The sequence below is a fragment of the Lynx canadensis genome, chromosome D4 (assembly GCF_007474595.2).
Source record: "Lynx canadensis isolate LIC74 chromosome D4, mLynCan4.pri.v2, whole genome shotgun sequence".
In the NCBI taxonomy this organism is placed as follows: Eukaryota; Metazoa; Chordata; class Mammalia; order Carnivora; family Felidae; genus Lynx; species Lynx canadensis.
In genome coordinates, this window is record NC_044315.2 from 91,731,321 (window position 1) to 91,856,505 (window position 125,185).

The window sequence follows — 125,185 nt, forward strand, 5'->3', positions numbered from 1 at the left end:
TGGTAGCCAGTGCTGGGCTCGAGGGTCGGGTCACTGATGACAAGCCCCCTCTGGCCCCACTCGGGGCAGCCCCTGGGGGGACGTTAACGTGTATGTCCTCTCCTGCCAGCCGCCCGCCAGCCGCCCGCCCTCCCGGGAGATCGACTACACGGAATACCCCTGGTGAGTGGGTCAGCCGCGGTGCCCTCCCCCCTGCCCGCGAGCAGGCTGGGACGCGGGGCCCCAGGGTGGCTGAGCCCTCTCTGGCTGTGTGTCTCTGGGAGCCTGGCGGAAGGGGGGGTCTTCTGTTCCCCAGGACAGGTGTTCCTATCGGCTAAAAGAGGTCACGGGGAGAACGAAGCTTTTTTTTTTTTTTTTTTTTTTTAACGTGAGTTTAATGGCGCTTCGTCGTAGAAACTCTACGAAAGCGGTGTATTTAAGGCCATTGACAATTGCACACTGACCCATGTTGTCGCTCCAGGAGAACAGTGGGGCCGTCTGGACGGACAAACGGACAAAAGCACGAAGCCGGGTTTTCTAGGATTGGGGCACAGACCCCAGTCGCACTCGGGGTCCAGCTTTTATCGCTCTGCCCACTGGGCGCCCCGGGGCGGCCTCGGTGGTAGTAGGTGCCTGTGCTTTGCGCCCTGTGGTGGCCCCAGAGCGGCGGGCAAACTCCTACCCCGGGAGCATCTGGCCTTGGGATTTGCATTCGGGGCTCGCCCCACGGGCCCGGCGGCGTGACGCTTGCGTGCTTGGTGTCGCGGCCTCTGCACGTGGGCTTGGCCTCCCCCTCCACGTCGGAGATGCCGCGGGGTCCACCCCACACGTGAGCTTTTTTGTGTTACCGCGTTTTCAACGGCGAATACCCAGAAATGCGCTCCAACGCACGTGTTGCGTCGGGCGCCTCTCGCAGGCCGGGTTCTGCAGCAAAGCCCTTGGGGCCGGGCTGAGGTCTGGGGTCCGGAGACCCCCCCCCTCGCCAGCCCCTCCTGCAGGGGCTCAGCCTCGTCCCCGGACGGCTCCTTATGCAGGTCAGCGCGGTCGCCGAGGCCTGGGCATCCTCGGCTGTCCCGGTGTTAACCATCTACTTCCTCCCACCCACCAGGTTCGCAGGCAACATGGAGAGACAGCAGACAGACAACCTGCTGAAATCGCACGCCAGCGGGACCTACCTGATCAGGGAGCGGCCGGCCGAGGCGGAGCGCTTTGCCATAAGCATCAAGTACGCGGTGGCCCCACTCAGGGACACCCCCCGCCCCGGGGCCACTCTGGACCACGGAGCCCACGTCCCTCTAGGTCCTGTGCTCTTGGGTTTGGGAGTGGCCATGGACCGTATTGCCCAAAGCAGGACACTTTGGAGACGGGAGAGTGTCTGCGGGTCTGCACAACGTGGCTGGCCCGGGACGTGGGTGAAAACGTCCCGCCCAAAGCCACCCCGTGGGCTCAGTCCCCCGTTGTTCGGGTTGCAGGAACCACGCGGGCTCAGGTGCAGAGTGGGACGGGGCCGGGGCAGGGATGCCATACGAGGTCAGGGACTTCCCGGCACCAGTGGGCTTCGGGGGAAGGGGAAGGTCACACCGCTGCGACCTGTGGCCTCGGCCTTTGGCCTGGGTGTCCTCCTGCCCAGCGGCCGCCCCCTCGTGCACTGTGCCACCGCCCCCTCAACAGATGGAATCTGACCGGTGGGCGGCCACCTTCGGCCTAGGACGCCCACGAGATGGGCATCTTGGGTCAGGCTCCCGACAGCCCACAGGCCAGCAAATAGAGGGGTCTGTCTGCCGTGGTGACCCCCAAGGTCCAGTCTGCTTTGTGTGCTGCCCCAGAGGGTGGCCTGTGTCCAGGGGCAGGCCCCTCCCGGCCTCACACCCCAGCGTTAGCAAGCCCCTTCCTCTGCACCTGGACCCAGTGGGGGCCGAGAGCCCGGCCTGAGGGCACAGCCCTCACATGCGGTCGGCCACCACGCCTGTGTGCATGTGCATGTGCGAGAATGCCCCTCCCCTGCTCCAAATCCAAGAGAGGACGGTGGGTGGGGACCCGTGCTCATCCGGGGCCGGGGTCCCCCTGTGCAGACGGGCACTGAGGGCCCCCAGAGGTGGGATTGCTGGAGGTCGGAATCTGCCCCAGCCTTTCCACAAATGCTTGGAGCCAGAAACCAGCACGCTGGCTCTACAGTACAGAGAACAAGGAAGACCAGCGTGGGGAGGGACAGACGTCCGGTGAAACAGGCGGACACGGCCCAGGCCACCCGCTAGGCAGGGCCTGCTCCCCAGCTGAGGTTGCCGTGCACCGCGGTGGCCAAGGGGAGCCTCGCGAGGTGTGACCGTGCAGTGGGGCTGTGACGGCCTCAGCAGGGCCCTGGGAGGAAGTGGGGTGTGGACCGTGTGGCAGGTCTGTGGTGGAGGTGACAGAGATATCACTCGCCAGATAGGAGTGATAGGAGTTCACCTGGCACCTCTGTGTGGCCGGCCTGCAGGGCTCCCCCTGGGGCTGAGACCGGCCCAAGGAGTTGGGGTGCGGTGAGCGTGCACGGCCGACTTTGAACCCTTGAGAAACAGTGGGCAGCGGACGGAGGCCCCTCGGGAGAGGATGCTGGGCAGCCGGCACCTGATTATTTGCCGGTTGTTTATGCCACTCACTGATTTCCGGTTGTGAACCCGGCCGTGCATTCTTGGAGTGTCCCACTTGGCTGTGGTGTGAGGTCCTTTTAACTGTCCGGGTTAGATAGACGTACGCGTGGGGAGAGATTCAGTTTGCCGAGGACTTTTGCATCTGTAGAGGTGTTGGTGTGTTTCCTTTTCCCGTGATGTCTTCGTCTGGAGTGGCGTTTGGGGGGGAAGGGAGGCTCTCCGACAGGGTCACATTGGAACGGAGACCTGAGGACTCGAGCTCAGGAGGGGAGGATGGCGGGGGGGTGGGCCTTCCCGGCAGAGGGGCAGCTCTGGTGGGCGTGCGTGTGGCCTGTCTGGGGATGCCCGTCGGCTGGAGTGGAGGGTGCAGAGGACAATGTTAGGCGGCATCGGAGCTGGGCGGGCTGCTCCCCTGGGGCCTCAGGGGGCCACGGTCAGACCTTTGACTTTATAAACCAAGCTGTGAAGGCCTCGCCAGGCGACGGGGAAACAGGGAGAAGGATGACGTCCCCCGTGCAGAGAGGGGGATGAGCAGAATCCCAGGACAGGAGGCCCCCGTGGGCTGGATGGGGCCTGAGACCCTGCTGGCTGATGGAGAGGCCCAGGAGGGGGTGGGCCAGAAGGGCCGGGGGCTGGGGGTGAGAAGGCGAGGGCAGACAGGTAATAAGCCTGGACCCCTGGGGGCCGGGGGCCACGTGGCCCGAGTGGTGACCCCAAGGCCCACGCGTTTGCCCAGGTTCAACGATGAAGTGAAGCACATCAAGGTGGTCGAGAAAGACAGTTGGATCCACATTACAGAAGCGAAGAAGTTTGAAAGCCTCTTGGTAGGTGATCTCGTGGCTCCCTCGGGAGGGAGGCCTGGCCTGCAGGGTCGTGGGAGGGCCCGGGTGCCCCACTGCCGCCATGGCCTCTGTAGGCTGCACTTTCCCGCCACCAGGGAAGATCCAGGGAAGTGGGTTTGGAGGGCACCTTGGGACAGTTAGGTCACAGCCCCTGCGTTGAGGCTTCTGCCCCCAGAGGGCCCGGTGGGTTCACCACGGTGCACAGTGAGGGGAGGGCCTGGCCTGGCCTGCCGTGCGTCACTGCAGCCACCCCCCACCCCCACCCCAGCGCCTAGCCCCGCAGCCCGGCCCCCAGGCGCCCCAAGGCACAGTTCTTAGCGATTTTTAAATTAGGCCTATTGTGTCTTTCCTAAATGACCTGAGGTCTTAGACAAGGCCTCTGTGGCCACAGAAAAGCACAGAGTAGAGAAACGTATCCCCGGTTGCCCCGCCCAAAACCCCGTGTTCGCATTCAGGGGAGGCCCCTCGACCTGTCACCATGGCTGGGGTGTGGCTCGTATCTACGGTTTTGAAACAGAACTGTTGCCCATGACGTTCGCATACTTTCCGCGAGGTAGACTTCCCCGTTGGCACAGCCCTCTCCTCCCCACGCCGGTAATCGTAGGGCATTCGGTCTCTGGCGCGTGCTGTTCTTTCTGGAAGCCCTTCCCCGCTGTCGGGGCATCCCGGCGCCATCCTCCGCGTCGGCCCCTGGCTTTTCTGTAGCAACAGCTGGAGGGAAGCTACTGGCTCAGGGGCCCCTCGGATTCTGACCGCCCACCCTGGGCGGCGTGCTGGGCCGAGAGCAGGAGTGGGGAGCCCTCAGGGGCCCAGAACACAGGTCCCCCAAGTGAAACCGAGGCGGGAGAGGGAGGCCAGGGCGCCTGGGAGGACTGCCTGGAGGCGGTGACAGCGGCAGTGAGCACGTGTGTCCCGTAGGAGCTGGTGGAGTACTATCAGTGCCACTCGCTCAAGGAGAGCTTCAAGCAGCTGGACACCACGCTCAAGTACCCCTACAAGTCACGGGAGCGCGCGGCCTCCAGGGCCTCCAGCCGGTCCCCAGGTAACGCCCGCACCCGCCCGGCACACCGGTGCTCACCCGGAGGTGTCCGTTCTGCCCGCTTCCCACGGCCCTGGCTTTCGCTGCCCACCTGCCCTCGAGGAAGGCTTTCCTGGGGGACCCAAGCCACTGGCCCAGGCGCCCCCCCGCCCCAGCCCATCACAAGCACCCCCCCGAGCCAGGGTGTCCTCCTGGTCCCTGTGACGGGTACCCTGTCCTGGCGCCCTTGCCCGGGGGTCGGCAGGGGGTGAGAACGGGGCAGGTCCCCCCTGCGCTCAGATCCCTCCCTGACCCCCAGCGCCCCCGGGGTCCTCACTGGGAGGGAGCGAGATCTGGCACCTCGTTTGCGGGCAGGACTCCACGGGGACAGGGCAGCGTCTTGCTTGAGGCCACCTGGAGTTAGAGGCAGGGTGGGCCCAGCGTGTTTGAAGTCCCGCCCGTGACGGGCCCTTGAGTGCGCACCTAGTGAGTGTGGACAGGTGGCTTCAGACACGCCGGAGCCCGCCCGCCCGCCGGGAGGGGGTCCCGTGTTGTCCAGGCAACAGGCACGGAGAGGTGGCGGGAGGGGCAGCCCCGCCCGGCAGGCCTGGCCCCGCACCCCTGCGCTCTGCCTGCGCGCCCCTTTCACGTTCTCTCTCGCCTCTTTGCAGCTTCCTGCGCCTCCTACAACTTTTCTTTTCTCAGTCCTCAGGGCCTCAGCTTTGCCTCCCAGGGCTCCTCCGCTCCCTTCTGGTCAGGTACCGCTGGTGCCCGGGGCGTGGGGGGGCCCGGCCTGCCGCCCGCCGGCCCGCGGCCCCCGCCGGAAGGCGTCCGCAGCTGCCCGTAGCCCGGCACGGGACAGGGCCGAGGGCACAGGCACAGGGAAGGGACGGCCTGGCCGGCGGGGACAGGGCGGAGGACGCGGTCAGGCTCGGTGCCACCCTCCTCACCGCCGTCACCTCTCTCACGCGCTCACCCCGACGGCCACCCCCCAGCTTGTCACCCCCTAGCCCCCCTCGCTCGCTGAGGGCTTTGCCTCTGGTAGCGGCGGAGAGCCGGGTGGCCGCCCCCAGGGTGACAGAGGGATCACACCGGCGGACCCCCCCGGGCGGGCCCTGGAGACAGGGGGACTGGGTCTCAGCTGGGCCCGACTGCTTGGCCCTCCGCTGCCAGAGTCAGAGCCCTTCCCTGGCCGCTGCGTCTGTCCCCTCCACCGCGGTCATTGTCCCCTGCCCACCAGGACTCCTGGGTCCCCAGACGAGCTGGCCCAGCCCCGTGTCCAGTTTGGTCTGGGGACCTGGAAGCCAGGCACTGGCACCCCGGGGTCTGGCCCCAGGTGCTCCGTCGGCACGCAGGCTGGGTCAGCTGAGTGACCACTGGGCAGGTGACACTCGTGCACCGGGCTTGCAGGGGTGGGGCCCACGCGAGTCGTAGTGATCAGAACCTGAGCACCTGCTCTGAGCCCACGATCACATTTGTTGGCTGTGACTCGGTGTGAGTGCCTTCGCGGGAGGGTCGCGTGGGCCATGGCCTGCAGGTCTGGGTGGAACTGGAGAATAGCCTGTCCCTTCAGAGCCTTTCTGCAGGACAGCCCTCCTCTCTGGGCACGGGGCCGGGCACCGGGGGGACCAAGCTGGGCCCCCTCCCCCACCGGCTGTGTGACCCTGCCCATCTCCCCCAACAGTGTTCACACCCCGCGTCATCGGCACGGCCGTGGCCAGGTACAACTTTGCTGCCCGGGATATGCGTGAGCTCTCACTGCGGGAAGGTGACCTGGTGAAGATATATAGCCGCATTGGCGGGGACCAGGGCTGGTGGAAGGGCGAGGCCAACGGACGGGTAAGCGGCTCAGCCCGGGCCAGGCACTGTGACGCCCCCTCTGAGCCATAGACCCGAGCTGCCCGGGTTGGAGCCGGATGCTCGGTCCCGTTCTGTGGTTGTGGCCACTGCAGGGGAACGTGTTTTACACACACGCTCCACATTACCTGCATGTACTCAAGCCCTCTTTGCAGGCAGAGAGGCCGCAGGACCACAGCAGGGCGCTCAGGTGTCCTCACTGGCCTCCCTTACACGCTGGGGAGACGGGAAGGGGCACACTGTGTTCCCACCCCACTCTGCCTGAGGACGCCCTTCCCTGTCTACCCCATGACCTTGCAGCATTCCATGGCCCCTTATTCCCGTACCCCTTCTGGACCCCGTGGCTTCGACTGGGTTTGTCAACACTCACCCAGCAGGGTCCTGGAGCTCGCGTGGGGCAGCTGCCCTTGGCAGGCACACCGGGCTGTGCAGGGTCGCCTGCCTTGGCTCCCATGGCTCGTCATTCCATTGTCAGGTGGTGGAGCTGGCCTGCTTCCACCCAGCGTGTTGTCTGCCCCTCGGAGGCCTCGGGTCAGATCCATTTTCCACCCGACAGCCCTTCAGAAGCATGAGGCCACCGAGTCCTAGGTGCTGGCCTGGAGGGCCGAACCACTGGTTTTCAAAGTGGCCCTAGAGGCACCAACATTGGAGGCTCCTGGGGCTGTATACTGAGGTCCTCCTCACCCAGATCATGGGTAAAGCAGTTTCCCGGGTGATTCAGAACTACCGGTTTAGAGTGTGACTAGATGGTCCTGTTGCTTTGGCCCCATTATGAAGTGATTCTTTTTGTCCCTGGCAGTCCTTGCTTCCAAGTCTACTTCGTCCGCTCTTTGAGCAGCCCAGCTTGTTTGGAAGGAGTTAATGTTTTGCGTGGCAGACTTCACTCTCTCATGCCTTACTTTCAACTTTTCTGTATTCTTAAACTCAAGGTAGAGATAAGATAAGATGTTATGTTACACATATTTTATTTATTTTTTTTTTTTCAACGTTTATTTATTTTTGGGACAGAGAGAGACAGAGCATGAACGGGGGAGGGGCAGAGAGAGAGGGAGACACAGAATCGGAAACAGGCTCCAGGCTCTGAGCAGTCAGCACAGAGCCCGACGCGGGGCTCGAACTCACGGACCGCGAGATCGTGACCTGGCTGAAGTCGGACGCTTAACCGACTGCGCCACCCAGGCGCCCCCTGTTACACATATTTTAAAGCCAGTCTGATCTGACCATCTCTGCCTTTTAATAAGAGCATTAGCCCATTTACATTTAATGTAATTACTGAGCGAAGATTTAAATCCATCATCTTTCTGTTTATTTTCTATTTGTCACATCCATTTCTTCTTCTTTTTCTTTTTTTTTTTCTTCTTCTGCCTCCTCCTCCTCCTCCTTCTCCTCCTTTTTTGCCTACTTTTGAATTGTCAGCAATTTTTTTTTTTTTTCTATTCCACTTCCTGCCTCCTTGGTTGGTGAGTTACACATTCTTTTCCTATTACTTGAATGGTTACTCAGGGATTACAGCGTGCACTCTGACTTCTGAGAGACTATTTTAAATTAGTACTTTTACTGCTTCCCAGATAATGCAAGGACCTTACGACTTCTGACTGTCCTCATCCCCTCCCAAATTTGGTACAGGTGTTGTCGTGTATCTTAATTCTACGTATTTTTTTAGTCCCATTAGACGTTATTTTTGTTTTAAGCAGTTAGTTTCGTTTAGAGTTCCCACCTGTTTACCTTGCCCCAGGCTCCCCATTCTTTCCTGCTTTGTTGTATTTCCACCTGAAAGCATATTCCTGCTGCCTGAAATTCCTTCTTCTAAGTATGTTTTCTAGGGTGAGTCTGCTACTAATAAATTCCCAGTTTTTGTGGAATCTGAACACCTCTTTGTTTTACTTCCTTTTTTTCAATGTTCTTATTAGGAAATGTTTACAATTTTTTTTTAAGTTTATTTATTTTAGGTGGGTGAGGGACACAGGGAGAGGGAGAAAGAAAGAAAGAAAGAGAGAATCCCAAGCAGGCTCCGAGCTATCAGCGCAGAGCCCGACGTGGGGCTTGAATTCATGAATCGTGAGATCATGACCTGAGCTGAAGTCAGACACTTAACCAACTGAGCCACCCAAGCGCCCCTCTAATTTGTTTGGATACAGTTTCAAGCTTAAAGAAAAGTTGCTGTGGCTCTTTGTGCCCAGAGTTACCAATTAAGAGTCGTTTGTGCATTTATCACTTACGTTCTCCTTCGCTCTCTGCTTGTTTTTCTCTTAACCATTCGACAGTAAATTATAGAAGTCCTATCCTTTCCCCCACTAAAGCCCTAAGTACTTCAGTGTCCTACAATCACGGACATTCCCCTTTAATAGAATATGATTCTCTAACCCACAGTCCATATTCAGATGTCACCGGTTATCCCGTGTCTCGTCTACCCAAAGGAATTGCATTTACTTGCCATGGCCCTTAACTCTCTTTCTTCTGGAACGATTCCTCAGCCTTTCTCAGTCTTATATGACTTTGACCTTTTTGAGGAGTATAGGCCAGTTATTTTTGTAGGCTATCCCTCAATTTAGGTTTGTTTGATATTTTCTTCATGATGAGGTTGAGGTCATATATGTTTGGTGGGAACATAATTTGGGTGTTGTATCCCTTTCAGTACTGTAGTGTCCCATCCAGAGGTATATGAGGTCAGTTTGTCCTGTTGTTGTGACGTTAATTTTGATGACTTGGTTAAAGCGATTATCTGTTGAGTTTCTCCACCATGAAGTTACTGTTACTCATGAGTACCTTGCAGGGTAACACTTTGAAATCAGGTAAATATCCTGTTCCCCATCAAACTTTCATCTACTAGTTCTATCACTTACTGATGAATTTTGTCTGGTCAATTCTTTCTATCATGGTTGAAAAACAGTGATTTTCTGGCCGTTGTTTCTTGAACACCCGTCGAGGGACGTTCTATGCTAAGAGACAGTTTTCCCCTCTCCTGGTCATCCCCCGAGGGATCAGTCGTACCTCCAGCGAGACCTGCTTCCTTTTTGTGAGGAATTGTGTCAAGTTCATTTTTGGATAGTATTGTCCAGGGGATTACTACTAATCCGGTAGTGATCCGTTTCCGTTACCTGCATTTTCTCCTACTTTCTGTCACCGGGTCCTGATTGAATAACGAGCCTGTGTATAGAACAGAGGCTTGGCGTGATGTTATTTTCCTCCAGGGAGGATTTAATTTTTTTCTGGCTGGCAGGTAGAGGGAGAATATGTCATCTTGAGCTGCCGGGGGCGGGCGCATTTGAGGGTCATTCCTACCCCGGGGCCGCAGCTCCCCCAGGCTCCCAGTCTTTGCCGGGGCTCCCCCTTGGGGTAAGCCTGGCTTCGAACTCCAGTCTTTTGAAGGATCCCCCATTTCCAGGAGCCTCTGCTGACCCTCACCCCGACACGTGCACATACGTGTGCAGACGCGCGCAGACCCGTGCGCACACGCTCTCTCATGTGACCCCGCCACCTTTTTCAGATCGGCTGGTTTCCTTCAACATATGTAGAAGAGGAGGGCATCCAGTGACGACGACAACACGGACAGGGCTCATGGATTTTCTTCGAAGAGTCCAGCTCTGAAGTCTGTCTCTAGCTCTGTGACTCAGAGGGGACACGCCCGCCAACCTTCCAGTCTTCAGCAGCCCATGGGGATGGGGAGGGTGTTCAAAATCCTACATGCAAACCGGCCCACCTTCAGTCTGCCCTCGGTGGCCTGTCCTGGGTACGCTACTTGTACATAGAGGAGAGCCGGGCCAGCCCTGTCGTGACGGCCACCACCAGAGCGCCGAGGGGAGGGAGCGCCTGGGGCGTCCTGAGCCAGGCTCTGGGTGACAGCTGAGGCCGGAGCTCACCTGGCCCCTGTCCTGTTGAGACGGCATTCGGGAGCCGAGGTCTGAACAGCAGGTGCTCCCGGGGAGGACTGGGACGGCAGAGGGGGCCTTCCCCCAGCCCCTTCTGCTCAGCCCTGGACGCTCAGCATGCCTGCTTCCTGCCGCGCCCGGGGGGCAGCCTGGGGCCCAGAGAGTCAGAAGGGACCGGAGCCAGGCCGTTTGCCGCAGCCCGTGCTCAGCCCCAGCTGTGCTCAGGTGTAGGCGAAGAGAGCATCGCTAGGGGTCCGCGCGGGCCCCCTTGACTCCTCGTGGCCCTCCGCGTGAGGGGTGTGCAGGCTCCGCCCGGGGAGGGGGTCCCTCTCTCGGGAGGGGGCCTGAGCGAACGATGAAGGGGCCGACCCTCCTCCCCAGCCAATGGTACTGTTCCTGCCCTGAACCCCAGGAATGCGTCTGTCCTGTCCTGCTGTCAGGTGGATACACCTTTTGTAAACCCTGATGTGGGTGAGAAGAAAACAAGAGTTTTCCCCCCCGCTCGGTCCCTGCTGTTCACATTCCTCTCCAGAAGGAGCGCCCCCCCCCCCCCCCCCCGGCCCCCCCCACCCCGGAGTCTCCTGTGTCGTGCGGGGTGGTTCCTGAGGGGCCTCCCAGCCTCCCCACTGGTGCCGGCCCTCGCGAGACTTCCTCCTGCCTCCCCGAACTGGGCCTGTGGCCAGCTCGAAATAAGTGCTCTTGGGGGTGGCCCCGCTACCCCCCGAACTCCCCCTCCTGACTCCCCCTGGCCTTTGACCTCTGGCTCTCTCATCCAGACCCTCTCCCTCCCTCGGCCTGGATGTTGCACGAGACCTAGCGGCGCCACCTCCCTGCGAGCTCCGTGCCAAAGCTGCTGGTGAAACCTGGGCTGTGTGTCCCCTGCTCCTCGGCCAGCTGCCCTGCCCCCTGCAGGGCGCGGGGACCGGGCAAGGCCGGGCGTGGGGAAGGCCAGCCCCTGCCACCGTGGCTGCTGTTGCCCCGCTGCACCCTGGGGTTCCTCTGAAGTCAGCCGTGTGGCCCCCAGGCTCAGCTCACACGCGCAGTGTCCCGGCCCGGGGAGGAGACAGGGAGGGGTCAGGGAAGGTGGTCCGCAGAGGCTTGAGGCACGAGGGTGAACAGGATCGTGTTGGGGGGCAGAGGGACACGGGGAGGGAAGCAGAGAGTTGGCCTCGGAGAGAGCAGCCCCGAGTCCCCATCGTCAGGGCACATCCAGCACTTTGCACACGCAGCCCTCTGCCGATGGCCCAGCCACGAGCCTGGGGAGTGTGGGGGTGGGGGGGGACCCAGCCGGCCCCTTTCGTGTTTACTGTTGTCAAAAGGGTTTTGTTTCTCTTGTTTCGATTGTTTTGTTTCCGGTTTGGCCTGTTTGTTTTTTAAGGGAAAAAACCGTTTGTAATTATTTCCTCCAAAGCTCCCATTATATATCTGTGAATAAGAAGGAAGATATTTTATAAGAGCAAGAAAATGATGTATATTTGAGGTTATCGTGAAACGAGGCGTCACGACAACGCAGGATACCGAGAAAACATAATTTAGAGCGCTGGTTTTTGTGAATGTTTTGTTTTTGTTTTTCGTTTGTTTTGAAACGTGTTTGGGTTTGCACTGCATGAACCCGGAGGGGAGGCAGGCCGGGGGGCAGGCTGGGAAGCGGGGGTGGGGGGTTTCGGCAGGAGACAGGACGAGCTCCGGAGGGGCTTTGGACCCGGGGCCTGACATTAGCTGTGAACACTTAGGAGCCCGGTGCATGCGGGTCAGGGGTCTGGGGGTCCCACAGCTGGTGACGACCCCCCAGTGGGACGCAAACTGTACATTTGCCAATAGGTTTTTTCAGACCACGGTTTTTACTGCAAATAAACCTAAGTTCTTTTCTGCAGGAGTGGCTGGCCTTTCATGCCAGGGAGGAGGGAGTGGCTGGATTCTTCTGTCAGCGTCCAGCAGAATCAGCCCCACCCGGACACTGTGAGCCCAGGATGCTGTGGCCTGGGTCAGATAGAGGCCTTGGGGAGGCAAGAGGCTGTGGGTCTGGAATAGATCGTGATGCCAGGGCCACTGCCCGGGCGCCTCCTCCCGGCTGGCCCCGTGCCATGGGCTTCCCACGCCGTGTCCCACAGAATCCTCCCGCGGCCATCAGAGACAGTCTTCCCACTTGGGTGGGATTCAACCCTAGCCCTGCCGCCTCTTGGGTATGTCCTTCAGGCCAGCCAGTTTCTTTGTAGGTATATGTTGGAGATAAAAAATAATCTCTCCAGAGAGTGGGTCTATGGCCTTCGACAGAAAATCAGAACAGTAAGGGAGAGATTTATTTCTCCCTCATGGAGACGTAGCCCAGACAAGGTTCCAGGGACGGTTTGGTGCCCCATCCCCAAACCCAGGCCCCTCCCCTCCTCAGCATTGTGCGTCCATCCTCGCTGTGGCCTCATGGTCCAAGGTGGCTGCTGGAGCTCCTGCCATCGAGGCCATGGGCAGAGGCAGAGGCAGAGGTTGGCACAGTGCTTCCCTTTCCCCTCCTTACCCAGAGCTGAGGCACGTGGCCACTCCTGCCTGCGGTGGAGGCTCATACTGACTGCAGGACTTGAGCGGGACACATGGCCTCCCTGGGGAGTGTTGGGGTCCTGTTACTGAGGAGACAGGGGCATAGCTGCCGGGGTGGGTGACCCGCCCCGGGACCTACCTCAAGGTGGTGAGGATCAAGTGAGACTTGGAGCCTGGTACACAGCCGGCACTCAGATTTTGTTGCAAACCAGGAGGCCGGTGCCGATGTTTGAGGTGACACAGATAGAGTGTTGGAGCTCACCCAGCCCTGGTCTCCGGGACCCACAGCCCCGGAGTGTGGCTCACTGTGATGCCCCTGAGAACCCGATGGGAGGCCCGCCTTTTCTGGACCAGCCCTCTCTCAATGAGTTTCTCAGGCCCGAGGCCCCGAGAGGCCTGGTTGTCCCAACCCCACCTCCCGAGAGAGCCGGCTGCAGTTCTGAATTCTCACGCCCACGTGGGGGATGGACAGGCACAGACGCTCCCTCAGCAGCCCTGGGGTCAGCGGTCCCCGGCTGCCCCGAGCAGGGCCGAGCGAGCTGCAGAGAGCCACGGTGGCGTGAGGGGAAGTGCAGGTGGAATTGGGGGTGCTAGGGGCAGGGAAGCTTCGAGGGAGGGCCTCAAAGCACCTGCTGTGGAGCCCAGACCCAGGAAGAGTGGGAAGCCCCAGGCCTGTTCAGGGGCCCACGCGTGGACCAGGGTGGAGGCCTGGAGGGAGGAGGAGGCTGCCGCCTGAGGTCACCCCGGGATGTAGGAAAGCTGATGGGAGCCACGCACCCCTGGTCAGAGGGCTTGCTGCCCGCAGGGCTCTCAGGGTGCCAGGGCGCCATGTCCCTTCATCTGACGGTGTGGGCACTCCTGGATGGGGCAGCCGCAGAGGCCGCCCTGTGGAGCTCTAGGAAAGCTCCCTGGACGAGATGGGAACCACCCACTTTCTGAGGTGAGGAGGACACCTCTCCCACCGCTGCACCACAAACACAGGAACGCCATATAAAAAGAGAACGCAAGACTGAGCTTGGAACAAGGTGGCCTGTCCCAGAAAGGAGAGACACAAAACCAGAGCAGATACGGGAGCCTATGCCAGGGCAGCCTCGAGGATCTCAAGCCCTCTGGGGTGGAGACCAGGGATTCCAACACTCAAGACACTGGCCCCAGGGCCTCGGAGGCCAGAGCCGGAACTGGCCTCCTGCGTAAAGCTGGGCATCTCAAGGAGCACCCCCATCGTGAAAAGGAAATTAACACACCAAATAGGACAAAGGTTTCAATCAGTTTGTTAACTTTCCAGAAGTAAAACAATGTAAAGGCATTGGTTTGCCCCAGGACAAATTAACACAGTGTAGTTAACCCTGGACTTCAAAGATGAAAAATAGAAATTCACAGTGTAGGGGTGCCTGGGTGGCTGTCGGTTGGGCATCCGACTTCGGCTCAGGACGTATCTCACGGTTTGTGAGTTCAAGCCCCGCGTTGGGCTCTGCGCTGACAGCTCGGAGCCTGTAGCCTGCTTTGGATTCCGTGTCTCCCTCTCTCTCTGCCCCTCCCCTGCTCATGCTCTGTCTCTATCTTTCGATAATGAATAAATGTTTAAAAAAAAAAAAGAAAAATTCACAGTGTAGTCAAGTTAAAAGTTAATGTCATACCAAACAGATTTTAAAGCAAACCAAACAAAAAAAGGCATCACCAGAGTTTTAAAAGGCTTGTTACCTAATGAATTAAAATTGTTTTAAAAGGCTTGTTACCTAATGAGTTAAAATTCTCATTTATTAGAAAAACATGACAGTTTTAAAGTCGTATGCTCCTTATAACATAACCTCAAAATTCATAAAGCAAAATTCACAGAAGAACAGAAAGAATGAGACAAACCCATCATCACACATGGGAAGCTCTAATACAACTTTCTCTTTCTGTCTCTAACTGAAAAGTGAAGCAGACATTGAAACAAAAACAGTAAGAGTAAAATAACCATTAGCTGTTGCATATGCAGAATGTTGTGACCCCTTGGAGAGTACACATCATCTCCACGAAGATTTACCTCGTACCGGCCCATAATGCAGATCTCAAAGGATTTCAAGTCACCTTACAGACTAGTTTCTCTCGCCACAATGAGCGAGGGTAGAAATCAGTAATAAAATATATACAAGAAATTTCCATATGTTTGCAAATTAAGAAACGTACTTCTAAATAAAAATCAAAAAGGAAATTATAAAATACTTCAAATTTATTCTTAAAGGATAGAAATATTTGATAGCACAACTTGTAATATACTACTGAAACGGGACTGGACCGGAAACCGGTGACCTTGATAGCTCGTATTGCAAAAGCCGAGGACCGGAGGTAGGCTTTCCCTCTTACGGGCTGAAACAAAACATGACTTCCTTGAACAAAACTTTTAGGTCTCCATTCAAATTATCTATGTAAAATGGGACTTTTCCAAGTAGAAAATTACGAATGTATTAAATGTGCACAAATCACAGGGTTTTATAATTGCAGCTCTCGTTTGGATGGCTCCGACTGGCCACGGGGACTGGCTGGCCCCACCGCTGGAGGAGGGGGTAGCGGCGGGGGGGAGGACCCATAAGATTTTGCATTTGTGAGTTAGACTCCTGTTCTTTAGTCGTGATTGCTGTATTTCTTTTCTTAACAATGTAGTTTTGATCCTTCAATTTCCCTAGAAAAAGAAAGCCTACACGTGCATGTGGGAGTTTTGTTCCCCTGGATTCTCTCTGGATAGTCATTCCACATCTTGACCCCTATGTGCCCTTGGGGCTGTGACGAGATGGCTGAAGCGAGACCCCCCACCCGCAATTCTCTGAAGCCGTACCCCAATGCAAGCCTTGGGCCGTTAGGGTTACAGTCTGGCCACGGTTGAGACAAGAGATGGAAATAGCCATTTCTTGCTCACCTAATAGTCTGGGTAGCGACCCAGGCTCACACTGTCAGGGACCTAGGTCTTTCCGAGTTTCCTTTTTGGTCTCCTGGGTGTGGCTTCACATGCTCCCAGATGGGACTTCAGGTCCAGCCTTGGAATCCACCTTCTAGCCAATAGGAAGGAGAAGGAGCAGGGAAGGGGCATGACCATCTTTCTTTAAGGACACCTTCTGGCCATAACTTGGCCAGATGGCCACACCTGGCTGCCTAGGGGGCTGGGAAATGCAGTCTTTATTCTGGTCTGATTACCAGAGAAAGATAAGAGAATGGGGGGAAGCAGGAGGTGACAGCAGCCTCTGCCAACGGAGACAGAGACCAGTGGCCATGAGGGGTCCGTGGGGCAAACACAGGCTGTCAGGCCCCCTCGAGGCATGTCTTGGTGGTGGATGGATAATCTTGATTCATGGGGAAAATGCACAGAATGCTGAACTTCCTCAGACGCTCCACAGTCCTTTCCCACTTCGGATATGAACAACACCCTGAATAACTCAATTCACACAAGTGAGCTACACCCGCATCGTGTAGGGAGTAAAGCACACACACTTGGGAGAGAACGTAAGGTTCTATTTCAACTGCCCCAATGGCTTTTTGGTCTGACATATTTTTTAAAAACCTTTTTTAATGTTTACTTGTGTGTGAGAGAGAGAGAGGGAGAGAGAGAGAGAGCAGGGGAGGGACAGAGAGAGAGAGGGAGACACAGAATCCAAAGCAGGTTCCAGGCTCCAAGCTGTCAGCACAGAGCCCAATGCGGGGCTTGAACTCGCAAACCACGAGATCATGACCTGAGCTGAAGTCGGATGCTCAACCGACTGAGCCGTCCAGTCGCCCCTGGTCTGATGTATTTTGTTTCTTAGAACTGTCTTCTGACACCCCCTCTAAACCCCAAACCCTAACCAACGTGCCAAGCGCATGCTTCTAGTTCTCTCCCCGATTAGGGGGCTCAGCGAGTTCAGCAGAAAAGGGACAAAGTGTGTTCCCAGGGTGGAGACCGGCAGCCGGGCCAGGTGAGAGCCTCTTGTCTGTGGGCCCCGCACTCTGCTCTGTCGGCTCCCGGGAGAAGCCGCTGTCCCCAGTGGTGGGAGGTCACAGCTTTGTGTCACACTCTAAAGTAGGAATGTGCTGGGCACCACTGAGACATCATGTCACAGAAATATTGAAAGCAGACGATGGGAAAAGATGCACCAGGCAGGTGTCAGAGCGCAGAGAACAATATTGGTATCAGACCAATATTTGCTTTGGGGCAAAAAGCGTTAACGTATAAAAACAGTGGTGGTCACAAGTGGCTCGTGCTAGGTCCTGTGGGCCTCCTTCCGGCTCTGGGTTCAGCGACTCCCCGCTGGCAGCTTGAACTTGGTGCTGGCGGGAGTATTTACACCAAAGGGATCAGCCAACGCTCCCCACCTCGAGCCAAATGTTAAATATTTAGCAGCACCCCCCCCCCCCCCCGGATAAAGAGGTTCATTATTTCATGATAAAAAGGGACAATGAAATGATAAGCTAGAACAATCCTGGAGCTTAATACACTTCACAACAGAGCCTGAAAATCTATAAGAGGAAAGCTGGCCGAATTATGGGGAGAAATGGACACATCCCACGAGGAGAGGGCGCGTCTCAAGCTGATCTCGGAAACTGAGACAAAGCCGAGAGCAATCAGGAAGGAAGCTCCCTGCCAGGGGCGTGTTCCGTGAGGACAGCGTGAGAGCCCGAAGGAGCCCAGGATGCCAGTCCCAGTGGGGGGGACCCACCTTCCAGTCTGCCTGCGGGTTCCCTCTTGGGGCAATAGTGCCCATCCTGGGGCCCGGTCCTGGTCTGGGGTCCAGCTCTCCCAGGGTGTCATGCTCACATATGGACACCAGGGGGCGGTGTTTCTGTAAAGATTCAGCCTCCTGGGGCGGGGGCGGGGGCCAAGCCCCCCATCCACGGGGAGCTGCTGCCCTCGCCTAAGCACCCAGAGGCCTTTCAGATCCCAGGGCTGAAGACAGCACTGCACAGCCCCCTCACCCTCTGCTCACTGCAAGACCCGTTTCCCTGGGTGGGTTCCTGTTTCCGGGAGCTCTGGCCCCCTGAGCCGGAGAGAGGAAGACTGTCTTTGCCTCGGGCAATACCTGGGGGCTCCCAGTCTTTGGGCAAAGCTCCCCGAGGCCAGCAGGAAATGTGAAAGGGCAAACTGGCAGGGTGGGGACAGTGGCCAACTGGACAGAACAGGCCCATCTAAGTGCATCTGGCTGGGGGGGGGGGCGGTGGCCCATGTGGCCCAGCCTCTCAACTTTTCAAGAGGAGCTTGGAAATCTGCATTTTTGTAGGAAATCTCCAGGGTAACACATACAAAGCCACAAGCACAGCCTGAATCCTGGGCGGGTGGGGGGTGGGGGAGGCCTCCTGACCCTGGGGGGGTTGTTGATGTGAGAGCCTAGAGGGTTTGGCTGACCAGCAGGGGGCCTGGCTGGGGTGTGTGTGTGTGTGTGTGTGTGTGTGTGTGTGTGTAGGGGGGGGCCTATGTGTCCGTGGTCACTGCTTTTCCATCTCCTGCTTCCAACAGCCTCTGCAGGGTCTCCCTCCGAAGCTCCGTTCTGTCCCCCTCCCCTGGGCAGTATGGTACCTGAAGCTCAGTGTGGCAGCCCCAGGTGACCCGTGAAACCCTCAGTCGGCCTGGCCCCGCAAGAAGGAGCAACCAGTCCCCCCCCCCACACACACACACACTATTTCACTCACAAATACTTTGCGGAACAAATCAGAGTGAAGCGGGAGCCTTGGGGCCCTGCACAGAGCCGCCCACACCCGCTGTGTGGGTCCCAGGGGTGTGGAGGGACCCTTCGGCCTCCCACTGCTGGGAACAGCTGTGCCCAAGTGGCCGCAGCCCTGAGCGTGCGGGGCGGGGAGGGGGCCGCCTGCCTCTAGGGGGAGGACCACCCCTTAGCCCCGGATGAAGAAACACCCTGTCGTCATGAAGGCATGGGGGGAGTTGATGTTTTTGTAGGGTCTCTATTGGAAAAAGAAAATCTTGGAAGCGTTCTAATTCCAGCCCTCAAAGTCTTTCTGGAAACTTCCCTGCTCCCTGGATTGCCCTGCCTGACACCCCTTGGCTGTGCTGTGCCTCAGTCAACGGCACCGGTCTTTTCTTTTCTCTGAGGTGACACGTGTAGAGCGCTCATGGCTCGTCCCCCAGTGAGGCCCCCGGAGCACCTCGCAGAGGCCACTGGGGCCAGGCTGGGCGCTACCTTCCTCTGGGTCGGATGGCAGTGAGTGCTGCCCTGTTGTTATTTAGTGTCCCTCTTTTGCAGGGCCACGCAGGGAGCTCTCTGGAGGAGGCTCCTCCCCCGGCCCATCCCCCTGCTCCACCTTGGCCGTCTGCCCAGTCAGAGGGCGGCCTGCAGGCGCCTCCCTCTGTCCTGGAGGCCCGGCCAGCGGGTGGGGGCGGAGGGCCGGCCAGGGCCTGTGCGGAGGGCCGCCCGGGCAAGGAGGGTGCTGGCCCAGGTGCATGCAGGCCATGCGGGCAGGGGGCAGCCCTCCAGGGTGTCGGTCCAGGGACAGGGGGAGGGCTGGCACTGGGGGTGACCCCTCACCCTCAAGGGTCAACTGTCACCCCGCTTTGCACCACGGCTCTCTTCAAAGGGCACCGAAAGTAGAAGGTAACATAGGGAAATTTACAAAACTTCCCTAAAGCTGACACTACAGGGGTTATAGTCCTTGCGCCCCAGATGGGGAAACTGAGGCTCGGCCAGAGGAGACCAGCCCTGCCTCAGCGTCCCTGGCTGGAGCCTGCCCACCTCTGGAGCTGTGCCCTCCAGCAGCCTGGGGAGACGAGGTGGCCCATCCACCTGTCCCGGACCCGAGCCGGGCCTGATCAATCACCTATCCTATAACGCTGACCCACAGCCAGGCCTGGCCCGCCAGCCACCACCCCTCGTCCAAAGTCCAGGGCAACTCTGCTGCTCGCTTGGCTTGGGACAATTTTGCAACCGCCGCTTGTCTCTGAGTGCAGGGCCAGGAGAGGCCCGGGCTGCCTCGGCCGCTGCCCTGGGGCCACAGCAACCGCTGTGTCCCCGGTGCACCTCATGTCTAGTGCTCTGAGGACGCTGTGGCCACGCTCCGTCTTCACTCCGTCTGACCTGTCCTTCGCCTCACTGAGTGATGCAGCCTGGCCCCAGGCTGCTGGCCTGGCCCACCGTGTGCTGAGTGAGCAGGCTGGGCCCCCTGCCCTTGGCCCGAGCACCATCCAGCGAAGCCTTGCACCTGTGGGGCGACCTTCCTTGGTGGGGGGCGGGGGGGGGGGAGGGGCGAGCAGGGGAGTGAGTGGTCTCTCCTCTGGGCAGACACTGAACGGCCTAGGTCCAGAGTCAGACCGAAGGCTTCTGTGTGGCCCAAGGCAGGCTGACGCCCCTCTGTGGGTCCCAAGGTCCCCAGCAGTCACATGGAGGCAGGCATTCCTGCCCAGGGGAGCTGGGCACTGTGCAGCTGGCAAGCCGGAGGCTCAGGGACATCTCAGAAAGCGACGGAGCGGAGGGATCCAGGAGTTCTGGAGGGCAGGGTGCAGACAGCCAGCCATTCTGGCTTGCCTCTGAAGGCGGTGGGCACCCCTCCCCCGGGAGCAAGCAAGCCGGAGCTGGACAGGCAGGTGCTTGCGAAGGCCCTGGATCCCCTCCCCAGGGGCCCTCACGAGCCACGGGGCTTGGCACAACCCTGTTGCTTACCCAGCACTTTTTGCCCACCTCACCTGTGCTAGGCTCATTTGGGGGCATTGGAGAGCACAGACAGGCACGGGCAGGCAGGGGTGCACGGGGGCACCGGAGCATACCTGTAACCCCTGTTTTAGCGATGAGGAGGTGAGGTCACCCGCCCCAACACCCAGGGTTAATGGGGCCTCGGGGTCCACAGCACTGCTCTGCGGCCCACACGCTTGGCGGCCCCGGCGGCCAAGAAGCCAGAGGCGGTGGGCGGTCCCTCCCGGCGGGGTGGGGGGCGGCGACAGGGGCGGGCCGGGGGCGGGCCGGGGGGCGGGCAGCTCGGTTCCGGCTGGGCTGCTGCTGAGGGGGAAGGAAGGGACGGCACCCTGCAGCCCCTGGGCCAGGCACTGGCAGGGGGCGCCAAGCGGAGCAGTGGCCGGCTGGAGGCACCCCCCCCACCCCGGGAGGGGCAGGGCCCGGGCCCTCCCCTGGGCGGGCGGGGTTGGGACAGATCAAGACTTCTCTCCGCCTCCGGCTGCAGGAACCTTCGGGCTGCGAGGGCGCGAGCCCTCCTCCACCAGGCGGAGGCTCCGTCCACCTCCTTCACCCCACAGCCCCTGAGGAGCGCTCCTCTGGCTCCGGCTTCACAGCTCAGGTGACGTTGTCGCTCAAGTCCCCACCCCGTCCTAATGCCCCCGCGCCCTGGGCTGCGCCGCGCCCTCACCCCGGGGAACACACGGGCCACGCTGCTGACCGGGCGGGAGAGGGTCAGCGGGGCCGAAGAGCGAGTTCACGTCGAAGCAGCTGCTTCGGGTGGGGGGAGCACCGGCGGCCCCGTGGCACTGGGAGAGCCCCAGGCCCCGCCCCCGCCCCCCGGGAGTCCCCGCGGGTCACCGGAGGGTGGGGAGGGGGCACGTGGCGGCCCCCGGGGCGGGAGGCACTCGAGCTGGCAGGACGGGAGCGGGGAAGGGGCAGCGCGGGCGGGCGCGGGGGCGGATGCCCAGCCTTGAACGTGCCCCACAGCCACGTGACGCCGACCTTCCACTGGCAGGGCGCCACTGTTGGGGGTTCCTGGAAGATTAGGGCACTTTGGAGACAGAAGGTAAGTTCAGATACGTGGCCGGGGAGCCCCTCTGTGGGCAGGAGGCAGGTGGGCCTTTAGACTGGGGGGCAGAGGGACTGAGGTGCCTTGTCGCCCCCACCCCGCTGGGGGGGGGGGGTGGGGCGCCCGGGCAGCCCTGAGCAGCCGGAGAGCTGGGCCCCTCACCGGCGGCCCCACTGTTGAGGTGGAACAGGTGTGGCGGCGAGGCTCCCCTCCCGCAGACCAGGTCCCGGGAGAGCCTGCAGGCCTGGGCTGTGCTCGGCCACTCGGCCGCCCTGTGACCTTGGCCACCTTAGCCTTCCAGCACCTTGCTCTCCTCCCCTGTAAAATGGGGACAGCGGTCATACTGACCTGAGAGCGTTTCTCGGTTGCTGAAGGAGGAAGTTTGGCACCTGGCACACTCTTGGAGACAGGTCTACTGTTTATTTTATTTATTTGTTATTTATTTATTTTTAAATTTTAGTGTTTATTTATTATTGAGAGACAGAGAGACAGAGCATGAGCACGGGAGGGGCAGAGAGAGAGGGAGACACAGAATCCGAAGCAGGCTCCAGGCTGCGAGCTGTCAGCACAGAGCCCGACACGGGGCTCGAACTCACAAACCACGAGATCATGACCTGAGTTGAAGCCGGACGCTCAACCGACTGAGCCACCCAGGCGCCCCAGGGGTCGACTTTTTAAATTAAATTAACCAGGTCATAAATATCAGTCATGACTATGACTGTAGGTGGCACTCGTGCACCTCACATTCACGACTAAATCCCTCTTGCTTGTCCTACTGACCCCAGAAGGGGGCCCGGGAGGCCCCTCCCAGCGGTCCTGTCCTCCCCGTGGTGGGCAGGATACATCCCCAGGGAGACACCTCTTGGCCCCTTTGCTCCTTAGGAGGGGGGCCTCCTGTCGTGTTCTTGTAATTATGTGACTTTTCTGGTTGGGAGGGCTTCCTGAAGGAGGAGGGATTTGAGGTGAGCCCTGAAGGCCCCTGGGGGACACCGAGGAGGAGGCAGAGGGGCAGGGAGGGGGCTTCCCCTCCCCCCACGCCCCACCCCCACGCTCCCGTCTGTGTGCCCAGGTGACTCCTTCACTGCGGCCCCTGCCCCAGGCCCTCTGGGGACTGACACCTCCCTCGGTCTCCCCCCCCCCCCCCCCCCCCCGCTGCCAAACCTGTCCCATCACCACACCGTGCCGGGGGCTCTTCCTGCAGACCTGTGGGACGCGGGGCGCGGTGCTCAGGAAGATACTCTGCCCCGTGTCCTGAGCCCCCTCCCCCTGCAGCCTGCCTCTCCCCCTCCGGAGGTCATCTCTCTGGGTCCTGGATCCCCCCGACACCTGAGCTCCTGCTTGTCCTCAGCGCTCAGGTCCCCTCCCCGCTCCCTGCCCTCCCTCACCGGTGACCCTACTTCCCCAGGTCTCCTATCGGCCCCCTGCTCCCCACCTCCCCTGTGCCCCTGACACCCCCCATCCCCCAGCCCAGGGCCGGTGCTCTGTCACAGCCCGGTTCACTGTCCGTGTCCGTCCACGGAGGGTGAGGAGAGACGGACAGAAGCAGGCCACTGTCGGTGGCAGGTGGCAGGGTTAGCAAGCAAGGGGCCTCGCAACGAGGCCCGTCTCGGGGCCGGGAGACAGTGGGTCTCTGCACCCACCTACCAGATCTTAGTTTCTGCAGCGGCCTTACGGGGCCCAGTCACTTGAACTGTCCAGAGGGTCTCAGTGACGCTTTGCTCCCTCGAGCCTTCGTTCCTGAAAACGGCTCCCATTGTGGGAAGGGGGGCAGAATGTACATTCCCGGGATGTGGGAGGGGGTGAGGGGCCTCTGACTGCCTGGGTCCAGCTCGTGGGTCAACCTGCAGTCATGTCCCCTCGATGACCTACTCCAGCAGCCTGCCCCTGGGCTGGCAGGGACCTCCTGCCTCCCACCAAGGTCGCCCTGGGCTCGCCAATGCCCACAGGCCCTCAGTCCCTGAGCACTGGGCTGCAGGTGCACTCGGGGCCCCGGGGAGGCGGAGGAAGGAGGGCCTGGAGGGTATGGGAGGCTGTCCCCCCGGGTATCACCTGGTGCCGCCCCCACCCCTCCGCGCCCCAGCCAGCCCTGGCTCTCTCCCCAGCTCCCTGCGGTGCTGAGTCTGGAGTCCCCATGGCCTCGCTGAGCAGAGCCCTGCGTGTGGCCGCCACATGCCCTCGCTGGAGCCGGACGCGGGGCCTGGGGCTGCGCGCCCTGACCGGCCAGGCCGGCCCCACCGCCGAGAAGAGCGTGCCATACCGGCGGACCCTGAAGGACCCCCAGGGCCCCTCGACGGCGGCCCGGGGCCCAAGCCAGCCCCTGCCCAGCACAGCCAATGTGGTGGTCATCGGCGGGGGCAGCTTGGGCTGCCAGACCCTGTACCACCTGGCCAAGCTGGGCGTGAGCGGGGCAGTGCTGCTGGAGCGGGAGCGGCTGACCTCCGGGACCACCTGGCACACGGCAGGTAGGGGCCGGGGCAGGGGGTGCTGGAAGGGGCTGATTCCGGGTTGGCAACCCGAGGCAGCCGCGCTGGAGGAGGAGGGACACGGAAGACGCGGGCTCACCCGAAGGTGGGGGGTCCTCCTGGCCCCCCACGTCTCTGAAGAGCAGAGGCGGGGAGGAGGGAGCGGGGCTGTCACCGGAGCTGGGGCCCAGACAGCTGTCTGTTCCGAGAGCGGAAACCCCTCCCCAGACAGAGCCACCGTGGATGAGGGGGGTCCTCCGGCGGGTCTAGAGCACAGACGGGGGAGGAGCCATCGGGGTGATGCAGAGCGGTGTCCTCCGTGGGCACCAGGTGCGTCCGTGAGTCTCAACCTGCTAGCTAGCCAGTGGGCACGCATGAAGCGCCTACGGTATGCACGCAGCCGACCCTCTGCCTTAACCCCGGGTCCTGGGTTAAGTTTGCCAGTTTCTGGGGGGTAAACACCCCCACCTTGGCTAATGTCATGCTGCCAGCGTGAGGTCACTGGACGTGGAGTTGGGAAGCAGTCCGGGCCTCGCGCTCAGGCCTGCACACCGCTGCCTCTGCCTTCCCACCGTCCCGTCGCTGTGAGACCGGCCTCAGCCCTGGCCACCCACGCCCCACGCTCTGCTCTGAATGGAGCAGCTTTGCTGCTCGATAGCCTGCACCTGGGCTTGTCGGTCCTGGGTCGGGGTCCTGGCCCCATCGCCACCTGCTCTGCTGTCCCGAGAGTGGAACTGTTTGGTGCCATTTGATGTCACCGTAAGCTAATCATGCTGACCCCAGGGGCTGCTCTGTCAGCCTGTGACAGGCTGAGCCCTGGGCTTGGCACGCAGAAAGTGTTCGTAAATAGGACCTTCGATAGTGCCACACTCTGAGGTGCTCAGGGGCCAGGAGCCCGGTCCGCAAATCATCTTGGACCCTGTGATTTGTTTTTAAATTTTATTTATTCTTAGAGAGAGAGAGAGAGAGAGAGAGAGAGAGAGAGCGTGCACAGTGGTGGTGGGGTGGGGGTGGAGAGAAAGAGAGAGAATCCCAGGAAGGCCTCTCGCTGTCACCACAGAGCCCGACGTGGGGCTCAAGGTGGGGCTCGGCCTCACGAGCCACGAGATGGTGACCTGAGCCCCAGTCGGATGCTTAACCGACCGAGCCCCCCAGGCGCCCGGCGCTGTGATTTCTTGCTCATCTGCCTCTCCAATCCCCCATGGCCTTCAGAGGAAGACCCAGGCCCGCCGCCTGTTCCTTGGGAGCCCGGGGCCTGCCGGGAGGGAGGAAGGGGTGCCCCACCGCCTTGCCGGGAACTGATGGTGCCCCGCCCCTTCCCGGCCAGGCCTGCTGTGGCAGCTTCGGCCCAGCGACGTGGAGGTGGAGCTTCTGGCCCACACCCGGCGTGTGGTGAGCCACGACCTGGAGGAGGAGACGGGGCTGCACACGGGCTGGATCCAGAATGGGGGCCTGTTCATAGCATCCAACCGGCAGCGTCTGGATGAGTACAAAAGGCTCATGTCGGTGGGTGGGAGCTCGGGCCTGGCACCGGCGGGGCGGGGACGGGACGGCACGGCTCAGGGAAGGAGCCCTTGCTGGCGGGCCGCCTGGGACAGGCGAGCCTTGGCATGCTCGCCTTCAAAATGGGACCGTGTTGTGGAGCACGGTCGCCGAGCCCCGGACACGGGGGAGGCCCCACAGTGGAGCTGTTACCGTCACCGGGCTGTGCTCAGGGGAGGCAGGATCAGTAGGAGGTCGCATTCACCAGGAGGCGTCCCCGACAAGGAGAAAGCTTTATGCTGCTGAAGAGCCTTGTATTGAGGTGGGGACATGGGTGAGGCCGGCTTCTCCAGCCATCGGTCCCCTTATAGAGCACCGACTGAATGCCCGCTCAGGGCGCAGTGAGCAGTGTGGCCAGCAGGGGCTCATTGTCACAGGGATGCTGAGTCCCCTGGGACCCCAGGCTGCAGGCAGGGGCAGCTGGCTTCACCAGGGCAGGTGTGGGTTCCTGGGCAGAGGCGCTGGCCCCATTCGGCCTCACCCTGCCCCTGGGCTCGCTCGTCAGCTGGGACCGAGGCCTCCAAAGAAAGCCCCGGCCCCAGCCTTCCAGCCCAAGTTCCCAGCAGCTCCCAGAAGCCTCAGCCACTTTCATTCTGAGACAGAGAATCCGATTGGCTCAGCTTCTTTCTAGTTGGGTGGGGCGTGTCCCCTTGTGATACCTGGGGACACTTGATTGGCTGCCCGTGGGCCAATCAAATGTGCCGGTGTGGCCAGTCCTGCTAAGCCAGGGGCCTGGGACCCAGGATCGGGTTGGCCTCCTGGGAGCTGGTCCGACTGGGGAGTCTGGTCCTCAAGCCCAAAATGTTTGTTTCTGTAAGAAGCCCCTTCCTCACCAGAGACTGGTCTGAGCCCGTTAGGGGTGTCAACCACATCAGCCATTGTCACCCCATGTCCCCAGGGGAACTTCCTGGAGGAGGCAAGGTTGGAGCTGCAGCTCGGAGGCCCGGAGGCCCAGACGGGGGGGAGAGCGGCCAGAGGATATCTGCTCCCCGAGGGCTGACTTACTTGCCTTTGGGTCCCTCTAGTTGGGCAAGGCGTATGGCGTGGAGTCCCACGTGCTGAGCCCGGCCGAGACGAAGGCACTGTACCCGCTGATGAACGTGGACGACCTGTACGGGACCCTGTATGTGCCGCACGACGGTACGATGGACCCGGCCGGCACGTGTACCGCCCTCACCAGGGCTGCTGCTGCCCGGGGAGCCCAGGTACCAAAGGCCGCCTGGCCCTGTGCCCCCCGCTCCTGGCCCCAGGAACCCCAAGAGCCCAAGGAAAGGAAACAGGTGCCATTCTCTCTGCTGTGTGACCTTGGGCCGGGGACGGCCTCTCTGAGCCTTTTGATCTGCTCCCGCAAAGGTGGGCCGTGCCTCGGGGGATGTCAGCCCTCCTTCCTTCCCCAAGGCTCTGGCCGTGCTAGACAAGGGAGTCCTCTCCAGATCTCTTCTTGTGTTTCTCGTCTTTTATCCGAGATAAACACAGAGTTGTAGAACTTATTGGAAAGGACAGAAAAGCAAAAGAGAAGGAATGAAAATCACCAAGAGGGGAAAAATGTTGAGATTTTAGTTTGACCCCAAATACGTGTTTAGGAAGATACACTTGTATACAACGTGGAAGCAAGCCACACTGATCGGTGACCTTTTTACCGAAGGACTAGACCACAGACACCCGTTAGCGACTCGAGCCTTGCTTTTTAAAAGCCACTTTGTGGGGCGCCTGGGTGGCGCAGTCGGTTAAGCCTCCGACTTCAGCCAGGTCACGATCTCGCGGTCCGTGAGTTCGAGCCCCGCGTCGGGCTCTGGGCTGATGGCTCGGAGCCTGGAGCCTGTTTCCGATTCTGTGTCTCCCTCTCTCTCTGCCCCTCCCCCGTTCATGCTCTGTCTCTCTCTGTCCCAAAAATAAAATAAAACGTTGAAAAAAAAATTAAAAAAAAAAAAAAAAAAGCCACTTTGTGAGAAAGAGCCCCGGGTCTGGGATCAAGTTCCCCAAGTCAAGGAGCTCCTGGGGCTAGTTTCCAGCGCCGTGGTCTCCCCACTTCCCCGACGGTGCCCCAGGTCCCATCCAGGCGAGGCGGGGGGACATCAGGGGTGATCAGCACCCTCGGGGAGCCCTGCATGGCTCTGGAAGCAGCCCCTCTCGCTCCCAGGTCATCGAGAACTGCCCCGTGACCGGCATCCGTGTGCGGACCGACGACTTCGGGGTGCGGCGGGTCGCAGCCGTGGAGACAGAGCACGGCTCCATCCAGACGCCCTGCGTGGTCAATTGTGCAGGTGAGCAGGACTGTCCCCTGGCTCTCGGGTGGCCACGCTGGCTGCTCCCTCAGCCGGGCCTTTCTCTGGGGGGGGCGGGGAGGGGCCTGGGTGTGACGTAGAGGAATCGCCCCGGGACAGAGGTGCCTGCACAGGCGCCCCGCCCCTCCAGGCACAGCAGCGCTGACCTATCCCTGCTCTGCCCGCAGGAGTGTGGGCCAGCGCCGTGGGCCGGATGGCCGGAGTCAAGGTCCCGCTGGTGGCCATGCACCATGCCTACGTCGTCACCGAGCGCATTGAGGGGATCCAGGTACATAGACTGTGGGAGGCGCAGGGACCTGGCTCTGAGCCCTAGCACTTGGCGGGTGGCTCGCCACCCTGAGCCTCAGCCACCTCATCTGTGAAATGGGCATCATAACCCCGGGTGTTTGGGGTGGGGTGACGGTTAAATGAAGTAACACGGGTGTGACCCTGCTGGTGCGACTCCCTTGACCCTCGGGGCACAGCTCCGCACTGACGCCCAAGGTTGTCCTGCCTGGTGCAGTCAGTCAGTGCTTCGGCATGTTCTGTGCCCCAGGTACCTCTTCGGGGGACCCTCATGTGTCTGCGTCCCCCAGATATGCCCCGGGTGACAGTCCTGGCAAGGATTCCCCACCCTCGGGTCCTCCCCAGGGAGACCCCTCCACCCCTCCAGCTTCCGTCCTTCTACCCCTTCATCCCTCCCCCTCTCTTTCGCCTCTCCCTCCCTCCACCCCTTCACCCCTCCCTCCACCCCTCCCTCCAGCCCTCCAGCCCTCAGGCCGACCACCCTCCAGCCCTTGTCCTTCTACCCCTCCACCCCACCACCCTCCCTTCGCCCCTCTCTCCCTCCCTCCACCACTACACCCCTCCACCCCTCCCTCCGCCCCTCCACCCCTCCCTCCAGCCCTCCCTCCACCCCTCCCTCCACCCCTCCCTCCAGCCCTCCAGCCCTCTAGCCCTCCAGCCCTCCACCCTCCAGCCCTCCATCCTTCTACCCCTTCATCCCTCCCCCCTCCCTTTCTCTGCTCCCTCCCCCCACCCCTCCACCCTTCCCTCCACCCCTTCCTCCCTCCCTCCACCCCTCCCTCCAGCCCTCCAACCTCCAGCCCTCCACCCTCCAGCCCTCCATCCTACCCCTCCACCCCACCCCCCTCCCTTCGCCCCTCTCTCCCTCCACCCCTCCCCCCTCCCCCTCCCTCCCCCCTCCCTCCCTCCACTCCTCCACTCCTCCCCCTCCCTTCGCCCCTCCCTCCTTTCACCCCTCCACCCCTCCCTCACTCCCGCCCTCCAGCCCTCTGTCCTACCCCTTCATCTCTCCCTCCCTCCCTCATCATCCATCTGTTTATTAACCCATTTACCTACCATTCCATGTAACCCTCCCTCCTTCACCCTGCTCACACCCTGCAAACATCGCTGCGTCTCAGGCCCTATCCTAGAAACCAGGGCTGTGACGTGACGGAGAGAAGGACCCAGTTCTTGTCTGGGTGAAGCTGAGGGGAGGTACAGACAGGCAAAGGAGCAAATCCGGAGCAGGCTGATGGGGGCGCAATGGCAGTGGTGGGGCAGGGCTCTGAGGAGGCCGGCACAGGGCTTCTTCCCGGACTCCCAGCCCAGGGAGGGAGTGCAGGAAGAGGGCAGGAGGAGGGCGGTGCGGGACCCACGGGCAGTTCAGAGAGGGGCCTGACGGTGGTGGTGGGAGAGTGGGAGGTGGGACCCCGCAAAGAGGGTCTTGGGAGCCTCCTCCCTGCCCTGGAAGAGCCTGGCTTCCCTCGTCAGTGGTTGGCTGCTAGGTGGCCTCCCCACCACTCCTGCCCCTGCCCCTGTTTGTGGACGAGTTTAATGTGATCCCGCCGAGGCCTCCAAAGGGCTGCTCTGTGCCACGTGCTCCCTGATTCTGTGGGGAGGACTCCCCGGGTGGCCGCCAGGGGTCGCCCTCAGGCCACCGTGGGCTCAGACCACAGCTGGGGAAAGCTGGGGACAGCCTGTGGGCAGGACAGGGGCTGTGTCCCGGGGAGGGATCACTCTCCTTGGGTGGCCACAGGGCTGTGCTACCCTGGGCACCCCTGAGGGTCTGACCCAGGCCTGAGTCCAGGCCAAGCAGTGCCCCCAGCTCCTCTGTGACCTGGCGCCTTCCCTCTCTGGGCCTGGTGTCTGTGGCTGACAAACAGAGTGCCCAGTGCTCTCTGCTGGTCTGGCTTTCCCACCAACCTCTGCCTGCTTCTGCAGAAGCTATTCTGCCCGGGCACAGAGCGATGGGAAAGCCCAGGCTCGGGGGCTGCACTTCAGCCCCCAATAACGCAGCCAGGAAAGTCATAGTGCTGGGTGGGCCTCAGTTTCCTTTTCTGCAAAACGAGCGATAACCATATGGACTGCACAGGGCTGTGTGAGGTGAAGGGCCAAACACGGTGCTTGGCCTGTAGCCGGTGGTGAGGATGACGATGACCAGGACCAAGGGGGCACAGAGGGGTCTGGCCAGCTGGTGCTTCAGAGGAAGAGATTAGGGAAAGCTGGAACGATCCGGAAGGCTTCCCAGAGGAAGTGGCCAACAGGTTTTGGATGGATGGGGGGCAGGAGAAATAATGCAAGGGAGTGGGCTGAGGTCCGGAGGCAGGGACATCAGTGGGACAGGGTCATACCTGTGGGCGGGGGGGGGGGGGGGCTCCTGCGTGGAGATGGCAGTGAGAGTGCCCAGAGGACGCCTTGGGGCTGAACTGAGCATGTGCTGGGCACTCAAGGCAGCTCAGTGTGCTGGGGCCAGGAGCTGGGGACACTGATCCTGCTGGAGCAAAAGTCTGGGACTTCCCTGGCCACCAGGTGTCCCCACTGTCCTGCTCTATGGAGCTCCAGAGTTTCTGTTTCGCTTGTAGAGTGGTAGTGACAATGGAAGTAATGATATGATGATTACCGTTTCCGAAGTGCTCCGTTACGGAGAACTTCTTACACGTTCTTGACAACAGTCCTTCGACTGTTGTCTTCGACAACAGTCCTCCTAGTTGTCCAGCTAACTAGGAGACTGGAGCGGGAGGGAGGGGCATCCACCAGGTTATCCCTTTTGGTCTCTGCGTGGAGACGGGGCAGAGGAGTCCCACATCATGTGCCCGTCTCCAGGGTAAGTGGTCCATGAGGGAAGGCAGCTCCTCCAGAGCCAAAGAGCAGCAGGGGACATGGCATCTCCTGACTCTTGGTCACTTTCTAAAGTGATTTTGGTTTGTTTTTGGTGAAATCAGTAGGCAGTGTTCACAATATAATGACAATGTAAATATTGTTAACTCCTGAGCAAAATAGTGTCTGACTTTTGTGTTTCCTGGAGTTATTGTTTTCCAGTTGCTCAGTTTTCTATGTAACTGTCACTAATTCTATCTATCTATCTATCTATCTATCTGTCTATCAACATTACCTTCATCCCCCCAAACCCCATACCCATTTTCAGTCACTCCCCATTTCCCACCCAACCCTCAGTCTTAGATAATCACTAATCTGATTTCTATCTCTATAGGTTTTCCTATTCTGGACATTTAATAAAATGAAATCATACCATATATGACCTTTTGCGTCTGACTTCTTTCACTCAGTATGACATTTTCAAAGTTCATCCATGTGGTGCATATATCAGAATTTCATTCCTTTCAATGGCTAACTAATATTCTATCCTAGACCACCTTTTATTTGTCCAGTCATCTGTTGATGGACATTTGAGTTGTTTCCACTTTTTGGCTGTTATGAATAATGCTGCTATGAACATTCATGAACATGTTTTTGTGTTGACATATGTGTTCATTTCTCTTGAGTAGATATCATGGAGTGGAATTGCTGAGTCACATAGTAACTCTATGTTTAACTGTTTGAGGAACTGTCAGATTGTTTTCAAAGCACATGCACTGTTTTACGTTCCCACGCACAGTGGGTGAGGGTTGTGACTTCTCCAAGTCCTCGCCACCACTGGTGATTCTCTCTCTTTGATCCCAGCCATCCTAGTGGGTGTGAGGTGGGATCTCACTGGGGTTTCGAGCTGCATTTCCCTACTGGCTAATGATGGCGAGCGTCTTCCCATGTGCTTACTGGCCATTCGTGCATCTTCTTTGGAGAAATGTCTATTCAGACACCTTGCTCATTTAAATTGGGTTACTGGTCTTTGTATTGAGTTATAAGAGTTCCTGTTATATGCTGGGTACAAGTCTCTTATCAGATTTATGCCTTCCAGATACTTCCTCCCATTCTGTGGGTTGTCTTTTCCCTTTCTTGATGGAGTTGTTGGCAGCACAAAACGTCTTGATTTTGGTGAAATCCAACTTACGGATTGTTTCTTTTGTTGCTTGTACTTCTGGGGTCATATTTCAGAAGGCATCTCCTAACCCAAGGCCACAAAGACTTACTCCCATGTTTTCTTCTAAGAATCGTATAGTTTAGCTCTTACTCTTAGGTCTGGGACCCACTTTGACTATGGTTCGTGTATGGTGTGAGGTAGGGGCCCAGCCTCCTTCTCTGCGTGTGGCTGTCCAGCTGCACGGGCACCATGTGTTGACGACCGTGGCTTCCCCCTCGCCCGGCCTTGGCATCCTTGTGGAAAAGCAGTGACCATAAACATGCGGGTTTATTTCCGGACTCTCAACCCCATTCCAGTGATCTATATGCGTATCCTTGTGTTAGTGTCTTGATTACAATGGTTTTGTAGTGAGTTTTGAAATCAGGAAGCGTGAGTCTCCCAGCTTGGTCCTTCTTTTTCAAGATGGTTTTAACTATTCTGGGTCCCTTGCATTTCCATATGAATTTTAGGATCAGTTTGTCGATTTCTGCCAAGAAGCCCGCTGCGATTTTAACGGCGATCGTGTTGAATCTGGATCCGTTTGGAGAGCACATCATCTTAGCAATATCAAGTCTTCATTTTGTAATCATGGGATGTCTTTCCACTCGTTCAGGCCTTCTTTAATTTCTTTCAAAAATATTGCTGAGTTTTCAGAGTACAAGTTTTGCACTTTTGTTAAATTTGTGGGTATTGTTAAATTCTTTTTGATGACGTAGGTGGAATTATTTTCTTAATTTCATTTTTTTTTTTTTTGCTCATCATTAGTGAAGTGAAGAAATACAATAATTTTTGTCTGTTACACATTGATCTTGTATCTTGCCACCTTATTGAACTATTTTGTTAGTTGTAACAGTTTTTTAGTGGGTTCCTTAGGGGTTTCTATATGTAAGATCACGTCATCTGCAACAAGAAAGTTTTGCTCCTTCTTCCAATGTTAATGCCTCTCATTATTTTTTCTTGTCTAATTGCTGCCTCAGCTAGAACCTCCGATATGATGCTGAGTAGAAGTGGTGAGGTAGACATCCTATCATTAGGCTAACCTTAAAGGAAGAGCTGAAAATAAGTATGTTTTAGCTGTGGGTGTGTCTTAGGTACCCTTTGTCAGGAAGTTCCCTCCTATTTCTAGATTGCTGAGTGTTTTTGTCATGAAGGGTGTTGGAAATCCTTTTTCTGCATCTATTGAAATGATTGGTTTTCATCCTTTAGTCTGTTGCTATGGTGTATCGCAAGGATTTATTTTCAGATATCAAGCCAACCTTGCATTCCTGGGATAACCCCCATTAGGTCATGGCATACACTCCTCTTGTATGCTGCTGGGTTCAGTTGGCTGGTATTTTGTTGAGGTTATTTGCATGTATGTTCGTAACTGTCACATTTCCGCCCCCCCCCCCAACATTTCAACATGTCTGTCAACTAGCTCTCAATAGTATGTTCTGCACAACTCGTGCATACCAGAGAAATCACATACGGTCTCTATGTCCCATTCTCCCTGCCCCGGAGGAAGCCTTCTGCTCTTCTGAGTGGCTCTTTTCTGGGCTGTCTGCCTCTTGGCCTCTGCTCAGCTCTGACTCTGGGGCCGTCTTCACGCCTCTTCTGTTTGGATCCTTGGTGTGCATGCGCTCTGGTTGCTTACTGAGAAGGGGCACATGGGAAGTAAAATGTTTTTGTGTTCATCCATGTCTGAAATAATCCTTATTCTTTCCGGACACTTGATTGAGGGATTGACGGCGTCTAGAATTCTCCATCTAAAATTGTCTGTGGGGGCGCCTGGGTGGCGCAGTCGGTTAAGCGTCCGACTTCAGCCAGGTCACGATCTCGCGGTCCGTGAGTTCGAGCCCCGCGTCAGGCTCTGGGCTGATGGCTCAGAGCCTGGAGCCTGTTTCCGATTCTGTGTCTCCCTCTCTCTCTGCCCCTCCCCCGTTCATGCTCTGTCTCTCTCTGTCCCAAAAATAAATAAACGTTGAAATAAAAAATTATTTAAAATTGTCTGTGGATAGGGCGCCTGGGTGGCTCAGTCGGTTAAGCACCAGACTTCAGCTCCGGTCGTGATCTCACAGTTTGTGAGTTCGAGCCCCGCGTCGGGCTCTGTGCTGACAGCTCGGAGCCCAGAGCCTGCTTCGGATTCTGTGTCTCCCTCTCTCTCTGCCCCTCCCCCGTTCGTGCTCTGTCTCTCTCTGTCTCAAAAATAAATAAACGTTAAAAAAATTTTTTTAAAAATAATAAATAAAATAAAATTGTCTGTGGAATTTTGGAGACTCCACTCCAGGTCCTTCGGCCTCCAGGATGCGATTCCCATGTTTCACCCCAGCATGCCTCAGTGCCGGCCTGTCCATTCATGGGGCGTGATAGGACTCCTTTAATATGGAGATTCATGACTTTCAGTCTGAGAAGTTGTCCAGGTTCATTGCTCTGATGTTCCTCTACTCCATTTCCTCTGTCTTTCTGGAACCCCCGATAAGGTGGATGTTGGACCTTTAGGGTTGACCTTATGATTTCGTTATTTTTTCCTTTCCCGATTTCCATTTCTTCATCTTGTTTAGCTTCCTATATGGAAGATGGTCTTATCCAACCCGCCTGTTGCATTTTTCATTTTGATGATCATCTCCTGTTTCGAGACCTCTTTCTTGATCTGGGATTGTTCCTTTTCCATGGCACCTTATTTCACGGACCCAGTCTTGCCACAGCTCCAAAGTCCCCGGTTTCGCTTTTAAGTCCACAGGCCGACTGGAGGCTTGGAGAGGGAGGGCATCTCACAGGGGGTGAGGGTGAGCCATCCTTTTTGGCGAGCGGCCCTGGTGTCAGCATCTGGAGCCTTCCACGGGCCACTTCGTGTCTCCACAGTAGGGTCCCCGGGCTGCTGTCTAGGGGGAACAAGAGCCCAGTCCTCACCACCCCGAACCTGGAGACTCACTTCTCCAGCCCGTGGGGCTGTCCCCAGGCTGGGCCTTAGCTGGGGAGGATGGAGGGGATCTGGGCCCACTGCTTTGAAGAGACCCTGGCCTGTCTTCCCGTTCACACACATTCTCTTTGTCTCCCACTCACACATGTGCACACGCATGCACACATTCTCACATTCACACGTGTGTGCACACACACAATGCACTCTGCCCGTCGGCCCCTGCAGAGGGAGCTGGGTTGTCACAAGCTACGGATTGGAGGGGATGGAGGGTGGCACTGGCTCGACTTGTGCAGTCTCCCCGCCCCGAACCCGAGCTGGGGCGTGGCCTCCACTCCACACCCTCCAGCGTTGGTTCCTTTCTCCTGCGTGTGCTTGTCCCCCTGGCGCGCTTGTCCCCCCGCGGCTCTCCTAGCGTTGTGGGCTACACCTCATCCCTCCCACCTCGCTCTCCTTACGGCTGCTGTTTTATGGGGTTTGGGGAAGGGGAGACTTGAGCGGGGGTGGTTTGTCCACAGTGTAGCCTGAGACCCCGGGTCCACTCTGCCCTCCTACAAAAAGGAGGCACCATAGTCCACCGTGGGCCTGTGCCCCCTGGTGGAGGTACTGGACCCACGGCCCAGCCCTGGCTGACCCTGAGGCCTCTCTGCTCTGCCTTCCAGAACATGCCGAATGTCCGCGACCACGATGCCTCTGTCTACCTCCGCCTCCAAGGAGATGCCTTGTCTGTGGGTGGCTATGAGACCAACCCCATCTTCTGGGAGGAGGTAAGACACAGAGGGATCGGGGAGGGGGGTGGTTCAGGGCTGCGTCTCAGTGTGAAGAAGCCTTCCTCCAGGAAGCCCACCTTCCTGAAGTTCCTCGGGTGCACACCTGAGAAATGGCAGGTCCCTGGGCCCCAGAAGGGCCAACCTGGTTTTCTCTGAACGTGGCACACAGGTAGACCCAGACCTGGGGCAGGGAGAGGGCTGGCCTCAAACAGCAGTAGTTACAGGCTGTGGAGATGTCAAATCCCAGCTTTGGAAGACGACAAAAACATTAAAACCCTGTGTCCACAGCAAACAACCCTGAGCCCGGACCCACGGCAGTGGCGTCTGTCCGGGCCCCGCGGCTCTCCCGGCAGCTTCTGGGGCTGCATGGAAGTCGGGCGGCCCCCTCTGCCCCCTCGAGCACGCCTGGGCCGCCCCCGCTCCTGGGTTCATGCAGACATCGAATGATTAAGTGACAACCTTGGGTCAGATTCTGTTTTACTTCCTGGGGACAGAGGGAGAGCAGCACGAAAGCCCCTGTCCCGGGGTGCCTGTGTTTGGGCGGGGAGACCCACAGTAAACAGACAAGCAGCGGTGACCTGTGCTGAAGGAAGCCAGCGGGTTGGGAACAAGCCTCGTAAGAGTGGAGGCCTATGCTTCGTGCCGTGGTCAGGCAGGGCGCCCCGAGGAGGTGACGTCAGAGCAGAGCCCCCCTGGAGAGAGCACGGTCGGTGAGGAGCTGCCTCAGACTGAGGGTGAAGGCCCCGAGGTCTGGCCAAGCTTGTCCTTGAACTGAAGGAAGGTCAGCGTGGCCGTGGGCCAGTGGTGGACGGGGGCAGGGCCTGCCCTTGTAGGCCTCGGTGGGCCACAGAGTCACGGGGAGCCACAGGGCTCCTGGAGACCAAGAGAGGGCATGGTCTGACTTAGGAGAAGGTCGAAGGAGGGTAGGAAGGCAGGGTGACCAGGTGGAGGCCATTGCAAGAGTCCAGCGCAGAGCTGGGGGGCCTGGGTCAGCACGGGGGAAGGGAGGGAACGGGCCCCACTGATGGGTTGGTGCAGGAGACCTGAGGGGCCCAGCCCTGTCATCCCCCCTAACCCAGGGGAGACTGGCCGGGCTCGGCTCCCACTGGGCGGCTCCCCCCACCCGCCTCCCCAGGTGTCAGACAAGTTTGCCTTTGGCCTCTTTGACCTGGACTGGGACGTGTTCACCCAGCACATCGAAGGTGCCATCAACCGCGTCCCAGTGCTGGAGAAGACGGGGGTCAAGTCCACAGTCTGTGGCCCGGGTGAGTGAGGAGGCTGGAAGCAAGGGCAGGCATGCTGGGTCCTCCTGCCCGAGACCGAGGCTGGCCTGTGTCGGGCACGGACCTGGGCCGTCCCTGCCGCGAGCAGGACAGACACGACACCCCTGTTGCCGTCCCAGCAGAAGCACTGCGACTCCCACTGGGTGTCTCCCCCACCCCCTCTTTCTTCCTGGCACACACAGGGTCCCTTTAATCCTCAGTCAAGGCAAAAACACGGGTAGGGCCAGCCTTGCCCCATATCAGGCCTGGGGAGATAGGTTGGGAAAGACACAGTGTTGTCCAAAGAGGAAACTTTGTGTCTGAGGCTCTGGGTGCCTCAGTGTCCTCGTCTGTGAAATGGGTGACAGCGTACCCACTCAGCAGGAGTGGAGCAAGGAGGAGAAGCCACACGTGAGGTGCGGGGCACGGCCCGGACCAGCAGACTGCCGTCAGTCCTGAGGGGAAGGGGTGAGCCGGAGGCCGGAGAGTAACGGGTCATCCACAGGCATGCAGGGGGTGAGGGGTCGGCCAGGACAGGAGAGGGGAAGGTTCTGATGCCCAGGGGCCTGTGGCCTGCCGGGGGGGGCGGGGGGGGCCAGCCCTCTCCGCCCGGTGCCCCTGGAGCCGCTTGGATCTGTTGGGCTCGTGAGGCGGCCCAGCCGCGGTGGGCAGGATGGACGTGCCCCTGAGTGCTGGACTCGGGGTGCAGGGCGTGGGCGGGGGGCCGAAGGCTCGCTGCCCTTCCCCCCGCAGCTTCCCCGGGCTTGCGTGGGGCTGGAATGAGAAGCACAGGCCTGAAACGATCCCAGGGGCCCGAGTCACCCGGGAACATCCTCTGTTTAATTGGACTGGGGAGTCATTGCTCCCAGGGAGCCCTATCTGGGGGGGATGTGTGTGTGAAGACATCTTGTGTCTGGCTTCCGGCCTGTGGGGGAGGGTTCGCGGGGAACAGAGCACTTCCCCTTGCCAGGGAGGACGAGAGCGGTCAGTGGCCTTTGGCTTCCAGAACAGAACTGGGAAGTCCCAGGCCCCCTTGACTCCGGGGCATCCGGGGGCGGGCAGAGCTCCCATTCCGGGTCCCAGGGGTCCTGGCCAAGGTGGGGGCCCCGTCTGTGCTGCCCAAACATCCCATCATTCTGTATCCATCCCCAAGCTGCTCGGTCGTGAGTCATTGGCTGAACGTTCTCGTCCCCCCCCCCCGCCACGAAGCTCTCTCCTCAGATGCCCCGTGAGGTTGTCCTCACCTTCCTGTCTGCCTGGAAACATCCCCAGCCCTCCCGAAGCGCTCCCCGGGTGGGTGACCCAGCCACACCACTGTCACCCTCGCCCTCGCCGCCCCTGCGCCCCCTGCCACCGCCAGACACCCCCCCCCTCCTCCCCCAGGGCCCGGGAAGCTCCCGACCTTCCTCACACGGGGTCGCGTCCGTCCCCATCCCGCGCGGGACAGACCCGCGCAGAGGCTGAGAACTCCGGCTGGGGGTCAGGCAGCCCTGAGCCGGCTCCTGGCTCCCTGCTTCACTGGTAGGGTGACCCAGTTCCCGCATCTGTTCCACAGTTAGTGACCATGGTGCCTACCAGAAGGGTCACTCGCACCGCCCCTCCTCCCGTCGTCATTTCTTCCCAGACATTCTCTGTTTTGCTTATTTGCGTATTTACCGTCCCCTCTCGTCAGCTGCCTGAGGGGTGGGAGCAGTCGTGGTCGGAGCCGAGCCCTGGGCACATTCCGGGGGGCGGCAAGTATTTGTAGATGGACTGACTCAGCCCTGTGAAGTCAGTGCCATGATCCCCGTTTTACAGATGAGGACGCTGAGGCTCAGAGAGGTGAAGTGACTCGGCCAGGGTCACAGGGCTACGAAAGGGTAAAGCAGAGCTCAAGCCCAGGATTGTGGCTACAAAGCTCAGCCCTTTATAATGATTTCCCAAGGGTCCCTTGCCCTCCGTGCTCTGGGTTCCGCCTGTGACACACCTTCGGCCAACAGAGCAGAAGCCCCCGTCCCTCTCCCGGAGAACTTGGGGTCAGCCCTTCATTCAGGGACATTTATCGAACACCTGCTGTTTGCTGGGCCCCATGCTAGGCCTTGGGACACAGTACTGAGTGGAGCCCCGTCCCTGCCCTCATGCACTCGTGGTCCAGTGGGCAAGAATGACCAGCAGTGACGCGGCAGGAAGGTGGCGCCCTGTGACGGGGGCTTGAGGGAAAGGCCCCTCCTCGGCAGGAGGCAAACCTGGATGCCGCAGAGCAGAACCCGGGCCCGGCAGGGTGGTTCTGGCAGTAAATGCTGAGGAGCTCGGGAGCGTGTCAGGCGCAGTCAGGGAGGCCCCCTGGAGGAAGTGGCGTTGAGCGGAGTGGTGAGGATGGGGAAAGTCTGGGTGAAGGGGCAGCGGCAGACCCCGCTCCGATCGCTGCCCTCTCAGGAGACCCCGCCCCGGGTGCATATGGCCCGGGGAGAGCTTCAGGCCCCCCTCCCTTTCAGAGTCCTTCACACCTGACCACAAGCCCCTGATGGGGGAGGCACCTGAACTCCGAGGGTTCTTCCTGGGCTGCGGTTTCAACAGTGCAGGTGCGTGTGAGAGGCCCCTCCTTGACACCCACCGCCCTGATCTTAAAGCTTCCCCGGGCAGAGTGTGGGGGGCTCAGGAGCACAGCGGCCCCTGGCAGGGGTGAGGGCGGGGGAGGGCCGCAGGGAGGGGTGAGGTCCTGTTAGCAGCAGTGCAGCGCCCCAGGTGTGAGATCCAGGGTTCGGGGGGTGATGCTGGCTGTGGACACGGAAGGGGCATGATATTGGGGCGGGGGCTCCGGGGCGGACGGCAGACCTCTGGCCCTACTCCTTCTAGGAATGATGCTGGGCGGCGGCTGTGGGCAGGAGCTGGCCCACTGGATCGCCCACGGGCGCCCAGAGAAGGACATGTACAGCTATGACATCAGGCGAGTGTGCACCAGAGACCGTGGGCGGGGCGGCTGCTTACCGGTGCCCTGGGATTAGGTAGAGCCGGGTATACAGCGAGGGCTGTTTAGAAAGGAGCCTTCTCTGAAATCCAGAGGGCTTCTTGGAAGAGGCGCCAGTAAGGGAAGAAGGGGGAGAAGGCTGCCAGCAGGGGCGGTTCTGCAGGTGCCCGGGGTTTGGCGGATTCACGGCCCTTGGCAGTTTCCGGGATTTCTTGTCCCAGTGTCCTCCTCGACCCGCCGGGTGGCTCCAGGGTCAGCAGCGGGATCGCCTCATCCCATTTGGCAGATGGGGAGACTGAGGCCTGGGGAGCAGGAGGGACCCCACGCGTTGCCCAGGGAGCGAGGCCGAGTTGGGTGGTTATGATCAGTGCGTGCGCAGCAGCTGGGAGTCAGACGGCCCCGAGCCCAGATGCCAGCTGAACGTTCACGTCCAAGGTGGCGGGAATACATCAGACCCGGTGCCCGGCGCTCTCCTCACCGTAGCCCCGGGTAATGACGCGCGTGCTGCTAATGTCGGGGGCAGCCAGGGCGTCTGTGTAGGCACGACTCTCTGTGTCACGTCTGCAAGGAAACGCTAGACAAGCCTGAGCCGGGGGGGGGGGGGGCGCTGTCGTCAGAGCAGGGGGAGGGGGTCCTGGTCTCCATCACCCTCTGCAGGCGGGGCGAAGGCACTCACTCCCAGGCAGGGTCCGGAGGGTGGGTGTTGGTGGGGCCGGGGTGTCGTGCAGGGGGCAGTCGAGGCGACGGCTTGGAGGGGCGCCCCTGTGGGCAGGCAGCCCGTTCCGTTACTGCTCCTGGCAGACAGCCTCCCTGGGGAGACCCCAGCTGCCCGAGGTTGGGGGGGGTGTGCTGGGGTGCTGGTTCCGCTCAACATGCCCCCTGCTCCTCTGCTAACCTCACCCCTTCCTGGCCTGATGAAGACATTAGACCCGCTGGGGAAGGGTGGGGGGGATGTCTGGCCCCCACAGAGGCAGACAGACAGACACTGAGATTCCCCCACGGCCACCCCCTCCACGGCGCCTGGCACAGCTCTGCTCTGTGGCTGCCTCCGAGCCCGTCTGGGGCTGCGCCCACGCGCTCCCGAGAGAGGAATGTTCCAGAAATGATAGCTTCAAGGGGCCTCGGGGATGGGCCGGTCCAAGCCCCTCCTGCTACAAACCGCGAGAAGAGGCACCGATGCGGGAGGCCGCTTGTCTGAAGTCGCCCCGTGCGGGCGCCAGAGCGGGTAGGGACGCGGCGCCTCTCCTCCCTCGGGGGCGAGGGCTCCGGCACAGGAACAGACCGCCGCGTCGGGGCTCACCCCAGGCCTCGGCGGGCGGCCTCCCGGTGCCGCAGCGTCCACGGCTGCAGAACGGGGCTGGCATGCCTGCCCCCCTCCTGGGCTGGGGGAGGCCTGGCGGGGAGGGGGTGCACGGTCCTGGATTCAGCGGGAAGCCCCGAGGCTGCCTGTGAAACCCCTGCCCGGTTAGGAACGGGTCTGGGCCTCCCGTCGTCAGCTGCCTTGCCTGGCAGGAGTGTTTTGTGGGCTGGTTCGTGGCGGGGAGGCTGGGCCTGGGCGTCACAGGCTGGGAGGCAGATGGTATGGTGGGGGGAGGGGGGGCGGGGAGCCCCTACGAGCTGGCGCCTGGGGGGGGGGTAGAGGGAGGGCAGTGAACTAGCCCACTCACCCTTGTGGCTCCGGCAGAGGGTTTCCCCATCTGTGAAATGGGGGTGATGACTCACCTCTCGGTGGAGCGCATCTGGGACTCGCTTGTACGCGTCACGGTGCCTGGCACGGGCAGGGTCTGGGGTGTAGGCCGTGACTGTTAGTGAAAGCCCTTGGGTCCGAGTAACCGGGAGGAGGCATCATCGTTTGAGCACTGAGGGTGGCCGGACCCTAGCCCCGGCTTGGGCCCCCTGCTCCCAGGAGGAGCGCTGAAGCCAGCCTGCGTGGCCACAGGGAGGGGCCCATTCCCCTGCCGATCCCTGGTCGTGCTCGGGCTGAGCTCGAGCCCACGCCCCTGCCATGCACACGTGCGCACAGACGTGAGCCGAGGCGGCAGTCCTGGGCGACGGGGAACCTGCCGGAGGGGCCGTGGAAGGGCCCTGTCTGTGCGTGCAGGGATCACCCGGCCCCGCCCCAGATCCAGCTTCCTCTTTTGTCCTGGGGGCGTGAGGAAGGAAATCCAGGACTCCCTCTTCCCACTTCCCGCTCCCCACCCCCAGCCAGGACTCTCAAAGCAGCGAGGAAGGTCACCAGTCCGGTCCTGGGAGAACCATGCCAGCTCCTGGTGACTGGGTCTGAATCTGACCAGAGTGGCCATCAGCCTCCTAGCCCCCTTCCTGCCCGCCTCAGCCCCTCCAAAGCCGGCCAGGCATTTCCAAACCCCGCACCCCAGCACGCTTCTCCTTCAGGAACTCCCTAGACCCCTTGGCCTGGCTCCGTGGCTCCCTCCCCTGCCCTGCAGCTCGTCCCAGAAGCTCCCGGCTCAGTGCAGGCTGGATCGCCCCTCGTGTGCAAATGAGTCAAACCAGGGGGCAGCGTGAGGCCGCACTGAAGATTGAGACAGGTTCTCGCACACAGCACTCACCCCTGGGCCGACAGCAGGAAGGGGCCCCTTGGACGATCGCAGCGACTCGCGATAATATCCATAACGATAAACTCACATCCGTAGCCCCGCCCCCTGCCCCCACCAGAACATCGTGCTCGCTAGAACTGTGTGCAAACTGAGAGTCAATTAGCCCCGGTGAGGCTCCGACAGGCCTCACGGAGGATGGAACGTGGATGGGGAGGAGGGCCGGGAGGGCGCGTGAGATGCCAGCGGGTGGACAGTGAGGGAAGGGACGGATGGGGAGGCTGGTCTGGGGGTCTGAGAGGTGGGTTTGTGTGTGGGAGGGGCCGGGGGCCCGTGACCCAGGTGGGCCAGCAGCTACGCGGTCGGCTCGGGCAGCCGGGGCCATCGGAGGACAAGCCGTTGGGTGTCTCGAGCTGCTGGCTGGAGGAGAGGCCGTGTGACCTGGGGGGGGGGGGGGGGGGGGTGTCGCAGTGAGGAGGTCTAGCTGCCCAAGGCTCCAGGGCGGGAGACTAGAGCCCAGACCCCCCTCCCGAACCCATGCCCCAGGGAGGACTCTGGTGGAGGGATGAGGGTCCGGTTTGGCCCCGGGTCCTTGGCCGGCCCTTCCCTCACAGCCCCCGAGGCAGTGACCGGCCCCTCCGCCCGCCACAGGCGTTTCCATCACCTGCTCACTGACCACCGCCGCTGGATCCGCGAGCGCAGCCACGAGTCCTACGCCAAGAACTACTCTGTTGTGTTCCCCCACGACGAGCCCCTGGCGGGGCGCAACATGAGGACAGACCCCCTGCACGAGGTACCACACCCCGACGAGCGGTCACTCTCGGGGAGTCCGGGGCACTGGGGCGACGGAAAGGCGTGCTCTGGGCCGGGTGAGGTGACGCGGTGGCTCGGCCATTCCCAGCTCTCACCAACGGAGCGTGCTCGGAGCGCACACCCCGGCATCTTCCCTAACTACCGACGGCGGTCGTGGGGGGCGGGGGCACCGGCCGGTGTGTGCGGTCACCCATCGGGGACGGGCACTGACAGAGAGCAGCATAGCCCCAGAGACATGTGTCCTGCGCGTGGGGCCTGCTTGGGATGCCTTTCCTCCCCGGCAAGCTCCTACTCGTATGACGAAACCCACTGTCAGGTGCCCTCCCCGGAGCCCAGCCTTGGCACTCTCCCAAGCCCCTGACGGTCCCCTTCCTCGTGTTCCCAACCCACCTCCGTGTCCCCTCTCCCACCCCCATCTTGTGCTGCAAGCTGTGCTCATCTAGGGCCCCCGGAACAGGAGCTCTGCCCTAGTCTCTCCGGTTCTGAGCACTGAGCACGGAGCCTGACTTTTAATACGTGTTCAGGGGTGTTTGTTGAATGGAGGCAGGCAGGCTCTGAGGCTGAATAACGGAACCTCCGCACCTGGACCCCAGAGGGACCCGGCGTCCACTGCCCTGCCCCTCAGCTGAGCTTAGTGGGCCAGCTGGGATCTCGGGCCACGGTGACCCCCGGCTCCCCTCTGCCGTCCCGGGTCACCCCGTCCCGACGGCCCCAGAGCTTCCCCGACAAACACGGGGGCTGCCTGACTTGCGCTGGAAGGAGATGGGCTCAGAAGCGCCCACCTCTTGTCCGCGCTGTCAGCCCTGCTCGCGACACCCCCCCAGCCACGGCCGGTTTTATTAGAGGCGGCTACACCCCTATCTTCCCTCCCTGGGAAGGTGACCTCCTCCTCGATCCACGGGACCCCATCACTCATGCCGGGGGATTTTCTTGTGTCGAGAACTGCCCCTGTGCTGCCCCCTGGGGTGTCCGAGGAGGACATTTCTTGGTGCCACCGTTGGCAGTGTCCTCTTGGCCACTGCTCTGCCCGCTCAGGGTGTGGGTGTGTCCTTGGGAGGCAGTGGGTGGGTCGGGGGCCGCGGGCGCCTGCGCACTTGCCTGCCTCTGCCAGACCCAGCTTCCGAGGCTGCTCGGCCCGGGGCTCTGGGCCCTCCTGCCAGTCCGACAAGGCTGCCCGTGGCCACGGGGCCCTTCCAAACTTGAGGGCGGAGATGATCGTTTTTCCCCAACCCGAACTCACAGTCAAAGAAATCTGCCGTGATGTCACTTAATTGTGTCCGTGTGATATTGTGACTTATGATAAGAAATAGGAATTCAGTCTTCGTCCAGTCCATTTCTGGCGCAGCGTTCCCCCAACCCTTGGAATTTCCTAAATGGCGAGGACCACAAAGACGGAGAGGCCGGAGGTGGCCTCAGTCACCAGTGGCCACCGAGGCAATCAGCCGTGCCCGTATCACGGAGCCTCCATAAAAACCCAAAAGGAGGGGCTCAGAGAGCTTCCGGGTTGGTGAGCACAGGGAGGTTTGTGCACAGTGGCACCTGGAGGGGCACGGAAGCCACACGCCCTTTCCCCACACCAGGGGCTACTTTCCTCTTGCATCTGGCTGTCCCTGAGCTATAACCTTCTAGAAACACCAGCCATGCAGTGGGTAAAACGTTTCTCTGAGTCTTGTGAGCGGCTCGGACAAATGCATCCAGCCCGAGGAGGGGGCCTGCTCTATAGCCGGTCGGTCACCAGTCTAGGTAACCTGGAGGGACTCGAGTAGGAGACGGGGGCAGCCTTGTGGGACTGAGTCCCCAGCCTGGGGAATCTGATGCCGTCCTCGGGGAGACAGCGTCAGAGTTGAGTTGGCTTCTGGGACGTTCTGCCGGCGTCGGAGAATTGCTTGCTGCTGTGTGGCAGGTCCCCACACGCGTGCACGTGCAGACTGGGCCCAGGAAACGAACTCAGTCCGTTACGTTTTCGTATCGCGCTAAAGCACACAGCACATGAAACTTGCCATTTTAGCCGTTCTTAAAGCCTGCGATTCGGGGAGATGAAGTACATTCACGGTCCTGTGCGTCCCTCACCACTCTCTGGTGCCAGAACATTTTCATCACCCCGAAAGGAAACCCTGTGCCCACGAAGCAGTGATCCCTCATTCTCCCCAGCCTAGAAAGGCCACTGATCTGTTTTCTGTCCGGGGATTCGCCTCCTCTGGACGCTTGATGTAAGTGGGTCGTGAAGGGTCATGAGAGAAGGTCACACACGTGTTGTGTCTGAGGCTGGTCTGAGGTGCGGCACCCGTCGGAGCTCGGTTGCGTTTTAAGGCCCAGTCTCACTGCACCGTGTGGGTCCACCAGGCGTGTTCATCTGTTTTCATCGGTCGTGGGCACTGTTGCTTCCAGCTGCCGGCGGGTGTGAGCTTGGGTGTGCAGAGACCTTCCTCCCTGTTCTCTCAGGGGTGCACCTGCGGGGGGGATCGCCGGGTCTCGTGCTGGGTCAGCCTGCTCCCGCTGGAACAATAGCACAGACCGGGGGTGCGGGGGGGGGGGGGGGGAGAAGCCATAAGAAATTCCTTGCTCCCAGGTCTGGACGCTGAGCGGCTCCAGCTGGGGCCCCCTCCCCAGCTGTCTGGAAGCCTGCCTTCTCCCTGGGTCCCCTGGGTCCCCCTGTCCTGGGATCAGGGCCCCACCCCATGACCTCATTCCTCCCTAATCGCCTCTTTGAAGGCCTCACCTCCGTATTCGGTCACACTGGGGGCGTTAGGGCTTCAAGCAGGAATTTGGGGCTGGGGGTGGGGCTCTGGGGTAGGAGTTGCAGCCTGGGCTTGGGTCCTGGCTCCGAGCCTCAGGACCTCTTTGCCCTCTGCTCCTTGGGGTGTATCCCCTTGGGGGGAGTCCGGTCACTCACTGCCCTGCGTGGCGGGAGGCGGGGGGGTGTCTGGCCGGGCCTGAAGGGTGCTGGTTCCCCACCCCTACCCAGGAGCTACTGGCCCGAGGCTGCGTCTTCCAGGAGCGACAGGGCTGGGAGCGGCCGGGATGGTTCACCCCGAAAGGCACAGCTCCGGTGAGTGGCCACCCGGGCCTAGCCCACCCCCACTCCCGTCCACACCACCCGAGGTGGGGCCCGCGGGGCGGGTGAGTCACCTTGCGGGCGGGAAGGCTGAGCCCCCTGTAGATGTGCCCGTGAGCACGGGGCCGTCCTCTGCAGATGTCCCCAGGGCCGTCACTCACCGCCCACGGCAGCCAGGCCTTCCGAGGCCCAGATAAGCCCGGGGCCCCCGGGAAAGCTGGTGTTCCACAGTGAGGGGGCCGCGCGCAAGACTCCCCCGCCGTGCCGGAGAAATTAGCACATCTTCCCATAATTTTGCTCATATATTTTTGGCAAATGCCACTGTTATTTTATGTTAGTAGGAGCATTTAGCACAAAATTATGCATTCCGTGTTGGTTTGTCACTTGGGATTTCACAGCCTCCCGGCCTCTGGGTGCCCTCCTGGGGGCTCCCCAACTCCCCCAGTGCCGCCCACGGGCCCAGGTTGTCAGAGAAGAACCCAACCAGCCTGCTTGTGAAATTCGTGGGCTGGGGTCCCCTGAGCGGGCGGGGGACAGAATTTGATCCGGATTTATGCAAATTAAAACCCCTCTTCTGCTGCTGTAATTTACCAGTCCCCTTCCAGGGCAACCACCTCCCATCTCCATAGCAACTCACGGCCCAAGGCGGGTCCCAGGGCATCGTTAGGCAAGAGTGGGCTCTCTAAGACCACCAGGGGGAGCAGCCTGTCCCCAGGAGGCTGAGAGGCTGGAGCCACCAGGACAGGGTGGGGCTCGAACAGCCCCCTGCAAAGCCCTCCGTGTCCCAGCTGGCCTCTCCCAGGAAGCCCTTGGCCCCTGGGGGAGGAGAGGTCCCTGGATCAGGGATCGGGAACATTCCCTTGGTCCGGAGATGGGCAAGCTCTGTGCCCTCTCACCTGTGAAAAGAGGCTGGGCAAGTCTGGCCGTGCTGGGCAGGGACAGTTGACTGGCTCCCTCAGTAGGGGCAGGGCTGGGGAAGGGCCCAGTGGCATGTGGGCATCTCAGAGCCGCTGACAGAGGGCAGGACAGGCCATGGCCAGTGGCGGTCAAGGAGCCAGCCTCTGGGGCCCACGTGCCGCAAGGCCTGTGCCAGGCCTGTGACATCAGGCGAGTTTTCATCTCTCTGCCTCGGTTTCTCGTCTGTAGAAAGGATCTCCCTGCCTAGAAGCTCGAGGCACCGGAGCAGGGCGCGGTCCTGACTGCCGTGACAGTGCCGTCCGGCCCCCAGCTCCGTCACCCTCTTCCTCAGAGAGCTGGTTCCGGGGTCTCATCCCGCTGCCTCAGCCTTGAGTTGAAAGCCCTGACGGTGGCCCAGGGGTCCCAGGTGACCCGCCCGTCTCTCCCCAGCCCGAGCACACCCCACTTTTTCTCCATCCTTCTGGGCCCCAACGGACGCAGCCCCGCCTCCCCACCGGCCCTCAGCCGCACCACCACCACGGCAGTTAGGGTGTTATTTGTGCAAGGGTTTGTGGGCTGCCTGAACCCCTTCACCGCCCCCCAGGCCGTGCCCCCAGCACAGCCCTCCCGAGGGCGGCCGGGTGAGGCCAGATCTGCTCCACCCGGCTCCCTGCCCGCCAAGCCGTGTGCGTGCGCGTGTGCGCCCTTGTGAACGCGTGTGCGCGTGCGAGTGTAGGGCGGGGGCGGAGGGAAGGAAGGACCAGGAGGAGGGAGGAAGGGGCACAGTGACGAGCGTGTCTCCTCCCAGGTCCTGCGGTACGACTACTACGGGGCGTATGGGAACCGGATGCACGAGGACCACGCCTACGGCCGGCTGCTGGGGGACGAGTACACGTTCGACTTCCCGCCCCACCACGACGTGGTCAGTGGCTGAGTCCCCCCACCCCCCATCCCTCATGGAGGAGAAAGTCGGGCCCCCGGTAGGGCTGACTCAGTTTTGAGGAGCAAGCCGGTGATGTCTTCCTCTCTGCCCCCCTCTGTGCCGAGGCCTCGCCACGGGCGGTGGGGGCTGGGGCTGGCTGTGTGGCCGCAGGCCAGGGGCCGCCCCTCTCTGGGCCTCCTTCCCTCCTGCCCTGGATCTGTTCTGAGGCTCCTGTGACAGGCGTGAGTGACGAGCTCTTCCTTAGGGCTGCTGTCGGTGGCTCTCTCGCAGAGTAGATTCAGGACACACAGACCCAAGACGGGCCCCTCCAGAGGACGAGCAGGAGGTCTGTGGTCTGGGGTCTGCTCGCTGCCCCTCTGGCCCCAGAAGTGGGCAGATGAGGCTGGTCAGAGCCCCGGCCGGGCTGCCTGGGCCCGACTCCCGCCGGGGTGGGGGTGACGAGGCCTGGGGCCGGGCTGCCCCCCGCAGTGTGCACCGGGCAGAGGTGCTCTTGAGGGCAGCTTCGGCAGAAAGAGCGAGCGACGCCAGCCTCCACGCTGAGCGGCCCCGCCGTTTTGCAAAGGGGTCACCCAGCAGAACGGGGCTGAGCCGTGGCCTCGTGGCTGCCCCAAGAGAGCGAGAGAGGCCTCAGCTGCCCCCTGATGTGGGTGCCCAGCCCGGGGCCGCCTGGGAAGCACTGTCTCGGGGGAAAAGGCAGCTGGCCAGCTTCCTGGGTGTACGGCCTGTGAGGTCACCCAGGGCCTGGCTCAGAAGGGCCCTGAGTGGGGCTTAACGCTCCGCTGTCGCCACCTTGAAACTCTTAAGACTTTAGGAACCGGGGCCCGCGGTTTCATTTTGCACCAGGCCTCACAAATTCTGCAGCCGGTCCCCAAGGGAAAGAAACATTCCCTCCTGTGCTTTCCCCCAAAGCTGGCTCTGGTGGTAAAGGCACTGGGGGAGGGGCTTGGGCGGCGGAAGCAGGAGGCACGTGCGTCCCCAGGCTCCGGGGTCCCTGGCACCGCCTCGAGTCTGGCACCTCGGCTCCCGCGGCTCCCAGGGCCTGCAGGACGTCTGGCCCTCGGGGACGTGGGAGCCCGGAGGGGATGCCAACTTGGCTTGGTGGCTTCATCCAGCCTCCGCAAACGCGCCTGAACAGTCCCAAAGCATGAAACACACACTTGTTCTCAGCATTGGCAGCCTCCCCAGCCCGGGGAGACGGGGAGACGAGAGTCAGCCCGGAGACCGTGTCGGGTTTTGCTCTGTGGCCCCAGTGTCGGGGAAGGTCCTGCAGCGCCTGACGGGTCGCGGGAGCCCCACAGAGGACAGCGGTGTCTGCAGGGCGGTGGGGTCGCGGCATCTGGGGCTCCGGCGGGGTGCCAGCTCCCCCGGGGAAGCCCGACTGGGGCCTTGGCCGGTTTCCCCGGTGTAAATGCTCTCACCGCTCACACCGATACACCCACGCGGAGCTGGGGGTGGGGGGGTTGGGGCACCGCGACAGCACGGGCCGGATGCACGGCTCCGCGATCTTCTAGCCACCTGGCCCCCGACAGACCGCGCGTCCCCTCCCCGGGCCCCAGAGGGCAGCGTCCTCGTGGGAAGTGGTGTTGGAACCTCGGGGTGGAGGAGGTGACACAGGTCCCCGACGCACAGCCAGTGCTCGGCAAGGGGTAGCTTTGCTGCCACAATGTTTCCTTCAACGAGCAGCAAAGGTGGGGCCTCCCCTCAGCGGCTGGGTGATGTGTGTAGAACAAAGACGCAGTGGCTCGGGGACAGAAGACGGAGGAGAAAAACGGATGGACAACTCGGGACCTGGAGGGCCTGGCAGGGGCATCTGTATACCGGCCAGCAGGCATGCTGTGTTCTTTGTGTAAAAAAAAAAAAAAATATATATATATATATATATATATATATAGCTTTACTGAGATAGAATTCACGTACCACACAATGCATCCACTTAAAGTGTATAATTGGGTGCTTTTTAAAAATTTTTTTAATGTTTATTTTTGAGAGAGAGAGAGAGAGAGAGAGACAGAGACAGAATCAGAAGTAGGATCTGGGCTCTGAGCTGTCAGCACAGAGCCCGATGTGGGGCTCGAACTCACGAGCTGTGAGATTGCAACCTGAGCGGAAGTCGGGCACTTGATGGACTGAGCCACAATTCGGCGGTGTTTTTTAGTGTCCCCCTGGGCCCGTGCAGCCGTCACCACGATGTGATGTTAGAACGTTTTTGTCCACCCCCAGGAGAAACCCTGACCTGCCAGCTGTCACCCCCATCCCCCACCCTCTCCCACCCCATCCTCCCCTCAGGCAGCCACTAAAGCTCCTTCTGTCCCTGGAGCTTTACCTGCTGGGACGTTTCGTATCAATGGAGTCCTACAACGTGCGGTCTTCCGTGACTGGCTTCTTGCGCTCGGCGCCGTAGTTTCAAGGTCCATCCACGTTTTGGGGCGTGTCCGTGCTTCGTCACTTCTTTTTCTGAGCAGTTTTCAGTTACGTTGGATGCTCTGCAATGTGTCCGGACATTCGAGCTGGCCCCGCTTTTTGCTTGTTAGGAATAATGTCGCTACGATCATGCCCGGACGGGTTTCTGTGTGCACATAGGTATTCATTTCTCTTGGGCAGATGTCTGGCAGGTGCGTTGCTGGGTCATGGGACCTTGATGCTTAACGTTTTGAGGATCTGTGGGTGAGGGTTGTGACTTCTCCAAGTCCTCGCCACCACTGGTGATTCTCTCTCTTTGATCCCAGCCATCCTAGTGGGTGTGAGGTGGGATCTCACTGGGGTTTCGAGCTGCATTTCCCTACTGGCTAATGATGGCGAGCGTCTTCCCATGTGCTTACTGGCCATTCGTGCATCTTCTTTGGAGAAATGTCTATTCAGACACCTTGCTCATTTAAATTGGGTTACTGGTCTTTGTATTGAGTTATAAGAGTTCCTGTTATATGCTGGGTACAAGTCTCTTATCAGATTTATGCCTTCCAGATACTTCCTCCCATTCTGTGGGTTGTCTTTTCCCTTTCTTGATGGAGTTGTTGGCAGCACAAAACGTCTTGATTTTGGTGAAATCCAACTTACGGATTGTTTCTTTTGTTGCTTGTACTTCTGGGGTCATATTTCAGAAGGCATCTCCTAACCCAAGGCCACAAAGACTTACTCCCATGTTTTCTTCTAAGAATCGTATAGTTTAGCTCTTACTCTTAGGTCTGGGACCCACTTTGACTATGGTTCGTGTATGGTGTGAGGTAGGGGCCCAGCCTCCTTCTCTGCGTGTGGCTGTCCAGCTGCACGGGCACCATGTGTTGACGACCGTGGCGTCCCCCTCGCCCGGCCTTGGCATCCTTGTGGAAAAGCAGTGACCATAAACATGCGGGTTTATTTCCGGACTCTCAACCCCATTCCAGTGATCTATATGCGTATCCTTGTGTTAGTGTCTTGATTACAATGGTTTTGTAGTGAGTTTTGAAATCAGGAAGCGTGAGTCTCCCAGCTTCGTCCTTCTTTTTCAAGATGGTTTTAACTATTCTGGGTCCCTTGCATTTCCATATGAATTTTAGGATCAGTTTGTCGATTTCTGCCAAGAAGCCCGCTGCGATTTTAACGGCGATCGTGTTGAATCTGGATCCGTTTGGAGAGCACATCATCTTAGCAATATCAAGTCTTCATTTTGTAATCATGGGATGTCTTTCCACTCGTTCAGGCCTTCTTTAATTTCTTTCAAAAATATTGCTGAGTTTTCAGAGTACAAGTTTTGCACTTTTGTTGAATTTGTGGGTATTTTAAAATTCTTTCTGATGATGTAGGTGGAATTATTTTCTTTTCTTTATTTTTTAACTTTTTTTTTTTTTTTTTTGAGAGACAGAGAAAGACAAAGCAGGAGCAGGGGAGGGGCAGAGAGAGAGGGAGACACAGAATCCAAAGGAGGCTTCAGGCTCCGAGCTGTCAGCACAGAGACCGATGCGGGGCTCGAACTCACGGACCGTGAGATCATGACCTGAGCCGAAGTCGTACACTCAACCACCCGAGCCACCCAGGGAACCCTTCTTCTTCAGTCAGTTTTAATAACTTGTGTCTTTCTAGGAATGTGTCCGTTTCACATGTCACACGCTGGCATGCGGTTATGCATGGTTTTCCCTTACAATCCTTTTACTGCTGTAAGGTCGGTAGTGATGTCCCCTCTTTCCTTCCCGATTTTAGTACTTTGAGTCTCCTGTCTTATTTTCTTTGTGAGTCTAGCTGACGGTCTGCTACTTTTGTTGATCATTCCAAAGAACCAGCTCTGTTTTTGCCGATTTTCTCCATTTCTCTATTCTCCATTTCCTCTATATCCTATTCTAGTCTTTATTAAGCCTTTCCTTCTGCTTGCTTCTGGTTTAATTCACCCTTCTTTTCCAGTTCCTCCAAGTGGGAAGCTGAGGCATGGATTGAGAACTTTGGAGGCCTTTGCAGGTGTAAGGTCTCTGTGAGCAAGGCCCTGCCTTCCTTCCCTCCTTCTCAAAGTATTTCCCAACCCTCCCCCCACAAGTTATTTCCTTGATTCTTTGGTTATTCAGGGATGTGTTGTTCAATGTCACTTATATGCAAACTCCCCAAGTTTCCTCCTGCTGTGATTCTAATGTAATTCCATTGTGGCCCAAGAACATGCTGTTGAATCTGTTGTCTTCTTTTGTGGGGTATAATTCCCTGTGCTTCCGAAGAGTGGTCTTGTTGTGTTCCCAGCTGGGAGTGGGGAGGGAGTCTCAGAGCAGGTGTGCCAGGGAGAGCCCAGCACGCTGTGCTCTGAGGAGGCATAGCTCAGAGCCCTCATGGCGTCCTTCCTCTCTGGAACTTTTCAGATCAAGAAGGAATGTCTGGCCTGCAGAGGGGCCGCTGCTGTGTTCAACATGTCCTACTTCGGAAAGTTCTACCTGGTGGGTTTGGATGCAAGGAAGGCTGCCGACTGGCTCTTCTCTGCTGATGTCAGCCGACCCCCAGGTACGACCTCCAGAGGGCCATGCCCCTCTCCCACTTTGGTGCCAGGAAGAACTCCCTGGGCACAGCCCTGGGTGCTGAGACCAGGCGGCAAGCTGGCTCTGTCCCCTCTAGGCTTCTCCAGCTCAGGGCTCTGCCCCCTGGCTGGCCCTGGGCCCCTGCGCCTAGATCTCTCTGCCCTCATTGCCACACCTCAGGCCCTAGGCCCCCAGCACCTTCCACCGTCCCTCCCCCTGCCCTTCCTTTCCCTCCTCCCTCCCTCCCTTCTCCATTTGCTTTGTTCCAGAAAGGATGCAAGGCAGGAGGCTCTCTGTAAATGTGGAGCCCCTTCGGGCACTCCCCACAGGAACACTGTCCCCAAAGAGGGTTTCCAGAATTAAATAAAAATACAGGAAGGTCAGATGGATTTGAGTCTCCAGAATGGACGACGTTTTCCTCTTAAGTGTGTCCCATGTAATATTTGGGATGTTCATCTCCTTTTACGTTACCCCCCCCCCCCACCCGTCTGTATTAGCTCCCTGGGGCTGCTGTAACAAAACACCATAAACGGGCTGGTTCTAAACAATGGAAACATGTTGTCTGATCCTTCCAGAGGCTACAAGTGCAGGCTCAAGAAGGTAGCAAGGCTGTGCTGTCTCTGAGACCTGAGGTGGGACACTTCCTGCCTCTCTGGCTCCAGGGGGTGGGGGTGGGCACCAATCTCGCCCCTGCCTTGACATCACACATCCCTGCGTTTGCTTCTCCTCATAAGGACACCAGCATCCCAGATTAGAGCCCGCCATAAGGGCCATCCTAACATGACCACATAGCAAAGCCCTGTTTCCAAATAAGCTCACGTTCACAGGTACTTGGGGTTGGAACGTCAACATGTCATTTCAGGGACACAGTTCAACCTGTGACACCACGGCAGTCACCCCACCTGCTCCTCTTAAACCTCCCCCTGACCCACACCCCCCGTCCCCCCAACCCCACCCCAGCACCCCTCCATCCACCTTCCCGTTCACCCCCTTTCATCCATCCATCCACATAGTCGTTTATGCGGACAGACATCAGGAGCCTCTGCTCAGCAGGCACGGGCGCACCAGAGTGAGTGAGACAGGAACCCTGCTCCTAAGAACTTTCTGGCATGTGGGGGGTGGGTGGGAGGCTGGGATGGGGGGCATCCACGTCCCGGGCCAAGGTGTTTCAAAAAGAAAGAAGCCCCACTCTTTTTTTTTTTTTAATATTTTTATTCATTTTTGAGAGAGACAGAGCATGAGTGGGGGAGGGGCAGAGAGAGGGAGACACAGAATCCGAAGGAGCTCCAGGCTCTGAGCTGACAGCACAGAGCCCGACGCGGGGCTCGAACTCTCGAACCACAAGATCATGACCTGAGCCGAAGTCGGATGCTCGACTGACTGAGCCACCCAGACTCCCCGAAGCCCCACTCTTGACCCTTCCTCCTCCGGGAACAGCAGTGCTGGGTGACCTGCCCCTCCCGCTCTGGGCCGCCCGGTCGTGGTGACGTCGCCTTTTGAGGTCACCTGCGCTAGGGTATCCCGTCGAGCGGTTACCCAGACTTGTGTGTGCCGGGCTGTGCCGAGCGGCTCCCACACTCCGGGTCTTTCTCTTGCCCCCAGGCTCGACTGTGTATACCTGCATGCTGAACCACAGGGGCGGCACCGAAAGCGACCTGACTGTCAGCCGCCTGGCCCCCGGCCTCCAGGCCTCCGCCCTGGCCCCCGCCTTCGAAGGTAGGAGATGCCCCACGGGCTGAGCGATGTTGTCACTGCAGCCCTTGTTCCGGTGACCGGCGGTGGCCGGGGACGGGCTGCCGAGGGCTGCTCTGTAATTACCTGTGGTGCCCGCAGCGGTCAGGGCTTCGGAGATTAGAAGTGTCGCTTCAGGCTGGCGGTCTGCTTTGTTCAGGCAGTGATGCGGGCTCTGAGTACTCCGTGATTATGTCTTTGAACCTGTCCGTACCGCGGAGTTTCAGAACAGCGAGGGCGTGGGCATACTCAGCGTGCCTGCCCAGAACAGAGGGAGCCACGGAGGAGGCCGTGCTTCCCACTTGGACGTACTAGCTCCTTTCTGCCACCGACATCTATGCCGAACCGACTTTGATCTCTGCTGAATCCCGTCTCAGGCCGGGGCAGGTCCTTAGAAGGTGTGCAGTTCAGTGCTCAAGCTGTTCCTGGGTTGCCCTCTGCAGCCCCTTCGCCTTTGCTTGCATGCCTCCAGTGACAGGTAGCTCACTACCTGTAATGCTTGTTTGCACAGCCCTGACGGCCACGTTGAGCCAGGTGTGCTGCCTGTCCCTTCACCTCCCCGACCCTACCCCTTGGTTCACACAGAGCAAGGTCATCTCTAGTCCCGTAGCCGTCCCTGCTAGGGAGAAGAGAGACGGCTGAGATCCGCAGAGTGGGAAGCTCCCTCCTTCTCCAGGGAGGCCCCGGTGCCGCTCTGAGAGACTGGATTTGCAGAGGAGAGGGTGTCTCTCTGAGAGACCCTCCAGGGGGAGGGTCCGTCAGCACCAGAACTCAGCCCGTTCAGAGAAGCTGGCAGCCCCCGCCTCCAGGGGCCTGGCTCCATGCTGCCCAGACTCGGTGAGGGTCCCCAGGGGTTGGCGGACGAGCTCCCAGGGCACCGGGGGAGGGGGAGGCGAGCGAGAAGGAGGGCGCATTAGCCAGGCGGGTGCATTCGGTACCTGCTGAGCACTTGTCACATCCCAGGCTGTTTGAGGCACCCAGGAGGTTCTGGCCCGTGGAGTTTATATCTCTGGGTGGGGGTGCGGGGGCGATGGGACAAGGTTGCTTTGCCGGCCACAGACTCCTTTGGGGTGGATTTGGGGGCCGAGGGTGGGTGGGATTCCTGAGTCTCTGACTGACTGCTGAAAACAGCGTCGTGGGGCAGCACCGGCCGACTGGAGACTGTGGGCACGGGTGAGCGGTCTTACTGGCGGCAGCTGGGGCTTGGGGCGCCCTTCCCTCCTGCCACTGGTGGTGCAGAGCGCCTGTGCTGTGTGAATGAACCTGTCCGCCCCTTCCTTCTCCCAGCGCTCACAAAGAGCCTTTACGGTAAGACAGATGCGGGCAGCCAGCGGTCACAGGAGGTGAAGGAGGCTGGGCGGGCCTCCAAGATCTCACGGTAGGGACAGACAGGGCCGGGAAGAGACCATCAGAACACCGAGTGGAAAAGCAAGGGGACGGAAAAGAGCAGGACTATGGAGGCTATGGAAGTAGCTGAGCCAGGGTGAGGAAGGCTTCCTGGAGGAGGTGATGTTCTGGCCTGAGCCCCGGTGGATGAATAGGAGCTGCCGGCTGGAAAGGTGCCTGTAAGGAGCTGGCTGGAGAGGAGCAGGGGCCATTTGGAGAAGGGCTGGTGTAGCTGGGGAGGAGGGACAGAGGGACCCCGGTGAGGGCACAGGTCATCTAAATCCTGGGCCAGGTCCTGCCACTGCCTGTCTCTGCGGCCCACAGCCCTGAGCCTCACTTTCCCCATCTGGAGAACGGGGACCTTCCGGAAGGTGCCGGGGGATTCCTGGCCCTGACGGTTCGAGGAGCGCCCGCCTTGCCGGGGCGGGGGCCAGAACAGGCCGTGGAGCAGAGGCAAGGGAAAGGTGCTAATGATTCGGGAGGCGTTTTTCCCAGATTCTGGCGCCTCCCGGTCCAACCGCGTGGCTGCCTGGGCGCGGGGGACGGGCTCTTGCGCGGCCTGCCAGCGGAAGTGCGCGTGGCGCGTCGTGAGGGAGGCGCCGTGACGCCTGAGTCACATCCCGGGAGGCCCTGGAACGTGCTGCCGGGCCCGGGGACACGGCCAAACACGAGAAGACCGGCGGCATGTGGACCGTGTTTTATTTTCGGCCTTAAAAACTGTACTGTTCCTGCCATGAATATGCATGCCTGTTAAATATGCATGTTTTAGACGCGGGTTAATTATACCCGTTGCGTCAGGTCACCACGACGGCAAGAGGATGTGGTGATTGGCACGCGAGCGAGGCTGTGTGCAAAGCAGCTGTCGATGCCAAACGTGATCTTGAACCGTCTTCTCCAACCCAAAAGGAAGACGCGCTTGTAGGAGACGTGCTGACGATACAGGAAGGTGCAAGGTCAACCCCGCAGCCCCCAGCTCCCCGGCTGGAGCCCGAGCCCCTGGACTCTGCCCACTGACCGCCCTCTCCGCCACGGCCACTTGCAGGCTGGGCCCGGAGCTGCGGCCTCAGGACCCGGCACTTTGGGTCTTTGATGAGGACAGCCGTCCGGAGAACGCCGGGCCCGGCAGCTGCCCTGGCACCAGGCGGCCCCGGTAACCCCCGTCCCTTGAGGAGGGGCCTTGGGTGGCTTCGGACCCCTGGGGCTACGCGGAGGACGCGGCCTGTAAAAGTCCCCGGCCCAGGGGCCGGGGGGGGCCCTTTTGGGGGCCGACTTGTCTTTTTGGCTTCTGTCTCCCTTTGTGCTCATCGGTTTAAGACGAAGGAGGAAGAGAGGAGACTTGATCATACCTGACCAGTGCTCTGGTAGACGTTTTAACCCAGTGGATGCTGTTAACGGTCCTATGGGGGCAGGTGTGGTCCAGCCCATCTTATAGATGAGAAAACGGAGGCCCAGAGAAGTAAGAAGTGAGGGCGTCGAGCCACAGAGCCACCTCTTGGCCAGGCCGGTCTGATGCCAAGGCCTATGTGATTCCCAGACGGTGTCCTCCGGGGTGGGGAGGGGTAGTATCCCTGCAGAGTATCCCCACAGGGATTTGGGGGGTAGCCTGTTTTCCCCAGCCCCACGGCCCAAAGGATCCAAAGGTGGGTGCGGGGTACGGTCCTGGCTGTAGGGAGATTGTGGACGCGGGACGGCCGTGGTCCCTGGGCACGGGCAAGGGGGCAGGCCACTGCGGTGAGGTCGTGTCAGTGCTCTGCAGGATGGAGTGGGTGAGCGGGCTTCCCGGAGGAGGGGATGTTTGAGCTGGGCCCCGGAAGGTGAGGAGGAGGGGCTCAGGCCTGGCGAGGCAGTGGTGAGTGGAGGGCCTGGGTGAGGACGGACCCCCGCCCAAGAGCAGAGCCAAGTGCATCAGAGCCACGTGCCTTGTGGGCGGCAGGCTCTGACGGGCGGGGGGCGGGGGGAGCGCTTTTGGACCTCCTGAGGCCCATGGGAGCAAGGGCGATCGAGATGTGGTGAGCAGGACTGGGGGTGGGATTGGAGGCTGGGGCCAGGAGGGGACAGGTCCGGCCATCCAGCCCAGAGGTGCTGCTGCCCCGGGCGCTGAGAGGAGGGGCTTGGAGGCTGCTTCGGGATGTGGGGGTGGAGGAGACGGCGGGGCTGCTGGCCACTTGCCCTGGTATATTCAGGAAGGGCTCCCTGGAGGCTAAGGCCTCTGCGTGGGACCTAGGGGAGCACACAGCATGTGGGGTGACAAGGTGGGGAACGTCCCAGGGGTCGCCTGGACAAGGGTGGGAGGAGGCAGCTGAGGACCGCAGCCCCTGCTTCCGCTCCTTCCCAGGTGGGATTGGGGGGGGGGGGGAGGCGGGCCCCAGCTCCAAGCTTCCAGCTGGTGGTCCCAGCCCAGCCCCACCCCGCCCAGGACCTCCCCCCACCCCCCAACGAGAGCCTAGCCAGCAGCTGCTTCCTGGAGACGGAGAGAGCCTGGTGCCCTTTACCCTGAGCCCTCTGCCACCGGCCAGGCCCTCCTTTGCCAGGGAAGGGTAGAGTGAGGTGGGACTGCTTTTCGATCACGGTGGGTGGCTGCGTCTATTACCACAGCTGCGGGGTGGGGGGTGTTTGGGGGGGCGGGGCTGGGACGCACCAGCGGGAGGCACCCAGGAGGGTTCCCCAGCAGGGAGCCCCCTGCCCGTCTCCACCCGTGCCCACACACTATGCCCAGCCCGCGGCAGTGATGCCCAGGCTGACAGAGGCGACTGCCAGGGGACCCCGACGGGAGGAGGCCTTCTAGACCCTTCTGTGCCCCTCCCTGGGGCCCCGCCCACAGCAGCTGTGGGAACCCGGCCTGTGAGGGCATTTCCAGTCCCGTATTCCCACCGTACAGACGGAGAAGTGGCTGAGGGGTCAGGGATCGCCTGGGGACCTCTGCTCTGGGGTGGGGGAGCCCCGTGAGAATTAATAAGGAAGGAAAGAGGGGGGATGCGAGGGGAGGTCCAGGGAAAGCTGAGAAGAAGGAGGCCTCCCGCCTCCCTCCCCACCCCCCCCCCAACCCCCTCCGGTTCCTCCAGAGATCATGGGCAAATGACGGGTGGGAGCCCGCCCGCCCCAGGCACAGGCAGTGGCTGGGTCTCACAGTACCCCTGCAGAGGAGCTACATAGACTCTCCATGAGAGATGAGAGCACAGGGGCTCAGGGAGGCTGTGTGATGGGTCCAAGGCCACACAGCTGTCCCAGCTCCCCAGGGCAGTGACTCTCCCCGGACGCTGGGCCGAGGCGGGCTGCCCTCCGTTCACCCAAACCTGGGTGGCAGTGTGGCCCAGGCCATGACTCAGAGCTGGACAGAGTCTGATTTTCTACCATGTGACCTCTCTGAACCTCGGTCTCCTTTTGTGAAACCCTGGGGTGGTGATGACAATCAGCCTCCGTGGGGGCGGGGGGGGGGGGGGGCAAGGGGGTATTACTGGCAAAGCCCGGCCCGGTACCTGGCCCCAGCAAGTCCTGATGTGGCCAAAGGGGGATCCAGAGACCGGGGGACCAGGGGCATACAGAGTGAGAGCAGAGCCAGAGAGGAAGAGATCTGTCCAAGGCTGCCCAGCACTCATGACACACGGAGCCTCGGGCCTCGACCGGGTGGGAGCTGTCCCCCTCTCCCGGTCAGGAGCCCTTTGAGGAGTGGGTGAAAGCCTCAGACTCTCCCAGAACAGTGCTCCCTTGGCGTGTGCAGCCCCCAGGGGTCCCCCACCCCGGCCCCCACTCCCTGCCCCCGGAGAGCAGCCGGTGCCCCTGGGGAGGGTCACTGCCCTCTGGCTTGTGTTTCTCACTTTCCGGGAAAGAGCAGGTGCTTCCTCGACCGAGGCCTCCGGCTAGTCCTCGCCGCCTCTCTTCCAGGGGACGGCTACTACCTGGCCGTGGGCGGGGCCGTGGCCCAGCACAACTGGTCTCACGTCGGCACGGTGCTGCAGGATCAGAGGTTCCGGTGCCAGCTCATCGACAGCTCCGAGGACCTGGGTCTGATCAGCATTCAGGGCCCGGCCAGGTGAGGACGGGACCGGGAGCCAAGCAGCCGGGTGCCCAGCCCCTGGGACCCACACCCGGCTCCCTCCGGCTGGCACCCGTGGGCAGAAGCAGCCCCTGGTCCCGCTGGTCCAGAATGGGGCGTTCCGGGCAGCTAAAGGCTCTCGTGAACCCAGAGACGCCACGCCAGATAACTCACCTTCAAAGCCCCGGAATACGGACGAGCCCTCAGTGGGAGCGCCAGACCCAGCCAGCCAGGAACCTGCGCCTGAGGGTTCAGGGGTCACAGAAGGGCCTGTGTGTGTCGGCGGGGGGGGGGGGGGGGGGAGGGGTGTCTCCGGGTCACTGACGGTCTAGCAGTTGCTGATGCCACGTCCAAGTGGGCACGGCCGGGCCGGGGTTCTACCTGACACCTGGGCTGAGAATAATACCGAACACCGAGAGGCCCGCGCCCCCCGCCCCGAACACCTCCGGGTGGATGAGTCGGTCATGCGTCCGTTCCGTAAATATTTGCTGAGCTACACTCCCAGCCATGAGGAGTCAGAGCCTGCAAACCCTCAGACGCTGGCCTGTGCAGGGAGCCACGGTGGGGGGGGGGGGGGGGGGGCGAGGCAAAGGGGCACCTGGGCAGTTGCGTGCTTGGAAAGGTCTCTCGAGCAGGGCTCCGGGAAGGGACTCGGGGGCGGGGGACCAGTGGGGAAGGATAATCGTGGCAACAGCCACCAGCTGGGCACCTGTGATTTGCCAAACCCTGTGCCAGCGTCTCCCGAAAATCCTGATAATAGCCCTTCGAGGCGGTCCTAATTGTTCTTATCCCTTGACGGGGAGGAGACAGAGGCACACAGAGGGGGAGACGTTTGCCCAGGGTCGCGCAGCTCACCAGTGCCAGGGCGGGTGGGCACGGACTCCCCCCCGAGCTCTCAGACAGCCGCGCGCCCGCAACTGCCCTTCCCGGGGAGTTACACGCCCTGTTGGTGGCGACGCACCTGCTGTGGGTGCTCCATCACTGACCCCGGAGCCCAGGCACGCGTCAGTGGTGGGGAGACTGCTCGCGGGTGGTGCACCCTGCCGGACCGGAGAGGAGAAGAAGCGGGAGAGGAGGGCCCCTGCTTCTGGGGGCCCCGTGTTCAAGGAAGGATGTGTTCCTGGAAAATGACGGGAAGAGCTGGAGGCAGAGGGAGGGAGGGGGAGGGGAGGGGGATGTGCCTGCAGCCGGATATCCCCAGGCTGCGTGCTCTGACAAAGCACGCTGTGTCCAGGTGACGTCCCTGTCAGCCAGGAGTCCCTCCGGGATCCCCGGCTGGCGTGCTCAGACCGGCCGCGGGGTCGTTTTCCCTGGGGCCTTGGAGCTGATCAAGCCTGAGGCTCCCCGGCTGGGTCCTAGACTGGCCGGCCTCCCTCCCAGGCTGTGTTGTAGCTGGTTCTGTGTGGGCGTTGCTCAGGGGCACACGGCAGGCACGTGCTTGGCGAACGAATGAATGGAACCTGAGAACATCGTATACGTTAACATGGGTCGGCATCCATCAAGTGTTTGCCCTCGGGCTGCCCATGAAAACCAACATCCACTAAGGGGACGTTTGGGCAAAGCCCTGGAAGAAATGAGGGATTGAGCTTTGGAGCTCTCTGGAGGGATGGTGTTCCAGGCAGAGGACACAGCAGGTGCAAAGGCCCGGTGGCTGGGATGTGCCTGTGAGGCTGAAGGAAAACAGGGAGGCCGGCTGGAGCAGGGCAGCTGGAGATGTGCTCGGGGAGCAGAGGAGGCGAGAGCCTGCGGGTCCAGGGGGCTGTGAGTGAGGGGGACTGAGCAGAGCAGAGACATGGTCAGACTTGGGCTTTCACGGGGTCTCTGATGCGGGGCCGGGCTAGGAGGTGTGTGAGGAGCCTCGGAGGCCGGAGAAGCCGGGATTTCCAGGAGGGAGCGATGAGCCACGTCCAGGTGGCCAGTGGGGCCAAGCGGAATGAAGATCCAAAGCGGAGCATTATGTTTGGGGCTTCCGGTGGAGTTGAGGGTGGTTTGCGGGACCGCTGGGCAGAAGCACGTGCAGCCAGGAAGGGAGGAGAGGAACGCGGAGCGGAGCAGAGGTTGGTGGCCACGGCTACGGGGAGGGACGTGGGGCCCAGAGAGATCACCCAGGACCCCGGCTCGCCCAGCAGATACCGTGGGGTGGTTTCCGTGTCTCCCCAGGGCCAGCCAGCTCCCCGTCTGTGGGCCCAACGGGGCCGGGGGTCCCGGCTGGCCCTCGGCAGCCTCTGCCCCCTTGCCACAGCGCCCACGGTGGGGCGTGAGCTTTTTCTACTGCGGGGGGAGGCTGGTGGGCAGGGGAGGGAGGGTGCGGGCACTCAGATCAAGGCAGCGCCCCCAGGGGACAGGCCAGCCTCCTCTGCCTCATTAGAAGCCGCTCCAGGAGGGTGGTGGTGACGGCCACCTCACCGCCCCCCCGCCCCCGGAAATTTCTTTACTTACTGCTCCGACGTGTCTTCTCCTTCAAGAATAGCCCCACATTCCTGTAGAGTAACAGCCTCACTGGCACCACCACCGTGTGTGTGGGGGGGGGGGGGTGCTGGGCCTTCTGAATTGTCAGGTGGGAAGCAATTTAGCCCGGCACCCGGACCGTGGGCGGTGCTAAGTTTCCAGCTGTCCGGTAGAACTCTCTGGAAGCGTTCCGCAATTGGGTGGTCCCGGTACAGCAGCCGCTAAGCTGTAGGTGGCCATTGAGCCCTTGAAAGGTGTCTGGAGAGACCGAATATTTCATCGTAATGAACTGAAACCCAAGCGGCCACAGGCGGCTAGTGGGTGCTCGCTATCACGGTCATCAGCGCCCAGATGCTCGGCAGGTGCTTTCTCGCCGATTCCCCGCCGGGGTCCTGGGAGGTGGCATCACTGCCCCCCCCCCACCCCCGCAGAGCATGGGGAGGCGGGGGGAGGCCAGGGGTGAGCAGGGGAGCCGGGACTTGAACCTGCGTCTCTGGCCCGTGCCCTCCAGCGCCACCTGCTGTCCCTCTCGTGGAGGGACAGCCTCCTGCGCCCCCGCCCACGTTAGGTAGATCGGTGCCCAGGGCTACCCGGAGTGCTGCTGACCCCCTACAGACAGACCCTCGGCCCGGCCCAGGCGGCAGCTCCAGGCTCCCGCCCCTGCCGGGAAGCAGGCAGGGAAGACGCCGGCCACCCCCCGGAGCTACGGAGGGGCCGTGCTCCTCGAGGACCGGAGGTGGGCTCTCTGGGGGCTGGCAGCACGTGGGGGCCGGGGGTGTGTGTTACATAAGGCACTCGCAGTCTGCAGCATGCTAGGCATCTCGGGCCGGTGTGGGTGGGCAGCTCCAGCACCGTGGGGGCGGGAATTAGGGTGGGCCGCAAGCATTCTGAGCAGCGGTACCCAGCAGCCCCAGCACCCGCTGGTACCCCCACGGGGAGCTGTCTCCTGCCAACGGGGAGCCCACCCTGGGGTGCAGAGCCAGGCTGTTGTCACTCAGTTCCGTTTACCGTGTGCCCTCTGTGCCGGGCACGTTGGGACAGGAGCAAGGACAAGCCATGTGAGAGGTGCCCCGTCAGATGTATCAGAGCCTCAGATTCAGGGAGTCGGGGAGGGCTTCCTGGAGGAGGTGGCAGCCAAGCCAAGACCTGGAGGGTGACGGAGGCTTAACCAGGGGCAGGGCACCCGGGTGGCAATGCCGAGGAGTGCAGGAAGGAGTGAACGAAGTCCTGGAGGGAGACAAGGGGGCAAGGGGCCCAAGAAGTGAAGGTTTCCGTGGGTAGTGAGAGCTTTGGGCCCAGCGAGCTCTCAGGTAACCCATCAAGCACGAGAGCCGGACTCCCGGGTGCCGGTGCTGGGGTGCGGGAGGTGAGGAGGGCAGCCCCTGCCCTCAGGGAACTCGCCAACTAGGCTCCTGCCCTGGGACTTGGGGGGCACTTGGGGGCGTTAGATGGTCAGGCCACTGCCCCAGGAGCTCGGGTGAGTCTGGTCTCTACCCGGGCTGGGCTCACCGCCCATCATCGTTGCCGCTGAACGGGCTTTCTTGCGGACTGGATTTTTGGCAGGTGCTTCTCTTGGTGTGCTGTTACTAATACCTGTCCGTTGTCCGTCTGAGTCACGGCGACGGGGACTCGTCCTGCTCACTGCTCTGTCCCCAGTGCCTTCCTGGCCCAGAGCCCACGCCCACAAGTGCTCAGCAAGAGTTTGTTGACTGACCAGCCGACTTTGTTCTTGCCCACAGCCGGGCCATTCTCCAGGAGGTGCTGGACGCAGACCTGAGCGACGAGGCTTTTCCTTTCTCTACCCACAAGCTGGTGAGAGCCTCCGGGCACCTGGTAGGTACCAACGGGCGGCCTCTCCTGGGTTGTGGGTGGCGGCAGGGTGCCTGGGGCTCGGGCTTGGGAGCCTCTGTGCCCCACTTCGCCGTGGGGACTTAGATGGTCCTGCCCACGGGCTGTTCGGACTCCAGAGGGGTGATGGGTCCAAGTCAGGCCTCACCGGTGCTCTGCCCAGTGCCCCGCACATGCTGGGGGGCTCACCCCCAAGCTTCCACCAGGAAAGACAGCCTCGACACCCACACAGCCGCCCTCAGCGTCCCCTCGTCAGAGGCACGGGGCATCATGTCCTCTCGGGTCAGGGTGGCACGTACTTGGGACGTGTTGGAAACGACAGGACTGGGGACAGCAGAGCGGTTTGCTACCGTGGCTGGGCTCCGTGGCCTTTGGGGAGGCACTTGGCCTTCCCTGGGGTTCTTCACCCCCCACCCCGCGCCCACGTAGCGTTGTGGATGTGTGTGGGTGCTCCTCTCGAGTTGCTCCCCAGTTCTAGAAAGTGCGAGTCCCGGGACCCGAGGCTTCCGGCACTGCGGCCGGTGTCGGGGCTCTATGGGACCCGGCTCTGGCAAGAGGTTTCTTCGGAGACCACAGGGGGTGGGGGCGGTGGGCAGGGGGGACCAGGGCCGGGTCCAGCTCTGGGCCAGCACGTCCCTTCCCGGCGCCTCAGCGTCCTTGTTGGAAATGAAGCATCCTGGGCTCCGTTCTGACTCCCCGAGGCCGAGGGAAGGAGCAGACAGTAAAGGGAGCCTCGGCCACTATTTGCCGGGGGCTTGCTGGGCACCAGGCCCCGTTCTGAGCACATGGCGTGCGCGTGTCCCACTTAATGCTCACGAGTACCCAAAGGTTCCATTACGAGGCTCCTCAGCCTCAGCACTGTGGACGTTCGGGAGGCCGGAGGCTGGCCTGAGGGGCACCCCTGGCCTCCACCCACTCGATGCCAGGAGCGCCCCCAGCAGTGACCACCACAAATGTGTCCAGACGCGACCCAGTGTCCCCAGGGGGCAGAATCGCCCAGGGAGAACAGCTAGTCTGGGATTATCCCGCGTGGCGGTCAGGGTCATGGCCAGGTGCGCTGGCCCAGGCCCTACGGCAGCTCATGATGTAAGGAACTGAGCTCAGAGAGGTTGGGCAGAGCGCCCCCGGCCCTCAGCTAGTGAAGCATTAAAGCACACAGATACGCGTCCACGAAACGGACAGGGCCGTCAGGCGGGGGCTGGGGGGTGGGGTGGGGGTGGATGGACAGCCGGGCGGGGGGTGCACCTCTCCCTTCCCTCTGCCTCCATGTTCGTCCGGGTCGTGGAAGAGTGGGACCCTGGCCTGCAGAGGGGCTGGAGTTCGGGGCCCAACCTGGGTCCTGTTAGCACTGGGTCCTGAGGAGGCCGCCAGAGAGAGGATGGGGACAAAGGCCGGTGTGCAGAGCAGGGGAGCACTGACCTTCACTCCCCGGAGGCGGAGCTGAGGGACAGGAAGCTGGGGGGAGGGGTCTCTGTCTACCCTGTCTCGCTTGCTTCCTGCCTCCTTTGTGCAGAGCTGCTTGCCAGGACCAGAGAGGGTGGGTGCTTTGAGAAAGCGGCACAGCTCGACCCAGGCCCCGGCAGGCTTCCGGCAGGCTTCCAGCGGGCCTCGACGGCAGCGGGGCTGTGGGCCCCCATGCGGTCCATGCAGCGTCCAGCCCCATCTGGGATTGGGTTCTGGCTCGTGGAGGTGTGAAGGGGAGTTGAGAGGCTTGGTGTCCGCCCGGCCCGCGTGTGGCTGGGGTGGGGGAGTGGGGGAGAGCACCAGGTGGGAGCACTTCCCTTCCCAGCCCGGGCCGCTCCAACGAGGCACCTGGGGCTTGTTCTTGGCCAGTGTACTTCAGCCGTCTCCCGCCCCGGGGGCCGGCCCTTCTCAGCCCTGGCTGCCTCCCTAGGCCTGGCCCGTGGCCGTCTGGCTGCACTTTGGCCGGCAGGGCCGGGGAGCCGGGCTGGGTCAGGTCTCGGGCCGAGGGGAAGCGGGGCCAGACTCCGGGATGACCCCCCCTCCCTAGGGTAACAGAGGCCAGACACAAGGTGAGGGTGTCATGGGATGCCCGGGTCCAGGCACAGGACGCCGATGGGGCGGCTTCTCACTGTCTCCTCTGGAACTGACCTCCTGGTTTTGTCAAAAGTGTTTTATGACTTTATGAATGAACGTTCGGTGTGGTGGTTAAGAAGGAGAGGGGCCTGGAGGCAGAGCTCCCTTCTAGCGTGACCCCTTTGAGTGTGACCTTGGACCTGTCTGAGTGTCTTCCCTCCGCCCTTGGCCCGGGGGTGGCTGGTGCGTGAGCAGGGGCCTCGCACGAGGTGCCAGCCCAGAGCCCGCCTGCCGGAGTCCGGCTGAGGGGATGGTGGGCACCGCGTCTCACTGTAAATACTGGGGACATTTGTAAACCGAGAGCAAGGACACGGAGGTCCCTGTGACTCTGCCCCCGGCAGAGCCGAGGTCAACAGGTTGACATCGCATCTGCTTCCCCCGACCTGCGTCTGTAAGGTTTAAAACAGAAGACAGCGTGTGTGCGCAGGTTTCTTCTCTGATGACGGTGGTGACAGTGTTCCGGTCCCTTTAAACATTCTCCAGGAGCCACTTTGAAAACCCCTGTGGTCGTCTCTCGGCTCCTTGAGCAGCGTCGTGCTTGGGAATAGCCTGGGGATGAGCTCCCCTTGACGGTGGCCCTTTTAGGACTCTGATCGTTGACCTACGGCGGGTCCCTCAGAACCGGAACCAGACCCAGACCCAGAGGTGTCCCAGGTACACAGTCCGGGCCCGCTGGGTCATTCCATGGTGGGGTCCTTTGGTAGCTTCTGTCTCCTTGCTGTGCCCCGCGCTGTCCCAGGCCTCTGGTGGGAGGGGCGCAAAAGTTCAGAGCTTGCCAAGCCGGGTCCCGCCTGCGAGAGGCTGGCATCCTCAGCTCACACTGGCCAATTCGGGTTCTCCTCTGAGTCCTGACCAAACCGCAGGATCTAGTCCCGATGCTGACCTTCCTCCCCGCACCTCTGCCCTCTACCACCCAGCCCCTGCGCCCCCACCTGGCTCTAGAATTAATTCCGGGCTTGTTGGCTGGGAGCAACCCCCTCACTGGTGCCGGGGGACCTGGAGGCCCTGGGATGCGCCCCTCCCTCCTCCACAGCCTGGCTCACAGCCTAGCTGGGGTGGGGGTGGGGACAGAAAGGACTCGGCAGCACAGCCCCGCCTGCATTGGAGACGGGGCCTGGTCACTCCCCGGGCAGCTGACATGGCAGTGAGGAAGGTCCCAGGAACAGGTTCCCAGGAGGGAGAATGGAGTTGTGGCAGGGCAAGCGAGGGAAGACAAGGGGACTCGGGCCTCTCAGCTGGGGAGGGGCCCGGCCCGGGACAGGGGTCCCTCATCCCACGGCCCCCTGACCCCCTTGGCAGGACAAAAGGAGCACACACCCTGGGGGTGACCAGCACAGGCTTCTTTCTCTCCACTGCCTGGCTAGAAGCGCATAGCGGCTCCTACAGGGGACGTGACAGCCAGCGCCCAGGGCGGGGGGGACGCTGCCTCACTCCTTAGGAAGAGCGGCCAATCTCCAAACACACGGATTTAATGTCCTGCGGGGTCACTCGTGTGTGTGTGTGTGTGTGTGTGTGTGTGTGTGTGTGTCCTTGGATGCTGCGGGGCCTTTAGGGGGCTGGGCAGTTGGGTGAGTGCAGAGCCCAGAGTCTGTCTGGCGCCTGGCTGTGTCACACAGCCCTCTTCTGTTCCCTCCTCCTCCCTGCTGCTCTGGAGGTCACGTCAAACAGCCTGGAGGTGAGGTCACTGCAGCCTGCCCTGTGGCCTACCGGGAGGACCCCATCCTGCCCTAGGGGCTGGGAGTCCCCCAGGGGGCCTGGTGGGCCCGCTCCTAGACATGACAGAAACGGGGCAAGAACATTCGACGGGTGCGACGAGGGTGGGGTAGGTTGGTGCCCAGCTGGGGCCCCAGACGCGCCGAAATCCCACCTCCGGGTATCCCCTCCCCGGGGCGATGGAGGCGTGGGCCACACGGAGCAAAGGCTGAGGTTCCTTAGTGGTGATGTGACGGGGTTTGCTGACCTCAGAATGGCCCAGGCCCCCTGTTCCAGGATGGTCCAAGCCTAGGGTGCAATGGCCTCCCCATTCACTGTCCAGGAAGGGGAGTGGGGAAGTCAGCCGCTGGCCGGGCCTCAGGCTGCGGGACCTGAGCTGCCCTCGGCCCCGTGGTGGCCTCACAGGCAGGGGGGGTGGGGGGGGAGGGGCGGGAGCTGGGTCAGCACAGAACCCGAGGGTTCGGGAACAAAGTCACCCCAGTGCTCAACAGAGCTGGGAGCCTCTAGTCTTGCCCCGGCCTTCTGGGACCACCTCTCCTGGCCCCGGTTTCCCCACCTGTAGCACGAAGCCTGGACGGTGTCTAAAATCCTTTCTGGGCTGCCCTGCAAGTCTGTCCAGACAGCCTGAACTCTGTCTGAATCCAGGGGGATTTCATATTCTCCCAAATAATATCTCGCCCCGGCTTCAGCACGTACCGACGCCACATCCCTCCGCCTGAAGAGGTGCTGGGCCAGAGCGTGGGCCGGGCCAAGTTGTACGGGAGGTAATTGGGTTCCAGCCAACCAGATGCAGAAGAGGAATGTGTAGCCGGCAAGGCCTCCTGGTCACAATGTGCGGAATGTTGGGGGCCGGAGCCCCGACCGCAGCCGGGGCCCAGGGCGGCGAGCGGGACCCTGCCACCGCCCGCCGTGACCCACACTCACGGCCGACAGACGGGTCGACGACCCCGGCTGAGCCGCGTCCTGGTTTTGCAACAAGTCCCCAAGATCTCGGGCCCCCAGCTTCCCCGAGCCTCGCATTCCTAGAGGAAGGGCAGGGAGGAGGGAAGCGTCTCCTTGGCAGGAAACTGACCAGATGTCCTTGCCTTCACATGTTGGCCTCGAGGCCAGCGAGGGTCCCAGTGGGAAGCACTCTCCCAGCGTGGTTACCGGGGGAGACGTGGTGTTCCTGGCGCCTCGGCCGAGGACGGGGGGCCCCCTCTGGAAGCTCGTCACGAGGCCCGTCACGAGGCACAGTGATAAAGTGATTGTCTCCTGAAAATTAATTTCAGGTCAAAAGGAAATTGGATTTCTCCTCCCGACGGTGTGAAGGGCTCGCCGTGGCAGCGTTGGGATTCGATTAGCTCGGGATGGAATGTTCTCCCACCTGCACGCGTTTCGCGGACAGTCGGGGGCTCGGGCCTTCATACAGAGCCGCCCGTAGCTTCTCAGAGCCTGTATTCATTTGACAGTGGGCTTTTAGCGGCTGCCTAAGAAGTCGCCTCGCACAACATGCCCAGATTCGTCCGTGGCTCTGGGAAGCCAGGGGGCGGGGGGGCGGGTCCCGTGGGTGTGGTGGAGAAAGCCGCCGTGTGGCCACAGCCACTGTTCAAGGCACCCCCTGGGGGACCGGGTGGCTTCTTGCCGTGAAAGCATGAGGTGAAGACGCGTCTGGATGGCGTCCGGGGCAGGAGCTTCAGAGGTTCTGGAAGCTCCCCTGGGGTAGGGCTCTGTCCTTTCTCTACAGGCAATGAGTGGTGTTCTCGCTCTACTGTGCTCTGTGGTGTAGACAGCTCAGGGACTATCCAGGGTGGCTTGAAATCTGCGGTTCCAGGGGCAGCTGGCTGGCGAGGTGTGCTTTCCGCTAAGGAGCGCAGGGGGTAGGGTCTGTGGCGCATCCGGCCTTCCGGGGGCCTGGAAGAAGGACCCCGAGGGTCGGACAGCTTCTGTGGAGCTTTTCAGATCCTCAGAAAGGGTCAAGTTTTCAGATCCTCAGAAAGGGTCAACTTGTTGTTGACTTGTTGTTGACTTTGTTGTTGTTGTTGACTGATTGATTTTGAGAGAGAGCGTGCACATGGCGGGGGGGGGGGGCAGAGAGAGAGGGAGAGAGAGAATCCCAAGCAGGCTCCACACTGTCAGTGCAGAGCCCGATGTGGGGCTCGAACTCACGAACCGTGAGATCATGACCTGAGCCAAAATGAAGAGTTGGACGCTTAACTGAGCCACCCAGGCGCCCAGAAGGTCAAGTTTTTGACATGTGACTTGAGCATCATACCTTTTATTTATTCTTATTCTTGGAAATTGGTTTGCAAACATCCTCTCCCACCCCCCCACCCCCACCCCCTTCACCATGCCCCCCAACTCCTGCCATCACCACTATCTTCGTTACCATAATCACCTTCCCCAGAGCCACCACCCCCACTGCACACCCAGCCTTCTGGACCAGACCGCTGGGGGAAATTGCACATCCCCCCTGCAGATAGATCATTATTAGAATCGAGGATGTCTTGGGAGCCTCCAGGGAGGTTGAAAAATGAAGATCCTTGAACCTATCGCCAACATTGTCTCCCCTTTTCCTGGGGGTTCAGGACGCCAGGCCCCTGCAGAGGGCCGCCCATGCTCTGATCTCTGCCCACCCCCTGCCTCCAGGGTCCCTGGGAATCCTCATTTATGTAAGAGATGGCTGAGTTGGGAGGATGTGCACGGGGTGTTGGGGGTGCTGTTACACAACCAGATGCCTGGAAACTTGTAAGAGGGCCATGAGCTAATGTGATCTGAAAAGGTTGGACATGCTGGTCTGAGTCCGTGGGCACAGCTGCCGGAGCCCTCCTGCGATATTTACCCGGAAAGGCACACTCCGGGCTTGTTCTGGTGACGCACGTACCCAGGGCATCCCACGGGAGCCACGTGGCCTCCCCTGCCCGGGGGCCCCTGCGTGGCCTTTGATCTGAGCCGCGGCGGCCCAGCACCTCCCCGGACTCCCGTCCCGCCCACGGAAAGCCGGCAGGAGCGCCCTGAGGCACAGCATGGAGGCAAGCTCCCAGATCACGTCTTGCTAGAACCCAAGCACCCAGTAATCTTCAAGTGAGTCTGTCAGGGCAGGGAGTGTGGATCTCACGGCACGCGCACGGGCTCTCCACTTGGAAACCCTGGCGGGCCCCCCCCCCCCCCGTGCTGCCCGCTTCCCAGTTGCGAGGCCTCCCCCCGAGTACTGGGCGGGCTGGTGCCAGCGGGAGAGCCGCGGTGAAATCTGTAGGAAGACTAGTGAGCCACAGTGAAATCACCAGCAGCGGGAGGAGCATTTACACCACGGAAAGTGCTCAGTGCTACAGAACACCCCCCTACCCCACCCCGGGAGACGATTATCAAACATTTCCCGGGACATCAGCGGGCCTGGGGCAAGCGACCAAACTCCCCCTGAGTCCCCGCTTCCTTATTTGGGCCGGTAACACCACTTCCCCCGTGGGGAGCACCCTGCCTGGGGCTTTATGGGGATGATTCTATTGAGTGCTCCCGTGAGCCTATGAAGGACATACGGGTTTTTATTTTTTTTAATTTTTTAATGTTTATTTATTTTTGAGAGAGAGAGAGGAGAGGGGAGCCACAGAATCCAAAGCGGGTTCCAGGCTCTGAGTTGTCAGCACAGGGCCCGTCGCGGGGCTCGAACCCACGAACCGAGGGATGGTGCCTGAGCCAAAGTTGAACCCTTGACCCACTGAGCCCTCCTCCCAGGTGCCCCAATGAAGGACATACTGTTATCATCCTGGACTTGCAGAAGAGACTCAGAGGGACATCAGTCACCAGGGGACTTTTTATTCACTTACTTATTTTTTTTATTTTTATTTTTAAAAGTCTATTTTTTTTGAAGGGGGAGGAGCAGGGGGGGAGAGAGAGAGAGAGAGGACGAGGGAAAGAATCTTAAGCCCACCTCCATGCTTTGCCCAACGCAGGGCTCAATCCCACGAACTGTGAGATCACGACCTGAGCGGAAATCAAGAGTCGGACATTCGACGGACTGAGCCGCCCAGGCGCCCCTGGGGACTCAGAGTTAAACCCGAGCTCACGCTCTCAGCCACCATGGTGCCTGCCGCTTCTGTGGGTGGCTGGCCCGTCATGGACCGGTGTCAGCACGAGCGTCTGCTGCCCTTCCCTTGCTCCTGGCACCCAAAACATTAAGAAAGCAGTCCCCCAGTCCCCCTGGGCTTTAGGTGCCCATCCATGGAGAAAAGGGTGTTGGTTCTGTTCTTACCATTTCAACCTTTTTTAAGCATGTAGTTGAGTAGTAGTCACTGGATTCACATTGTTGTGCGACAGATTTCCAGGACTTTTTCATCTGGCAAAACTGAAACTCCATATCAATTAAACAACAACCCCCATTTGCCCTGTCCCCAGCTCCTGGTAACCACCAGCTACCCTCCGTCTCTATGAGTGTGACTAGTTTAATTCCATGGAAGTGGAATCATATAGGACTTGCCTTTTTGTGTCTGGCTTATCTCACTTAGCACGATGGCCTCAAGGTTCATCCGTGTTGTAGCAGGTGTCAAAATCTTTCTTTTATTGGATGATAATATTCCATTGTATGGATAGACCCCAGTTCTGTTTATCCTTTCCTCGTTTCTCAGTCGGGTTATTTTGTTGGTGTTGAGTTGTAGGGGTTCTTTATGTATGCTTGTTATTAACCCCTCATTACATATATGATTTGTAAATATTTCCTCCCTCTCTGTAGGTTGTCTTTTCACTGTTGGCTGTTTCCTTTGATACACAGAAATTTTCATGTTTGACGTAGCCCCATTTGACTAATTTTGCTTTTTGTTACCTGTGCCTTTGGTGTCATATGCAAGAAATCATTGCCAAGTCCAATGTCATGAAACTTTCCCCTGTTTCTCCTGGGAGTTTTACAGTTCTAAGACGTACAGTGAGGTCTTTAATCCATTTTGAGTTAATGTTCGTATATGGTGCAAATGCGGCTTCATTCTTCCGCATGTGAAGGTCCAGTTTTCCCAACACGTTTGTTGAAGAGACTGTCCCTTCCCCATTGAGTGGTCTCGGCAGCCTTGCTGGAGATCGTTTGGCCACACACGTGAAGGTTTATTTCTGGGCCCACTTTTCTATTCCATCGGTTTGTTTGTCTGATTTTATGCCAGTACCACACGCTTTTCGGTTACGGGAGCTTTGTAGTTAGTTTTGGAATCGGGAACTGCAAGTTTTGCAGCCTTACTCATTTTCAAGATTGCTTTGGCTGTTTGAGGTCCCTTGAGATTCCGTATGAATGCTAGGATGGATTTTTCTATTTCTGCAAAAAGTGTCCCTGGGATTCTGATAGGGATACAGTGAATCTGCACACCGCGTTGGGTAGTATTGATATCAAAATGATACTGTGTTCCAATCCATGAACATGGGATGTCTTCCCATTTATTCATACCTTTTTTCGTTTCTTTCGGCAAAGTTTGGTAGACTTCAGTGTAGATGTCTTTTACCTCCATAGTTAGGTTTCTTTTTAAGTATGTTGTTCTTTTTGATACTATTATAAATGGGGTTTTTTAAAAATTTCCTTTTTGGATTGTTCATTGCTAAGGTATAAAAACCCCATTGGTTTTTGTGTGTTGATTTTGAGCCTGTGTTTATTAATTCCAACAGTATCTTGGGGGGCCTTTAGGGTGAGAGAAGGGTCCTGATTTAAGGTCCTTCCTGATGACCTTCCATGATTTTGTGACTTCATCCAGGGCCTGTGGCTCCTGTAAGAGAGTGGGGCTCTGTTTTGCAAGGGGGTTTGCCTCGGTTTGGGGCTTGCTTTTGAAGGCAGTCCAACCCAGTCTTTGCTGGCAGGTGACTGTGTCCCAGGCACCATGCTTCCCCTGAACTTGATGATCAGAAGCACTGTCCTCTCCCATCTATCAGATGGGGGCACTGAGGCAGGGAGGAGAGGCTGACCAGAGCCCATGATCCAGATATCCTCATTTTTAGCTTTTCCTCTTTATTGTGTGTCCCTGCTCAGAAGAAATGAGCACCCCCTCCCCCAAATCCACTGCTTCAGTGGAAACAAATGCAAGATGTCTTGAAAACCAGCAATTCTGTGAACTTAGAAATGCACCTGGGCTTCCCCAAACTCCCTCAATTTGCCAGAAGCAGAGGCCCATCTGCCCCTGTTTTACTCCATCGTTTGGGAAGTATTTATTTAGCACCTACTGTGTGCTGAACCTGTGCACAAGGGTGCAGTAGAGAGCCAGGCAGCCGGCCCCTGGCCCCGGGGAGTGGGGCGGGGGGGTGGGGGTGGGGTTCCTGGGAGCCGTGGAAGAGGCTGGGAAGAGGCTTTCCACCGATGAAATCACGGAGCCCCAGGGCCTGACCCTCTCACTTAACTGGGACCGTGTGTGTCTGACACGAACCTGGGCCATTAATGGGGGAGCTTTAAAAATGATTTTTCCTATTTCAAAATGAGATTGGCTTTGAGCCCCAAGCTCCTCTGTGGGCTGTCTAAAATTAGAACCCCGTTGACAGGCAATCTTTGTCAGGGGCCCACGGCTTGCACTAGGGAAGCAGGGAAATGTCAACAGTACGTTTTCTGTGTCGATTGTGACTTTTTTGAGAGGCCTGGGCAAATGGCAACTCAGAGCAAATGTTCACTGTTTCCAGAGCTTTCAGAATCCAACCCCTCGGCAGCGATGTGATTAAAGTGTCAGGTTTGTAAGGAGCTGGGTCTGTGCTCGAGAGAGTGGCCTCTGCCCCCTCCTGTGTAGACAGTAATCCAGTTGGAGCCGCACAGGCTCGCAGCAGCGATGGGGTAGGCTCCTTCCTCCCCGTGAGCTCTGCACTTTGCTGTACTTTCCATGTCCCTCTTGTGACAAGGACGGTCCTGGAGCTGCGGGCTCAGGCCTTACCCCCGGGGACACCGTGGACTCGAGGATTTGCCCGAAGGCCAGGAAGCAGGCACTGTGGCTGGGTTGTAAATGACCAGTAAGCAAACCAACCATACAGGACAGGTCACAGGCCGGCGGGCAGGGCGCTGCCCGCTGCTGGCTGTGGCCCCCACACAGCTGCCAGCCTGGTACCCAGAGGCCAGCTGCCCCATCAGAGACGCATGGCGCCTCTGGGCCTCTGTTTTTGCATCATCCCCTGGGTGTTATTTACATGGGTCTCTGCCACCATGTGGGAGAAGCGCTCCAGTGACGGAATGTGTGTGCAGAACGTAGCCCAGGGAACACTGTGTCAACAGCACTGTCCTCTCCGGGCCGTTGGGGACGCACAGTCCCTTGCTGGCCCCTGGGGCCCAGCTGTCACTGAAGTGGTCCTCACAAAGGTCCTTTCGACCCCGCTGTATGCCCCTCTCTCTCTGTCCTCCCCTGAGCACCTGCTCCAGCTCGGTGCCCTGGCCCCTGCTCTCCGGGAAGGCCTGTCTGCAGCGGGAAGCTCTGTCACCTGCCAGCCGGGCCGGGCCCTCCCAGGCAGGCACCTTCCTGCCCAACACTTGCCCACCCTGAGCGTGGTTGCCCGAGAACTGGCTTGTGCTTCTGGCTCTGGCCTTCTAAGACTCCAGGCCGGGCAGGGACGGGGGTGGGGCAGAGGCTGTGTGTGTCTTCAGAGCCCAGCATCTGGCCAAGGCCGACCAGGCCGGGGAGCAATCACAGTGCCGACTCAGCACCTGTCTGCTTCCCCTCTCGATGTGTCAGAACCCGTCGGGTGCAGCCACGGTGAGCCCTGAGCTGGGCCACCGACCTCCCCGCAACTCCCCCTCACAGACAGACCCCAGAGCTTCTTTTTTATTTTTAAGTGATTGATTGATTGGTGTTTATTTTTGAAAGAGAGACAGAGAGACAGAGAGACAGAGAGAGACAGAGTGCAAGCTGGGGAGGGACACAGAAAAGAGGGAGACACAGAATCCGAATCAGGCTCCAGGTTCCGGGCGGTCAGCACAGAGCCCGACGCGGGGCTCGAACTCACAGACCGTGAGATCGTGACCCGAGCTGAAGTCGGAGGCTTAACCAACGGAGCCCCCAGGCGCCCCAGACCTCAGAGCTTCTTAAAACAGACAGAGCCGTGCTCCTGATCCCATTTACAGATGGCAAAATTGAGGCCAGAGGGAGGCCAGGAGACTTGCCAAAGGTCGCTGTGGTGACTGAACGGTGGCCTCCAAAATAGGTGCCTGCGTCCTAGCCCCCCGCCCAGAACCCGGGTGTGGCCTCAGTTAGACGTAGTGTCTTTGACGTTGTGACTCAGGTAAGAATCTTAAGACAGGATCATCCAGGACCAGGGTGGATCTTGGCTCCAGTGACAAGTGTCCTGATAACAGACCAAAGTAGACAAGACACAGAGGAGAAGCCGTGTGACACAGAGACTGGAGGGATGTGACCACAAGCCCAGGAAGCACCTGTGGCTGGAGGAGGCAGGAAGGACCCTCCCCCAGAGCTTCTGGGGGGAGCACAGAGTGCTGCCACCTTGATTTGGGGCCTCAAGCCTCCAGAACTGGGAGAGAACACACTTCTCCTCTAAGTCCCGGTCTGTGGCCATTGGTACGGCTGCCCCGGGACACGTGCACAGTGACTTAAAAGAGCGAGGCCTGGGAACCGTGTGTCCGCTTTTCTCCTGCTCCCAGTGCTGACACCCCTCTTTCCCCCTAGAGATTTCCAGAGCAGTCTGTGTGCTGGGCGGCCAGGGCCAGGGCCAGCTAGTGAGAATGGTGACAGTAGGTGCTCGACCTGGGTCGCCTGACCCTAGCCTGGGTCTGAGTCGTGCCCTGTGCCCCAGGTGCGGCCATGAGGCTCTCCTTCGTGGGGGAGCTGGCTGGGAGCTTCATGTGCCCAAGCCAGCTGTGTGGCCGTGTACCGGGCTGTGATGGCCGCAGGCACCAAGCACGGCCTCGTCAACGCCGGGTACCGGGCCATCGACTCCCTGAGCATCGAGAAAGGTGTGTGTGGGGCCCAAGGGCGCCCCCGGGCTGCCCGGAGCCACGCTGCAGGTGGGGGGGGGGTGGGCGGGGCGGGGGGTTGTCGGCCCCTGTGCTGCTTCTTTGCCCCACTCCCTTCCCCGCCTGCCCCTTTCTGTCGGCCTCCCCAGCCTTCCCCCACCACCCCTGCACTGCCCACAGACCGTGGCTTCCACGCAGGCCTGGGGCCGGGGCTGGGGTCCCTGACAGCAGCACTTGGAGGGCGAGGGGGAGGGGTGCTTGCCCAGCCTTGGGGGGGCCGGGGCCGGAGCTGGCTTTGGACTGGGTGCCTGGGTTTCCCCGGGAGGTTGGAAGGATGTGAGGGCAGGGCTGCTCGGGTCCCTCCCTGACAGCTCACCGGCAGGGCAGAGGCTGGAAGGGGCATCTGCTCCCGGGGCCTCGCCCAGGGGACCTTCTGCAGGTTCAGGAAGAGTCCACCCCCCACGTCTGCTGGGCACCGACCCCAGGGTATCCTCCCCGCAGGCTACCGGCACTGGCACGCAGACCTGCGCCCCGACGACAGCCCCCTGGAGGCGGGCTTGGCCTTCACCTGTAAGCTCAAGTCAGCGGTCCCCTTCCTGGGGCGGGAGGCCCTGGAGAAGCAGCGGGCCGAGGGCCTCCGCCGACGTCTGGTGTGCTTCACGGTGGACGAGTGAGTGGTCCTGCATCTGTCCGTCTGTCCGTCCAGTAGGACGGGGTCAGCAGGGCCCGAGGGGACCCGGGGGGGGCTGGGACACACCCTGCTCACACACAGCTTTTGAAAGACAAAGGTGCCGCCAGGCCACCTCCTGTGGGTGGACCCGGGCTGAGGGCCCAGCTTCCCGTCACCGTGTGGTGACTTCTCACCATGTTCCGGTTAAATCCCCCCCACGACAGATGGTGGAGGGAAGGCCAGGCCGTGGCCTGGAGACCTGAGGTGCCAAGGGACAGGGTAACCCAGCCGCAGGAAGGAGAGCCCGTTCCGGGGACCCGACCCCTCCACTTGCCCCCGGAGCGGGGGAGCTCTGAGCAGGTGGCTCAGTTATGTCCTCGGGATCTGGCCCGTGCTGTCCCAGGATTCCACCTGGGCGGTGACTCTGAAATGACAGTCCCGGGCTGGTGTCTTCGCGGGAACCTGGGTAGCAACGGTCTCCAGGACGGCGGCTCGACTTTGCTGATTTGCGGCTGACAGGCTCCCACGAACGCGGCCATTCTCCCGGATTCTGGAGCCGTCAACAGAAGTGTCAGGAGACACGAGGGGGGGCAGAGGGGGAGCCGAGCTGTGGCTTGTCATCGCCCTGCTGCTTCTCCCCGGGCTCCGTCAGACCGGCCCCCCCGCACGCCGCTTGTCCACCTGCTGGGGAGCAGCCCCAGGCTCCAGTTTGGGGGTGCAGACGGAGCAGAGCCCTGCGGAGCCCCTCTGCCACCTGGCCCTCCGGGAAGCACCCTGCAGCCTGACGTGTCCTGGCTCCGGGAGCCTCCGATGCACCCGCCACAGCCCTCCGGCCCGCTCGGGTGGTTCTCTGCAGGGCCACCAAGGCAGCCAGGGCGGTTTCCGGTCCTGAGGAAGGACACGGCCAGATGCCCCCCTACCCCGGCCTGTTTCCTCACGTGCAAACAGCATGTGCCCCACAGGACCGGGTGGGACGAAAGGGCAGGGTTTGTCGCGGAACCGCCGTCTGTCCCACCCTCTTCCCTCATTCACTCGGGCCCAGAGCCAGAGGCCCCCACGCCTCGTCCCCGTGCCTTTGCCCAGGGCAGGATCCACACTGCTGCGCCACCCTCTCCTGGGGGCGGCCGGCCCCGGGCACCCGTCAGGCTGTCCACAAACACCGACCCAACACCAGAGACACGAGTCTGCAGAGATTTGCACTAAATATGCCAGGCACTTCCGGGCGCTGGAGCATCTGTGATTGTAGTCTAATCTCTGCGTTTTCTCTTCTGAATTTTCAGAAATGTTCTAGTCTGCATTCATACTAAAGAAAAGTCCTTTTGATAGATAATGCAGCGTTCTGTGGAGAAAGAACCACGGTAAAAACAAGCCTCGGGGGCATAAGGCTTTCAATTATTCAGAAGTCCAAGGAAAAGCAAGTTAAACGGCGGGCCTTTCCCAAATACCTGGGGTCTGTCCCTGCAGACGCAGAAGTCAGGGCCCGGCAGTGGTCTGTTCTCGTTCGGGCATCCGCTTGGACGCTGTGCCTGGCGACCTGGGGGCCAGGCACTGGGATGGCTCCAGGGCCCAGGGCGCGGGTCTCCCCCCTGGGGGCTCCGGGCCCCAGCTCTCTCTTGCTTCTTCCAGAAAAGTGCCCATGTTTGGCCTGGAGGCCATCTGGAGAAACGGCCAGGTGGTAGGCCACGTCCGGAGGGCTGACTTTGGGTTTGCCGTTGACAAGACCCTCGCCTACGGCTACATCCGGGACCCCAGTGGCCAGTCGGTGATGTCCGCCCCACCCCCCCACCCTGGCTCTGCCCAGGGAAGCTCGGCTCCCCGTCAGGCTCCCCGTCAGCGCCCCAGTGCCGCCTGCACCCCTGCGCCATGCTGGACCTGGGCGACCGGGCGCGGCGAGGTCGCGGTTGATGGGGCCGCGTCTCTGGCGGGGTCAGTGCTAGTTCTGTATTTTCTCTCGGAAAAGATCCGACTTTGGGAGCTCCAGGCTTCTCTTGGTCAGACAGAGGCTCTGGGCCAGGGCCAACGCCCCTCTGCTCCTGAGTCAGGAGACCCTAACCTCGGGGCCGGGTGGGCGCCAGGGAGAGCAGAGGCCTGGACTTCGTCCTCCCAAGAGCGCATTCCTCTCCTCTCTTTCCTCGTCCCACATGTGCCTGCACACAGCATGTACGCACACGTGTACTCGCGTACGGACACGTGCAGCCATAGACACGTTTTGCACGTGACCATTTGCAAACCCCAGTGACCAGCACTGAGCCCGGCCTCCTCCTGCACATCGGCAGGGGGCGCAGAGGCAGAGAAAGGGCCCGTTGAGGTCCTGCAGGGGTCAGAGCCCGGGGAGGGGGCTCGAAGCACTTGCCGGCTGGCTGGCTGGTCACGAGGGTGTCAGTGGCATGGGCTGGACGCCGTGACGCGAGCGAGGAGGGGAGGAGCTCGCTGCCGCAGCGCCTTTGTGGCCGGGCCTGCTTGCCTTGCTCCGTGGAGGTCTGCACCAGCCCTGTGGCAGCCGGGGAAACTGAGGCGCTGAAAGGCTCTGGCCGTGGGGGCTGAGATGCTCACCCAGCCGGGGCTGAGCTTTTCCAGCCTCAGCCTTAGACACTCGGAGGACCCCAGGCCGTAGCTCCCCCCACATGCCACCCCCAGAGGGCTCCAGAGGGAGATCCACTTGGAAGAATGAGCAAGGAGGAGGCAGGTGTGAGTCAGACCAGCCCAGGCAGGGGTGCCAGGGACGTGCCGGGCCGGGCATGTGGGCCTGGGCAGGGGGCTCCCACCCTGGGCCTCTGGGGGTCCTGGGACCCGGGCTGCCTGTCCTGCATTGCTGGGAGAGAAGAGATCTCTAGGAGCAGAGCCCACGGTGCCTTGCCCACGGCCGGCCCTGGGTGCGGCCCCTGTACTGAGAGGGCAGGATCCCATGCGGAGCCAGTGTGCCCAGGGTCTAGGCACACGGTCCTTTTCCAGTTCCCCGGTTTCGCAGGGATCCACACTTTCTCCAGCTGGAGGTGTCCCCACGGGCTGCCAGCCCGCGGCTCTGCTGGGGCCCCCGGCGGTCAAGGTCCAACTCAGGGCTCCTACGGGCTCAGGGCGGTTGTTGGGTTCAGAGGAGGGCCCGTGGCGCAGAGATGGGTTCGCCCCGAGGGAACAGGTGAGGCCGAGCCCGCCCTCCGGGAAGCAGGTAGATAGGAGCCCAGCACCCGCCAGGTAACGGGTGACCCACACCCCCTCGTGTTCTGCAACAGGTCTCTCTGGACTTTGTGAAGAGTGGTGACTATGCCCTGGAGCGGATGGGGGTGGCCTACCCTGCCCGGCTCACCTGAAGTCTCCCTTCGACCCTGACAACAAGAGGGTGAAGGGAATCTACTGACCCCCCCCCCCCCCGCGGGGCGGGGCCTTGGTGCATCGGGAGGCGGAGACCTGCTCCGTCCCTCGCTGACCCTCCCCCCGGGGCCGCCGCCCTGGCCCGGGACTGGAACCCGGCCAGAACAGGGGTCCTCCCCGCCCTCCTAGTGCAGAGCTGCTCGCCCCCCAAACAGATACCGCCCGAGCGGACAGGAGACCCAGAGGGCCTGTCCTATGGTCACTGACCAGAGGCTGGCCTCTGGTCCACCCCTACCCCCCAAAACAAAGCTGCAAGGTCTTGGGCTCAGGGAGCGTGCCATGTGGCCCTCTAGAAGCTTCTGAGAAGGTGCGTAGTTAACCCCTAGTAAGCCCAGTATAGAAGCAGGGAGGCAAAGGGTCCGCCTGGTACCCCAGGCCTGCCTCACGAGCAGACTGTCCAGAGCAAGCACCGCTGGAGAGTTTCCAGGTGCATCTGGAATTAGGGACAGAGTGAGGATTGCTTAGTACTGTCTGCCTCGGGGCAGTTTAAAGGCAGAGAGCAGGGGTGCCAGCTTGGCTGGGTCCCTGCGGCCAGGCCGTTGGGCGGGATGGTCCGTTCCCCAGAGGCTGGCAGAGGAGGGAATCCAGGAAGCAAATTCTTCCGCCTTGACCTGTTTCTCACACGGGAAAGCGTTCTGAGCACCACCAGCTGGTGAAATAGGTGAGCAGAAGCAGGGGGTGGGAGGGGTGGTTCTCACATCGGTTGCCCTCCCTCGCCCATGCAGAAGCCCCACCTCCTGCCTCAGTTTTCCCCAAGAGCACGTCGTTCGCTAGGTCTGTGAAGGAGCGGCGTGTTGCCGGGTGAGAACCCGACAGGACCCCTCCTGCCTTGTGGCCTCTGTATTTGCTTTGTGACTGGGACGTGGCTCCCGCCTCCCCGCTCTCTCCACTTGTGGCCCCGGGGAAGGGCCTCGCACAGGGTCTTAAAAGGGGGTGACTCCCCTGCACCCCCTTCTCTGGGCCTTCAGAGCTCTCTAACATCTGCCTGTGTGACCCTCCTCCCTGCCTTCCTGGCCAGGATAAGCGTGTGTCCCACCCCGTTGCCCCCGTCCCCAGGTCCCTCCCCCGTCACCTCTCCGGCTCACCCCAGCAGGATCTCGGCCCCCACCGGGCAGCCCGGGGGCCGCCCATGCGGCCTTGCCCGGCGTGCCTGACTCTCTGGGGAGCAGAAGGTGGCGGGTGTGCGGGGGACAAGGAGGACGGGGTCCCCGCAGACGCTCGCAGGAAGCCGCACGGTCGCTGGGGCAGGGGGCAGTCCCTGGCGAGCCCCGGCTGCTTTCGGATGCTCACATAGTACACAGCCCCACCGTGGACCGCACTGGAACAGGTCAAGCTAATAAAGTGAAGTCGTGGGAAGATGTTTGGGTTTCACATGGCCTTGGAAAGCTCTTCGGCCCCCTCGCCAGACCACAGGCTGCGGAGCTTGGGCCTCCGGGGTTTGCGCGCCTCCGGCAGAGGAGACCGGAGACCTGTAGCTCCCGGCTCACACGCAGGCCTGGCTCCCGCGTGAGAGGAGTCTGGGGGAAGCCCAGTGGACCCGATGGGGCAGAAGTGGAGAGGAGGGGAGACGGCTTCCCAGAAGGCCTGGCCTGCTTCCCCGCGCTCCGCGGTTGGGCCCCAGAGCCCTGGATTGGGCCGGGATACGTGTTCCCCCCACAGCCTGTCCTGGGTAGGGGGAGGCTAAGTGTGAGGGGCGGGGGCGATCCAGGTTCCCATCTGACCGCTCCCTCAGGGCTGAGCTCAGAGACAGGAGCTTTGACTCGAGCCCTCGCTGTTGGTACGTTTGCTTCTCTGCCGCGGGAAATAACCCGGCCCCTCCGCGGAGGGCATCGGCCACCACGTGGGAGAGGCCGGGAGCCACCTCCCAGGCTCTCCTGCCAGCCGCAGGAAGGTCCAGGCGGGCCACGGCCCCGGGCGCGCAGCCTCGGTGGCTTAGGGCAGGTGCGCGCGTTCCCACGCCAGTGTCCCCGGACCAGCCCTCTCTCACCCCCGGTCTAGACACCTGTTGCCCTGTTTTTGAAGGTTTTACTGGACGACGACACCATGGCCCTCACCGGTGGCTGAGCACCGCCTTTCAGGAACTCTGGGCTGAGCTTGGCTGGGAGTCGAGAGGAGAGGGGCCCTCAGACTCAAGCTGTGTGCTGGCCCCAGCCGTCCCTGGAGCTCAGGGGGCCCCGGGGCGGGGGGCGCAGTGCCCCCCCGGGAGGGCAGGTGGGGAGGCCCCTGCTTACGTTGCCGGTCTTGCTGGGCTGCCGGAGACGGCTCGGGTCCGCAGTGGCTCGTGCATCAGGCGGCTGGCCCGCCACCTCTGGTCTTCCAGGGGTGAGTGGGGAGGAGCCCCGCTGGCAGGGAGGAGGTGCCCGCCTCCCCAGGGGGGACCAATGGCCCTGGCAGTAGAATGCCCGGGTGACTCGCAGCTCACTCCATTCCCAGGTGCCTCACATGCCCGGAGCTGGCACGCGCCCTCCTCCCTCCCAGCACGGCAGATAGAAGGGGAAAACGGAAGTGCTGGGGAAGAGAGGCGCTAGAATCATACCCCGAGTGACTGTGGACAAGGAGCCCATCGTGTGCTAAGGTCCTGGGGTGGGTCTGACCTGCCGTGTGACCAGGGCCAGGATCATGCCTCATCTGGGCCTCAGCCAGGCCATTTGCAAATGGGAGTGGGGGGGGGGCAAGGTCCTTATGTTCCCCACCCTGCCCCAGCTTGGGGACACCCCCGGTGGGGCTCCTGCCTGCCGAGGACCCTCCCTGCTCCGGTGGGAGCACCGTCCTAGCCCGGATGGGGCCCGAGTGCTCATCTCATCCCCACACCCACCATGAGAGGAATGCGCAGGAGGCCAGGGGCACCTGGGCACAGGACGAGGGGTGGAAGACAGATTGTGCCACAGCACCAGGCCTCCAGGCTGCCGGCCTGGTTCCTCTGAACGGTCCTGGTGTCCCTCACCGTCTCACTCAGTTTCCAGCATTTGCCGGTGAATCTCCTCGGCTCTCCCCTCTGGGCACATCTGGAGCCTGACCCCCTCTCCCGCCCCCACGGCTACCGCCTGGCTCCTGGTTACCGCGCCGGCCTCCACGGCCACTGCCTCCCCCCTGCAGCCTCTCTGGCCTCTCAACTTCCCACGGCCCCCCCAACCCCCGCTCAGCCTTGCCGCCCTCCCCCCTGTTCCCCACCGCACTGCACCTCGCGGCCTTTGCTCTCTCGGACTCCCCTCCTCACCTCCTTCAGGACTTTAGCGTCACTTTTCTCCTTTCCCACAAGCCTGTCCCCAATGGCCACCCACATGTCCCGCTCTACTCGATGCTCACTGCTATTGTCTGCTGACCGTCTGTACCCATCCCCCCCACCCATGAAAGCCGGGAGGCCCCACGTTCTGTTCAGGGTTCCAGCCCCAGAGCCTCCCCCAGCGCCTGCCCCACAGCTGGGACGGATGAGTAGCTCAGACCAGAGGCAGGAGAGGGGAGGGTTGGGGGGGTGGCGAGACCCAGGACCGCGGGGACTGGGGACAGTGGGGCCACCTCGGGGGCAACAGTGATGCTCCTGAGTCCGTTCTGGGTCAGACCTCCTCTGTTTATGAGCAGATGTGCCGAGGGCGGCTTCCTCACCCCATTCAAGTCAGGTTTTCAAGGGGGCCACCACACCCCCCCCAAAGTTCCGAATCTCAGAGGGAGAGCTTCCTGGATTCTAGTCTAGAATCTTCCCTTGAAGGCTCCCCGAGTCCCTGTTAGGAATCTTCCACAAAAATAGAAGTTTCTGGCCTGGGGACTCCCGGGACACAGCGGGCTGCCTTCCATCCAGAACCTCCCCAAAATCAGGGAAACGTGGAGTGTGTGCGTGAGGCCGGTGGGTGTGTGTGGAGGAAAATAGACGGTGCGTGTCCCAGGGAGACTGTTGGTGGTTTTCAGTGGTGTCACAAGGGCTAGAGGGGGACTAAACGGGGGTGCTTTGTAATCAGAAGCTTTGTCTTTCGCTGCAGCGGAGCGGAGAGAAGGTGGGGGCACCGGGATCCTTGGGACTCAGTTTCTCCGTCCGCACGACAGGCTGCGTGGGGCGGGGGGGGCGGGGGCCGGGGACCAGGAGAGCCATGGCAGCCAGGGGAGCCTGTCCCTGCGGGGCATTGGGGACCTGTGGGAACATTCTGCTGGTCACGATGGGGGCGCTGCTGAGGCTTTGCACGGGGTGGGGGTGGGGGCCCAGGAGGCCAATGCTTCTGCAGCGTGAAGGCGATCTGCTGCTCTTTGCAGAGCCAGCCGGGGCCGGGCCCGCTGCGGACCATCGGGCGTTGTCCCCCCCCTCCCCACGCTCAGTGAGGCTGGTGCTGTCTGGGACCGCAAGCCCTGGGGGGCAGCGCAGCCCGGGGGAACCTGCTGCGATGAGCCAGTGCTCTCTATCCGTGCAGTATCGCAGCCACATGTAGCTGAACTGTGGCAGGGGTGACCGAGAACCCAATGTTCCCTTGTATATCACTTTGATTCATTGAAAATTATGCTTGAATAGCCACATGAGGTCCCTGGCCACCGGGCAGCACAGCCCTGGAGCGTCCTGGGGCCAGCTCAGGCAGATACACCCGCTCTGGCTGGAGCCTGCAGACTGAGAACGCCCGCCCCCCGTGCCGCCCCCCTCCGGACCCTCTCAGCATCAATCCTGCGTGAGCACACCTCGGCCTGGGACTCAGGTCACTTCACAGCTGCCCGGTCATGCCACCCTCGCAGCCCCTGCCCCTCAATGGGCAGCAAGGGAGACGGGCCCAGAGAAGGAAAGCGGCTGGCCCAGGGCCACACAGCAGAGAGAGGAATGGGAACCCAGGCTGCCAGACCCTCACTCTTCCTCCACCGGACTGCTCAGAAGAGCCCCGAGGGTCATTCGAGGGACTTGGACCAAAGTAGTACCCTCGCCCTGACGGGCTGCTTTTAGGTAATAAACCATTTCTCCCAGATGCCCTTGCCGAGTCCTTGCGGGGCACAGGGATGGTGCCTGTTGCCCAAGGAAATGGAGGTGGAGAGGCCAGACTCTGCAGTTGACGCATCCGGGCTGGCTGCTGGGCGGCCACGGCTCCCGCTGGGTGACCACAGCACCGAAGTGTCGGGCTCTATGCCTCAGTTTCCCTTCTGCCAAGGGAGCAGAAGCAGCTATGCCGTGGGGTTGCCGGGCGGGCTGGCACAGAGCCAGTGTGCACACGGTGGCAGCTCTTAGCAAGAACGGGGGTGCAACAATCCAGGCGGGGCTGGATGGAGGGGCGGGGGCGGGGCAGGATGCACGCAGGGGTCCCTGCGGGAGGCGCACAGCAGGCTGTCCCGGGGGCACGAGGCAGACGAGCCTGAGAGGGTGAGAGTGAGTGACGTGGTGGGGGGAGGGGCTGGCATCCGGGTGGCAGAAGGTTCTGGACGGGTGCGATTTCCCTATGGCCACTAATCCGCCGGGGACCCTGGGTGAGGCGTTTCTCCTCTGGGGAGATTGGGAGGCTCAAGCGCTGTGTTGGGGCTGGGGGCTCAGGAAGAAAGTGATGGTGGCCAGGAAGGGCCCAGTGGGTGTGAGGATGGCTCGCCGTGGTCTGCGGGGCCCCCTGGCACCCTCTCCCACGGCCCGGGCTGGCCAGGACCCTTGTCCCCGCTGGCAGTCATCGTGCTCAGAGGGAAGGGGTCTTCCTGGGCCTGGGTGGCTCCAGGCCACCTTCCCGAGGCCCGCCCTTGCAGGGAGGGGCCTCCCCTCCACCTGTCATCCCAGACTGTAAAGGTGACAGAGGGCCGGCCGGCCCTCCGGCCTCCGTCGGGAGATCATGCCTTGTGACTTACGGCGCGGGGAGCCATGATTTATACGACGCACTGCAGTGTCTGGGCCCGTTTGCTCGCGTCTATAATGAAATGGCTCTCAGAAGGAGAGGCCGACGGGTTCTGAGCGGGGAGGCCCATCCATCACCCTCTTGCTCCCCTAGAGGCCGTGCAGCGTTTTTTGCTGAACTGGCTGAAATCCGTTAGTTGCAAATCCGTTAGTCCCTGCAGAAACCATCAGGGAGCCAAACGCGGCCTCAAATGGGAGGCAGCGCAGAGGGGACGGAGGTGGAGACTGGCCCAGGGACGCGTGGGGCGCGTACCGGCTCCTCCAGGGGCGGAGCGCCCGCCGTGGAAAGGAGGCTCAGACGAGGCCTCCTCCCGTGGGGGCGGTGCCCCTAGGCGCCGGCCCGCGTGTGAGTTTCATGGTCTCGATCACCCAACGGCATGGGCCCCATTTGCTAGATGAGGAGACTGAGGCTCAGGGAGGTGGAGTGACCCACCCCAGTCCCACCTCCACCGCAGGCCGCCGAGGAAAGCAGCCGGGGCTGATAACTCCACCTCCCCAAGGAGCTGGCACCCAGATCCCCGTCTGGGTCTCTGCCGACTCATCTCTCAGTGCTGGTGGGACTTGTTAGCATTTCCCTTTAGGTGGGCGAAGATATCTGTTTACCATGGGAGAGAGCAGTCTCCCCAGGCAAATGTCTAACTAGCTAAGTGGCTGTCCTGCCTCCGTGGCAGGGAAGACGCCCACTGTGACAAAGGAGCCACTCTGCAGGGAAACGTTTAAGTAGCACGTGTACACAGAGGCACCAACACAGATCGCCATCCACGGGGGCTGGGGACGCGGGGGCCGTGTCGGGGGTCCGCCCCGCAGCCAGGACCAGCCCCTCTCGGCGAGGTAGGCGGGGCTTTGGGGGCACTGGACTCTAGGCCACCGAGGGGGGTGTGGAGAAGGCCTTGGTCGCCCCAGTCCCAGGTGGGTCAACAGGGGACTCTCACGGGACCCTCTCCGCATGCAGGGGATCCTTGAGGGGCAAACGCTAGACATGGACCATGGTTATTAGGCCAGGGGGAGGGGGGTTGGGCCCTGCCGTTCATCCTGGGCACACGGGGCTCTTCACAGAGTGGGGGTGCACAGAGCTGGTGTGATCCCACAGCGTAGCATGGAGTGGGGAGTGAGAGATAGTCCCCCACTCAACCTTTGCCCCCACCAATGTTGACCACAGTGTGGCTGGAGGGGCTCTGATCCTGGCTGGCTGGGCAGTGAGAGGTGGGCTCTTCTAGCTTGGAGATGATCTCAGGCAGAGGCTGCGATTCCATTCACCCTGCAAGGAAAGGACCAGGAGGTAAACTGAGGCTGGAGGGGTGAGATGGGGCACCGCCTTCCCAGCCACTTTCCCCGTGACCTCTTGGGCTCTTGCCCTCAAGTTCACCTTATCCCAACCCAACTCACCTTCCTTCCCTCCGGTTGGAGTCACCCCCGTCCCCACCACCCGCCCCGACCGCCTGTCCCTCACTTCAACTGTCACCCAGATGAAGCAAATCAGAGGCCCCGGGTGTAGGCTGAGTTTTTAGCCCCTCCTCTCCAACAAGGCTGCACCAGATGCCACGTTTTCAACCACATGAGCTGTCCACGCCGCGTGTCTCTCCCGAGCCAGCGTCAACCCCGCCCTCGGTGCCGGGAATGTTTGATTCGGCAATTAATCTGGCTCCAAAGGGCAGGAGATCTGCCTCCCAGACTTGCAGGCTCGCAGACCTTTCCACACCCCACCCTGCACCGGCCCGGCCTCCACCGGCTCGCTCTGCTCTCGGGAATAAGTGAGATGCCCTTGGACCCCAGCGGGCCCCACACGAGGAGGCCCCACCAGCTTCAGACTGGCTTCTCGCCTGCCCCTCCCCCCTGCCCCTTATTTCTGGGCTCTGGGGGCGTTGCTGGTGCCCCACTCACACCACCAAGACAAGCCCCGGGGTGTGATGTCGCCTGGGAGAGGGCCATCAGGCCGATCAGCCTCCCCGCTGCAGGCCGTCTGTCTGTCTGGGCCCGTCTGCACCCCCGGGTTTCTCCAGCTGTTCGGAGGGAGCGCTTTTTGCCAGCTCCTTGGGGCGCAGCCCATCGCTCCCTGCCGGGGTCCTCGGCGGGGCCTGGGGCGCACAGGGGCAGTACCGGGGGACCTGCTGCCGGGCGGGGGTCGGAAGGTGTGAGGGTGTCGCCTCGGGCGGGTGGCCTGCTCCCTGCGGCTCCCCCGCCCCCCACGCACGCACCTGGAAGCGGACGGCCGAGGACTTGTTGCAGTGCATGGAGATGGGGGCGAAGCCGTACAGGGCCCTGAGCACGTCTCGATTGAAGGAGTTCCAGGGAACCGCGGCAAATGCTCAGGGACAGAGGCCGGGGGGCAGGTGCACACTTCCTCACCATTGAACCTGGTGGGGGGGAGGAGGGAGAAGTGCGGTGGGGCCGATGGGGTGGCGGTGGGTGACTCCCCCGCCCCCCGCCCCCGACAGGTGGCCTCAGGCCGCCTCCTCCCCGACCCTGCCGCCTCCACGCCAAGCGGGGGCCGGGAACGGCCGCTCCAGGGTTGGGCCCAGAGGGTTCCTCGGGCCAGTTCCAGGCTCAGCAGGACAAGAGGACGGGGATCTATCAGTGATGCCTGCCACGGGCCCCTCACAGGGCAGCACGTGCTCCCAGAACTCGGCCTGGATTGCTCACTCTTCCCCAGCTGCCTGACGGTGGGGGGGGGGGGGTCCTCCGCCGTGCCCGGGGACGGAGACCCCAGGCAGGCACACTCCCGTGGAACTGTCACCTGTTCACCAGGTGGAAATACTCCCGCAGGAAACCCGGGTCCACGGTGCTTTTGCAGAGCTCCAGCTGCGTCTGGGGGTAGTAGTGGACGTAGTTGACGCACATCTCCTCCAGGATACCAAAGCCCCCCTGCGAGACGGGGAGGACGCCCGTCAGGACCGGTGCCTCGTGGGCGCCACCACCGCGGCTTCCGGGCCTGTTCACCGCCTTCACTCGCTGGGGCACAGCACGGGTGGTGTCCGAGTGAGCAAAGTCCCTGCCTTCTGGGGATTCCCCTGTCTCCCTTGACGGGACAGACAGACAAGCCAGCCCGCGGTGGCCACGAGTGTCAGGAAGAAAAAGACCACGGGGTGAGGACACGGGGGTGTCAGCGCGCCCATTTTATGGATATGGAAACTGAGTCCTAGGGAAGGTAAGGGGCAAGGCCTGAGTGGACACGACCTCCCAGCCTCGGCTGAGGAGGGGTCCCCTCGCCAGCGGGAGCCTGGGGACAGAGGACAGCGGGGAAGAACTCCCCTCGCACCGTGGAACCCGCACCGTCTACCGGCCGTTTCCAGAACTCGGCTCTGAGGCGGGGGATGGCGGCCCTCCCAGGGCCACCCTGCGGCTTTGTCGTGTGGGAGGGGGCAGAGTGGGTTCTTCCGGCCGCCTCGGGCTTCAGGCCCCTGGCCCGGTCCCCGGTTCTTGCAGCCCAGACCCCGGAGGAGCAGGAAGCAGGCGGCCGCGGGGAGCGGGACTGGAGGAGAGGCTCCGTGTGGCAGCGGTTCCACAAGAGAACGGCCAGCCCAGACCCCGGCGGGCTGCCCGGCCACCTGTGCCGTGTCCTGGGCTCCCGGCCCCTTGTGCATGTTGATGCGGGCCTGGCTGGGGGTGCGGCGTGTGGCGGGCGGGGGCGTTTGGGGAAAGAGGGGCACTGCTCCTTGGCAGTAGAAACAGTCTGCACACAGCCCAGCCAAAGGCCCGTCTCAGCCCCGTCCCGGTGAGGACGCGCTCTCGAGGAGGTCAGCGCGTTCACACAGGAAATTTCCTGTGAGCAGATCTGCCTGGCTCCCGGGTGGCCCCACCGGACGGTGTTACCTGTGTTGTTCTCCGGTTCCCCAGGGCCCCGGGGGCCCTGAGTTTATCGCCTGGCCTGGCCGCAGACGGGGAGGGTCACCTCTCTCGTTCGGTTCCAGAGCCCCCTCGCACGCCGCGCCCCGGGACGGCCAAAGAGAGTCCTGACCCCGGAAGGCTCTGCTCATGCGAGCCCTCCCTTCACCTTCGCCTCAGGATGGAAATCACATCCCAAAGCCCCTGTCTCTCTGGTGCGGGCCAGACGGTGAACGCCTGCTGGGAGCCGTCAGCTGCCCTGCTCCTCGGTCCCTCTGGGGTGATGACAGTGACAGTTGAGAGGAGGGAGTGGGGCAGCTGGGGCCTCGGCTAGAAGAACTTGGCGTCTGAGACATCAGGGGTGGCCTGGCCTGAACATCCTGGGACCGGACACCAGTTGACCTCAAGGAGGCGGATGGGGCAGTGACCATGGCCCTCGCGGAAGTAACACTGGGTGGGGGGTGGGGCTGGGGGGTCCCCTTCACTGCCCCCGCCCTGGCCCGCGGCCCCCGGCAAGCCCACCTGCGGAATGGGGAGATACTGTGGTCCTGCCAGGGGCCTGGCTCATCGTACAAGAGCTCAGAGCTCTGTAGGGAGAGGCGGCCCCTGTGAGCTCGGCGGCCGGACCAGCCCTGCTGCCTGTGGGGCCGAGGGCCCTTGGCTGCTCCCCCAGCACTGTCTCCCCCTGGAACCCTCCTCACAGGGTCTGGGGAGGCTTAGAGGGTCCCTAAGCTCGGACAGGGTGAGCCGTGGGACCCAGCCCGCCGTGTGGAGAAAGCAGTCCCTGTTAGCAACTGTTGCTCTACATACTGAGCCCCTCCTCGAGACAGCGGCTGTGGGGTTCAGGCCAGGGCTGTGTGCCTGCCAGGGTCTCTTACTCCCCGAGTTTATGACCATGGACCCGGAGAAGCTGTCACCCCAAATCCAGAGGGAGGGAGGGAGGAATCGTGCCTCAAGCGCATTGCGGGCACACGGCCGTTTATCAGCTGTGTGACCTCCAGCAAGCGTCTTCCCTCTCTGAGCCCCAGCTCTCACCTGTGAGAACACAGAGCCCCCTCCCTTGATGACCGGTGGGAAAAGCAGTGATGTGCTACCCCTGGGTACATCTCGGAAGAACCCCGAGGACGTGACGCTGGGGGCAAGACGCCCGTCAGGAAAGAGTGCGGATGACATGACTGCATTTACCTGAAGGCCCCGGGGTGGGCAAACCCACAGAGGCGGAAAGCAGGACGGGGCCGCCCGGAGGCTGGCAGCTAAGGGGGCAGGGTTCTTTTTGCAAAGAGGACACGTTCTGACCTCGACGGCGCGGGTGGTTGCACGCAGCTGTGCCGAGCCCAAAAAGTCACTGGACGGCACGCTTTAAATGGGCGAATCGTCTGACATGTGAAATACGTCTCGATAAAGCGCGAGTGGGGTGCCCTGGGTGGGGGGGGCTGTAGCCCCAGGTCTGTTCCTCCAGGAGCCTCGAGGTTCTCGGGATGCTAACGGCAGGGGGGGGGGGGTGGGACCACGGTGACCAACAAGACAATTAGCAAAGCCGTGTTGGCCGGCGGTCAGTTTGCCAGTTCAGCCCTGGTCGATGCCTGCCGAGCACGCGTGACTATTAACAGCACTGGCTTCCGAACTCTACAGAGTGCGCCGGCCGGGTGACGGTGTCGGGGACCTGCGTATGGCCACCCACCACACAGCCAGCCCTGAAGACGGTGTCTCCTCCGGGCCACCCACAGTGCAGCCCAAATGCATCCATCCACACCCTTGCCCGGCAGAGCCAACCCCACACCTGCACGGACTTGTCTTTGCCAAAAGGCCCCAAAGGGAATGGCGTGAAAATTAGTGTTTCTGCGGCCCGTTTATTTTTGCCCTCAACAGTCTGCAGGCTCGTCGCCTAAGGTCCGGGGGTGTTCTCAGTCCTCGGGGGCCTTCCCCAGCCTCCCTCTGCCCGGGCACTCGGTCACCGTCCCCCGCCCCCACCTCCCCCCCTTCCCTACTCGACGAGGCCCCCCTGGCCCCGGCCCCTGGGCCCTCCCTGTTCTGGGTTTTAGTGTTTATTCCAACTCTGCCCGTCTCCCCGGCATCCTAACCCTAAGACTCGTCCTCCCGAAAGGGTAGAAAGCCCCGAAAGGGACTGCCCCCCCCCCCGCCCTGCCCCGGCCTCACACGGTCCGTGAGCAGGCAGCAGGGAAAAGTCAGCGCGACTTACCACGGTGGCCAGCTCCCTGTCTTCTGTGTTGTACGTACAGGAAGTGACGAGCACGTCCCCCTGGGGAGCCGAGCCAAGAGACGCTCATCAGCACCTGTGCGCTTGGGGGTAACAGGTGCACCGGGCTGCTCCCACGTTTGACCAAACCCCCGCCGGAGGAGAGAAAGGCACGAAGGCACGTGTCATGGTCCGCAGTCATCCATCAATTACTGAGGAAGCTCAGGGTGGCCTCCGGGCCCCCCACACGTGAGGGTCAAAATCTGGGTGTTCCCAGCGACTGACTGCCCATCGGCATTGGCTTCTGCGCCCCTCAGTACCCAGGTCACAGGCAGGCAGGACTGCTGTGCGGACCGGTTGCTCACGTCACAGCCCATGGGTGAACTGGGGCAAGCCCCGGCCTGAGCCCCGGCTCCCCTTCTGCACGATCAGGGGCCCCACCAGCGACCCCCATGCCTTTGTCTTTCCCTAAAGCTCAGGGCTTGTTGCTGGCTGATCGGGCATGTTGCCTGTGCACCAGGCCCCCCGGGGCTGCCTGCGCCGGGCCCCTCTGAGGCCTCGGTCACGTCCCGGTGGACCCTCACCGTGGGATGGCCCCAGCCCCCGCCTCGCGTGGACGTGCTTCTAGAAGTCCTCACACGGCCCGTGCTGTCCTTCGTGCCTTTCTCTCCTCCTGTGGGGGGCGCCCCCAGCCCTCCCCGCCTCCCCGTTCCTGACTGGGCACTCACCGGGCGCACGGACACCGTCTTCTTCAACATGCGGATCTCCTGGGTGGGCGGAGGGGAGAGTTCAGAGGGCTGCAGACCAGCTCCCAGCCACCTCTCCTCTGCAGCCCTCTGGGGCCGTGCTCCCAGCCCCTCGGGGGGGACGCCAGGACCGGTCGAGTGTGGCCTCCAGCCAGAAAGGGTTTAGCCCCAGAAGGTGGTATCCCGGGACGGACTTTAGCATCGTAAAGCCACATGCCAGAATCTGCCACCAGAGTCCCTCCCTTGGATTGAACCCCCAAAGGGGAGGGGCCGGCCGCTGTGAGCTCTCAGGTGTCTGGCCTGGCCCAGGACGAGGAACCCGACGTGGGCATGCTCCGGTGGCCTGTGGGAGACAGAAGGGGAAACAGGCCCCCAGCCCGGGCACCGAACGGGCCCCGCGGGGCGGGCGGCCCCTACCTGGAAGTGAGGGCTGTAGTGGTCGTCCCTGTTCACGATCTCCGTCTCCCGGCCGTCCCGGACCAGCACAGTGACCACCTTCCTCCCCGTCAGGTGTGTGTGGAGCTGGGAGGCGAAGATGTGGATCCCTGAGGGAGGCAGGGCCTGCAGGGCGGGGCAGAGGGGGGCAGGGTCAGAGCCCGGCACGCGGGGGACCCTGCCACCTGCCCTCGTGCTGACCGCCGGCCCGGATCGCGGGCCGCGGGACAGCGCCACCACCGAGCCCGCGTCCCCAGAACGTCTGCCCTGCCCAGCCTCGTCTTTCTCCCTCTCCCTGGACGGTTGAGTCCCCATCAGGAAACTCCGTAGGGAGGGAGCTGCCCGCAGAGCGGTGTCACGGTCACGGCCCTGGTCTTTCCAAAGCAGCTGCCTGCGGGAGCCTGCAGAGGCTCGTCAGGGGGCGCAGCCGGCTTCCTTCTTCGGTCCCTGAAGGCCGCTGCGTCCACTTTTCATGCACTCAACAGACTTTAAGGGGAGCGCCCGGCGGGCAGGGGGCCACCCGGGTGAGCAACAGTGGGACCCCCCCCCCCGGCTCGGCGGGCTCGGGTCCGGTGCTAGGCGGTCCCGTCCAGCGCCCGCCGGGCACCAGCATCAGCAGCTGCTCTGTGGCACGACCCACGGGAGACCTTCCCCTGCTTCACGGTCATGCTGTCTTCCGGCCGTGGCACTGACCGCCGTGGCACTGAGCGCGGAGGCCGTCGGCTGGCACTCAGAAGGGGCCTCCAGCCCTCACATCGAGACGCCTGCCCTCCCCGTTGAGGTGTGAGGGGACTTCCCAGAGGAAGGGACGCTCTCCCTGACGTCACGTGGACTTGGCTTCGACAGAACGTTTCCTCAAACGGTTACGCGTGTGAAGCGTTTTCCCCACCCGCCGTCTCCCTGACGGCACCCCACCATGCTCCGCTCTGCTCCGTCCACACTGTTGGCGGCTCGGGGGCTCCTGCGGCCGTGGCTCTGTCGCCGAGCGACCCCAGGCTGCAGAGATTTCTGCCCGTCGGCTGATTTCACCTCGTGCTTTCCCTCTTGCCCTCCACCTGCTGCTGTCCTGCCCTTGGCATCTTGGAAACTTCCGGCCCCCGCTCAATGACTTGAGGCTGGGAAGGCTTACGGCCACGCCTGTGACAACTGGGAGCCTCCGCTTGCTTGCGGGACCCTGGGTTTCTCTCCCCGCGGCCCCAGAGGCTGGTCGCTCGCCCGGGGGCCTGTGGTCTCGAACGCTATACTTTTTCTTGGCTTGTCCATCTGGACGAGGATAAGTCGACCACACCGGCCTTTCAGCTGCCGAATTTATGCCCTTCGGTGATGTGCTAAAGGAGAGACAGGACCAGACTCTGTGGAGACCCTTCAGCAGGTTTTCCACATCATGCGATTTTCAGAAAAAATGTACTATTTGAAGGGGAAGAGGGGTAAACTGAGTTTTTCTCTCCTGGTGGTAAAGTATCTGGAGGCTGGTCTACATTGCCAGGAAGGACGCTCTCCCTAACGTCAGGCAGACTTGGTTTCGACAGAACATTTCCCAAAACGCTGGCTAGAGGCATTCTCCAGAGGTCAGAGTGCCACGGGGCCACTTGCCCTGGTGCGTCCTCAGTGGGTCACGCCCCAGGCCCACGCCTGGGGCCACAGAGCCTCTCCAGTGTCAGGAGGAATCACCGACGGGAGCTCTGGGGGTGCGGGCAAGAGCGCCAGATGCTGGTCTCAGAAGAGAAGAAACCGATCGAGGCTGATGGCTCGATCTCTCTTCGGCTCGGGGAGCCCACGCGGAGCACAAGTCAACGTGGAGAGCCAGCTCGCTGGGGAGACACGCGCACCCGATGCCACGTCGCAAAGCAGCCCGCTGCGGTGGCCACAGCTCTGCAGGTCAGACCCACGCGCGCCTCCGCGCCGTGCACCTGCTGGGTCTGTGGCCCCGGCCCCCGGCTCCTCGGCTGCAGGGCGTGGCGGTCAGCGCTTACCCAGCGGGGCGCTGTGGGAAGCCAACGGTGTGGCGGCATTCGCCACAGACAGAAAACAAAAAGAACCCCCGGCAACAAATCTAAGACGAGCCAACAGCCCGCTAGGAAAACAAAGTTGTGAGCAGATGTTCACAGGAAAGAACACGGCGGATGAGACGAATGAAAAGACCCTCACCGTCAAGCTCTGCAAAGAGTCGGGGAAATTCACGCTCAACAGTGAAGCGTTCTTCCAAGTGACTGGGGAGATATTGAAAATATTGATAACGTGGCGGGGGTGGGGGGAACAGATACGCTTTCTGGAGGGCACTTTGTGAGATTTATTCAAATTCAAGCTCACGTCCTCTGTGCGGGGCATCTTCTGGACTCTACCTGAGAAAACGTCTTCCTGGTGTGCAAGGACGTCCCAGTAGCCTTCTTCTCGTCGCCGGTGAGAAGTCGGCAGGGGTCTGCACACGGGCGGCTAGGGGGCAGGTGGACACAGGCGGGGCCGGACGAGGCAGGGGAGCGCCGAGGGCGCAGAGCCTGGGAAGGCGCCGCCGCTCCTTTGGAAGCGAGGTCCCCACCGCCGTCCCCACCACCTGCTCCGGCTCTACGTCCGACCTGCGCCCCACCCGCCCTCGCACGGCCCCGAGATCGGTGCCCCCTGGCCGCGGCGGTCTGGCCCTGGTGAGGTCCACAGTGGAGCCACGCTGGGCGAGGGCATGTGGCCGCCAAAAGGCAAGTGAGTGGCAGGACACACGTCTCCTATTCGGTCTGTTTGCTTTTAGACAGCACATATAAGGGCACGTCGCAATTTATAGTCTGGAAGGACACAAGGGAGCCGAAAACGGGGTGTCTGGGGGAGGGGAGGGGGGCTTTATCTGCAGTACCCATGGTTTAGCGGTGAATGCACGTCTCTCTTATTCTCGGAATGAAAGCCTAGTTTTCAGTGTGGCGCGAGGAAGCGCTGGCCGGCACGTGCTGTAGACCGGGTGGGAACCGCCCGTAGGACCCCAGCCGGGGGAACCAGGGCGAGGGAGAGTGAGGTGCCCGGCCCAGCCCCGCTTACCAGCTGGGTGCACTTGTCCGTGCAGTAGCCGGTGAGGACGAAGGCCGTCTCCTGCGGGGGGATGGCCATCACGGGCGAGTACACAAGCCCCAGCTCCATGATGCCCGCGTTGAAGCGACGTAGCGTGGCCGTGTAGTGCAGGCGGATGCCCGAGGAGTCGCGACGGCCTGGCAGAAAGAGGGGCGCAGGGGAGCGGAAGGGCTCGCGGCTGCCCCTGCCGGTCGGCCCCGTGCTCTGGCTCCGGCAGCCCCCCCAGCCGCCCTCGGCCGCGCCCTGCACCTGCTCCCACACCTGTTTATGCCAGGCGTTGATGCGCTCTGTGCGACACCCACGTGGAGAGAAAGAGCCGTTGTTTCTATGAAAACTAAGTTGATGCTTTGGAAAGACTTGATAAAGGCGGGTAACGAAAACCGAGCGATGCGTCAGTGGGGGGTGAGGCGCCCGCGAGATATCTAGAAAGCTCGCAACGCCTCAGGCGGCTTTGCAAATGCTCTGATGCTCTCCGCCCTCCCCCCCAACGTTCAGAGGCGTCTGCCCTGGAATCTGTGCAAATAGGAGGGTGGGGAACAGCGTCCGCCCCAGCCCGCCCCCCCCCCCCACCCAGGAGCCTCCAGCCCCTGGCAAACGTGGGCGAGCAAGGGCGTCCGCGTGTTCTAGTCGACAAGAAGCAGCCTCCCACTTTACTCCTTTGATTACCGCCCTGCAAGGTCAAGGCAGACCCAGGGCGTGCGCTGAGGGCATCGCAAAACAACGAGAGCGGGAGGGTGGGGCCCTGGAGCAGGGCGGGCGTTGGGCTCACGCACGATCCCGGACTCCCCTTGGCCGACAGTGTGCTGTTGTCTCAGACAAGTCGCCGTCCTTCTCTGGGCCTCTCTGGGCTCAAATTCAAGAGCCTCCTCCAAAGGAGAACTCAGGGCTTCTGCCCATCACTGTCCAGCCACACCGGCCCGTTCTTCTTGTGGTTTGCTAATTGCACCGTCCGTGAGGCTCCCCGGGCAGGCCTCCCAGCGGTCACATGAAACTGATGGTCAGAGGTCAGGGATGCTGGCAGCCACAGGCACAGCCACACAACCACGTGGCCTCCAGGAGCCCCTGCTCTACCCCTGCCCGGAATCGGTCAGCCGAGGCCCCACATATGTCAGGGCAGAGCCCTGGGCCAGTCCCATTGTCGGGGGGGGGGGGGAGATAAGGGGGCCGGACGTGGCTCCACCCCTCAGAACGTACTGCAGAGCTGGGACATGGGCAGAGGAGCCCATGTCACCGAAGAATCATCCGCCCCGATTTATAGATGAGGAAATGAGGCTCGCAGCCCGAGCTGGAGACCTTGCCCAAGATCGCAGGTCGGGAGAGTGTCGGAGCGGGACCTGAGCCCGGAGCATTGCCAGGGGCCGCGGACTCACTGCTCATTCACCCCGAGGTGGGGCCAAGATCGCCCCCTCTTGCCTCTGCCTCCCCCTGCCCTACTCCCGGCCCCCCCACCCCATGCAATGTCCAAGCTCAGCCTCTGTATCTCTGGGCTGGTTACATCAGAGGATAATAATAACAAGGGAGATGCCATTGGTTAAAATTCAGATGGGGATTAAATAATGAAATAATTGTGGCATTTTGATATTTATAGAAAAGCGGCCCATCTCCAGATTTGTGAAGTGACTGAGCGTCCTTATATTTGGCAAAGGATCCATAAATATAACCAGATAATCAGGAAGAGACAGACCTCCCTGACGCTTAAGGAGTTTTCAAAAATCCATTTGCTTTCAGGTTTTAAATGAGCAATAAATCCCATATCATGCTAAAGCCCGAGCTGACTTATGCCCTGCTCTGTGCACACTATAGATAATTCCGGGGGTGGCAGAAAGTCTTAGTTATGATGCCGCCAGGACGACGATCACTGGCAGCCGCTGGCGGAGCACACCCCGGTGCCCACGTCCAGCGGGGGCCGCAGGCCAGAGCTCTGCCAGCCTCGGGACAGCTGCATGATGGGGGGAGGGGTCGCCCGCCAGGGTCATGCAGCTAGAGAGGCACGGGCTGGGGCCCAGCCTGACGTTCCTGCTCTCATCTCTCAGACTATTCTGTTCCTCATGCACACAAATGAAAACAAGCATCCCTTAAAACAAAACCAAAAAACAGAGAGCTAGAAGAACAGGGCTATGTGGCCGTATGGGGCAGAAGGTGCCGGGGCAGCAGAGAGATGGAAACATTTCTATTTCCGATGAGGCGGCAACTGGCATCGCCAGCCTGAACATCCACCCTGGTCGTCCGCCTGCAGGCACGGGGTGATCCGGCAGCCAGCGCTGCCCAGGGCAGACATCGCTGAAAAGCGACAGCACTGCCCTGCTGCGGCCCCGGCCAGCCTCGGGTGCCCTTCCGACAGGAGCCCCGTGCCTCTGCTGAGGGTCAGTTAGAGGAGCCCCCGTCACAGAACCATGTGCATAGAAAGTCCCACAGGCGTGCTCGGGCTCCAGCGTGCGGCTGCTGTGTTGGGCTTCAAGGAGCAGGGGGGACGCTCACAGCCAGAAATGCCGCCCCCTCCCCCAAGCCAGGCACTCTTCCCTTGACCTGAAGATAGTCCTGGGGGCAGTGCCTTCAGCGGGCCGGCCGTCGCAGGGTGGGTGCTGGGCAGGGGCCACGCTGGCCCCGGAGTGGCCTGCCGTCCCGCCGGGTGGCCCCGTTCCGGCCCAGCCAGTTGTGGGGAGGGCAGAGGCATCGGGCCTGGATGCTGGAGGCCACCCGTTGTGGGGGGGGGGAGACAGTTGGGGACAAGAGGCAGCTACTGGTCTGACAGCCTCAGAGAAGTGGGACTTCCAGGGAAACCGGGGACAGTGCTCTGGCCCGGGACCTCTCCTCACTGAGCTTGAGCCTATCGGCCCCACTACAGAGCAAGGACGGGGTGTGGGGAGGAGGGCGGGCCGCTGGACCGAGCCAGTACCTAAGTGATTCCTTACAGCTCTGGAGTCCGCCCCACCTTGGCGGTTCAGGTGTGGGTCCAGCCACTGGAGGATACGTGGCTGAGGCCGCCCACGGTCCAGACCCAGACCTCCTGGCCCCTCCTGCCCACTTCGCGGCCCTGGTGGGGGTCCCTTCACCCTTCACCCTTCACCTCTGGGCCTTAATTTCCTCATCCGCAAATGGGCAAGAAACCTCTGCCTGCCTTTCCCAGAGGGTGGTTCTGGCAGTGGGTGCGTTCGAGAAAGATGGGGGTGCCGAGCCCCCACTGCGTGGGGTGCAGCGATGAGCCAGCCAGCTGGGGCCCCGTCCCGGGGAGCGCTCTGCCGTCACGGGAGAGGAGCAGAGGGAAAGGCGTGAGAGGCTGTCATGCCTCGATGGGGCGTCCGAGGAGGCTGCACCTCAGAGAATGGGGTCACCCCAGGCCCCTCCCAGACCGCAGCTGGCTGAGTCCCGGCACAGGGACTCCCGAGTCCAGGGAGCACAGGGGTAGGAATGCACGCTCAGAGATCCGTACCTTGGATCTTCAGCGGGTTGTGGTAGTGAACTTCCAGACGGAGAAATCTGGAGGACTCGGCGCCCCCAAAGGCAAGGCCTGCTTCCTCCGGGTAGTAAAAGGCCTGCAGGGTGGGGGAAGGAGGTGTGCCAGGCGGTTTGGGCACCGCAGCCCAGACAGGCAGACCGGCGTCTCGCGAGGGGCTCCCAGACGCGGGTCGGGGCAAACCCACCCACCCGTTGGGGCCTGAGCTGCGGCGTGGGGTGTCGGTGAGGCAGCAGGACCAGAACGAGGCTCTCCCGCTGACGGGCAGCTCATTACCAGCCCGCCCGGATGTCCCTATTCAACTCGGGGTCAGGAGTAGAGGGAGCCGGCGCCCCATGGCGAGCCTACCCCCACCCCCGGGCCCTGCGCTCGGCCCTGCTGCGCCCCCTGCATCGGCGGCGGGAGCGGCTGGCGGAAGCCCCTCGGTGCAGCCCGTGGAGGCCGCCAGCCAGGACCACCCTGTGCACAACCCCACATCCAGCGGGGAAATGAGATCCATACCCACAAAGTGCCCACGCTCACGTTGTGCACTTTTGTAGAATAGCCTTCCGGGCCCGAGAGCAGTGGGGGCACCGCCGGGCCTGGGGCTGACTTGGGGCAGGGGCCTCTCTGGTGGCCTCGCCAGCACCCTCTGGAGCCTCTCAGACGGAGAGGAGAGGCCGGGGGACACAGGCGCGGAAGGGGCGGGACCCCAAGGAGCGCAGAGGAGGCCGGGAGAGGGGGGCGGGGGCACGCACCTTGGCACCCAGGGCCCAGGCGGCCAGCACGTGGCGACAGTAATTGAGGCGTCTGGGCTTCATCTTGGAATCGCAGGGCCCGCTGAACTCGGGGAAGGTCTCAAACTGGGCGGCACACTGGAAGACCTCCATGTGGTGCACCAGGGCCTCGTTGCCCTTGGTGACGATGGGCTCGTACTGGGGCGGGGGGTGGGGGGAGGACACTGAGCCCGGGGCGGCGGATGCCTGCCTGCTCACCCCCTGGTGGGGGCTCAGCTCCCCCCATGGCCCCTGCTTGCCCATCTGTAAAATGGGAGGGCTAAGGGAGGAGCTTCTGGGGCCCAGGGTTTTGAAGGTGGAGCCACCGACCCGAAGCCAGTCAGAATCTTCCAGAAGCCCACAAAGACCTCCAGAGTGAAGGGAATAAGGACCCTGGCCAACCATTTCCCGATAAGGTGGGGACAGGAAGGCAGCTGTCCTGGGCAAGGACACAGAGACTGCCCTGAGGGCTAAGCCTGAGCCCAGGCGGACCCGGCCGGCCACCCCTGTGGGTCTTTGCGCACTCCCACAACCTCTCTGGGCTGTGCTTTCTCTGCTGGAAACAGTGGTGACAAAATACTACTGGGGAGAAGAGCGAGCCCCCCCCCTCCCCTCCCGCAGGGCCAGGAAAATAGGTGACATTCAGCCACTAACAGCCGCTAGCCTCGAGGTATATCTCTGGGTGGGTGTTTAGAGCAACTGAGGCCTGAACTGAGCTGCTTTTTTGTGAGGGGGATGTGACCTGATAGACAGACAGACAGAATCAGTGTCCTTTGGTCCCGCCTAGGAAGTCGGGCCACAGGGGCCCGGGGAGGGTGGGCTGTGAGCAAGGTGACAGGATGACAGGGTGACGGGGGGTCAGGAAGTTCAGACCATGCCCCAGGTTCAGGCGGGAAGAGGACATCGGGTTCAAGCTGAGCCGCGGACGGCTTTCCAGCACAGGGACGTCTCTGCACGCCCCTCCGAGGCCCCAGGTGGAAAGCAGAGCTGGGACGAGGCCCTGGGGCCCGGGCCGCCCGCCATGTGCCCTCCGCCCCCCCCCACCCCCACCCCCAGGTACCATGACGATGTGGTGCCGGGAGAAGCCGTCTGGAAGCTCAGTGATGTGGCACCAGTATGTGGTCGGCTGGTCGGGGATCAGGATGTCCGGGGTGCGGATCTCCATGGTGTGCGTGTCCATGGGCAAGGCCGGGATGGGGATACTGGGCTTTAACAGCTGTACCCTCTGCAGCCCCGTCTGCAGCCCCGAGGTGTTGATGGCCTCCAGCGTCCGGAACGGCTCCTCCAGGACCCCGTATACCAGGTGGACGGTGCCATCCTGCAGCCAAGACACCCAGACGCCCCAGAGCTGGGCTCCTTGGCACCCGGGGCCGGCCTGGCCCCTGCCCGCCTCACCTGGCGGGTGACACGCCCGGTTCGTGTCTCTGCGAGGCAGGGGTGTCTTTGAGGCTCCCCAAGGGCCTGGCCGAGCCAGGCTAATCACCCCACAGCCCTCAGCTTGCACCAGGCGTCACGCTTCTCCTTTCCAAATACGCTCTGGCCGCGTCCTCTAGGCATCGGTTCAGCTAGCCACTGCTGGGCCGGACCAGCCGGCCCACCTCAGACATCTGTCCCCTCCACCGCCCCCAGGGTCTCCGGGGACGAGCTGTGGGTCATCACCTCCGGTCCCGTGAACAGCTCAGCGTGAGGAGTCAGCGCCCCCACGAAGAGAAACAGACCAACTCGAGGCTTTGCGACAGAAACATTGGACTTGGAGAGCCGTGCTGTCGCGCTGGTCCTGGACAGTGCAAACGCGGGAAGCTCCAGGCAGCACCGTGCCAGAGGTCACAGACAGACCCCAGGAGGCAGGGATCTGGGCTTGACCTCCTCCCACCAGCTGCCACGAACGCAAGCCTGTCGCCACACGTGGCCTTCCGTGGTCTTCTGGGCGCCGGTGGGTGTTTTTGTGGGTTTGTATTCCTGACGGGTGGCCCGTTTGCTCTCTGAGTTTGCAGCCACCGAAACCTGGGGCCCCTGTGAGCTGCTCTCGCCAAAGAGCGTATCAGAGCTCCGGGCGGGAGGCCCCCCAACACCCAGCCCCGAAGCTCTGAGCTGAGTGCATGCGCACATCAGATGACACCCTGCAAAGTGCTTGGACGGGGTCCGCCTGTCCTCGTCTCGTCCGTGGGGAAGGCGGGTCAGGAGCGTGAGGACCCCGTGACCTGCTGGAAGGACACGGAGGGCCCAGCTCTGTCCCACCATGCCGTGGGGCCCTGGGCAACTCCTTCCCCTGCCTGGCCTCAGTTTCCTTGTCTGGCACACAGACAGCCGGTCACTGCCGTAACGTAAAGTTTACACAAGGGGACCGAGGTCAAAGGGCGCTGGGGAAAATTCAAAGAATTTTGTCTTCAAGGCCAAGCGGGGTTGCTTTTCTGCAGTGGGTGTGTTGGAGCCGCATGAGAAGGGATCCACCGTGGCTCTGAGCTCCTGGGCAGAGCTGGTGGGGTCTTAGAGGCCAGCCTGCTCTCTCCCCTCCCCCACACTTCACACACAGGTAAACCGAGGACGTCTGGGGGAGGGAGGGACCGGCCCCAAGCCTCACAGCCCGTTGGCAACAGGGCAGGTTGGGAAACCAGGTCTCCTGGGCTCTTTCCAGAATTCCACCTGAAGGTGATGGGCCAGGAGGAGAGAAAGGCACGAGTAAGATCGTTCTGGTCCCACTTTGAGAGGCTTGGGGGCAGGGCCCGCATCTACAACCCTGTTGGCTGGGTGTCAGCCAGGAATACTTCCTGAAGGGGTCAGAGGCTGGTAACGGCGCTGGTCTCTTGTCCCCTCCCAGCCTCCTCGGAGATCCTTCCCTGGCTGTCTCTCTGCACGCTGCCCCGGGATGCGGGAGTGCTCCATGATCTCCTGAGCACGTGGGGCCACCACCTACCTCAATGAGGTAATCCTTGGGGTCACAGGTGTCAAAGGGCCTCCTGAAGATCAGGCTCAGGCCTTCCGGGGTTCTCCGCGCCCTCAGCAGCTGGTAATCCTGCCGGGAATCCAGGTGGATCTGTCCCCTCTGGTCACTCCAGGCGTCCTGCAGAGACAAGGACCGACCCTGAACACAAGGGGCTGAGCGGGAGGGCCAGGGCTCAAGGTTGGTTGCCCACAGTGTGGATCCCAGGGGTCCTCCTGGGTCTGGCGGGGGGGTGACCCCCACTTTGTGCGTCTGCCTAGAGAGAGCACAGTCATACTCCAATCCCACTCGCTTCCTCCGCGCCTTGAAGCAGGGCTCTCAAATCCAGCCGGGACTCGGGGCGGCGGGTTAGGGACAGGGAGGTCTCCCCGCAGACCTCTGAGACCCCAGGGGACGGGGAGAGGGGGGATGAAGACTCGGGCCTCGGACACGCCAGTGCAACGTGACGGTGTGCCCGCAGAAGCCATCCCAAGCCAGAGTCTCAAACCTCTGGGTACACCCAGGAATCTATTGCTGAGAAGGCACCGTGATTGGTGATGGGTGTCTGGGACACATACCGCTCCCCCCTACCCGTCTGCAGAGGGAGGGGCACGACAGCACGTGGAGACCGGGTCAGATGGGGGAGGCGAGGAAGAAACCCGCCGCGGGGGTTCAGGTGGCTCTCTCCTCCCGTGCCCTCCCTGACCTCACGCACCCCTGAGAGCGAGCACCCCTTCACTCACTGTGCCCCAGGCTTCTCACTCCCCTCGCCCAGCCCTGACCTTGCCTGGAGAGAGTAAACTGAGGCCCAGGGAGGAAATAGGCCTGCGGCATTTTGCCCGGGCATTAGTGGGTGGCTGATCTGACCGAGCCCTGCCCTCCACTCCCCGAACCTGCTTCCTGTGCACCTGACTCTCGGGTCTAGTCTTGCAGGCCAGTGCCGGGAAAGCAGTCACCTACAGAGGATGCTCGGAGGGAGGGAAGAGCCCGCCCCACCGGCCAAAGGCCTCTGTTCCCATTCAGGAACACCACGAGCCCTTGGCCTTGGGATTTTGTTTTTAACCAACTGTGTCCCCAAACATGTTTGCTCCATTTCCTTGAGAAGAAAAAGAAACCTGCAGAGAATTTTGCAACACTTCCCCTAGAGAAAAGCCCCACAGTGAAGTTCCTGCTAAGAGACACTACTAATTTGCAGGCCTAATTTAAAAAGCAGAGGCAGAAAGTTAGTGTATGAGAGTTCAGCTGGAGATCTAGAATGTATTTGTTGAACATACGGCTAACGGAGGAAAAACAAGTCTGGCATTTGTTTGCACAGGGGTTTGTTGTGCAAATTAATCTTGCAGTGTGCGGGGGTGGGGGGGGGCACCCAGGCTCTCTTGGCAGCTGGCATCGCTGCCCCTCAAGGAGCTCTCGCACTCCTGATCCGGGGGCCCGGCTACCCCCGTTCAGAGCTGGGGTGCCCCAGGTCTTTCTTGGCCGTGACCCCTCCCCGGGGCCACCGAGCATCCTTACGGCGAGCAGACAGTGCAGCCCAGCAAACCAGATCTGGGCCCCAACCGGGCAACCGCACCCCATTCTGCCTGGGGGGCCCCTGCAGCTTCCCCCACTTAAACGGATTAAGAAAAACCCTCTGCTCACAGATAAAGACCTTAAAAAAAAAGTTGCGGGGGACACCTGGGTGGCTCAGCGGCTTGAGCGTCCGACTTCGGCTCCGGTCACGATCTCACGGTCCGTGGGTTCGAGCCCCGCGTCGGGCTCTGTGCTGACGGCTCGGAGCCCGGAGCCCGCTTCCGATTCTGTGTCTCCCTCTCTCTCTGACTCCACCCTGCTCACGCTCTGTCTCCATCTCTGCTCCTCCCCTATTCGTGCTCTGTCTCTGTCTGTCTCTGTCTCTCTCTCAAAAACAAATAAACATTAAAAAAAAAATTAAAACAAAGAAGTTAGGCCCTCCTGTGTCTGTTTTTGTGGAGAGAGGTGGGTTTCATCCCCAGAGAGGCCCATCTGGGGCCGAGGGTGGGAGCGGTGGCTCAGGCCAGGGGCTGCCTCCGTGCACCTTCACCTCCCCGGAGCTTGTTGAGGGCCCCACAGCCCCTCCGTCTCTGGTCTGAAGGGAAACTTCCTCCTTCCTCTACAGTTTACGGTAAAAAATACAGGTAAATTTTGGAGGCGCGGAGTCAAGAGCACCTCCCATTTTGGGTGAGCTCGGTGGGTTTGTACCACACCTGGGCGGGGGGGCGGGGGTCCACACCTGCTCACTGCGCCCTCATGTGCAAGCTAGGTCTGTGGGTGCTTGCTGCTGTGCTCGGCCACGTGCAGCCACCAGGCCCACAGGGTGTGCTGGGGGGGGGGGAGGTTGGTGCCGGTGGGGGGACGCAGGCTCCACCCTCATCGGTGGGGGGCAGCGGATGCCTTCATCTGCTTGGCACGCGAGTGGCCCGTGCACAGGCGTGCTGGCGCGCCGCGTCCTGTTTGGGGATGTGCGGTCAGAGACGGCAAGGGCGTCCCGTTTTGTCCTCGGATCGGAATCCCCGAGATGCCCGAGCTCGGGGCGTGGACTTGGCTAAGGTCAGAGTAAACAGGAAGGCAGAGGAGGGAGAGCTTCCTTTGCTGGGTTAAGAGAGGGGGTGAGTGCAGGGTGAAGGCCGGGCGGGGGCTGGGTGAGGACAAGGTCAGGCGCGCTGGGGTGCGGCACGACTTACCCCAAAGTAGGTGCTGTCTCCGTCGGTCCAGAGCACCACCAGGTCGGCATTTTCCAACTCGCCGCGGTCCGACATCCCAAACAGGACCCCGGCCTTGAGCTCCTGCACCAGGAGTTGGAAGTGGACCGTCTTCTGCGCGTAGCTAACATTCCAGGAAAGCTCCAGGGACCCCTCGGGATCCAAGGGTACTCGGTAGGGGAAGGGATTCTCGGGGGGGGCCGAGCTCTGCAGTGTGGCCACCAAGATGACCAGGAAGACGGCCACCACCGTGCCATACATGGACGCTGCCTCTCTCGTGCTGGGGCTGGGGACCTGCATGGCCGGGCGAGCTCGGCCGCCCCACTGGGACTTTTATGTCCCGGCCCTCCGGGGGGTGGGCCCGAGCTGCCCCGGTAATCTCATTTGTCTGGTAGGGAATTCGATTGTCCCGGTGACCCTCCCACCAGCCTGTGCCCCGGGGCACACCCTCGCGTCCCCGTCCCTCGCTCTCCTAATCGGCACTAATGACACATGGACATCATCAGCGGGAATTGAAGCCGACTGGCTGATTTCGCTCTGCCTGTATCGTCTCTGCAGAGCCGTCTGGAGAGCGGCCCCTCCCTGCAGCCAGAAGGCCTTCCAGACGCCGTCAGCCCGGCACCGGGCCGGCCACCGGGCGGGCTGTCTGGTCCTGTCCCCGAGCCACACGCAGGATGGGCCCCAGGCCGCCCCATCCACGGATGGGCAGACTGAGGCCCCAAGGGCTTCTTTCCGGGGTGACCGGTGAGTAGGTAAGGCCGCCGCTGGGGCCCCGGCCCGGTGAGCCATTTCCACGATGCTGGAGGGTGGGCCAACTTCAAACTAAAAATAAAAGACGGTCCCCACATAGTCCCTGTGTTTAGACACTCTCTCCACGGCCTGCTGTTCCCACTTTTGTCTCCTATTTCCTCACAGGCTCCAGCTGGCGCCACGGCTGCTCCGGCAGGAGGTGGGTGTACTGCTGGGGGGGTGGGGCCAGATGGCACGGGGTGCATCGCCGGGGGACAGACTTTGCAGAAAAAGGTGCCCATGACGGGCCTGCCTCCCCGCCACCAAAGTTCCCAGAGCTATGACGTCCCTTCGCTTTGAGTGGACCCTGCCTGAACTTGAACCCTTCCACACCTGCTGGCCTATAGCACTGTTTCTCCCACACCTGCCACAGGGCCTTTGCACAGATCCATTGGGGCTCACAGCCCTGGTGCTGCCCCCCAAGTCACCCCCATCCTTCTCTGTGCAGAGTGCATTGACTCTAGTCGGGCTGCCACCTCCAGGAAGTGCTCCGTGACTGCCCTGAATTCGGTCCCTCTCCCCCCAGGCACACGACTCGCTCTCACTCTCCCTCCCTCCATTCCTTCGCCCCCCTCGTCCTCTTCCTCCCCTTTCCGGAGACACCGAGAGCCCAACCGCAGGAACACCGGGACGTCACCAGCTGGCACCCAGCTTTTAGTCCTCAGGTGTCTGCAGAGGCAGGCCTCTCGTTGTCAATGCTGCTCCTTCGGAAGGAATGACTGTGTCTGCCTGAAGATGGAACCGAGGGAACATTCCAGCCCTCGCGGGACCCTGGCGGTGGTGCTTTCTGCCCCGGCCAGCCAAACCAGACAGGGGAAAGACTGCCGGAAGCCGAGCTGTCCAACCAGCCTGATGGCAGGGCCCGGGCGGTGGACGGATGGGGACTGCATGGCGGCTCACTGAAAGCGAAGCTTTTTGCATTCCCGCCTTTATGTAATTTGGCCTTAGCGTTGGTCGGGGCAGCCCCCCCACCAAGGAAAGCACCTGGGGATTTGTCGGTGGGGGACTTGCCCACGACGGGCCCCCCGGGAAAAGAACCGCTGGGGAAAGAAAGAAGAGTCCGCAGGGAAATTACGCAGCCCTACATCCAGCCCTCGCCACCCCCTATAAAGACTCCTCTGCCTAAAGGAAGGGTAGCCCCATATATTTCCCAGCCAGGGAGGGGGACAAATGGGTTCGAAATCCCCGCTCTGGCAACAAAGGAATGTATCTATGGATACAAGTGACTCCGACCCCTAGGCCCACTTGGCCCCCAGGAGGCATTCCAGATGACGATTGGACCTGGCGGGTTAAGGTACAGAAGGGTTCGTTAGTTCCTAGGTATACATTGTCTCTCTGGGAGCGCATAAGGCGTGGGTCCCCAGGGCCCTCTGGGCTCCCTCCCGGCACCCCAGACCAAAGCGAATACTTTTGTTCCTTATACAGCAAATGGTTCAAAGGAACAATTAAGAAGTCATGTCGCTGGAAATGTTCCACTTGAGGTGTTGAGAGCTAGACGACCTTTCATGAGAATAGCGAAGCAAATGCCTTATAGACAAACGGAGACACATAACGAAAGCAGTATGAGGGAATTAATCAAGAAGCAAAAAGGCAGGAGGGAGCGTTACCAAGAAATAACCATGAGGTGCCTGAATGGGCGATTTCGCAAAGGAACGTTTTTAGAATCAGGGGACGCCGAGAAACATAGCTGAGGCACGCTACAGGGAAATTGCTAGCAAACATAATGCCACGTTTGCCACAATAAAGCGGCCGTCTGACACGCTGCTGTCCTCTGTGTCCCCCACGGGGCCCAGGCGCAGGAGGCAGAGTGAAGGATAAAGGGTTGCTGAGCGAATGAGACACGAGTGGGGGTGATGGCACAGGCCCTCCCTCCAGGGCTTGGGGAAAGCCCAGAGAGGTCACAGACACGGAGCGCGAGGGAGAAGTCGGAGTCCAGGGAGGCCCCTCGGCCTGGGGCGGCCGGCAAGCTTCCTGGAGGCTGGGGAGGGTCTCCAGTAGGACCTGGAAGGACCGTGTGCCGGGGGGGGGGGGCGGGGGCACCGGGGGGTGTGTGGCTAGCTACGGGACTAATCCCAGAGGCTCTGGGCAAAGCAGCCCGGCACAGAAGACAGGCGGGCCCAGGCCGGGGTCGGGGGGCTGGGGGTGGAGACCAGGCTCCGAAGGCCTCGCCTGGGAGGGAACGGCCCTCATTCTCCAAATTTCTGTGGAAGCGGGTGCTGGCGCTTGAGATCAGGACACACCCTGGACAGCCCCCTCCGGGATCAGGGCGTGCCCGGCTCTGGGCCAGCCTCCTGGTGGCCTTGGTGCCAACCATCCAGGTGGCTCCGGTCGGAAGACGGGCTGAGCCACGAGCCGCGGTAACCGACTCCGGGGCAGCGAAACCCCGGGGCCCTCACGCCGCGTCTCCCAGGGGCTCAGAGCCCTGGGTTCGAATGCGGCCGGCTCCCGGCTGGGCCTCCTTGGGGAAGCCCTTCCCCACCCAGATCGCCAGAGGGGTTGGACACGACAGTAATGTATCCTCTGGCTGCCTCCAACCCAGCGGTCCGGGCAGGGAGAGGCAGAGAGGCCCGGGGCCAGGAGCCCAGGGACACAGTGCCAGCCCCGGGCAGGCCCTCGGGCAGCTGAGCACACCCCCATTCCTCCCTGGATACGGGGAGATCAACAGTTGCTCAGAGCCGCTCCAAAGGAGGGGAGGCCTGTGTGCCTCTTAGTAAACAGCAGAGTGCTACAGACACACGTTTATTTTTAACAGGATTTAAACGGCGCTCTCTTCCTCCAGCTTGGAACCGGGAGGCAGCGCCCGCGGTCCCCTTGCATCCGGCACAGCCGATGCAGCCGATCTCAGAAAAGATAATTACCAAGTACCAGGAATCAACAGGAGCTGGAAAGCGGGTCCTCACCCAGCCGGCCACCAGCTTCGTTCCCTGTCACCCTTGCCAGCCTCGGGGCCAGGGCTGCGACTGTCCTCGGATGCCAGGAGCTGGGAGACGAGGCCGCAGAGAGGTTGAGCAACCCGCCCTTGGGGCCAGGCCAGGCCAGGCCAGGCCAGACGCTAGGTCAACGACCCCGAAGTGTGCTTCTAGCAAGCACCGCACCGGGGAGGCCGCCAAGGTCAGGGCCGTTCCACTGGAGTCAGGAGGAAGGGACACGCAGAGGAGAAATGCATCCAGGGAGGAAAGCGCTGGGCCCCGCAGGGGGGGCGGGAGGGACCCGGCCAATCACACGGCCCCTGCCGCGATGTGCGTCCCTTGCATTAATGGATTGTTACAAACGTGCAATTCGACCCGGCATGAGGAAGCGACACTCAGCGGTCCTCCTGCCCCGGCCCGCACCGGGTGAGACACCTGCCCGCCCCAGGTGCCCTCAAGTGCTGAGCCGGGCAGCCCCCGCCTGCGTGCCCTCTGACCCCTGCTCCCGGCCCCGCCTGGCTGCGCTCTGGTGTTGAGGTGCGGTCTGCCCTCCGAAGGCAGGGTGGGTTGGGGGTGTCGCCCGGAGCGTCACCACCACCCTGTCAGGAAATAAACACCGCTCGCTGCTCAGCGCCTGGCTCTCCTCCAAGGCGCTCCGACGGCTGACCTCATTTGGAACCAATTTCGGCGTCTTAATAAGCCCTTTGGCTTTCCGCATCCGTCTGAACTGTCATCTTCGCGTGTAATCCCCCATTGCCTGTGCCACGTGAGGCCGGCTCCGGCTGGCTCCCCAGTGCCCAGATCGTAGCAAGTGGGGGGCACCCGAGCCCGGTGGGTGGCCTTAAGACACATAGGCCCAACCGGGCCGCTCCCCAGCGGCTGCAGGCTCTGCCCCTTGCGTGGGAGCTCTTGGCGCCAGGAAAATCCAGCAATCTAGCTGAGGGAAGCAGGACACAGGGCTGTGAAGGGCGGCCGGGGGCTGCACACAGACCGGGCCCACGTCCAGGGGGCCCGGCTCTGGGCTCTGGGCTCCGGGCTCCTCAGCTGCGGACTGTCGTTCAAGCACGAATGTGCCCGCAATCCGCGACAGGGCAAGTCAAAGCCCCCAGAATCCCACCCTCAAAAATTAACCACTGTGAATAGCTCAGTGCGTCGTATTTCAGAATTCCTTTCACTATTTAAATGTATTTTTAACTTTCGTTCATTATTTATTATTTACGTGTTGGTTACGTTCATCACGTCGCAAAATTTACCGCCTTAACCATTTTTAAGGTCACAGTTCAGGGGCATTAAACATCCACACTGTGGTGCAGCCGTCTCCGGAACTTTCCACCCTCCCAAACTGGAACTCTGCCCCCCCCCCAAAGTAAACACTGACTCCTCTCCCTTCCCCCGGCCCCCGGCACCCACTGTCTACTTTCTGTCTCCGTCTCAGCGGATTTGGCCCCTCTAGGGCCCCCAGGTAAGTGGAGTCATACGGTGTCTGCCCTTTCGTGCCCATCCCCCTCAGCATCATGTCCTCGAGAAGGGTCATCCACGTTGCGGCACGTATTGGGATTGTCTGAATGACATTCCGTGGCGTGGACGGACCCTGTTTTGTTTACCCATCGTCTGCTGGTGGACACTTGGCTGTGCTGAACACCTGCTCAAGTCCCCGCTTTCCGTCCTTTGCGGCTCACGCCAGACGTGGAATTGCTCGATCACACGGTAATCCTGTGTCCGCGAGGAAGCGCTGGTTTTCACGCGGGTTCCCACGCCCTCGCCCCGGGCCCCCCCATTTCCGTGTTGGACACACACCCACCGTCAGCACACCTGGCCCACCTCAAGCCTCTGACTAGCTCTCGAGTTTTCCATTGTATCCGTGCTCCGATCCGTGTGACCGGCTCCCTGTTGGTAAGGATTGGGGTTGTTGGCTTTTTCATTAAACTGGTAGAGGCAGCGGGGTCCCGATCGCTCGTGCACGCCTGTCCTTTGTACTTGGGCCTGAGATTTTTCAGTACAGATCCCTGCAGGTGGGAGCCTGGGAGGCCGAAGGCAGCTGGGCTCCCTAACTGAAGTCATTCCCAAGGCTCACAAGGTCTTGATCAAGGAAGCCGTCCAGCCACCGGCCACTCTGCCAGGCACCGAAGACAAAACCGCCTCCCCGAGAACAAATGGTTTCTTACAGGTAAGTAGGTTTCAACCGGGTTGATGGGCCAAATTTGCGCTGGGGCTAGGCAGCCGCCCGCAGGCTACAATCAAATGCATCACATACATAAACACAAATTCAATAAAGCCCAAGGCTCGCCATCTGCTTTTCAAAGAGGAAGCTACCGAAATGAGCAGGTCTCCGTGCCTGGGGGCGTCTGACATTCACGTAGCCAGAAGGGGACAGCGACCTGCCCACCCTGATCCAATTTTCCCGCAGCTGATCGAGTTAGGGAGAGACTCACCCAGTAACGCACTGGGCGGGGGAAGGCGAATTAAAGCCACCAGGACATAGATCTGACGTGAGTGGGAGGCAAGGGGGCCGTGTGAGCTGGAGGGCGCGCGGGGGGGACATCTTTCGGTGGCGCTTGGTCAGTATCTGGAGCGGAAGGGCTGGCTTTGTGCAGGGTGTCACTACCAAAGGCCTGCGTCGTTCCTGGACAACAGTCTGCGTCCGAAGTCCCACGGCACCGGGACGGCTGATGTCACGGTATGGTCACCGCTCAGGGCGCTAGGTCCGTTCCAGGGGCCTGCGGCGTCCCCGGTGTCAGTCTCCCCCAGGGGCTGATGTGGTCGCCCCCTTGGCTGGCACTGACCACAGCTCTGCATGGAGGCCAGTCTTTGGGAACCAAGACCAACGGACCTTAAGGGGCAAAGGAGGTCCAGGGGGGCCAGAGCCTCCGTCAGGCGGGAGATCCGCATCCTTCGCTCAGAGGAAGGCCCTGCGGCTTGAGCGTTTTGGTTATCTTCTGTTGTGCAACCTCAGAATGCCGGGCGGACGCAAATTTTAGTCTCGGTCTGAAAGGCTCATCCGCAGAAAAGAGACGCTGCGTGTGTAGGTTAGCTGGTGCTTGTGCCGGACCGTCCCGGGGGGGCCTCCACTGCCCTGGAGAGGGGTCTGCTGGGCATCCGGGGCGGACACGCGCTTCAGGGGTGTTTTATAACATACCGGGGCCCTCAGCCAAACGGGTAACTAAATATGTCATCCCCCAAATCCTACCAGGTGTCAGAAGAATGTTTTTAAAAGAAAAAAAAAAGCATAATAAAATTGGCTGTAAATAAGGAGTCTTTTCAGAGCATCAGAATTCTGTAGGAATCACAGAAAAAGACTCAAGGAAACCAAATCGGGGGGGAACCACATCCCCCAAGATGCCCAGCTTGGGTGGCTGCAGACGTGGCTGGAGGCCACCACCCCCCTCCATCCCGAGCCAGGGAGATAAGGCACAGCGGTGGGGCGGGGCAGTGGTCAGGGTACCCGTCTCCTGCCGCCGTGCACGGCAGAGAGCCCCTGAGTCCCCAGGTCCAAGCGGAGGGTGGTCACCACAGCAGGACGGAGACCAGGACACCACAGAGCTCAGTGAAGCCAGACGCCCCCAGCCCACGGGAGCACTTCTCCGCCCACCGCGCCTGGGCGCGCGGACCTCCCCATCTCCGTCAGAGCCTCAGAAACAGACACAGCCGCGGCGGACAGACAAACGGGGACTTTAGTGCAGAAATAGGCACGCTGCCCACATGACCAGGCATGTGAGACAAAGCAACCCCAGAAAAGAGAGCCGTCATCTCAGAAACAGGAGCCCTGACACCGGGGAGCGCCGCGATCGAGTCAACAGAGGAGCCTTTAAAAGACGTATAATTACCACCTTTAGAGAGATAAGAGGGGTTATCGGATCCGTGAAGCAAGAATGGGCTTTTATATAAAAGAACTAATTAGAGATCTCGGAAATTTAAAATAGATGGGCTGGAAGCGGAGAGGCGACATCTGAAGAGCAAATCAGCACACTGGAAGATGGGGCCAGGGGCCGTGCAAGGGACTCGTCCTAAAGGGCAAAGTCGTGGAAAACACGAGGCAGAAGCTGGGGACCTGGGGACAGCTCCAGACGCCCCTCGGCCATCTGATGGATGTTCCCTCAAGTGGCACAGTGGGGACGGAGGGAAGAGAGTGGCCAGAGAAAGAAAGACCCAGGGCCACAGAAGGACACCCGTCGTTGGCTCCAAGAACTCGCCAGGTGCCGAGCAGAGCAAATGAACCCAGGCCTGTTCCAGTCGCGCGATGGCCCATTTCCAGGTCAGCAGAAGCAGAGCGAAGGTTCCGATGCTCCTGGAGAGAACAGAACGCAGGCGCCAGGAGCAACGGTGAGAATGGGAGGGACACCCCCACCCCCTGTGGAGGGGCGTGAGCCAGGTCCCCGCGCCTTCTCCTAATAGCGGCGCGAGCGGGCATGAGACGCGGGACTCTCCTTCCAAGTTCAGAAAGAAGGCGTTAATTCAGTCTACCATCCCGAACCGGGCATCCTGGTTTGAGAGCAAAGAAAACCCTTCAGATGTTCAAGGACTCGGGGATTCCACCACCACTCCCCTTTCTGAGAGCCTTAACTCAAGTTACTCAACCGGAGCAAACAAAAATCTTAACCCGAGGAAGAGGAAGACGGGCCGGCAGAAAAGACGGGGACATAAAATCCGATGGGACGCGGAATGAAGCCTGGGCAGTTTCGTTGTCACGAGGCATGGGATCGATTATCGTCTTTGCGTTGGGACAGGTTCAAACACGAGAAAGGCACAGAGAATGACGTTACAAATGCCCATGTGCTCACCGCTCAGATCTGTGTCTGTTCTCCCACATTTGCTGTGCTTTCGCAAAATAAAGAAATATCACAGGTTCGGGGAAGCCCCCCGGCCTCTCCTCCAGGGAACACAGTTTCCCATCACACGTATAATTGGGTTATGGTAACGGGTACAAAAACATTGATTCCCCCCCCCCCACAATGTTTATTTTGTCACTGGCCACCTTGTCAAACGCCTAATTGTCTTAATAAATCTTCCCCGGGTTCACTTGGATTTACCGAGTGGAATTTTCCAAGTGTCAAGGAGCAGTCACCCGCTCAGCCTCTTCTGGTTCGATATCTGCGTCTTTTATTTCCGTTTCTGTCCAGCGGACTCGCCAGGCCAGCTGGCCACGGGGGATGCAGCCGCACAGGGACGCTCAGCTTGTCCCCGGGAGGGCTTCTTGTGCTTCCCAGTGAGCAGGGCGCCGGCCGAAGACGGGTGTTAAATGCCCTCCGATGGGTCAGCAAGATTCTCCCCATTTCTTTTCAATCAGCAAGAGCCGCTGACTCCAGTCAGCTGCTTTTCCAGCATCCGTTCTGACTCTCCCAAGCTTTCCCTGCCTCTCTGAGAATGCAGAGCTCTGGTTCTCAAACTTTGTGGCCTCAGGATCCCTTTACCCCCCCTAAAATGTACTGAAGGCCCTGAAGAGCCTATATGAAGAATATGATAAAGTTTGACCGCAAGAGAAAAAAAAGGAAAATCTAAATCAATGAAGATAAAAACCAGCCCCCTTGCTGGGAGACGTTAGAATGTTGTAAAGACAGCAGTCTACCATAGTGATTCTAATAAACACGTCTCCCATCTTCAAACGTCCCTGAAACAATCAAGGGCGTATCAGAGCTTCAACGGCAGCATCCCTCCACCCCCTCCTGGTAGTCAACACAATAAGGATTTACCTTAAAAAAGATGACGTCTGATTTCATGTATGCTTTTCTCATGATCTTAGCTCATTTATTTTTTTGGACCAACCCTAGGAGCGGTATTGGTGTTCCTGTTACCTCGTTTTCCAGGTGAAGAAGCTAAAGCCCAGAGAAGTCAAGCAACTTGTCCAAGGGCACACAGCCAGGGAGTGGCAGGGCTGGGATTTGAACCCCGGCTGTTTGGTCCTAGCGTCTCTGCTGCTCTGGTCTACTGGTCCAGGGGTTGGGTTTCTTCCAGGTCATCTACAATTCAACCCAGTCTTCGTTAGGGCCCCCAAACGATTCCCGATCTCACAGGTCGATAATACAGGTCATTCAGAAGAGGAGAACACTCAAGGAAATGTTGGCAGCCAGATGAAAGGACACGGAGACGTAGCATGGTTCCCCTGAGCTGTCCAAGTCGCCTCTGTCACACGTTGGTGACCTGATAGGCATGTGGATCGTAGCGCAGCAGAAGCTCCGGGAACAGACCCCTGCATATCTGGAACGATGCAATTTTTCACTTGGTTAGGGAGCCAGTGACCACTGGTTATTCGAGTGTCAAAACAAAATAAAAACACAAACAGGTAAACCTGTGGCTCATAGCCACAAAAATCCTAGATGGGTTAAAAATTAAACACAAAATCAAAATGGCACAAATCGTATGGAAAATCTCGTCTGCTTTTTTCTTTTGATTTTTTAACGTTTATTTTTGAGAGCGACAGAGTGAGAGACAACAACAGGGAGGGAGAGAGAGAGAGGGAGACGCAGAATCCGAAGCAGGCTCCAGGCTCCGAGCTGTCAGCACAGAGCCCGATGCGGGGCTCCAACCCATGAACTGTGAGATCACGATCTGAGCCAAAGTTGGACGCTCAACTGAATGAACCACCCAGGCACCCCTCGTCTACTTGTTTGAGCCTCTCAGGAGCCCTGCCATGAAAGCCCGGCAGGTCTGGCCCCTAAAAGCCAGCGGCCCCAGCTCGATGACGGACCCTACCTAAGCCAAGGTGAAGACACCAGCCTGGAAGAAAGTCTTTGCACCCCACGAAACAGATGAGCACATAAAGAGTGTCTACACATCAGCGTCAAGACACGAAGACTCGGAAATGGGGGAACAGGCAGGTGATGGGAGCGGGCGTATGAGGGGGCTCTCAACCTCCCCAGCAGCTGGGAAAACACAGTCGCCCAATGAGATACAAGTAGGGGGAAATGGACCAGATGACGGACCCCCGTGCTGTGAGGCTGCAGGGAGACAGAACCTGTCCCCGCGGCGGGGAGGAGGGCACATCAGGCAGGGTCACTCACCTGATGATGCTCAAGGAGGCTTTTAGTAAAGGGGCTTTGATGGAGAAGCGGGCAAGTGAGGAAAGGAAGCCACAAGGTGAGGTGCAGTGAGCAGGTGCCATTCCCTCGCCCTGGCCTGAGGGGGTGAGGCCCCAGGAGAAGGGGGTCAGAGGAGAGGGTACGTGGCACGAGGAGACCCAACCCTGCCTGACGTGGCCCTAAAGCAGGGGAGCCAGGGATATGGAGACCCCCGCCCCACTCCCCTTCCGGGCCACGCCTGTTGGGAAGCTGGAGGGCACAGAGGCCCGGGTCAGACGTCCACCCACGTCTTACACACGGCCTTGTCACCCCTCTCGAGAGCCACACGCTGCCACCCGTGTGGCGGGGTCCTCAGACCCGGGTTTCAGGGGAAGGAAACCACAGTCAGCCCCAGCAAGTCTGGACAAGTCTCCCAGTGGAGGGACGGCTCACAAACACGGGAGTCTCAAGAAGTCCCCTATGGGGAAGCAAGCCACTGTTCTGTTTGTCCCGCGGTGACGTGACTACCCCCAAGCTTCTCATCAAGACGAAACAGAGCAAAAGCGAAGGAAAATGGTGCAGTGGGAGAGGCCAGGCCAGCGCTGGGAAGGGCAAGACCCCTTGTGTGGGATTATGGGTTTACAGCAGGGACAGTGGCTCCCCATACAGGAGCCACCAAGCACCCTGGGCTGTGGGGAAGGGGGTACGGGTGGGCGGGGGGGTGGGGGACCACCAACACGGAGGGCTCATACCTCCAGACAAGGCTGACCCTGTTTCGGGGTGACGGGGGCCAACGACAGGACCGGGGGTGGGGGTGGGGGTCACGGGGAGGGCGGGTTAGTGGCTGGTCCTCCCCTCCCTGCCGCGTGTCCTACAGCAGAGGAGACGAGTGGCAGAGTGGCAGGCCTGGGCTGGGAGCACGCGTCCGTGGGCCCTGGGCTGGGGGCGCGTGCAAACGCTCCCCCCGACGTGCTCCCCACAGCTTCGCGAGCCAGACTGCCGCCAAGGGAAAGGCAGAGAATGCCAAGTCCTCTCCAAAGCCCAGGGGAGGAGGGACGGCCTCCCGGGAAGGGCTGTGGGGTCCACGGGGCGGTCAGTGGGCGGCTGCCACAGGCAGGGGCCGCTGGTAAATGCCGGCCCCGCTCCAGACTCCATCGGAGGTAGGGAGCCTGTCTCGCCAAGGTCCCAGCCGCCCAGGATGGGGGGAAGCCAGTGGGACTGGGGCTCCCAAGGCCAGCACCCAGGCCCCAAGCCAGAGGTTTCGGCCCTTGCTGCCAGCCTCGCCCAGGCAAGCCGAGGGTCATCCCACCCTCGTCCTGGGGGATAAGCAGATCTGGGTGGCTCGGAACCACACGTGGGGAAACTGAGGCTCAGCCGTATTCGCCCACCCAGTGAGCAGGGCCAGGATCGAGCCCAGTTCTGCCCACCTCCAAGCCCTCGTCTCTCCACTGCTCTGCCCGCACCAGATCCACATCCCCAGGTCCAAACTCTGGACCAGCCCCAACTGCGGGCCGAACCCCGGGCACGTGGAGGAGACAACAGCAGACCCATTAGGACGTCGGTCCTGAGAGAGAAAGGCTGGGCCTGTCCTACGCACCCCTGCGTCCCAGCACCCATCGCTACTGCATACAGTAGGCGCTCAATAAATGAGGCCAACTCACTCGGCCTCCAGGTGCTCACATGGAGTTAAGCGATTACAGAAAAGGCGAGGTTAGACTTTTGACCGAAGAGTCGTGTGAGCACAGAAGACATAAGGGCTCTGGCCCCCCTGGGGCCCTGGAGGCTGCCCCACTTGAGCCCGGGCCTTGTGGGGTGCATAGGAGTTCGCCAGATGGTGATGGGCAGAAGGGGCGTCTCGGGCAGGGACCCGCGTGTGCAAAGGCCGGGAGGATGAGAGCTTGGGCGCAGACAGTACCAGAGCTGGCTAGGCTGACAGCCTGCGGAGGGAGGGCGGGCCGGGCTGGCTCTGGTGGCCAAGCTTGCACCCCATCCAGGGGACAGTCTGGCCGCTCCTGCAGCAGAGGGGCTCCGGGCGAGTGTGGGGTGGGCTCAGGGGTCTTGTGGTGGTCCACGCGTTCCCAGGGCTGACGGGCTCAGACAGGCTCTGCCCTTTCTTCCCGGCAGGCCCTGTGGGGACCGGCTCTGGGCACGAGTCACCCCCGAGTCACTCATTAACTCTGCAGCCAGGCCGGTCACTTGCACTTCATTGCCTCAGTTTCCTTGTCGGTCCCACAGGAGAAATCGCGTGGCCGGTGGTCTCCAGTGGGGCACGAGGAGCAGAGGGAGGCCGGGCCTCTGGCCACCCCTCGTCCGGGGGAGAGGGGGCGAGAAATCCAGGACCAGCACAGAGCCTCGGGCTAATGCCTTCCCACTGAGGCTGGTGCCGGGGGACAGTGGAGAGCGGAAGGGACAAATGTCTGCCCGCATGGCTCTTCTATCCCAGAGCAGAGACGCAGAGGATGCGGGAGCCAACAGGGGAGACGGTGCCCGAGACTCGGGACCATGGAGCCCCTGCACAGGTGCTAGGAAGAGAGGGGCAGCGCGGGGGAGCCCGAGGCTGAAGGTCGTCCTCCGTGCTTCCTCGGGGGGCTTCGAAAGTGCCATGGCGTCTCCGGCTCGTGTTACCGCAGGGGCAGCAGCGGTCATCTGCTGGAGCGCAGACCCCAGCCGAGTCTCTTGAGCCACCTCAGGCCGCCAGACGTGTGCGTGTGGAGGGGTGCAGCAGCAAGGCCTCGGCATCCCACACCTCACCCCTGCGCCCTTCGACCTTGGGGCACTGTTCCCGACCTTGGTCTGCCCTGCTCATCCTGCCTCCCCACACCTGACCCTACTGTTCCCTTCCTTCCCGTCCTCCCACGCCCTCCCTCCTCCTGGCCCCCAATCCAAACCTGCCACCGTCAGCCAGGGCGTCAGGGGCTGGTGGCAGGGATGCATCTGATAGGACGGCAATGGCCAAAGTGCTCCGGTCCTTCTCGGGCCACACGGGTAAAATGAGAGAATGGTCCTCGACTCCCAGGGCTGTCAGGAGAGCCACGTGACAATCAGCACGCCACAGATGTCGGCCACGGGGAGTGCAGTCCTGAATCCAGCCCCACCCGGCCCAGGGAGCCCTGTCTCATCCGGCTCTGAACCCTCACCCGGTCCGAGCTCCCCGACAGCGGGGCCTTTCTGCACCCACAGCGCGCGGCACGTGAGTGAATGAATGCGTGCAGGCACGCGCAGCCCAAGCTGGCCGGGAAAGAGGAGGTGAGGTCATGAGAGCTCGTCGGGATGAACTGTGATTCACCGGAGGGGCCCCAAGGGACCCTTGACTGCTCCCCAGCACCTCGCTCGGCATCACCTCGTCCCCACCCATCATCCTCGAAGATTGCTGAAGAACGAGCTCATCAAGCTTGCTGTCACAACGTTGTAGAATGTTGCGGTAACTGAAAGCCACCGGTAATTTCTGTTCAAACAGACAAGGCTGTCTTTTCAAACCAGGGCAATGGAAACACCGCCGTGTGCGCCCAAGCACCCCCCGGCACCCCCACCCCACCCGCGCCCGGCCCTCTGCACACGCGGTTGTCTCATCCTCTCACTCCTGCTGTCCCCCGCACGCTCTGATGCCTTGTTCTGCTCCTGGTCACGTCCCAAAGACACCCAACCCAAAGCCCTTGATCCGGAACGCGAGTGTATTCTGCCCAGCCAACATCACAAAATAATCGCAATGTCATGGCCTGGGTCATCTCTCAAAAAAAAAAAAAAACCTATTCTCTAAATGGGCTTGACCTGGATGGATGTTTTGGAATTGGGTAGACACAGGTTCAGTGACATAAGTGGACCGCCACAGAGCCCATTCAGTCAGTGGAAGAACCCCTCAGGAGCGCAGGCCGGGAAAAGAAAACGCTCCAAAGACCAAACTAAGGTTAATTTAGTAATTGCCCGAAGCCCCCGGCAATTTCCATAAGTACCCGCTGGAGGAAACAGCGGCCCCTTTCGGTCATTTGCCCCAGTGCCCATTTGGGGAAAGAACTTGGAAGGCTCAACATGGGGTCCCCTTTGGTGGCCCGAGATACACCGGGCAGCTGAAATGGGGGCCGGGCAGTGGGGTGCCCACCCCAAGCTGCCATCGGCCCCCCCTTCTAAGACTCCAGAGACTTCCGAGGCTGGAGGGGTCCCCCCCGCCGGGGGCCAGCTCAGCCAGCTCGACTCCACAGTTAGTGAACGGCCAGCTGCTGCTTGGACACGTCTGGAGACGGGGAGCTCACTCCCTCTTGAGGGTTCCCAGAAAGGGAATTGGCCGAATCCTCACTCCTGGAGCGCTTGGCTCCCCTCCCTCTCGGCTGGATGAGACCCAGGTGAGAAGCCGTGGCTGGGCGCATATCCTCTGCCTCCCAGGACGTAATTCACTCCATCTGGATGGTTATGTGACCGTCTTGGGTGCGGGGCCGCGGTCGGAGGGTCGAGGCCCCTGCAGTCACGCACGTAATTAGTTCCTATACGTCAAGTCAGTGACTGTGAAGAGAGAAACGGGCAGTGGTCATCACGGCCCCTCCCCTGCAAGCCATCCGCCCTGCCCCCCGAGAAACAAATGGGTAGGAAGGTCATGTCTTGACAGCGTGGGGCTGATCTGACAAAAGCTCCATTTGCCCTCAGTGGGAAACGAACCCTCATAAACTGCCACCTATGTTCCAATGTGTTGGGGCTTTTGCAACCAACTCGGCCATCTGTTGGATGTGAGTTAGAGCCACGAAGCTTGGTGCCGGGAGAGAGATGCTAGCGATGGGGACATAGTAGCCGCCATAAACTGAAGTTGCCGTGCAACCGAAAGCATATGGAAGGAGCGACAGTGAGGTGGCACTGAGCCGTGCCTCCCACCCCCAGGACCATTTCTGGCCAAACTGACAGAACCATGTGTAGCTCAAATGGTTTTGTTTTTTTTTTTGTTGTTGTTTTTTTTTTTTTTTTTGCCTGCATGCACGCATCAGGAGAATTTGCCATTTAAGCGAACCTGATGGTGGGTTGTTTCTATAAAGTCAGACCAGTGGCTCCTCACTCCCCCCCCCCCTCCATTTTTATTTTTGGAAAAAGGGTTGTTGCTTAAAACCGGGTCACGGTTTTAAGAGCGAGTTTGGTGGGGACCATCGAGCGAGCGTCAACACCCAAGTGAAATCTGCTCACTGAAGCCACCTTCTCGCGGCCCGTGCGACCGTCGGCAAGTCGCTTCGCGCCTCTCCCACCACCGACAACGTGTGAGTAAGAAGTGTGTCTACTTTATACGTTGCGGGGAGCATTCAGTCGTGGATAAAGCAAAACGGGCTCGGAGCACCTCATCACAGGCCCCGGGAGCCCACCTCTGCAGAGCTTGGGAAGGAAACCCCTGCTTCACGAGGTCAGCAGCTCCGGACCCACAGCTGGGAAATTCTGCCGAGTGTGAATGAAGAGAAGGTGGGGGGCAGGAGTGGCAGGGCATTGGAGCCGGCTGGTGAAGAGAGTTTGGCAGTGATGCTCCTTTTAAAATTCTTGGCACAGGTTTGCCGAGATCTAAGCAGTCCTGAAATTAAAAAAAAAAAAAGAAAAAGAAAAAAAAGGTGGCTCAGTTGTCTAATCGGGATTTTGACGGAAAATGTCGATTTAAAGGATTCCTAGGCTGACTCCTCAGGCACTGATTGGCTGGCCGGTATACATCTCTCTCTGTCTCTCTCTCCCCCCCCCTCCTCATATGGAATTTCTATTAATGTTTCCATATTTTTTCCTAGGTTGGGAGCACATCGAAAATCTGGGAGGAGGGTATGAGGAACATGTGTTTAGGATTCAGTCTAAGCCAGCTCCGGTCTGCTGCTCTTAAGTCTCCAATCTTCACCTGCAAAGTCACCTCACTGGATTGTTGAGAAGATTTCAATGAGACAATGCGGGCAACGTGTGTAGCCTTGTGTCGGGGACGTACTGAGCACATAATGAGTGATGTTTACCATGAAGTCAGTGCCTGGTGGAAGCAGGTACTGTGCACAGTTAATTAATGAATCAAGCACCGCCCCTGATCCCTTAGGAAGCGAGGCGGGTGATGTTCAATTATCCTGCTCGGAAGGGACTGAGACATTCGACATTCACGGGACAGGCACCAGCTCTTTCCGTTAGTTAAGAGGAATGAGGTAAGGAAACTCTCCAGGGTCAAAGTGGCTTGAACAGTTTGGGGAAATTGGGCAGTGACCCTTCCTAGGGAACCTGACAGGGCGAGGCAGGAGGCTGGACGTCTGGAGCCTGTCTATCTGGCTTGTAAATACTCACCCTCTCGGTCCTGTGGGGTGGCTCTGAGCCCCGTGCTTATCTCTCTCTCCTCAGCCCATCTGTAAGGTGGGAGTGGACTCCAAGCAGGTCCCTCCACCCCCTCTATGTGTCCCCAGTATTCCCGTCTCTAGAACAGGAGTGAAGTAACAGGTTTTTCCCACCAAGATATAGAGTCTTCTAAAGAACTTAAGAGTTGGAGAAGCCAACGGTCGTATTACGTTTTCAATGAGCCAGGCACGGTTCTTAGTGCCTTACATATTCTTTAGTAATATTTCGTTTCAGATCTCTCTCTCGGCTCGGGGTCCCCGTGGCTTCATCCTCCTCTTGAGTGTCTCTCTGCAGGGACAGAGGTCACTCGCTGCCTCTTGGAGCACTCCCTTCAGGTGGAGGGACCTCATGCCAGGAGGGAAGCAGCCCAGTCTGTCCTGCTTCAGCGTGCAGCCATTGGTCCCAAATCTGTGCTTTGTGGTCCCAAAGCAGGAAGGAGTCTGCTCCCTTCCTCTGTGGATGCCCTGAGAGACCCAAGGGCAGCCACCAGGCCCCAGAGCAGGACAGGCACCGCCCTTTCTCCCTAGATTGGCGGTTGCCCACCATGAGAATGGAAACAAACCATGAAAAAGGGGCTCAGAGTTTACTGAGCCCCCACTGTGTGCCAGGCCCCTGGACCTGGTTGAACTGCATTCTCAGACCAACCTTGCAGGCACCGCTATGGCGCCTTTCACAGGTGAGAGCCAGAGAGACTCCCCGAGTCAGGAACTTGCCCCAAGGTCGCACTGTTGACAGGCAGCAGCAGCTTCAGCCCGACTCCCAATCCCAGAAAGCAGGCGCAGAGCCACGGGAGCCCCGCGGGGCGCCGGGCGGGGGGGGGGGGGGGGGGGGGGGCGGGAGGTCCCGCGGCCTGGGCCCGGAGCGGACGAGCGGTCAGCACCAGGGACAGCTCCCGAACCGCTCCCCGCAGCCCCCGACGGCGGCGCGCGCGGGGCCGGCGGCGCGCTCCCCGCCGGCTCGTGCGCGCGCCCTCCCGC

At 61.0% G+C, this 125,185-nt stretch overlaps 2 protein-coding genes across 2 annotated transcripts; one reads left to right on the forward strand and one right to left on the reverse strand.

Moving 5' to 3' along the window:
- Positions 1-20,693: 20,693 nt before the first annotated feature.
- SARDH (sarcosine dehydrogenase) lies at positions 20,694-82,626 on the forward strand. Its single transcript, XM_030306511.1, is given in 26 exon segments — positions 20,694-20,971; positions 21,368-21,418; positions 23,524-23,883; positions 25,211-25,389; positions 26,451-26,630; positions 27,566-27,689; positions 27,878-27,978; positions 35,551-35,655; positions 36,794-36,923; positions 37,305-37,388; positions 39,395-39,481; positions 39,756-39,846; positions 43,074-43,215; positions 46,201-46,284; positions 47,996-48,109; positions 52,942-53,080; positions 54,697-54,810; positions 60,094-60,241; positions 64,432-64,529; positions 77,072-77,101; positions 77,104-77,130; positions 77,133-77,231; positions 77,733-77,901; positions 79,528-79,663; positions 81,132-81,198; positions 81,201-82,626. Coding segments are annotated over 24 exon segments (2,835 nt in total). The 5' UTR covers positions 20,694-20,971; positions 21,368-21,418; positions 23,524-23,552; the 3' UTR covers positions 81,257-82,626.
- Positions 82,627-87,809: 5,183 nt separating this feature from the next.
- DBH (dopamine beta-hydroxylase) lies at positions 87,810-107,503 on the reverse strand. Its single transcript, XM_030306510.1, is given in 14 exon segments — positions 87,810-88,352; positions 88,355-88,364; positions 89,302-89,411; positions 89,414-89,460; positions 89,841-89,968; positions 93,129-93,188; positions 93,854-93,892; positions 94,289-94,432; positions 97,328-97,494; positions 100,788-100,890; positions 101,549-101,725; positions 102,627-102,884; positions 104,481-104,627; positions 107,186-107,503. Coding segments are annotated over 14 exon segments (1,827 nt in total). The 3' UTR covers positions 87,810-88,233.
- Between the last annotated feature and the right edge of the window lie 17,682 nt (positions 107,504-125,185).